This window comes from Armigeres subalbatus, chromosome 1 (assembly GCF_024139115.2).
Source record: "Armigeres subalbatus isolate Guangzhou_Male chromosome 1, GZ_Asu_2, whole genome shotgun sequence".
Classification (NCBI taxonomy): domain Eukaryota; kingdom Metazoa; phylum Arthropoda; class Insecta; order Diptera; family Culicidae; genus Armigeres; species Armigeres subalbatus.
In genome coordinates, this window is record NC_085139.1 from 211,928,387 (window position 1) to 212,072,565 (window position 144,179).

At 41.9% G+C, this 144,179-nt stretch overlaps 5 protein-coding genes and 2 long non-coding RNA genes across 7 annotated transcripts; 3 read left to right on the top strand and 4 right to left on the bottom strand.

Annotated features, from left to right (window-relative positions):
* The first annotated feature begins 17,772 nt into the window (after nucleotides 1-17,772).
* On the top strand, nucleotides 17,773-21,656 carry LOC134210567 (uncharacterized). Its single transcript, XM_062686644.1, has 3 exons — nucleotides 17,773-20,688; nucleotides 20,746-20,899; nucleotides 20,962-21,656. Exons 1-3 carry the CDS (start codon nucleotides 17,859-17,861, stop codon nucleotides 21,524-21,526), a joined length of 3,549 nt encoding a protein of 1,182 aa, XP_062542628.1. The 5' UTR covers nucleotides 17,773-17,858; the 3' UTR covers nucleotides 21,527-21,656.
* LOC134210573 (minichromosome maintenance domain-containing protein 2) lies at nucleotides 21,513-23,321 on the bottom strand. Its single transcript, XM_062686659.1, has 3 exons — nucleotides 22,237-23,321; nucleotides 21,951-22,180; nucleotides 21,513-21,894 (listed from the first exon to the last, which is right to left on the bottom strand). The coding sequence occupies exons 1-3, from the start codon at nucleotides 23,319-23,321 to the stop codon at nucleotides 21,632-21,634; spliced, it is 1,578 nt and encodes a 525-aa protein (XP_062542643.1). The 3' UTR covers nucleotides 21,513-21,631.
* A 2-nt stretch (nucleotides 23,322-23,323) lies between these two features.
* LOC134210580 (uncharacterized) lies at nucleotides 23,324-48,204 on the bottom strand. Its single transcript, XM_062686672.1, has 3 exons — nucleotides 47,865-48,204; nucleotides 47,538-47,802; nucleotides 23,324-23,651 (listed from the first exon to the last, which is right to left on the bottom strand). The coding sequence occupies exons 1-3, from the start codon at nucleotides 48,121-48,123 to the stop codon at nucleotides 23,324-23,326; spliced, it is 852 nt and encodes a 283-aa protein (XP_062542656.1). The 5' UTR covers nucleotides 48,124-48,204.
* A 1,187-nt stretch (nucleotides 48,205-49,391) lies between these two features.
* On the top strand, nucleotides 49,392-114,950 carry LOC134205737 (uncharacterized). The gene is made up of 7 exons (XM_062681302.1): nucleotides 49,392-49,511; nucleotides 49,576-49,755; nucleotides 49,823-50,071; nucleotides 50,130-50,241; nucleotides 104,433-104,566; nucleotides 104,678-105,040; nucleotides 114,476-114,950. Exons 1-7 carry the CDS (start codon nucleotides 49,488-49,490, stop codon nucleotides 114,866-114,868), a joined length of 1,455 nt encoding a protein of 484 aa, XP_062537286.1. The 5' UTR covers nucleotides 49,392-49,487; the 3' UTR covers nucleotides 114,869-114,950.
* LOC134205741 (uncharacterized) lies at nucleotides 61,614-62,222 on the top strand. Its single transcript, XR_009978187.1, has 3 exons — nucleotides 61,614-61,897; nucleotides 61,976-62,045; nucleotides 62,115-62,222. It is a non-coding gene; the product is annotated as an uncharacterized LOC134205741 (long non-coding RNA).
* On the bottom strand, nucleotides 69,504-87,336 carry LOC134205739 (uncharacterized). The gene is made up of 3 exons (XR_009978186.1): nucleotides 86,913-87,336; nucleotides 86,665-86,851; nucleotides 69,504-69,686 (listed from the first exon to the last, which is right to left on the bottom strand). It is a non-coding gene; the product is annotated as an uncharacterized LOC134205739 (long non-coding RNA).
* LOC134205738 (uncharacterized) lies at nucleotides 83,875-86,387 on the bottom strand. Its single transcript, XM_062681303.1, has 2 exons — nucleotides 86,072-86,387; nucleotides 83,875-86,017 (listed from the first exon to the last, which is right to left on the bottom strand). Exon 2 carries the CDS (start codon nucleotides 85,312-85,314, stop codon nucleotides 83,905-83,907), a length of 1,410 nt encoding a protein of 469 aa, XP_062537287.1. The 5' UTR covers nucleotides 85,315-86,017; nucleotides 86,072-86,387; the 3' UTR covers nucleotides 83,875-83,904.
* Nucleotides 114,951-144,179: the final 29,229 nt, after the last annotated feature.

The following is a 144,179-nucleotide window of genomic DNA, read 5'->3' on the forward strand; positions in this document are numbered from 1 at the left end:
ACGTTTTGCTATTTTTTTATACGCAAAAACAGTTTTTTGGCCATAACTCCAGATTGCGATGAGCTATTGATCTAATTTTCAATTGCAAACAATGGGACTGAAATCCGCGTCGACTGCAACTTGTAGCGAGCAAATCGGACAATGCACCCAACCAGAGATTGCAACATTTTATCGCAATCTCGCATTATTTTCGCGCCCAATTTGCCATAATTTGCGACATATGCATAGATTGTATTAAGTAAACGGCAGGCCCTTGCATTAGGTTTCCGGTCACGAGAAAATAAGAACTGGTTATGTGTTAGTGTCTACATTGAATCTAATTTTACACTCCCCCATCGGGGAGTGAAATGCGGTATACTTCGACAACCTCAGCAACCTTACAAAAAAATTCGGTCAAAGACGGGTATTGAACTCGGACCCTCCACACTTAACACATCTAGACTGACGCGCTAACCATCTGAGCTATTTACCAGATGAGGAACGACGCGACCAAAGACAATCATAATCCACGTTTCATACTTTGCGGATGTGACAAGTGGAAGGGTAACAGGGATAGCAATGAGTGATACGAGTGGAATAAGCACCATGCATATTTGTTTCCTTTTCCGTCATCAATCTAAATGGAATCGGGAAGATTGTGTGGGTTAAAGTTAAATTAATGTACACGATTCATATACTTGTTCTAGGAGGAGCCAACGATGTATTGTTTGGATGTATTGATCGAAACCAAATAAACCGACTTAATGCAATGAGCTGCATTAACAAGTGACATTCTCTGATCGGTTTGAATGCGAGATTTGATATAAAATGCTTAATACAAAGAATGTCACACAGAATTGTTTTGGGTGTGGGAAGTTCAAAAAAATGTGTCTACAAAATTTGTATACATACACACATACACACATACACACATACACACACACACACACACATACATCCACACATACAGACATCACCTCGATTCGTCGAGCTGAGTCGATCGGTATATAAAAATCGGCCCTCCGGGCCTCCTATCAAAATTTTGTTTTTGAAGCAGTATTATAGCCTTTACGTACACTTAGTGTACGAGAAAGGCAATACTAAATGATTGCGGAAGGTCTGAAACAAAAACTAGACGGCAGATTTCTTGGGAACCTATGACATAGCTATTAGTGTAGAATATCGTAAAGATTGAGTATAAGATAGTGTCGAGTAAAAAAAATCAGAAGGGTTATACACAAGATACGACCGCCTGACGTAAACTACGTAAAACAGATCATAAGATAATTATTTTGGTTAGAGTCTAGAGTGATTGAAATTTTAACTTCTGCGCTCCCTTATGCTTGAACGATAACATTTTCCGTTTTGGTGAACCTCTTAAATTTTCAACTGAATTGGTTTTAATATAACTGAGTACGTGCAGTTTGAAGTTTGTATGGAAATTACTATAGAAATCGCCCCGTAGGGTAAGACGGTATAATGCGCCCCACCTGGCCAAAACGCCCCCCTTTGATTAAGGGCCAAATTCAGTTGGTACCTATAAATATTTGTAAAGCCATCATCCTATGTGAATATGGGAATATTTTTGTACTACTTAATGAAAATATTTGCAAAATACAAAAAGTCACAGTTTTGATGTAACTTTTAATGTTTGTTTGCTGAACATTCTGGAGCGACTCTGGCATACTGTCCACAGAACTTGCACTGGAACACTCAGTTGGGCAACAAAATTACTTTTCTCAGTGGTTAATATGATATAAAATTACTTCCATCTTCAAAAATTTAACGATTTTCGAAAACATGTTTCACTGGCCAAAACGCCCCAGTGTAGGCAGGACGATATGCCCTTACCAACTGGACACAAGCGCAGCGTACCTGCTTGAATGGACCTATGTTGGTTTTTTAATGTCAAACGCATAAGGATTTGTAGCCTTTTTATGATGGGATTGATAAAATACTAATGAAGGGCTATTAAATGACTTTGGTTGAGGTGGGGCGTATTGCCCATGCACTTTTTAAAATTCATTTTTTCACGACTTTTCAAAAACAGCTTTATTACGTGTTATCTGTAATATTTTTATATGACTACTCACGGGCAATGCATTTGCGACTTCCTGGACTACCAAATAACACAAAGTTTGCATAAATTGCGTTGAAAAGTAAAAAGTTATCAAGGAGTTGCCTTAGGGGGGCATATTATACCGTCTTACCCTATGTGAGAGATCGTTTCGTGAGGCGGATCATTTACTATTTAGTGGGAGAACTCCCAGCGTCGGACACCTCCCAATACCGGACACTTCTTAAAACGACACTACTTGCAGAGGTCCCTTCTTCATCTTATTAAGTACAAAAGGAAGCTACGGCAAGAAATATCAGATCTCCATGTGATAAACTCTGTACAAAATTTGAAGTTGAATAAAAATTCTTCACACTTTTTCGCTCCGACCGCGGTCATTGCTCTGGTTCTATTTTGTACTTTTTGTGCGAATCACCGCACAAAAGCAGAGCGCAAGAACCTACCGCGCGCAGACGGCGGTCGTAGCGAAACTGTGAAATTTTACTGGGTTGGTAAAGATTTGGAATTTTTAATGTTTATACGTTGATAATCAAAAGTTACAATAGGCTTAAAAAATTGCTGGAGAGTTGCCGATTCGATTGATAATAAAATCTCGAAAATCCATTGAAAGATAATGGAGCTATTAGCATTTGAAATCTATCCTAATTTCGTGACGGTCTCGAATTTGGAAATTTCCGTTTTACACCCTGTATCAGAGTCTTCCCCTTAGACCAGGCCTGCCCAACCTTCTCAAGCCACGGGCCAATTTTTGAAATTCACAGTTGCTGGCGGGCCATAAAATATTTTGTACATAACTTTTTAAATATGTAAAATATAATCATTTTTTTTTTCAGAAAAACTAAACACGATTTATTTGCGTTCAAACAATCTTTTTTGTTTATTTTGTCTTCGTCATTGCATTAGAGATGCATTTGAAACATTAAATAAAATTATTCACACCGTTTACCGGATGTAAAAAAATGGAAATTTCGTTCCTTTACCAGCACATTGAACTGATTTGCATGAACTGTTTTCTACAGGATGAGATAAATGTACCAGATTTCAGCAACCCACTGTGCCAAGGTGCTTTATGTTCAAGTCATAAGATGTTTGGCGATATCTGCTAGAAAAGTCAAATCACTCATCTATTCAGAATCATTCAGCTCGGGCAGTGGTTTCCTTTATCTTGTAGAAATAGTGCCATTTTCATTCAAAAAGAAAACAATCTCTCAAGCAAGACTTAGTCAATGAAATTCGCAATAATACAGCAAGTCTCCGTATTCTGCTTTCATTTCCGTCAACATCATTTATAATTGGTGGGGATTGAGTTCCCTAACATTGATAAAGTTAATTGTCTTAATAACGAGCGTCAATACTTGAGGAATATTGATCGTTTTCACATATCGATTTTTTTGGTGAAATGGCAGCTAAATATCGCCGTACCTATGTGATTACTGTCCCTTGCTTAGAATTATCACAAGGCCATTATTCTTTCCTGTCATTGCTGGTGCTCCATTAATCGTAAGGTCACTTAAGCTTTTGAAAGATAAAAAAAGATCTTTTACACAGGTCTTAACAGCTTTAAGGTTTTTCCCGTTAGTTGTTCCCTGCATTGGGAAATCATCATCAAAGCTGCCAATTTCTCTGTCGCCACTTTTGTCACGTTTTTCACGTCAGTATTTTCATCGTTTGCGAGAGAGTAGAATATGAAGCAGGCGGCTTTTTCACGTAACGTAGCTTTCAAATCTTCTGCGAGAACGTTTACTCTTCATCGTATTCCGCGCAAACTAATGCTACTGAAGGAGGTTGTTTCCTTAGGATACGATGTGAACAACAACCGAAATGCATTCCTTAACAAGTTCTCCGTCCTGGAAAGGTTTGATCCGTTTTGCAAAAAATTACTAACAGCAAAACTGGCCCGTACTGCATTTTCTGACTTCGTTTTAGCTTGAGTAAAGAGAGTTTGTTGCTTTAGTAATCCATTGTACCAATAATTTGAATCAACAAATGAAAATTTAAATTGAAACCTTTGAACACAGAGAAACAGACGTCTCACTCTACATATGTTCCATCGTTCATCTTTTTAACGGTGGATTCAATTTTTTGTAGGTGGTCGATCGGCCACCGATGGCGCTGCCATCGATTTTACTTGTGTTTGACGTTTGCTCACTACCGCCACCTGGTTGCCGCTTGTCCACCTACAGTGCATTTAGAATTGGGCGGTAATGTTTTCGTGACGATAATTTTGATTGCATTTTGTTCTAAGTGAGACGTCTGTTTCTCTGTGCTTTGAAGTTCTATTAACTTTTGTTTCCTACTTGGGCGCTTTCAAATACCATATTTCATAGAATGCTTGGATTCAGGTTCTATTCCTTCAATATAGAAAACTTTCCTGTTTTGCTTAAAACAGCCTTCCGTTTTTCAACGTGAACATCATCATCTGACCAATCTTTATGGCAAACGCGATGTTCCACATCAACCTTTTGTATCTTGGGGTCACTTAATGCAATCATTTCAAATTATGTAAAATATTATTTTCTTTTCAAATTCAAATTATTGATTTTGCAGCACGAGCTTTGTTTTCAAAATTACATATTTAATAATGAATAATTAAAAAAACTTCTCGAGCCAGGTAGAGAAGCTGGTGGGCCGATTATGAGGTTATTTTTCATGCACGCCGCGGGCCACAAAAAATGGAGCCGAGGGCCGCATCCGGCCCGCGGGCCGTACGTTGGGCAGCCCTGCCTTAGACGTAGTTTACGTCAAAATCTAAGCTGTCTATCCCACGTGCCCAAACGGCTTCGTTTAAGCAAACGTCGAGTGATGGCGTACAAGAAAGCATGCATTCCGTACTGAGTGAAAAAGTGAAAGCTCTATCTGAGGAGTTGGAAGCAGGGAAAGTGCTGATCGAGCAACTCAAATCGCAGCTAAAGGCTCACGAAGATAAAGAGGTTCTTGGCGTGTCTCCAGCTGACCAACATTGTGCATCCGAACCAGTGAGCGATGATGGTAGCATTGGGTTCATTCCAGCATCGGGTTCCTTAAGCACACAGAGAGCGGCACCAACATTAGACGGCAATCTGGAAGAGTCAAGATTTATGTCATCAGTAGATCAATTATCGGTGTCATTAATCAGTGTATACAGACATTCATAATAAGACATGGAGCGAGCTATTGGAGGATACATTACGCCTTTCCGGCGTGAATGATGAAAGTACAAAATTCACTATTTTCAAAATTAAGGCCGGACCACGACTGCTGAGAATCTTTCGGAATACTAAGTCACAGCATGATGCACCAGAAGCAGCTATTGAACCATTCGCGAACGCAATGCATCGTCTCAAGTCGTATTTCGGTTCAGGATCCGATGTGATGCTACAGAGACGTAAATTGGCTATGATGAAGCAGAAGCCAGGCGAGACTATAGTCTGTCGTTTATCACTCGAGTCAGTGATACATCTCGCCGGTGCGAGTTTGGAGAAGATAAAGAATTTGAAGAGATAGTGGGCGCCATAGAAGAGCACGCGATGTGTCGGGAAGTTCGTATCGCAGCCCTTAAAATGCTCAGTCGAAAAGGTATATGTTTGCAAGCCTAGTGGATAAACTACGGGAACTCGAAGCGATTAAGATCAACGAGGAGTTTTTCAAACAGAACCACAGCAACCCAGATTCAACAATGATTGCCCAGGTGAGCGCCGGGTATAATACTAATGACCGAGGTGCAAACTCACGTTACAACCCAAGACGAGGAAGATTCCAGCCAGCATATTGCCTCGCGCAGAAGAGTTGATCGATACATACCGTATATTCTATTCGTAGTATTCTATTCTTGTGCCAGAAGGTTCTGAAACATACAGTCCTGCGAATTTTAAGAAAACCAACCAGCCGAAAATAGATGAGCGGAAACAGCACAATAATATTGTGCTGAGTATTGTTGCGACGAACGGTCGAGACTAGAAATCTCGGTCGGGCCACGACAATGACGCAGCCGGTAGAATTATGACCTACGTCTTGCTAGTGCTCCCCGGAAGAGGTGATTTAGGGAAAACAGTCAGGTAATTATAAGCGTAAAATGATTTATTTATTTATTCAGACTAAGGCCGAAGTGGCCTGTGCGGTATATAAGAGTCTTCTCCATTCGGCTCGGTCCATGGCTACACGTCGCCACCCGACTAGAAGGTCATATCAAAATTAAATCAACCTATGTTATTATGTTATACTAAATTTTTATAACAAAATTTGTTAGAAACATGGTGCAGGATGTTGTTAAAATATCTAAATTTCTATCAAAAATTACACTACTGGAAACAAAAAACTATCAAATTTTGTTACAATTTTATCATAAAAAAACATATTTTGTTAGAAATTTATAACAGAATCAGATACAAAATATATTATTTCTGTGCAGTTGCAAATATCTACAGCTCGTGATAGGTCTCCAGATTGTGATCAACAATCAGAAATTTTTGTTTTTGAATGAACAAGAATATTTTCCGAGAACATGAAATTAACAACATTACAAATAAGGCAACCTTTGCAAATTATATTTGCGTTGTGATATCTATATGGCTGGAAGACTTTGCTACATCTATTTTAATTGCCTACTGTTGGGCAATTCGGTGTTAAGCATTTTTTAAATCATATTATGATAAAATCCTGTTACAACATTTGAAAGATAATGGCTACTAAGAACAAAATTCTATCAAAATAAGTTATAAATATCACAATATGTTAATATTGTGTTAAGTTTCAGTTATGCTCTCCTAGTCGGGCAACCACGCAGTCTACGGAGGGTCCGCAAGTCATCTTCCACCTGATCGATCCACCTTGCCCGCGGCGCACCTCGCCTTCTTGTGCCCGTCGGATCGTTGTCGAGAACCATTTTCACCGGGTTACTGTCCGACATTCTGGCTACGTGCCCGGCCCATCGCAGTCGTCCGATTTTCGCGGTGTGAACGATGGATGGTTCTCCCAACAGCTGATGCAATTCGTGGTTCATTCGCCTCCTCCACGTAACGTCCGCCATCTGCACCCCACCATAGATGGTACGCAGCACTTTCCTTTCGAAAACTCCAAGTGCGCGTTGGTCCTCCACGAACATCGTCCAGGTCTCGTGTCCGTAGAGGACTACCGGTCTAATTAGCGTTTTGTAGATTGTCAGTTTGGTACGGCGGCGAACTCTATTCGATCGGAGCGTCTTGCGGAGTCCAAAGTACGTACGATTTCCAGCCACTATGCGTCTCCGAATTTCTCTGCTGGTGTCATTTTCGGCAGTCACCAGTGAGCCCAAGTACACAAATTCTTCTACCACCTCGATTTCGTCACCACCGATGCAAACTCGCGGTGGGTGGCTCACATTGTCTTCTCTTGAACCTCTGCCTATCATGTACTTCGTCTTCGACGTGTTGATGACTAGTCCGATCCGCTTAGCTTCCTCTTCAGTCTGATGTAGGCTTCCTCCATCTTCTCAAAGTTACGTGCCATAATATCTATGTCGTCGGCGAAACCAAATAGCTGGACGGACTTATTGAAAATTGTACCACTCGTGTTAATCCCTGCTCTTCGTATTACCTTCCAAAGCGATGTTGAATAGCAAACACGAAAGACCATCACCTTGCCGTAACCCTCTGCGGGTTTCGAAGGGACTCGAGAATGCCCCTGAAACTCGAACTACGCACATCACCCGATCCATCGTCGCTTTGATCAATCGTGTCAGTTTATCCGGAAAACCGTGTTCGTGCATTAGCTGCCATAGCTGGTCCCGATCGATTGTATCATATGCGGCTTTGAAGTCGATGAATAGATGATGTGTGGGCACGTTGTATTCGCGGCATTTCTGCAGTACTTGGCGAATGGCGAACACCTGGTCCGTGGTGGAGCGTTCGACCATGAAACCCGCCTGGTACTGACCCACGAACTCCCTTGCAGTTGGTCCTAGTCGACGGCATAAAATTTGGGATAGTACCTTGTAGGCGGCGTTCAGCAATGTGATTGCGCGGTAGTTGCTACAATCCAGCTTATCGCCCTTTTGTAGATGGGACACACGACACCTTCCATCCACTCCTGCGGCAAAACTTCCTCCTCCCAAATCTTGATAATGACCCAGTGCAGCGCTCTAGCCAGTGCCTCACCACCGTGTTTAAATAGCTCTCCTGGTAGTTGGTCAACCCCAGGGGCTTTGTTGTTCTTCAGCCGGCCAATCTCCTCCTGGATTTCCTGGAGATCCGGAGCCGGTAGAATTATGTCCTGCGCGCGTTCTCCCAGGACCATCACCATACCGCCATCTTCGTCTGCCACATCGCCATTCAGGTGCTCTTCGTAGTGCTGCCGCCACCTTTGGATCACCTCACGCTCGTTCGTAAGAAGGTTCCCGTTTATGTCCTTACACATATCAGGCTGTGGCACGTGGCCCAACGGTTTAACTTCTCATAGAACTTTCGTGTGTTATTAGCGCGGTACAGTTGCTCCGTTTCTTCACGGTCTCGATCTTCCTGCTGGCGCTTTTTCCTCCGGAAAATCGAGTTTTGTCTGTTCCGCGCCTGTTTATATCGTGCCTCGTTCGCCCTCGTGCGGTGTTGCAGCAATCTCGCCCATGCTGCATTCTTCTCTTCCACTAACTGCTCACATTCGCCGTCATACCAGTCGTTTCTCTGATCCGGGGGCACCGTGCCTAGTGCAGCGGTTGCGGTGCTACCAATGGCGGATCGAATATCTCTCCAGCCATCTTCAAGAGACGCTGCGCCTAGCTGCTCTTCCGTTGGAAGTGCCACTTCCAGCTGCTGCGCGTATTCTTGGGCTAGTCTACCGTCTTGTAGCCGCCCAATGTTAAGCCGCGGCGTCCGACTTCGACGCGTGTTGTACACCGTCGAGAGTTTTGAGCGCAGGCATACTGCAACGAGGTAGTGGTCGGATTCAATATTCGCACTGCGGTAAGTGCGGACATTCGTGATGTCGGAGAAGAATTTACCTTCGATTAGAACGTGATCGATTTGGTTTTCCGTTTCTTGGTTAGGTGATCTCCATGTGGCCTTGTGGATATTTGTGCGAGGAAAGAAGGTGCTTCGGACTACCATTCCGCGGGAGGCTGCGAAGTTTATGCATCGTTGGCCGTTGTCATTCGATACGGTGTGCAGACTATCCGGTCCGATGACCGGTCTATACATTTCCTCCCTTCCTACCTGTGCGTTCATGTCACCGATGACGATTTTAACGTCCCGCAGTGGGCATCCATCGTATGTCTGCTCCAGCTGTGCGTAGAACGCTTCTTTCTCGTCGTCGGGTCTCCCTTCGTGTGGGCAGTGCACGTTGATGATGCTATAGTTGAAGAAACGGCCTTTAATCCTCAGCTTGCACATCCTTGCGTTGATTGGCTGCCACCCAATCACGCGTTGGCGCATCTTACCCAGCACTATGAAGCCGGTTCCCAGCTCGTTGGTGGTGCCACAGCTTTGGTAGAAGGTAGCCGCTCGATGCCCGCTTTTCCACACTTTCTGTCCTGTCCAGCAAATCTCCTGCAGCGCCACGACGTCGAAGTTATAATTAGTAATTCAACGTAGATCATCCTGTCGCAACCTGCGAAACCTAGCGACTTGCAATTCCATGTTCCAAGCTTCCAATCGTGATCCTGTATTCGTCGCCTAGGTCTTTGCCGATTATATCGAGTCGCATTATCTCTTATATTGTTCGTAATGATTGGTTTTCCAGGCGGCTTATTGGGCCTGCGCAAACCTCCTGTCTCGTCGGAGGGCCGTCGTGTCAGGTCGGCTGTTTAGCGTCCCACCTAACACCAGGACTTGGGCTTGTGCGCTTTGAGCGGCACACGGTCGCTTTGGTGGGGCCTACTTGCGGATACATGCAGCTTTTTATAGAGGTTTAACAGGGCCCACTGTCAAACCCCACCACATCCTAGGCAAGCCCCACAACTCGCAGATGGCCTGGGGAGGGATCGTCAAGCCCTTGGACATAGTCCCTGCTGCCCGCATCAAGCGTAAAATGAAGACAACAAATAAAGGAAATGTGCTAGCGTCCCCGGTAGGCTCCCTCCATAATAAAAAAAATCCAAAAGTATTACAATAAATATTATTGTAACAGTACGCTGACATTAATAGTAATTACGGTAAACTCTATTGTGGCTCACAATAGAATAACATTAAAGGATTTTGTTTTCCACCATAAAGCTAATTGTAAATGACACTTTTACAATAGAAAATGAGGGTTGTTATGGTTCTTTACAATAGAAAAATCGATTTTTTCTCGAACACATTTTTGCCATTACAATTTAGTTGAATGTAATTTAACTGCAAATATTTTACTGGCAATAGAATTTATTGTACGTCTATTGGAACAACAATATGGCACTTTGATTGGTATGATATAAAAACAATAGAGTTTATTGTTCATCAATAAGTTGTATTGTATTTTTATGATATTTTATTCTCTATGGTATTTTTTATCCGGGCTGACGAAAGGGCAGTGGAGTAGGCCGGGTGACAGAAAAGTGCAAAACAGAGAGCATGCACAATGAAAACAAAAATAAAAAACAAAGATGGCTAAAAATAAAAAACAAAGTAGGCTCCCTGACGGAAGGGTAGTGGAGTAGGCCGGGTGACAAAAATTTACAAAAACCAAATAATCAATATTCAATCATCACAATACAGTAATACTTTTCTGTTCGTAAAGGGGTACTGTTACCACCGGTACTTTGAGCCCAAGCAACAGAACAACTTCTCCGTGAACGTGTTCACCTGAGCTCCAGAGTCGATCAGGAACTCACATGGCATTCCAGCTACTTTTGCAGAAACTATGTTGTCGTCACTGTCCACGTTTATCTGATACAATATCATCATGTCGGCACGATCTGCCATTCGCACAGCCTTCTGTCAATAAAATTCGACCTTAGTTAGTTCATAAAACAATGTTCTATAATAAAACAATGTCACGATGACTGTAAAATAGCTTAACATACTACTACTAGAAACATAGTTTAACTAGAGGCCTGAATAAGAGAAACGCGAATAGAAAATATGAATCTGCCAACACTGCATTCATCTTCTTCATCAAAGAACAACACATAAAAAGGACGAAATGGTTTATGTAGATAAAATCTCACAATCTGCTATTTGATGTGTCCATATCATATAACAATAGAATCCAATAAACAATGGAATTTCAATTCATAATCTACAAATGACTTGCATATATTATTGCTAATGTAAAATACATTCAATTTTGTTTATTTAAAAATGGCATAAAATCGAATTTAGCCGTTTTCAGTATTTGAGCCAACATTTTGGCTGCTTGACAGCTCTCCTGCTCAATTGGCTGCTGTTTTTGACGGTTCGATTGGTGGCATATACCTATCCGCGTTTCTCTTATTCAGGCCTCTAGTTTAACTTGTATGTTAGTAGAAATTCTTCCAAGCTAAATAATAGCCGAACATATAAATGTTTTTCAATATTTTATTTAAAACATAGATAATTCAATCTAAGTACATATTATTCAAGTAAAAGTGGAGCTCATGAAAATTTTCATTGAATAATCAACGTGTCATTGCGAACTAACATGATACTAAATAACCAATTCTCTAAGGTTTCACTCACTTCCAACGGAACGACTTCGGAATCCGATTTCTCTATCGCCGCGATTTTCTCGATTTTCGCCTACGAAAGTCTCATTTTGCCATCCGTAGTGTTCTTGAACTCACGAGAGATATTCGAGTTACGGCGTGCTCTTCTGATATGACCTATATTGCCGCACCCCAAACAAGTTTTATCCACTGCGCTACATTCGGATGGTTGATGGAAAACGCTACTATATCTCCAGCATCTCTCAAGGCCATTTTCCGGATCGAATGGTGTTTTTCGGTTTCTTTCATTTCCTCCTGTATACTTGAATCTTGGAATCGGATTGTATCGATCAACTCTTCTGCACGAGGCAATATGCTGGAATATTCCTCGTCTTGGGTTGTAACGTGAGTTTGCACCTCGGTCATTGGTATTATACCCGGCGCTCATCTGTGCAATCATTGTTGAATCTGAGTTGCTGTGGATCTGTTTGAAAAACTCCTCGTTGATCTTAATCGCTTCGAGCTTCCGTAGTTTATCCACTAGGCTTGCAAACGTACTTTTTCGACTGAGCATTTTAAGGGCTGCGATACGAACTTCCCGACACATCGCGTGCTCTGCTATGGCGCCCACTATCTCTTCAAATTCTTTATCTTCTCCAAACTTGCACAGGCGAGCTGTATCATCGACTCGAGTGATAAACGACAGACTAGTCTCGCCTGGCTTCTGCTTCATCATAGCCAATTTACGTCTCTGTAGCATCACATCGGATCCTGAACCGAAATACGACTTGAGACGATGCATTGCTCATCTCACAGTTACTGCTCTATTAGTACCGTGCGCTAACCAATTGCAACATGTATGTTCTGACAGAACGAGTAGCTCTAGTGATACATAGGTGATGTACCTAATATTCGAATTAGAATCCTCTATTTCTTCGTTTCGTTCTGTCAATCGAGCTCATATTCGTGTGCTAATTCGCGAATACGAAGGTAATGCCTCTACTCACTCTTATGGCAAAATCTAATCTGTCAGACTGTGCCTGAAACATGGCCGCCAATCACCCCTTCTTGTTCTTCCACAGTAAAACCCCATAAGGAACTGTCAGACTGTGCGTGAAGAATTTACCTTCGTAGTCAAAAATGGGCGCCTACTTTTCGAACGCCGATTGCTTCGATTAAATTGTATTGCTCTCTTTCTATCCCACGAAAATTTTACTCAATTTCCGTCAAAAGCAGGACACCTCAAACCATGAGTAATCCTGCTTTTGACGGAAATTGAGTAAAATTTCCGTGGGAAGAAAAGAGATGGCAATACAATTTTACTCAGCCACTGAGTAGGAGAAAGTTAGAGTGTAGCAATTCAAATCTCATTCAAATAATTCATGCTTCCATTTCGTATCTTCGATTACTATTTTAACGCAATCCGCTACTACCATACAGAGGAACGGCATTATCATCACACGGTCGCATATGCTCCTGGGCTTTGCGGACGTCGATGTCGTCATTGGAATCGATCGCAGAGCAGTAGTGGAGGCTTTTGTCTCACTGAATAGGGAGACGACAAAGTACATGGTGGCAGATAGGGATAGAGGAAGATCTAGTGGTGATGGTGCTGAGGTAGTGATTGATCGGGATGTGTTTGAAGTTGTTGAAGAATTTGTTTACCTTGAAACGCTTGTGACATGTGGCAATGACGTTTCCCGTGAAGTGAAAAGATGTACTGCTGATGCGAAGGGCCTTTTACGGATTACGTAACCAGCTTAGGTTCCGCAACATGTAGGTTAGGGTGGTTTAAAAAACACTTTTTCAAATTTTTTGATGGGCCGCCCTTTTATTCGGTTCTATTTGATGCCCTGATGCTCTGGACAAAATTTTAGCCAAATCGGTCAACGTTTGGGCGGTGCTAAGCTCGTTAGAAGTTTATATGAAAAAATGTATGCAGATACATCCAAAAACAGTGATTTGCAGTTGGACCATTGGAATTTACCATCAAGATCAATGATACTCATTCAGTTTTTGTAGAAATAAATAGGAATGCTATGCTGAAAACCGAAAGAAGATTAGAGTTTATTAGGCAAAGATATTAGCATTATACTGGCGGAGCCTGCTATTGTTATTTGGTGGGCCACCGCTTGGTGCAAGAATAATAGCCGTTGAGAACAATGGTGTGATTGCATCGTGTGGTGTCCCATCTCTGTCTCCGCCAATGGTTGTAGGGGTGAATTTATTTCTTTTCAAAGGTAAAAGAAACGAAATTTGCTCAAACCCCACTTTAGAGAAATACTAATAACTTAGCCGGTAAAACTCTAATCTTCTCGCGGTTTTCTGCATAACATTCTGTATGGAAGATGGAAAAGAAATTTGCTCTATGCAAAACTCTGATTCTACCAGTGGCCCTTTACGGACATGAAGCATGGACTTTAAAAGAGGCGGACCGGAAAGCGTTCGGGGTTTTCGAGCGAAAAGTGCTGCGTACTGAGGGAAACTAGAAAATGGTGTGTGGCGCAGACGCAAGAATCATTAGTTGTATCAAGTATACAAAGAAGAAAATATTGTGAATCGTATAGAATACGGTAAATTTCAGTGGGCTGGTCACTTAGTGCGAATGTCGGAAGAAAAAATAGCGAAAACAATATTTACCAGAGAACCAAATAGAGGCCGACGACTACGTGGAAGGCCACGAACACGTTGGCTGCACGCCGTGGAATCGGACCTGGGGACCCAAACGTTTGGGGAAACTGGAGTATTATCGCCCAAGACCGACGATTACAATACGCCAGGCATAGGTGTATCGACGCTGTAGCCAACTAGGTAGGTATCCGTGAAAAATGCTGAAGAAATTCACAGATGATTTTTTGAACGACTTCACGAGCTCCAGATAAACTTCTAGTGGAATTCTTGAAGGAGTTTCCCAAGTGATGCTGACGTCACATTTGGATTACCTCACGCTCGTTCGTAAGAAGATTCCCGCTTATGTCCTTAGGGGAAGGAAGGGAGACTTGATCCCCGGGGAGACTTGATCACCCCCTGTTTTATCGAGAACTAAAGTAGTTTTGTTCTAGCAAATATTTTTTTGTATAGATCCTCTTGACAAATGAGCTTTATGTGGTGAGTTATTTTTTGGATTGACAACCTTATTTATTCTGCAGCCATAAATAATTAAGCATATTCTGTACTGATGTATTCTGTACTTCTGTACTGATCTGTACTGATGAAAATGTCAACACTTCATCAAAGTTTTAGGATATTTGGATTTGAAGTTATTACCTCAATATGGGGACACTTGATCCTCCAACAATTTGGCGTAAAGAATAAAAAAATATAAATCTGTTCTCAGGCTTCTAATTTCTTGTAAATTTGACAGATTTGATGAGGGGTTGGTAGGAAAAAATATTTATTGCGTAGATATCATAGAAAGGGGATCAAGTCTCCCCAAATTTTAAAATTGCATGTGCTGTTGAATTCAATAACAAAAATCGTTCATGAATACGCACAGCAAATCGAAAATTCCGCGTATTTCGAAAGAAAAATATTTCAGGATCAGCTTTTCATAAGACTTTCGTACATTTTTATCGCGGTACAGTTAATCCGTCTCTTTATGGTCTCGATCATCCTGTTGGCGCTTTTTCTTTCGGAAAATGCCTCGTTCGCCCTCAAACGGGGTTGCAGCAATCTCGTCTATGCTGCATTCTTCTCCTCCACTAACTGCTCACATTTCCTGTCATACCAGTCATTTCTCTGATCCGGGAGTACCGTGCCTAGTGCAGTGGTTACAGTGCTACCAATGAAGGGTTGAATATCTTTTCAGCAATCTTCGAGAGAAGCTGCGCCTAGCTGTGCTTCTATTGGTCGTGCCACTTCCAGCAGCTGCGCGTAGTCTTGGGCTAGTCTTGTAGTCGCCAAATGTCAAGCCGCGGCGTCGACAGTTTTGAGTACATGTATACCGCAATGAGGTAGTGCGATGCTATAATTAATTAACAACTACGAATATCATATGGGCATTACGTATACAAGACCGCAGCTGGGGCAAATTAATAAATGTCAGATTATGCAAATACTTTGAGATATTTCCGGGCCATTTAGAGCGGTAAAAAGAAAAATTAAATTACTTAATCTACTTCGGAGACGAAAGGCTTGAAATACCTTAAGAACTATTCCGTTTTATTAATTTAGGTCCACTGAATTTACTGTCTAATGCGCGTGTCTGTCTATATGTTTTATAGAACAACCACTCGCACGCCCGGCGCGCGTCCGTCATCAAATGTATAGGGTAACCAACTTGATTTGGACCCCTACACATTTTGGACACTCCTGGCGACATTTTCTTGATTTCTGAACTAAAATCAATGCCGCTGCTAATTCCCCCATTGGCTTCAAAAAAATAATATTGTTCAGCATCTATCTCACTGGTTTCCAGTGCATAAATAGCGATAATTAGATAAAATTTCGAGGAAATTAGTTTGTTCAAGAAGGCGAGCGTTACAATGCGTTACGGTTAAAAGTATTCATCACTGAAAATCTCAGAACGCCCACAATAAGTTTTTGTCGAAATTGTGAATTTAAAACGCAAAAATCTTCTCATTGATGCATGCCAATCGAAAGATAAGACTTTGCTTCAGCTTATTTGACCAGGGTAAATTAGAAATTCGACTTTGAAGAGACTAAATTGGGGGTGTCCAAAATGTGTACATTTGGGGGTCCAAAATATGTTGCATTGTCCAAAACGAAGAATATTTTCATTTCAGAAAATGGCAAACTTCACCGGTTTATCAATAACCGAAGCCGACTTCAAATTTCTGTTTCATAAGTAAGACTTTCATCTTTGAAATGGTGTCATTTCCGCCCGTATCGAACCTGTATTGCAATAGATATAAGCATATATTGGGAAGCTCTTCCTCTAGGGGTCCAAAATAGAACAGTTACCCTATAACATGGTATCAACAAAAACCGCCCGCCCTCGCATGTCAACTGGCGTTGCGGTATAGCAATGTCAAGTTTGAAAGTGTGTCTTGTCTACGCTATCTTTAAGTTCAACGATTATCACGTGCAGCAGACAAATAGTTCGGAATTACTTTAGCGTTAACGCACCGAGCTCGGATGCATCTGCATGCCGCTTCGCTGACACCGTTGACGAACAACAATCGCGAGTCAAGCAGAGGATATGGACAATTAACTTTTGATTGTAGATAATTATTTTATTTTTTCTTCTATTTATTGCCAAAATGCAGAAGAAAATGTTTCGTATTTAATAAAACCTGAAAATAGTAATTTCTTTAGATGATTTTAACGTCGGAAGATTTTATTGAGTAACCGTAGGAAAAAAACATTATATTTTTACGTTATTTTACAGGAATTTCAAAGTTACATTACGGCAAAGAAGTTCATTGGTGTTGGGCTGCATTAACATCACAGATCGTGATGAATAAAAATGAATAAAATTGAAATTTTCCAAATTCATATGTTACATATTTTAATATTTTATATTTGATTGCCAAGGATTGCCCTCAGACACAAGTGCAGGTAAATTATTTTCATTTGCATTATTTGTGTATTTATTTACTGCCATATCTCCGAGAGGCAACTTTCACTATCAAACGAACCACCAAACCAAAACAAACCTTTCCACAACGGGTTGAGCTTCGGTAGCTATCGCATTCTAAGACAAACTGTTACTCTCGTCCTGGTTGAACTAATGGTAAATGCTAAGTAGCATCATCACGCACAAGTATACTCATGCCGACAAGCATTTAAAGAGAAATGTGAACATAGATGCAGGTATAATGTTCGACAACAATGCGATTGTCATCATTGCCGTCTTCAATTGGCCGTTTTTCGATGCGTTTCAAAAACATCATCACCCTTTCGCGCGCACCCAAGAACTGGAGCGCATCCAAGTTCACATATGTTTTGCTTATCTTTCGCCGCACATGGCCTACCATGAGCATGATCCCAGAAAGTTTGTCAACCGTACCAACTGTTCGCTGCGACGAAGTAATAGCGGAAAATGGTTCCCCGGTTTGTCGGCGGAACCTGGCGGGTGGGTATGTTTAGGAATGGCAAGTACGCGCCCCTTGCCTGACTGGGTTCCGGTTCATCGAGTTCGACCGACTTTTTGAGATTTAGATGGCGCTTCGGTTCCGCTGGGTTAGAGCGTTGGTACATGGATCGGAAATCGTGGTGGAGTTTAGTTGCTGCGTGTAGTTCAAGGTGATCGGTTCAGTTTTGTCGGTTTGGATCCAGTGGTTGAAAAAAGGAAGGATGTTCCGACAGATTTGTGTTTTATTGTTGGGACTTAATACAACCTTGGGTCTCAGTGCAGTGTATGTGAATAACCATAAGATCGACAAGTACGATGTAGACAAGATAAAAGTGTTGAAGCCAACTCCTCCTAGTGATTATGCGACAAATGTGAATATTGTTTCACAGGATGACTTTCCCAATCCTTTGCATTACTACCAGTATTTGGTGGGGAATGATCCTGGTGGACATGTGGAACTACTATGGGGAAACAACAAAACGTATCTTCCGACAATGTTTCGGAGTACGACAACTGCAGAGCCACCAATAACCAGTCCAATTGACTACGCAGATGATCTGTCTTCAATAGAAAACACGTTGAACAACACTACCCCGATCTATAAGGGGGACTATCACATGGAGCAAATTCAGCTACCGCCAACGACTACGGCGCGACCAATACGGCGATTGAAGAAACCTGCCACAAAAGCGCCTACTACGAAAGCACCTACCACCAAAAATCACACTCAAATATCTGAAAAGACCCTGCAGTTGCTGCGAAAGTACTTCACCATCAACTGTACGTTAACGCCTTTTCAAGAAGCATCAACCACTCCGATGACAAAAATTGTAACTACCACGAATAAACCGAGGAAAAAGAAAAAGACTAAAATAACTACATTGTCAACTTTAGGATCAACGACCCGCACTTCTACGGCTCGTCCTTTGACCAAAAAGGTGAAGTCTAAGAAACAGAAGAAACCGTTCGAGCAGGTTGTCTACGTGGATCCTCCGGTCATTTCCACCATCAGTGGAGTGCTGGAGAGTATGTACAACTATATGGAGAATGCTTTCATCAGTACCGAATACGTATCCATCGAGGACGATGGGTTGCAGGACGAGGAAGGAGAACTCGCATTTCAGGAGAATGAGGTGATAAACGGGAAGAAGATTAAGCGTAATTCCGTTGGAGACAAGAATTCGGAAATGACCACCGTTCCAATCGGGTTTACGTCGAAGCAATATCAAGGTGGAAACTCGAAGCGCGTGACAGTGGCCGGGATCCCTGTGAGTAGTGGGCTGCCTAATAAGAACAAGTTAACGACGAACATTCATGTGACTAGCGAGTATTCTCCGGCAACGCCAGCCACAGTGCCTTTTCCACCTCAAGCAATAATCGATGATAAAGGTGACAGTAGTGAAGAAAGTGCTTCGGATGAAGGCGACTACTATGAGGGCTTCTCGAATACGAGTTATGATGAAGACGAGGATGATGAGGATGATAGTCAGGAGGGTGAGGAAAGCAGTGATGAATATGATGGAAGCGAGGAAGTGAGCGGTAATCAAGCGGGTGGAGTTGTGAACGATAAGAACTCGGATTATGATGATGATAGTGCGGGGTCGTCAGACAAAACGAATATTAAGAAACCGGAGCATACAGCTAGTGTAGAAGATTACAGTGAAGAAGAATCGGCAGAATATGATAGCGGGGAAGATTCTGACGACAGTGGCGGTGGTAGTGGGGGAGGAAACTTTTTTACCGGACTCTTCTCATCAATAGGAAGGTTTGTTCGATCGCTGGGTTTCGGGCCACGAACAACAGTTGAGTATGATGACTATGATGAGAACCGCGGAACAACTCCAAGGATAGTGGATCTCAAAAAACGTCCAACCCGGAGTGCTTCCGACCTTAGTACGCAGACACAGATCGAAAGAGTCCACGATTCCACTGAGAAGCAGCAGCCTTGGTATCACTATCCACCATACATGTACAATGAAATTGAAGAACCAGAAGTTCCGTCACCCGTGGTAGATCCTATTACAGGGACGGAGGATAACTCCTACCATGATTGGTTTCAATTCATGATGCCCTGGGATTTCTTCAATCCGTGGTCTTCACCGGACGAGTCTACATCAACAGCAAGCACCGTTGAACCCGTTGAAGCAACCGCCCCGACAATAACCACAACAACCACTCAATCAAGTGTCGGGTGGCTTCCAAATCTTTTCGGTGTAGATTCACCCACCGATGCACCTTCCAAACCTACAACTTCGAAACCGTTGATTCCATTCCTTCCAGCATCAGATCCACTTCAAAAGCCAGAGAACTGGCTAGGAGTTATCGCGCAACACATGTTCACAACGACGAGGAAACCAAAAACCACGCAGGTTCCATCTACAACGCACCTAACGAAACCCACAAAAGTACACTACAGCGGATACCAGCTGTGGCGTATCCACCCTAGAACCACGGACCATATTCGCTCGCTGGAAGACTACAGACTATCTCCGGAAGGTGTTAAACTCCAATGGTGGAAAGGGCCGTCATTGAGGGGCACCAACGATATTCTCGTGCCTCCGCATATGCTGGAGACATTTGGAGATTATCTCCGTGACGAAGACATAAACAAGGAAGTGACAATACGGAACTTGGGGCAAGCGATCCTGTACGAGAACCCGAAGATGACACGACGGGAGCAGATTGAAGTTGAAGTTCTGCACGGACACCCGCTGACATGGTATCGCTATCATCGCTATGCAGATCTGACGAAGTTTATGAACTATTTGGGGAGACGGTTCACGAAGAATGTGGAGTTGATACACATTGGCCGGAGTTTTGAAGGACGACCACTGACCGTGGTGAAAGTTAGGTTCGACGGTCAGCGCTCTTCCGGAGTGAAAGGGAGCAATACGAAGTACGTGAAAGGTAAGAAAAAGCACATGGGGCTGAAACGAAGAGGTCAACGACCTGCCGTGTTTGTCGAAGCTGGAGCTCATGGAAGAGAGTGGCTAGGTCCAAGTGTTGCCACATGGATATTGGATTCATTGACGAAAGCAATATCAAACAATGGTATAGTAGTGTTTTGGTATGGTAAATTATCTGATAACTCATGAGTTCATTTAATAGATACGGAACTAGAGAACATCAAGTCAATGGATTGGTACGTACTTCCTGTGTTGAACCCTGACGGCTATGAATACAGCCATGAGTATGATCGTATGTGGCGCAAGTCACGTTCTAAGCACCCGGAAACACAGAGTTCTGGAATTCTAACAACTGCGTACGTTAGTAACCATTTCGTGTTTGCCGGAAAGACTAAAATATTTTCTTATTTTCTTCCAGCCTTAACTGGTTACAATCGCAAAGTTCCCTTTCCGTAGACTCGGACCAAACCTGCATTGGGACTGATCTCAACCGCAACTGGGATCACCGCTGGAATCTGGACGGAGCATCCAAGTCCGCCTGTAGTGAGTACTACTCCGGGTACAATGCTTTCTCCGAACCGGAAACCAAAGCAATGAGTAAATTCTTGACACAGGCTCGCCGCAATATCCAGATTTATCTGTCGCTGCATTCGTACGGCCAGACCATCAGCTACCCAGATGAAAAGAGGTCGGAAGGTTCAGAACGATTTGGCGATGTGCACGAGATGGCGGCAGTGGCAGTCGAAGCGCTTCGCGGTTCGGGAAGCCACATTTCCTATCAGATTGATAGGGATGGAGAGATGAGTTATCCGAGCTCAGGAACCTCAGTCGAGTATGCGCGTTACGAAGCCGGAATAAAGTACAGCTACTCAGTCGATTTGCCGGACACGGGTACCCATGGTTTTCTTCTTCCTCCATCGAGTATTGAAAATACGGCTAAAGATACGTTTGAGTTAATCAAAGGAATGATTGATTATATTTAAGCTACTACTTAAGACTAAACATTTGTACAATTCGTCGAATTGCTATTGATCATGTCTTCTACATGATATTTAAAATACCTATTAGAGTAAATAAACCAACAGATTTTAGACTCGATTAACGTTTCTGAGAAAATCCTTCAACCAACTGTCGAAGCGACAAAGATGTTGTTCTAAGTCATCGATGGTATTAAAACTGTCAACCAGTGGTGCACCATTGCCTGGATTGGAGAATACGTTGTGAACAAAACGCTCGCAGATCATTATTGCAACAACGGCATCCATTCGGGTCGTTTCAGACCGAAAACAAAGCCGCGCATGGGCTTCGGCTAATTTGTTAAGAGCCGAGAAGGACGTCTGGGTGAGGGATTCTGAAAAAAAAAGATCTATGTAAAAGTGGAATTGTTTTCGCAATTTAGGCAATTACCTGAAATGTTTAATCGAGTTGCTACAAAATAGTCACTCAAAAGCTTGGAGGCTGCCTCGGACATCTGGACTTCTTGGTGGTATAGCATTGCCAGGAATTGCTGCACATCTTCTTGCGGAACAAGGAATTGTTGGTTATCTGGTTCATAAACTGTTAGAGACCTTTCCAGTATGAAGTCCATCACCACTTCCGAAGTTTGCTCGGGAAGAATGATCGGTATTCCAAAAGCACTGTAAAGATCCAAAAAGATTATAAGCCTCTCCAATAACACAACTTCATCTTTTACTTCAAAAAAATGATGATCGTGCTCAAATCCGACTTCGCCTTCTTTGTATAGTTCCAGAAGCTCCATATCGCACACTCCAAGGGATACGTTATCGGATGATTCTCGATGATCACCTGCCCGGATTCAATCTCCCGCAAAATACGGGCCGAATTGCTCGGTTTCTGCATAGACCAATCACCGATATAGCAAATTCCGGTTCGCGCCAACGTTGTAGCGCCGCACTCGACGAAGTTGTCCTCGAGCACACGACCACCGGCCAACGGGTCGAACATACCAGCCATAAAGCGGCGCGCCAACTGACCAACGGACGTCATCGCCAGGTGAGATATCGAAGTGTCCGCCCCCAGGACGATCACGTGGAATGGCTGTGACCGATTTGTCTGCCAAACCGAGGCTATACTCAGCAGGAGACTAAGTTTGAGTTCATTGAAGGCGCTCATTGGGATTTCCTCTTGGCACAGTTGAGCAGCCAGCATGTAGGAAAAGCAGAAGTCGCTGTATTTCTCAACAACCGAAGTGTAAAGGTTACGAATCGAAGATGGAATTTCGGACAGATGTTGATACAACGGGATGGATGTTGCAGTATTCTCGTGTTTTACATGTACCGTGGAGTCCTGAGACAAATCAACCGCTTGAGTTTGCTGCGTTTGTTGCGTTTCTGTGGAAGGTTGAGATTGCGAAAATTTCCAGGCTTGCGTTGTTTCTGTAGGCTCAACCATGAAAGTTGACTGTAGTGGCTTTTCCTGACTTCTTGCATCATCTTGTGTAGTCCAAGTTAAAGTAATGGCTTGTGATAATTGATCATTAATTTTGATCTCCAGTAATGACAGGGTTTCGTCATCGTCATCTCCATTTTGAAATGCGGTCTGAGATTCAAAACATTTAGCATTTTCCATATATCTAGGAAGCTCCCATTCTGTGAAAATCCCTGAACTAGTCTTCTGCTGCATTTGTTCCGAAATCTCTACGCTTAAACTGCCTGCATGACCTTCATCACTCCCTTTAAGGTCAACGTTGGACCTAAATCTTCCGACAGCTTGAAACTCATCCGGATCGGACATCAACCCGAACGTAGACTCCATCATCTCTACAGCTCTTCGAAAGCCCACGCATCAAAGAACTGATTCAGCGGATTGAATACCCCGGTGATGACGTACTCGTATCCGAGCTTCAGCGGTTCGCACAGATCGTCCGCCAGCCGTACCAGTACGCTCTGGTAGATTCGTCCAACAGTGGACCGCGTCCGCAAACAGTCGACGGAAAACGCTCGTACGGTGCAGAAGTCTGATACGGCACGGGCCCGTTGATTCTCCTGCATGGGATTACCGCAATCTTCGCACGTGGGAGCCCGCTTGATTTCTCCGGCAATGGCCACCCGATTGGAATCTGCCGTGCACAGCCAAATTGATTGAAGACTAAAGAATAGCAGAAAAGGATGTTTTATTTGCTTTGAAAGTGCGATCATACAAAAGGAGGCATTTTAAACAATTATTTGTTTTTAAAGAAATTCATTACTATCTCAACAAGCAGCAGGAATAGGACACGTTTTTCAACATTTACGTTATATGTATTATAAATATTAGCTTATCAATCACAAAAAGTCTCCGTAATTGTAAGTATTAACAGATAAAAGGTGTCCCACATCAAATTTCATCACGGGAGATCGCTGTACAAAATTACCAATTGGGTATTTTCTCTTGAAAATTTGGCAAGAAGTATCTAAGAGTGTATTGTTAACATTGCGTGTTTAAAGCCTCCCCCAGATCTAAGCGATTTCATCGCCGCGACGGCGACGCTTCCATACCAACGGCGACAGAATCGCAGTCGCCAAGCGATAGAATCGCGTCGCGATTGTCTTGTCGCGTATGTTTGGGGGAACCTTAAACCGCTGTCAGTTTTTGACGTAAACTACGTCTAAGGGGAAGACTCGGATACAGGGTGACAAATGAAAATTTTCAAATTCGAGACCGTCACGAAATCATGTAAGATTTCAAACGTTAATAGCTCCTTTATCTTTCAATGGATTTTCGAGATTTTATTATCAATCGAATCGGAAACTCTCCAGCAATTTTTTAAGCCCATTGGATCTATTGATTATCAACGTAAAAACATTGAAAATTCTAATTCTTTACCAACCTAGTAAAATTTCAGAGTTTCGTTACGACCGCCGGCTGCGGTTGGTTCTTACGCTCTACTTTTGTGCGGTGATTCGCACAAAAAGTAGGCTACGATAGAACCAGAGCAATGACCACGGTCGGAGTAAAAAAGTAGTGTTTATGCTGGACATGTTCATGTAAGCAAGAGGTGATTATTAAAATTGATAATCAATTTTATACAAGGTTATCCTACTATTTAGGCAGCACCCCTTAAAATAACACTTCAAAAGCATTTAATCGCCATTTCATAGGCAATTAACTATGAGATGTATTAATCACTCTAAGTCGAATAACATTCGGAGAAAGGCATCATCTCCACTGCAGAATAATAAATTTGGGGTTTTTAAATGAAAATTTTAAATTGTCATATCCAACCATTTTCATATAGTGAGTTACGTCAATTTTGATCGAAACATAAATGGATTTGGTGTGCGATCGAACATGATTTACGGAAAAACTACACATTACACGCGGCAAAACGTTTACCAAAACGAACCTCGCTACCTTCCGACCCCATATATCCAACATCCCATTAGGCTAGATGTACCAGTTGTGGCTATAGCACCAGTTGTCGCACTAGTGCTTTATATGCCAAATGGCCAATCAAATCACCCCAAACCAAGCTCATATCGATGAAGCATATTCATATGATACGATATCACCTTTGATTTCCTCCAAAACAAGCAAAGCATAATTGTAAAAATTGATTTTGCTTAATTTTAGACGTCCTTTGCACCAGTTGTCGCACTAGTGGTCCCAATTTGGACAGTCCCATAAGAAAACAATGGGATTTGCCAAATAAGGAACCAAAATTAAGAATAGTGCCATAACTGGTGCATGCATTCCTATTAGCTTAGCTTAGCTTTAGCTTTGACTGACTACACATATCTATGGTTGCTACTCCGTGATTGACCAGAATCAGTGAAATTGCACAAAGAATCAACTGAATGATTGACTGGGATTGTTCAAGCATTCTCAGTGTGCAAGTTTCAGTGACTCTAAAATTCAAATGATCAATAACGGCGCCGGCCACGTCCTTGTAGTCAGTTAGGAAGAAGGAAGGAATATTAGTAGGTGGTTTTGCTATTTGAAGACCGTGTTTACCTCTGCGTCTCCACAAAAACCACAGGAAGGATTATCAGTTAATTGGTAGGCATCGTTGGATCTGGATTCACTCTGATAAGCGATACGACCGTGTCATTCTTTATACACAGTGATTTTACCTAGCCATGAATCGGGCGCGAAAAGTAGTACAAACTAACTACCGGCCTATCGCGCCATCCTTCTGCTGTCCGAAACAAGAGAAATCTCGCACTGAACTGATTTTTATTACCGGCCGCGCAAAGCAGAACACAATATTTCGTCCGATCGCGCCATCGTTCTGCTGTCCGAAACAAGAGAAATCTCGCACTGAACTGATTTTTATTACCGGCCGCGCAAAGCAGAACACAATATTTCGTCCGATCGCGCCATCGTTCTGCTGTCCGAAACAAGAGAAATCTCGCACTGAACTGATTTTTATTACCGGCCGCGCAAAGCAGAACACAATATTTCTTCCGATCGCGCCATCGTTCTGCTGTCCGAAACAAGAGAAATCTCGCACTGACTGAACTGATTTTTATTACCGGCCGCGCAAAGCAGAACACAATATTTCGTCCGATCGTGCCATCGTTCTGCTGTCCGAAACAAGAGAAATCTCGCACTGAACTGATTTTTATTACCGGCCGCGCAATGCAGAACACAATATTTCGTCCGATCGCGCCATCCTTCTGCTGTCCGAAACAAGAGAAATCTCGCACTGAACTGATTTTTATTACCGGCCGCGCAAAGCAGAACACAATATTTCTTCCGATCGCGCCATCGTTCTGCTGTCCGAAACAAGAGAAATCTCGCACTGACTGAACTGATTTTATTACCGGCCGCGCAAAGCAGAACACAATATTTCGTCCGATCGTGCCATCGTTCTGCTGTCCGAAACAAGAGAAATCTCGCACTGAACTGATTTTTATTACCGGCCGCGCAATGCAGAACACAATATTTCGTCCGATCGCGCCATCCTTCTGCTGTCCGAAACAAGAGAAATCTCGCACTGAACTGATTTTTATTACCGGCCGCGCAAAGCAGAACACAATATTTCTTCCGATCGCGCCATCGTTCTGCTGTCCGAAACAAGAGAAATCTCGCACTGACTGAACTGATTTTTATTACCGGCCGCGCAAAGCAGAACACAATATTTCGTCCGATCGTGCCATCGTTCTGCTGTCCGAAACAAGAGAAATCTCGCACTGAACTGATTTTTATTACCGGCCGCGCAAAGCAGAACACAATATTTCGTCCGATCGCGCCATCGTTCTGCTGTCCGAAACAAGAGAAATCTCGCACTGAACTGATTTTTATTACCGGCCGCGCAAAGCAGAACACAATATTTCGTCCGATCGCGCCATCGTTCTGCTGTCCGAAACAAGAGAAATCTCGCACTGAACTGATTTTTATTACCGGCCGCGCAAAGCAGAACACAATATTTCTTCCGATCGCGCCATCGTTCTGCTGTCCGAAACAAGAGAAATCTCGCACTGACTGAACTGATTTTTATTACCGGCCGCGCAAAGCAGAACACAATATTTCGTCCGATCGTGCCATCGTTCTGCTGTCCGAAACAAGAGAAATCTCGCACTGAACTGATTTTTATTACCGGCCGCGCAATGCAGAACACAATATTTCGTCCGATCGCGCCATCCTTCTGCTGTCCGAAACAAGAGAAATCTCGCACTGAACTGATTTTTATTACCGGCCGCGCAAAGCAGAACACAATATTTCTTCCGATCGCGCCATCGTTCTGCTGTCCGAAACAAGAGAAATCTCGCACTGACTGAACTGATTTTTATTACCGGCCGCGCAAAGCAGAACACAATATTTCGTCCGATCGTGCCATCGTTCTGCTGTCCGAAGCAAGAGAAACCTCGCACTGAACTGATTTTATTACCGGCCGCGCAAAGCAGAACACAATATTTCGTCCGATCGCGCCATCGTTCTGCTGTCCGAAACAAGAGAAATCTCGCACTGAACTGATTTTTATTACCGGCCGCGCAAAGCAGAACACAATATTTCGTCCGATCGCGCCATCGTTCTGCTGTCCGAAACAAGAGAAATCTCGCACTGAACTGATTTTTATTACCGGCCGCGCAAAGCAGAACACAATATTTCTTCCGATCGCGCCATCGTTCTGCTGTCCGAAACAAGAGAAATCTCGCACTGACTGAACTGATTTTTATTACCGGCCGCGCAAAGCAGAACACAATATTTCGTCCGATCGTGCCATCGTTCTGCTGTCCGAAACAAGAGAAATCTCGCACTGAACTGATTTTTATTACCGGCCGCGCAATGCAGAACACAATATTTCGTCCGATCGCGCCATCCTTCTGCTGTCCGAAACAAGAGAAATCTCGCACTGACTGAACTGATTTTTATTACCGGCCGCGCAAAGCAGAACACAATATTTCGTCCGATCGTGCCATCGTTCTGCTGTCCGAAACAAGAGAAATCTCGCACTGAACTCGGTGCATGCATTCCTATTATGGATTAATCAATTTTGACGATAATAACAAATTTTATTGCGGTTTTCATAGCTGTTTTAAGGAGCAGGAAGTAAAACCTTTCGCTTGATATATAAAGTCCACCCACATGCCTTTTACTTATTTTTGTAAAAATAGTTGTTCTTAGGTATGGCGACAATTGGTACACCCACCCTAGTTGTAATTTGACTAAGGGATCGTTCAAAAATTACGTCCAAGGTTTGAGGGGGAAGGGGGTTCTAGAATTTGTGACAGTTTGTGACAGGGGGAGAGGGGGGGTCTCGTCTTGTGTTACGTCCAACAAGAATAAATACCTTATTACATTTTAGAAACAATTTGATTAGCTGAAAAAATATTTTAATTTGCTATTAAGCGAGTTAATTCTCACTAAATTTCTTGTAAAAGTTGTGTACAAAGAAGACGAATCATTATATTTCATTCAGTTGTACGTACAGGGGGGAGGGGGTCAGTGATTTGTGACAGATTGTGACAAGAGGGGGGAGGAGGGTTAAAAATGCCGAAAAACGATGGACGTAATTTTTGAACGATCCCTAAGCACGCACGCGCGGTTTGAAATTTGTATGAGAATTACTATGCAAACAGTCATTTTTTGGAAAACCGTTTTGCAACGTTGCTCATTAATTAATATATGAGAACGTTGACAACATAGAAAATTTAGCAAGTGAATGAATCGTCTTTGCGAAACAATTTGCTGCTTGCAAGAAAAATTATTAAAGAAATACTAAATCGTGGAAAATTTAATTGAGCACGTAAAAGAATAACATATCAATAATGAGCATTTTACTTCTTTTTCTTCTTCTTATTGGCATTACATCCCCACACTGGGACAGAGCCGCCTCGCAGTTTAGTGTTCATTACCCAGTAAACCACATGTCGTATATGAAATGATAAATTGTATCGCATATATTGCTATTTTCTTTCACATTCGTATATGACTGCCTATAAAGATGGCTAAAATATGAATATTATTGTATATGATACCAATGTAAGCAATATTTACGATTGCATTTATGGAAGTCATAAACCTATATAAACAATATCAATTTTACCGGATCAAATCGGAAATATCGTTTATGTGTACAAATATTGTCATGCAAATCATATACCAATGTGCGTTTCACTTGTATAGCTTCCACCTTCTGCGCGTTGAGCACTGAGCCACTGAATCTTACCGATTAAATTAATTCCAAAATTACTTACTTCATTCCATCCGATCTGCCAAAATTCCAATTATTGCCGGTGTACTTTTTCACTGCCAACCAGTATCGCTCAATATCTGCACTAACAATTTATCGAATAACTAAAATGTAATTCAGTTGTAAACACAGTACGAGAGTAAACACGATGAAAGACTGATGTTGACATTTCATAATCGTTTATACGTGGGTTGAATCGTTTGGAATGATGCGCAATCGTTGTTATGTACGAACATTATCAGGATAATCATAAGTTGTTATCATATACGATTCAAGTTACATTTGTACGCACAACAACAAGGCATCCGAATCGTATCAATGTAGTTCATATCGTACACTGAAGCTCACTTGTCAATAATAAATCGCCATCTGGATAAAGATTGTCATAATTTGGCTGCTTTTCAAGAGTTGCTGAGTAGCGCAAAGATAGAGCATCAGCCTTTAGTTCCAGAGGTCAAATGTTCGAGACAGGGTTGTTACCATTTATTTTTCCAAATATTTACTAAGTCGTATAAATGTTCATGAAAACTCGAGAAAGTCGTTATTTAGCCCGTATATGGCCTCCACTTTAGTAGGTATATAGCGATTCGGTGCATTATATACATAATATCTTATGTGTATATGATGACCTATATCAATAGCAATAGGTATAAAAATGTTGACTGGGAAGCACTTCCTCAGTTATTAACTGCGAGGTTTCTAAGCCAGGTTACCATTTTTGCATTCGTATATCATGAGGCTAACACGATGATACTTTTATGCCCAGGGAAGTCGATAGAATTTCCAATCCGAAAATTGCCTAGACCGGCACATTGAATCGAACCCAGCCACCCTCAGCATGGGCTTGCTTTGTAGCCGCACGGCTAAGGAGGGCCCTTCAGCATGAGCATTTTTATTTTCTTTATAACTTTGCTTACGAAAATCCGATCGGTTCGCAACAACAACCGTCTTACAGATTTAGAAATATTCTACGAAGTCTTCGGGTTGATTATATTTAGGGGGAGATCCTCAAGTTCCGGACACATAAGCCATTTAACAATAAAAAACTCTAACTATCCGGATTATGTTTCTTTTTATACCATACCAGCAGAACGTACCCTGCGTTGCTCGGGTTTTGCGTTTAATGTTATTTTCTGCGTTGATTGCGACGCCGTACTCTAGATAATTTTTCGAGCGATCGCATTAGGTTTTATCCAAACTCGCCCTAATATTGTGTTATGACAATTTTCCCAACTTTTCCTTTAAAATTTACTAACCTTTTACATATAGAAACACAGCTGATCCCAATACAAATCGATAAGTGAGAAAATCTCGCAAATCGGTCATCCTATTCATGAGTTATATTGTCTTAAAGGAAAAATAGATAGAAGAAAGATACACAAAATATGACCATTGACCATTGATAATTCATACAAACTAGGGGAAGTGCACCGGTTTTGGCCAACTTAGGGCCTAATTTGTTCAACCCTGAAAAATACATATTTTTCCAAAATAATCGATCAGTTGAAAGCAGCGTTGAGGCGTGAGGGATATATCTCTTGTTGGAACTAATAAAACCCTTGCGAATTGCTTTATTATTGGAGTTATTCGCAAAATTGGCCAAATTAGGTACATGGCCAAATCCGGTACAGTTCCCCTATATTTGGTCATTTGAACACGTTTTGCGCCGATGAATTTTGGTGAAAAATTTCACGGTTCAGAAAAATGTCTCCTAGTACTGGACACTATTGCATCATGTTCAAATGTGACTAAGTTCCTGTTACATGAGTAAAGACATCATTCAGAATAGTAATATTTTTCACGAGCTTTAAGTTGTAAATACTAAAAATTGTTAGTGGAGCTTATTTGACTCTTCAGCTAAATTTTTTACATCCTAATCCGAATTCCCACCTTTTTCAATGTCCTCTCCAATTTTTGTTTCTGCTCATTTCTGTGGCTTTCTCTGCAAGAAGAAACAATTGAATTAAAGTAAGTGTGATAAAACAGGTGTGAAGAATTTTTATTCAACTTCAAATTTTGTACAAAGTTTATAACGTGAAGATCTGATATTCCTTGCCGTTAGAAGCCTTTTCAGCAGCTTACTTTTGTACTTAATAAGATGAAGGAGGGACCTCTGCAAGTAGTATCGTTTTAAGAAATGTCCGATATTGGGAGGTGTCCGGAGCTGGGGGATCTCCACCTAAATAGTTAATGATCCGCCTCACGAAACGATCTTCCACAGACGGGATTTCTATAGTAATTTCCATACAAACTTCAAACGACTCGTACTCAGTTTAATTATAACCAATTCAGTTGAAAATTTAGGAGGTTCATCAAAACAGCAAATGTTATCGTTCAAGCATAGATGAGCGCAAAAGTCAAAATTTCAATCCCTCTAGTATCTAACAAAAATAATTATCTTAAGATCTGTTTTACGTAGTTTACGTCGGACGGTCGTATCTTGTATATAACCCTTCTGATTTTTTTATTCTCACTTTTCACTTCTCACTTCTTGCTTTTCCCTTCTTACTTCCTACATTTCACTTTTTACTTCTCACTTCTTACTTTTTACTTCTCACTACTTATTTCATACTCAAACTTTTCTCTTTTCACTACTTACAATCTAAGTAAATTTTCAACTATTCGGCTAAATGGCATTCGATCAAACTAAGTTCAAACACCCAAAAAACAAATCTGACAATTATTGTATAAAATCTGGGCATATACAATTCTGTAAGCTTTTTATACAAATATTGTATTAAAATAATACAAATCTGTATTATTTTAATACAATAATTGTATTAAAATCTTCCAAAATTGTATATGCCCAATTATTATACAGTTTCTGTAAGGTTCTTATGCAGAACTGTATTAAAATCTGCCATCCGCTGGTTGGGTGAACAAATGGCCCGACACTGTGTACCTATATTGTACTTGTGAACCATTTCTGAACACATCGTCTTAGCCATGTAAAAATGCATTGGACAATTTTCTTCGACTTATAGAATATCGAGTAAAGGAGGTATCGTCTTACGGAGAGAACGCAGTATGCTGGAATCAAGGGTATTTGAATTTCATCGAGTAAAGGAGAATAATGAGTTAAAGAACATCGAGTTAGGGAAAAAAAATTTATGTCTTTATTAGCGAGACTTTCAGCCCAAAGCTGGCTCGTCTCGTAGGGGAAGTTCACTATTGTGTGATTTTTTTTATTTAAATAAAGGCTTATGACAAATTATTCAGAAATGCGGTTCTGCAGGATAACATCGCAGTTTATTTTTTCTTGGAAAATTTTATCATTTGTCGAAAAAAAAAACCAGATTAGTCCACCTAACGGCGAAGATACCTTTCTCGTGCACCAAGAAAGGTGAAACAGCACTTTAGGGGAATACATGATATTTTTTCATCATTTTGTATGTGTTTGTATTAATTAATATGCATTGCCACTATCCTTGAAAAAATATTTTTTTGTTTTGAATTTTTTTCCAAGGAGTAACCTTTGAAAAAAAAAACAATAATTTTTCAATAATTCCGAAATGCAAAGTCCGATCAAGCCAATTTTCCAAAGCAAACAATGGGATCGAATGCAATTTGTTGCGAGTAAATCGGGTAATGCTAAGTTCCAAAAAGTGTGTCCACAAAACTTGTACACATACACACACATACAGACATAACCTCAGTTCGTCGAGCTGAGTCGATCGGTCTACAACACTATGGGTCTCAGAGTCTTCTATCAAAAGTTATTTTTTGGAGTAATCCTATAGCCTCTCGGTACGACTTTGTTGTACGAGAAAAGCAAAAACATTTCTCAACAAAAAAGCTAAACAAATAAATGTTCTGAAAACTCATATGTGTATATGTAGGGGATCTGTTCCGATCTTCATCTCACTGTACATATATCAATCTCATCGCTAAACGAAGAAATACGGCACCAAATTCGTCGCTTCTTTTTGTCAACATGCGTGCTCACTGCTGAAAAAAATCACAAAAATAATAAACACACCAAATTCATTTCCATTGCTTTGTTTTTGATGGGATGGAAATAAAGCTTGATCCACTTAGAATATGGCCGCATGAAATTAGACATTTCTTTGCCGAAAAAGTTCATAAAAAAGTGGGCCAGGTTTTATTATACAGGGAATTTAATAAACTTTGAAGGAAAAAATATCGAAAAATGATTCATTGGCATTTCGGATGAGTTCTCGGCCTTTTCTCTCGATACCACTAGTTATTTTTTGCACAGTAGAACGGTCAACTTAATCTGTCATTTTTTCATTCCACTTCTCCATATAAGAGGGTTTTCTGATTGTTTTGCACCATTTCTCAAGTTTCCCTATGATAATTGCCTAATATTTTTCGTTGGGACGAAAATTTGGGCATTTTGGTGGGTTGATAGTTTTTTTAATAACGTCATTATCATTTGGTTCATACCATTTCATTACATCCCGTCTGTAATGGCAGCTTGTTAAGTCAGGCCAAAACAACACCGGACAGTCGTGTGATTGAATGGATGGCAAAAATTACTTCTGAAGACACTCCTCCTTGTATATATGCCAATTTATGGTCGCTCCAGTGATGAAAACTTTAGTTTTCTTTCCACAACTGCAGATGCTTTGACATACCATCAATTTGTGGGCAATCTTGCCTGCATATACAAATTTGAATTTTCCTGGAGCATTTCCCTTCCGTTTGGCAAGGTAAAACTTGTGTCCCGGGAATTGAAAGTCAATTTTAAAATTAATTTCATTGCTCATCAAAATACATCAATTGTATTTCGTCATGACATCATACGACTTGAAACCTTCACGCTGACAGATTATTTGAGCTATGCTGTACGGCGCAGTGAACTTTTTCGCTAAATCATGCAAGGAAATCCCAAAATGGTTCCGAACTGCTCTGCAGACTTACACTTGTAGTTTCTGGTCGTATGTTCCACTTTTACGATTGTTTTGGTCTACGAGATCCAGCAATAGTGTTTCCCGATAATGTTTGACAGTTTTTACAGTCAATTTCGGTAATTTTAGATACTTTGAAATCATTCCTCCTGACCATGTTGGATTTCCAACATGAGTGTGCAAAATTTGTTCCCATCTCTCGCGTTCCATTTTCGATAACTTTTGAACGTGAGCATCAATACTGATGAAACTTTCACCATAAATTAAACAAACCTTCCGCAACGATGTGATGTGCTTTACTTCTCGGTACGGCCACCAGAGGCGCCGCAGTAATTGAAAAAAAACGGCCAAATACTAAGTGGATCGAGCTTTAAGAGCTATGAGATGAAGTGGCGAACCGTTCCCCTACATTGTTTGGAATATATTGATTTGAAAATGTATTGTAGGTAGCCTTTTTCCCTTGGTTGAGACTCGAACCCACGACCCTCGGTACTGAGAGGTGGGTGGTTCGTGTCCTTGGGTGCGTACCACTCCATGGCAACATTTGAATAGTGGTAGAAGACTGTAAGGTACTTGTATTGTTTCAATAGCGGAAGCAGATGCCCCTTTAGGCACTCTTCCAAGTATTTTTTTTGTATATAGTCCCGGTAGTCACGAACAGCGCACTCCATTTGCCACATCGCCCAAATCATGTTCTGTTTGAAACAGACTGTTTCTTTACTTCCTTCGAAACATTAAACTTGAACTTCGAGGTGTAGAAGCGATCAGGAAGCTGCCGCATGTCCGCCATGACCTAAGTGCACATCATCCATGATGAGACAATGTGGATTCGTCAGCTTTTGGGTGTACAGTTACTGGGCCCGTGACTTTCCCAGCGTCTTTTGCCGAAGGTCACGATTATTGGTAGCCTTCTGCACTTTGTACGTATGAAGTCCTTCTCGGTCCTTGACTCCTGACTTTTGGCCACATCCCTGACCGAAGCATTTGGATTCCGCTTGAACCCTTTTATGACACTTTTTTGATCCTGATCGCTAAGGGAAGAATTAATTACGTAACGCAAAAATTGGCCATTTCCAACACCCATCCCCACTATATCACACTATTTGTATGAATCATTTGATAATTTTGTATGGATTGTCTTGTCACACATCGAGCAACCCCCCTCCCCCATGCACCCCAATAGCACAACCATTCTGACCGCATTTTTCTTTCCGTTCGTAGTTCAGAGGTTCGTAGTAGCGTTTAATCGCACGACTTATCGTTGACTGTACGATTACGAGTAATTTTTCGTCCGATGAGAAAGTTGAGGATTTTTCAGGTGCTTGTCAATGTGACCAGCAAGCATCCTGTGAAACGCGGGACCCCTATCTGGATTGCGACACTGGCTTGAAAGTGGATCTTCCAAAAGTGCATTTCGCGTAGATTTTGGGCCAAAAAAATTGGAAAAATATTTGTAAGGCTGTATGAATTGGAATAAATTTGTACAACGAAGTTGAAAAATGCAGCGTCCCGCCAAACGCGAGACGTTTGCAAAAATAAATTGCGGCGTTGTTTTTTGAGTGGCGCCATTTTAACTAATTTGCAAAAATCAGAAGGGTTATATACAAGATACGACCGTCCGACGTAAACTACGTAAAACAGATCTTAAGATAATTATTTTTGTTAGATACTAGAGGGATTGAAATTTTGACTTTTGCGCTCATCTATGCTTGAACGATAACATTTGCTGTTTTGATGAACCTCCTAAATTTTCAACTGAATTGGTTATAATTAAACTGAGTACGAGTCGTTTGAAGTTTGTATGGAAATTACTATAGAAATCCCGTCTGTGGAAGATCGTTTCGTGAGGCGGATCATTAACTATTTAGGTGGAGATCCCCCAGCTCCGGACACCTCCCAATATCGGACATTTCTTAAAACGATACTACTTGCAGAGGTCCCTCCTTCATCTTCATTAAGTACAAAAGTAAGCTGCTGAAAAGGCTTCTAACGGCAAGGAATATCAGATCTTCATGTTATAAACTTTGTACAAAATTTGAAGTTGAATAAAAATTCTTCACACCTGTTTTATTACACTTACTTTAATTCAATTTTTTCTTCTTGCAGAGAAAGCCACAGAAATGAGCAGAAACAAAAATTGGAGAGGACATTGAAAATGGTGGGAATTTGGATTAGGATGTAAAAAATTTAGCTGAAGAGTCAAATAAGCTCCACTAACAATTTTTAGTATTTACAACTTAAAGCTCGTGAAAAATATGACTATTCTGAATGATGTCTTTACTCATGTAACAGGAACTTAGTCACATTTGAACATGATGCAATAGTGTCCAGTACTAGGAGACATTTTTCTGAACCGTGAAATTTTCACCAAAATTCATCGGCGCAAAACGTGTTCAAATGACCAAATATAGGGAACTGTACCGGATTTGGCCATGTACCTAATTTGGCCAATTTTGCGAATAACTCCAATAATAAAGCAATTCGCAAGGGTTTTATTAGTTCCAACAAGAGATATATCCCTCACACTTCAACGCTGCTTTCAACTGATCGATTATTTTGGAAAATATGTATTTTTCAGGGTTGACCAAAATAGGCCCTAAGTTGGCCAAAACCGGTGCACTTCCCCTAGTTTGTATGAATTATCAATGGTCAATGGTCATATTTTGTGTATCTTTCTTCTATCTATTTTTCCTTTAAGACAATATAACTCATGAATAGGATGACCGATTTGCGAGATTTTCTCACTTATCGATTTGTATTGGGATCAGCTGTGTTTCTATATGTAAAAGGTTAGTAAATTTTAAAGGAAAAGTTGGGAAAATTGTCATAACACAATATTAGGGCGAGTTTGGATAAAACCTAATGCGATCGCTCGAAAAATTATCTAGAGTACGGCGTCGCAATCAACGCAGAAAATGACATTAAACATAAAAACCCGAGCAACGCAGGGTACGTTCTGCTGGTAAGGTATAAAAAGAAACATAATCCGGATAGTTAGAGTTTTTTATTGTTAAATGGCTTATGTGTCCGGAACTTGAGGATCTCCCCCTAAATATAATCAACCCGAAGACTTCGTAGAATATTTCTAAATCTGTAAGACGGTTGTTGTTGCGAACCGATCGGATTTTCGTAAGCAAAGTTATAAAGAAAAAAAATGCTCATGCTGAAGGGCCCTCCTTAGCCGTGCGGCTACAAAGCAAGGCCATGCTGAGGGTGGCTGGGTTCGATTCAATGTGCCGGTCTAGGCAATTTTCGGATTGGAAATTCTATCGACTTCCCTGGGCATAAAAGTATCATCGTGTTAGCCTCATGATATACGAATGCAAAAATGGTAACCTGGCTTAGAAACCTCGCAGTTAATAACTGAGGAAGTGCTTAATGAACACTAAACTGCGAGGCGGCTCTGTCCCAGTGTGGGGATGTAATGCCAATAAGAAGAAGAAAAAGAAGAAAAATGCTCATTATTGATATGTTATTCTTTTACGTGCTCAATTAAATTTTCCACGATTTAGTATTTCCTTAATAATTTTTCTTGCAAGCAGCAAATTGTTTCGCAAAGACGATTCATTCACTTGCTAAATTTTCTATGTTGTCAACGTTCTCATATATTTTTAGATATTAATGAGCCACGTTGCAAAACGGTTTTCCAAAAAATGACTGTTTGCATAGTAATTCTCATACAAATTTCAAACCGCGCGTGCGTGCTTAGGATCGTTCAAAATTACGTCCGTCGTTTTTCGGCATTTTCAACCCCCTCCCCCCCCTCTTGTCATAATCTGTCACAAATCACTGACCCTCCCTCCCCCTGTACGTTCAACTGAATAAAATGTAACGATTCGTCTTCTTTGTACACAACTTTTACAAGAAATTTAGTGAGAATTATCTCTTTTAATAGCAAATTAAAATATGTTTAAGCTAATCAAATTGTTTTTAAAATGTTATTAGGTAGTTTTTCTTGTTGGACGTATCACAAGACGATATTCCCCCTTCTCCCCTGTCACAAACTGTCAGAAATTCGAAATCACCCTCCCTCCCACCTTCAAACCTTGGACGTAATTTTTGAACGATCCCTTAGTCAAATTACAACTAGGGTGGGTGTACCAATTGTCGCCATACCTAAGAACAACTATTTTTACAAAAATAAGTAAAAGGCATGTGGGTGGACTTTATATATCAAGCGAAAGGTTTTACTTCCTGCTCCTTAAAACAGCTATGAAAACCGCAATAAAATTTGTTATTATCGTCAAAATTGATTAATCCATAATAGGAATGCATGCACCAGTTATGGCACTATTCTTAATTTTGGTTCCTTATTTGGCAAATCCCATTGTTTTCTTATGGGACTGTCCAAATTGGGACCACTAGTGCGACAACTGGTGCAAAGGACGTCTAAAATTAAGCAAAATCAATTTTTACAATTATGCTTTGCTTGTTTTGGAGGAAATCAAAGGTGATATCGTATCATATGAATATGCTTCATCGATATGAGCTTGGTTTGGGGTGATTTGATTGGCCATTTGGCATATAAAGCACTAGTGCGACAACTGGTGCTATAGCCACAACTGGTACATCTAGCCTAATGGGATGTTGGATATATGGGGTCGGAAGGTAGCGAGGTTCGTTTTGGTAAACGTTTTGCCGCGTGTAATGTGTAGTTTTTCCGTAAATCATGTTCGATCGCACACCAAATCCATTTATGTTTCGATCAAAATTGACGTAACTTACTATATGAAAATGGTTGGATATGACAATTTAAAATTTTCATTTAAAAACCCCAAATTTATTATTCTGCAGTGGAGATGATGCCTTTCTCCGAATGTTATTCGACTTAGAGTGATTAATACATCTCATAGTTAATTGCCTATGAAATGGCGATTAAATGCTTTTGAAGTGTTATTTTAAGTGGTGCTGCCTAAATAGTAGGATAACCTTGTATAAAATTGATTATCAATTTTAATAATCACCTCTTGCTTACATGAACATGTCCAGCATAAACACTACTTTTTTGCTCCAACCGTGGTCATTGCTCTGGTTCTATCGTAGCCTACTTTTTGTGCGAATCACCGCACAAAAGTAGAGCGTAAGAACCAACCGCAGCCGGCGGTCGTAACGAAACTCTGAAATTTTACTGGGTTGGTAAAGAATTAGAATTTTCAATGTTTTTACGTTGATAATCAATAGATCCAATGGGCTTAAAAAATTGCTGGAGAGTTTCCGATTCGATGGATAATAAAATCTCGAAAATCCATTGAAAGATAAAGGAGCTATTAACGTTTGAAATCTTACATGATTTCGTGACGGTCTCGAATTTGAAAATTTTCATTTGTCACCCTGTATCCGAGTCTTCCCCTTAGACGTAGTTTACGTCAAAAGTGAAATGTGCAGAGTGAAGGGTGAGAGGTGAGAACTGAAAGTGAGGAAGGGAAATGAGAGGTAAGAAATGAGAAGTGAAAAGTTATAAGTGAGAACTGAGAACTGTGGAGCGAGGAGTGAGAAGTGGGATGTGACTGGTAAGGAGTGAGATGTGGGAATTGAAAATTGTGAAATTATTCCACATTTCTCTTAATTTTCTTTTTTACTATTTTTGCTCTTTTCTTCCTTCTTTTTAATTCTTCCTTAACTTATTTCCTTCTTTATTCTTCGTTATTCCTCCTCGTTACTTTCTTTCTTTTTGCTTTTCCTTTGCCATTTTCCATATTTATTCTACTTTCTCCTTTCTTCCTTCTACTTCTTTCGCTTTATTCCTTCTTCTTAATAGTATGAATAATTTGGAAGTATGAATTGAAAAGTGGGAATTGAGAATGGAGAGAGAAGTGAGTGAGAAGAGAGAAGTGAAAACAGATAAATGAGAAATTCGAAGCGAGATGTGAGAAATGAAAAGTGAGGAAAAAAAAGTGAGAAGTAAGAAATAAGACGTAAGATGTGAAAAGTAAGAGGTGAGAATTGAGAAACGAGAAGTGAGTAGTGAGCAGTAAGAAGTGATAGACGAAACGTGAGGAGTGAGGGGTGAGAAGTAATAACTGGAGAGTGAGAAATAAAAAGTGAGAACTGAGAACTTAGAAGTGAGAAATGGGATGTGACTGATGAGAAATGAGATGTGAAATTGTGAGAATTGGAATTGCGAAATTAATACTTATTCTTTCAAATTTCCTTCATTTTTCTTTCCGCTTTCTTTTTCTTCCTTCTGCTTTCTTTAGATATTTCCTTCTTTCTTTTACCTTATTCCCTCTTCCGCAGACGAGCCAGCTTTGGGCTGAAAGTCTCCTAAATAAAGATTAAGAGAAACCTTATTCCCTCTTCCTTCTTCCTTTACCCTTGCCCTTATTTATATTTCTTTATTCCTTCTTCTTTTTACTTTCTTTTGTTTACTTCCTTCTTTCAAGCTACCTTCTTTCGGTCTTTTCATTTCTTCTTCTTTGTTTTTCTTTCTTCTTCCTACTTACTTGCACCTCCTTTTTTGCTTCTTCTTTCTGTCATATCTCACCACTCACTTTTTACTTTCTCAACATCTCACTTATAACAACCCAATTATAATTCTTCACTTATTGCTTCTGTTTTCCTTGCTACTCACTTCATACTTTTCTTACTTCTCATCTATCGCATCTTACTTCTTACTTCTCATTTCTCTCTTCCCAATACTCACTTCTCATTTGTTACTGCATACATGTCACAACTAAGTACTCACTTCCATTTCACAGTTCTCACTTCTTACTGTCCTGTAATCACTTAGAATCTTCTCACTTATCTGTTCACATGTTTCACTGTTCAATTCAAACATCTCACTTAGAATCTTCTCACTTATCTGTTCACATGTTTCACTGTTCAGTTCAAACATCTCACTGCTTCCTACACTTGACAAGGAAACAATTTTAACTATTTGGCCAAACGGCATTCGGCAAAATGGCGAAAAAAAATATAAATGTGTTCATCATTTCGATGGTCCCTTCAATATCGAGTAAATGAAAAGTTCACTGTAATAAGAAAAAGTATGATTTTTCCGGCAGAAATCACTATTCTGCATTTAATTTTGCAGTTGCAGTATAATTGCTTACATGAAAATTATGCCGCAAAGTTTTGTTTGAAGTGCACTATTCTTGGAGGTGTAAAGTCCGAGTTGAAATTTAAAGCGATGACCCTTGTAGATTGCGACAGCCTCGAACAAACTGATGTTCGTATTGTCCTACGCATCTATCTTCATTTGTTTGCTGAATCCAAACAGCTGCCCTGAAAATAATTCCAGTCACGTAGAATCCCAAATTTAACCCAAATTCAAAATCAAGCTAATTGCCGTGACGTTATCATATGCTTCAAGGATTATAATCTACCAAATATTGTGTGGAATTATGATGAGGATATTAAAGGATAATTGCCAATCAACGCCTCAACCGAACAAGGACTTGCCCTGGAACCAATGTTATCAACTGGATTATTTGGTTTAATCCAAGTTATGTTCCGGGTATTAAACCACCTGTTCCGGGTATTCACATCTGAATTTTCAGAACATTGTAAACTGGATTATGCCAAGTTCCAAGTGACTTGGTGTTCCTAAGTGATCCATGCATCCATGTATCATCAATCTCTTCGAGTCACCCACCATCTGCTATTTTAAAAGTTGACGCATACCACAAGCCGTTATTTGAGCTGTGGACGCTAGTTTTCACGAAGAAGGTTCAACTACTATGCTTGATGAAGATTACTACCTCAATCGCTGTGATTATCGCTTCTATAGACAGGAATCAGGTTACTGGATAATTCCTCAATAAACGACTCCGTTACCGTCTTCTACAACAACATCGAACAAATCATCTGGGAAAATGTTCCTTCCAAAGTACGACGTTCTTCTCATCGCTTCAATCAACCTTGGTGGACACCTGAGCTCCGTAACCTTCGCAACCGTCTGCGAAAAAGCAGGAAACGCTACTTCCGTGACAAAAGTTCAGAAAACATGAACAACTTGAAAAATATCGAAGAGGATTATGAACGAGTGCAACACGAACGCTTGGGGGTATGTTGAAAGTCTTCAGTCAAACTTCAGGGCTCAGGCACAACCCCTCAGCTGTTTGGTCCTACATTAATAAGAGAAAGAGCGCAACCACGGTTCCCGCTAGTTTGACGTACCGCTCACAAATCTCCAGCACACCGATCGAGGCTGCAAATCTTTTCGCTGATTTCTTCCACTCCGTGCATGATGCCGAGCCTCATCTTGTTCAACAGCAATACATTGCACATATCAAATATTGTGCCGAATCACTAACTCTGCCACTCACTGCACTTGGAAGATTGCATCTATCAAACCTATTCATATGTCTGGAAATACACAAAACGTAAAAACCTACCGTCCGATTTCAATCCTAAATTACCAAGCCAAAGTCTTCGAGAGGCAACTACATAGTATTCTGTGTAAACCATATCTGAGCATCAACATAGCTTCGTTAAAAAATGGTAAGTGCTGTCCAATCTAATGACTTACACAAATTCGATTATCAACAAACTGGAGGATCGGAATGAAGTCGACGCCATCTATATTGATTTTCCAAGGCTTTTGACAAAGTGCCCCATAAGTTTGCAATTGATAAATTAAGTCGTCTAGGACCTTCTAGAACCATCTACTTGGATTGTTCGCTGGTAAACATCATGTTTATCATCTCGCAGAGCTTTCGTTAAAATACAAGACTCAATATCTGATGCTTTTGATATTCCCTCAGGAGCACCACAAGGAAGCCATCTAGGTCCCCTCATTTTCATTCTCTTCATCAAGACCTATGTGACAACTTGAGTCAAGCAAGCTTTTTTACGCGGATGGCTTGAAAATATATCGAATATGTATCGAAATGGTGTGAAATGACTATTCGACTATCGTTTGCATGATGTAATGCTTGAGTGGGTATTGTCAATCAAGAACCTCGGCGTTATTCTCGATAGTAAGCTCCACATGTATCACAACCTTTTTCAACGACGTTCACACGCTCAAGTCGCTGTATTGCTGTTTGGTCCGCAGTGTTCTCGAGTACAGTGTTCAGATCTGGCCCCTTATCATGCAACTCACTCGGGTCGTATCGAAAAGTTACAAAAATAGTTTGTTAATTATGCCTTGCGCCGCCTTACGTGGAACGACCGTATCAATTTACCCCCATATGACCAAAGATGCACGCTGATCGGAATACAATCACTATCAGCACGAAAGGTGATGCTGTAAAGGCTGTTTATATTCGATGTCCTCACGTGCAACATCATCTCTAGCAGCATTCTAGAACATGTTATGCTGCATGCCATCTCTCGTCGACTTTGGAATCAACAAATGCTATGGGTCCCTAGCCACCACACGCAGTACGGGCACTACAATCCCTTATACTCATGCTGTAGACGTTTTAATGAAGTTTGTGAAGAGTTTGACTTCAACATTAGTAGAGTAGTTTTTAAGAATAGGATTAAATTAATTTAAATCAGTCGGTGCGGCTTTTTAGTTTAAAGTTAAGGATGGTGGTCTGAATAAATAAATAAAGAAATAGAGAAATAAAGAAATAATTGAATAAATAAATAAATGAATGAATAAATAAATAAATAAATAAATAAATAAATAAATAAATAAATAAATAAATAAATAAATAAATAAATAAATAAATAAATAAATAAATAAATAAATAAATAAATAAATAAATAAATAAATAAATAAATAAATAAATAAATAAATAAATAAATCAATAAATAAATAAATAAATAAATAAATAAATAAATAAATAAATAAATAAATAAATAAATAAATAAATAAATAAATAAATAAATAAATAAATAAATAAATAAATAAATAAATAAATAAATAAATAAATAAATAAATAAATAAATAAATAAATAAATAAATAAATAAATAAATAAATAAATAAATAAATAAATAAATAAATAAATAAATAAATAAATAAATAAATCTATATATATAAAACTCAATGTTTGTATGTTTGTATGTATGTTTGTATGTATGTTTGTATGTATGTTTGTATGTATGTTCCAGCATAACTTCTGAACCCATTTACCGATTTTAACCAAATTTGGAACACACATTCTTTATCTTGAGGAGACGACGATAGGGGGGTTAGGCATGCTCTTTGGAAAAGGGGGAGGGTGGGGGGAGGGGTATTGCTTAGTTATCGGTCAACTCAGTGTAAATTCTGAACCCCTTGGCCGATTTCAACCAAATTTAGAACACAAATTCTTTATCTTAAGGAGGGGACGGGTCGAGCATGCATTTTGGAAAAGGGGGAGGGTTTGGGGGGAGGGGTATTTTTCAATTATCGATCTACGCAGTTTAAATTCTGAACCCCTTGGCCGAATTCGACCAAATTTGGAACACAAGTTCCTTATCTTAAAAAGGGGACGAGAGGGGGTTAAGCATGCTCTTTGGAGAAGGGGGAGGGCGTGGGGGGGGGGGCATTGCTTAGTTATCGATCAACTCAGTGTAAATTCTGAACCCCTTGGCTGATTTCAACCAAATTTTGAACACAAATTCTTTATCTTAAGGATGGGACGATAGGGGGGATGAGCATGCTCTTTGGAGAAGGGGGAGGGTATGGGGGGAGGGATATTGCTTAGTTATCGATCAACGCAGTTTAAATTCTGAACCCCTTGGCCAATTTCGACCAAATTTGGAACACAATTTCCTTCTCTTAAGAAGGGGACGATCGGGGGTTAAGCATGCTCTTTGGAAAAAGGAAGGGATGTGGGGGAGGGGTATTTCTAAGTTATCGGTCAGCTCAGTTTAAATTCTGAACCCCTTGGCCGATTTCAACCGAATTTGAAACACAAATCCTTTATCTTACAGAGGGAACGATAGGGAGGTTAAGTATGCTCTTTGAAAAAGGGGAGGATATGGAGGGGAGGGGTATTGCTTAATTATCGATCAACGCAGTGTAAACTCTGAACCCCTTGGCCGATTTCGACCAAATTTGGAACACAAATTCTTTATCTTAAGAAGGGGACGATAGGGGGTTAGGCATGCTCTTTGGAAAAAAGGGAGGTGTGGGAGGAGGGTTTTTCTTTACAAAAGAGGGAGGGTATGGGGGGAGGGGTATTGTTTAGCAATCGATCAACTCAATGTAAATCCTGAGCCTCATGACCGATTTGAACCAAATTTGTATCAAATATTGTTTGTCCTAAGGAAGCGATTTTAGTGGATGTGGTTAAGTAATTTTAAAAAAAGGGGAGGGTGTGGGACAGGGGGTATTGTTTAGTTATCGATCAATTCAGCATGACTTCTGAACCCATTTATCGATCCAAATTTGGAACCCATATTATCTGTCTAAGAAAGACTATATCAGACTGGGTATGAGTGCCATAGCTAAATGAGAGAGAGGGTATATTCATTAAACGAACAGTTTAGTATACCTTTTTATCGCATAGGTCAATTCAAACCAAACACGTAAGCACGTAATCCCTACCCAAAGGAAACTATTAAAGAGAGGCTGGAAGGGACTTTTGGAATGGGATGTGGGGGGGGGGGGGTATTGGGATTGGGTATTGTTGTTCATCGGAATAATTGTATGCCCAGTGAAAAGCAATGATTAATGTGTTTCCTTCTGAATGGTGGATGTGATTGCTTCTTCAAAAGTAGGCATTTGCCCGGAATAAGGCAATGATGGGTGTGATCCCTTCTTTAAAAATATGCGTTGCCCGAATATGGCATCGATGAATGTTTTTCCTTCTTTAGAAATAGACGTTTTCCCGGAATAAGACCTTTCAAACCCAAGATCCCTTCTTCAAAATCAGTCAATGTTTCCTTAAAAGCCTTCTTTTAATCAAATGATACAGTATGAATAAGTAAACACAATTACCCTGTTGATCAATTGGTTTTATCATTTTCCGATTGTAAAAGAAAACTGCAAACAAAACTGGCAATTCCGAGCAAGGCCGGGTACATAAAGCTAGTAAATAAATAAATTACAGTTTTTTTAGTTTTTTTTTTAAACTGTGTTTCTTACCCTATTCCCGGTATATTGTGGATTTAAATAAAAATTGGCAACGGGTCGCTGGCACACTGGCAACCTTGTTGATTTTCGATGCAAATTTTCAGTAAAATAATGCATTCTCGCAACACTGTACTGAACAAACATGTTTCATTTTCAAAAACAACAACAAGTGTTCGTACCCAAAGTTTATTTTTGCATAAAAATTAAAGGAACTATGCAGTAAGTATAATGGTTTTTCTTGCAAAGTGGGGTTAAACTTAAAGTTGAATTTGTTTCAGGGTTCAAGACGAGAATCAAGATAAATTTTCATATACCGATTATGAAGAACTCATCAACCCCGACACCGCCGAAGAGGGTATAACCCGCCAGCCTGTCGAACTTCCCGTTCGTAGATGGGTGGCTTAAAGCGCCACTCCTTAAAGGAGACCACCCAGCAGATTTATGTTCGCCCGGCCTGAGACCCTCCAGAAAAAAGGATTGAGTTTTCCTGAACTAGGGAAGGAAGCTAACTGGCTGTCTCAGAAAATAGGGACAGAGGTTCGATGCGAATCCTGCCACCCAACGCTTCAAAATACCCTTCTAATAATTCGTCAAAATCTTAATTTCTTAATCTCTCGAAACGGTAGAAAACGCGACGTATACAAAAATATGAAGGTATCACGCCAAGACAACGTGATGCTAGATGGTATTACAGTCGATTCTCTACATCTCGAAGTTTAGTTTGTTTAGTTTTAAGCAATGATTGTATCGAGACTACCTCCGACAAGTGGTGTTGCGACGGAGGGCGAAAGTTTGAAATCTACATTCTTATTTTGATAAATCAGGAGTAGAATACATGGTTGAATAATATAGAGTACATATTGTGCTAGATAAATGGGATAAACCTACGGTTTTCAAACAGTATAAATCAATAGTTTTCTGTACAGTGGGCCGGGAATCGGTCTATGTGTAGTAATTTACCCTATATATGACAATGGGTCATCACTCTCACCGGCAGCCTGGAGGTCGGATAGCAAAATCGTTCAAAAAGGTCTCTTATATTTTAGTCTTCTTGCCCTCAGATACATTCAATACATTCTACAAGCATTCTAAGTACTTGAAACAGTGACTCATTGTCACCCCCGACGATGGTATATTTTTTTGTACAGGAAATTTTCCAAAGTATCGGGAGAAAATCGGGAAAACCAGGCATTTCAGTTATCCACTGGCCACCTTGTTAGTAGGGTATATGGACCAAACCTTAGCCTATTATGTTGTCGTTGGGCACATTTATCGTTGTGGTAGATTGTCAATATTGTAAATGAAGATTTACATATTGAAGGTCTAACCAAAATTATGCCACCAGACGGCTTGCTTACTTTTGGTGAATACGCCAAGCAGACAAAAACGGAATCTATTATTTAATCCATCACAAATTTTCGAGTGGTAGTTGTATTGCCTGAGTAGATGTATGTTTAAAAAAACCATACATTATTAACATACCAAAAGAAGTAATGCTTTCGTAGAAACATTTTATAAATATACTCACATGTATTTCTGAACCGAGCTGTACCCTTGTATAACGCACCGGAACGTTGTCAACCCGACCGACACGTTATTGGGTTGCGTTTGGAAGAGATAGCGATCTTCCAGTGGAAGTTTCGTTCGCAGCCGACAGTGAATCTGCTCCAAACGAACTCTGAAGGACACCTCCAGTTGCTCGAAGAACGAATTGACGATGCTGAGTGTCACCTCACGGAATGCTTTCTCGTAGTAGATTGGCTCGCCGACGAAGTCTTTTAGTAGTTTGGTGTCTGTTAAAATAATATAAACGCTTAATTTTTAGAATGGTAATATTATTAAATTTATTACTTACCAAACTTTTTCAATGTTTCGTAGTTAACGCGTAGTGTCACAATCAGTGGCCCGAGCAATACTTCAGGATTGCTCCCACTTTCTATGTAACGTTCGTGGAACTCCAAAGAGTAGTGCTTGATTTGGTTCCACAATTCCGTGGTTTGTATGAAAATAACAATCCGTTCGCGTAGGAAAAGTTCCCGTTTGAGACCCTCCAAGTGGCACTCGGTCAGTAGCGTCGGATAGATATTTTTGCTCGATTCACCAAACGAGGACATTCCGTTCACATCGGATTAAAAAAATGGAAACTAACAAGCGACGACTCACAACAAACGGCTGGGAACACGTGACTGACAGTTTGAAACAATCGAGTAGGCATCCACGCTGCCTGCCGACAAGCGTGCTTGGATACGATGCTCGTAGCTGGTAGCGCTAGGGGCAGCGCCGCGCGAGCAAGTGGTTGGTTCTGGAAACAGAAAACCATAAAATAAAAAGATAAAAGCTTTGCAGAAGATAAAAGCTGCTTCAGTGATGAAAGCTTGAAAGTAAGACGCAGGATTGCCAGATATGCAGTTTCGTTTTGATGAATAGCAATCTTTTCAAAGGTTTCAAGAATAGTGGTAATAAACCGAGAGAAAGATTGTCGTTGCTGTTCCCTTTGTTCTGGTTCCCAAACATGTTGGATACACAACTGTCAAAATGTACTGATTTTTTCTTCGTTGACATTTAGTGACCTATCCTCGCTAGCAAAAGATGTAACACCAGTGACGACAGCGACATTCTTCATCCATAGTTTATTACCTCCTTTACCTCTATTGTTTCAAGGCAGAGATAGAGTCAAAATTACATGCCAAAGAAGTTCGCCAAATTGCAGAATTCTTAATTGTTTTAATGAAAACCCTATTTCTATTTAGGGAAATAACCGTCCAGTCCACTGGTTGCGCTTGAATCACTTGAAGTTCGTAGGAAATCAGGATTGAACTTTCCGATTTTACATGGTCTCAACTATAGATAGTAGAATCTATAGATGAGCGAAAGCATGGCTGAGTCGATTTTTTTGCCCGTGCACACGCGCATATGACGTCACAGCCCTTAACGTTTCCATTGAAATTGTGACGTCATGCTCGTTTGGAGACACGTATGACAGTTCGTTTGGAGACAGAGGATTTATCTTCGCTCATCTATCGGCAAAGACGCCATCTTGTTTCCAATCGAACCGTCAAAAGCGGTTCCATTTCGACTTGTTTACTTTTTGCACCCATAAGAAGCAAGCAAAAAGTTCAAGTGCTGCCATTATCATTTTCGCGATTTCATGCATTTTCATACGTTGCCATTCCGACGGTTTTTCACTCCGCTGGTCTCTGCTTATAGGGTTGCTAGTCTCAACTGCTTTCTTTTCAAAATGTGAAGTGGACTTTTCAAACAAATTCAAACAAATTTTTATTTTAGCAGGCTCAAATCAGGTCAAAAATCAAAAAATCAAATCAAAAATTAAAACACGTGTAAAAATGATACGCATAGGAAAACGCGTGAAAATATTGGTCAAGGTAGGCTGACAAAGTTGTTCCTGGTTGAAGTAGGATTGAAGCATGCTCAGAAATTTCCCTGCATTCAAAATAAAGAGAACATAAAAAATAACAAAATGGCTTCAAAGAAAAAAGCGGATGTAATTACTTTACTTTTGGATTATTCCTATTTGAGTTTTCATGAAACAATTTTAATTTTTTCAGTTAGAAAAGCAACAGAGGCGTGCATTGATGCGTTTCCGTTTCCGTAGTCTGGTTCGTGCCGTAATAGCCAATAACTTCTGGTTGTCGGAGCTCGAAGATCAGGAACTCGGGGATAATGCCCGGCGTAATATTGCTATCATTGTGCGACGGAAGGGTCGAAAAGGATTGCTCACTATTTTCGTAGGAATTTGACCATTGATTTTTGTTTAAAAAACCTGTTTATTCAAGATAAAATCCGCTCCCTTAGGATAAAATGATTTTGAACCAACCTGCGTCAAGTCGAACCGCAGAGCAGACAGACAAACTGGCGGAAGTGTTCCGCCGGTTGGAATGTTTGTCCCGCTTTCCGATGGAAACCCGAGAAAAGTTGGCTAATTGCGCCGGTTATCGGTATTACAATGCCGGACGAACTGTGCTGCGTGAAGGAAACCTACCCATTTCGGTTTATTTTGTGTTGAATGGGGAAATCACCGTTAGCCGACTGCAATGGGATCCGGTAATTTTGGAAATTGGTTCAAACGATCAATGAAATGTAAATTCCTTCGTATTTATAGGTTTATAAGCAGCATGTCGATGTACCGTGCGGCGTTCGTGTGCCGGGTGAAATGTTTGGCGATATTGCGTTTCTGTATGATTGTCCACGAACCGCAACCTGCACCACAGCGAGTAAGCTTATTTAAGACTATCAAATCTTGTACCACGTGTGCAATGGGTTTCATATTCACATTCAGTAGGTATACTCATAGGGCCCTCCTTAGCCGTGCGGTAAGACGCGCAGCTACAAAGCAAGACCATGCTGAGGGTGGCTGGGTTCGATTCCCGGTGCCGGTCTAGGCAATTTTCAGATTGGAAATTGTCTCGACTTCCCTGGGCATAAAAGTATCATCGTGCTAGCCTCATGATATACGAATGCAAAAATGGTAACCTGGCTTAGAAACCTCGCAGTTAATAACTGTGGAAGAGCTTAATGAACACTAAGCTGCGAGGCGGCTCTGCCCCAGTGTGGGGATGTAATGCCAATAAGAAGAAGAAGAAGAAGAAGAAGGTATACTCATGAGGAAACCATTGCTCTGCAAGTCAAATCGCTATTCACCACATCATCATCATTTTGCTAACCTAGGCCAACATGAAAAATCGTTTTTGCTATGGATGAGTCTTTGACATGCGATTATGTTGTAAATGTGGCTATCGAACTCAATTTGGGTTCAAATTGGGGGAAGGCCGCACCAAATGTGCATTGTAATCGAATGTAATTTGTTTGAAATTGATATGTTTATATGCTTTGCTATGGTGAAAATAGTTTGCTCAGGCATCTGTAATAATTTCCTGTTGCGGAGTTCTTCGGCGACCAGATAAAAGGATGAAAGGGAAAAAGCGTAGAGGCCGGCACACATTGTTTCCGGTCCGGATTGCGAATGAGCTTGCGGTTTGTGCTAAATTTAATCAACCAACCATTTATCTAACGCACAATTGATATGGATCAATCAAATCAATTTTTTAAAAATCTTTCGTTTATTTGGAAGGCTCATTTCTGTGAAGCGTTTCGGAGCCGAAATCAAGTCTAATAATACAATTCTAGATTCTTATGTATAGTGTTAGTTTTGGGGAACCGAAAGACTCGCGGTTTGACCAAGGTTAAGGAATACAATAATACAGAAGGAAAGGAAGGGAATTTAGGAGGCTTAAGTATTTATAATGCTGATGTCACATAGTTGATGTTCTTGGCGATGCTTCACATCTGTAACTTGACCAACAAACATTTTCTTGGGAGACAACAACGAGAGGAGGACATACGAAAGGGATTAACGAAATGGACAACAAGAAGTTTACATTGGTAATGGGGTACGACAGACAAGGAGATGAGCAGACTATGATTACAGTCTTACATCGGCAACTTCCAAAAATTGGAGGACTAGGGACATGTACTCGAGATCAAGGTCCGCCAACACTCCCCTAATAGGCTTTGGTTGTTTTCTTTGGACCCGGAGATGTTCAATTAATGTAGATCTGTGGCACCGATGCTCCTCGCACGCTCACAGAATCAAATCAATTAATTTCTTGAAATTAAATTAATTTCCTAGATTTGTTTAGAAATGATATTCTTGAGACTTATGAACTACTGAGGAGATTCTAAAAAGTGCTAAAAATGAGTTAAGCATTGCAGGTTCATTCTAAATCGTAATTTATTCAAGGATTTACTGGACATATGTGATTTTTTTCTAAGAACTTCTGGGGATTACGAGATTTGTAATTCAAAAAAGATTTTTTGGCCAATTTGTTTCTTGACACGAAATTTTCCAGATTCTCTCGAAATTTCAGCACGCCTCTAATGACTATTTCTGCAATTTCATCAATTTTGATTAGAGGAGATTTCTCTAAAGTTTCTGGTCGTTTTTGTGAAAATATCAGATTTTTTTGGGATATCGCTGGGAGGCTAGGAAAATTTCAAAAGTTTAAAATTTCTAAATATCTAAAAATATGAAAAAAAAAATAAAAATTTCTAAGAATCTTAAAGTCATACCCGACATATTACGTAAGTATCCACGAATTTTTGCTATCCTAAATTTCTTCGATTATTGCAATGAAAATTTTATTATTACTGTCTTCATTACCGGGACTTTCAGCCCATGGGTGTACAGGGGGAATTTTTGTTTTCCACATACAAATCTTGATGGAAAAACGTGGGAAATTTATTGCGATGTCCTACGAATATTCTCCTACAATCCCATTTCTATTTTACTGGATTTGAAAAATTGATTATTCAAAAGCAACACTTTTGATTTTCAAATGAATTTGATTTTTTTTTGATGATTTCTTTTTCCGAATTTCGATGAAGTTTTTTTTCCAATTTCCAGTAGATTTTATTTTTCAATGAATTATTGGCAGTTGCTGATTTTCTACCCGCCGCTGTCACATCCAGGCGCTATAGTATATGCCCAAAATAGCCAGCAAGAGTTAACCACCAGAAATATGTATGGCGAAAGTCATCTAACGCGGGTTTTCTCAAAATAAGAAACTTTTCATGAAAAACTATTTGGTACCGATTATGTAGGAAGGTGTCCGCTATCATGCCTACCAAATATTTTTTTGATGAAAGTGCTTAATTTTGAGAAATCGAACCTTAGATGCCTTTCGCCATACTGATTTCAGAAAGTTAACTCCTAGTGTGCCGCTGTAAGCACGCTCAAAGCAGGCGATTCATTCTTGCGAATCATAATTCAGAGTGTTTGTTAGAAATTCTATAAATTTTTTCAATACTTGGAATTCAATCCAGAAGTTTTTCTAGATTGCTTCAAGAAATTCTATTACTTCCTTCGACAGTTCTTCTAGGAATTCCCGCAGAAGTTTTCCAGGCATTCCCCCGAAAGTTCTCGCAACAATTCCTCCATAAGGTCTTCCAGGAAATTCTATGGAAGTACCTTCAGGAATTTGCTTGAAATATTCCTCCAGAAGTTTATTCAGCAATACCTCTAAGTTATTTTTATTACTTCTAAGTTATATGAGGTCCTCCAGAATTGCCTCCATGAATTTCTCCGGACCGTTGATCGTTGTTGAAAACCATTTTCACCGGGTTATTGTCCGATATTCTGGCTACGTGTCCGGCCCAGCATGTGCGGAGAAGACTACCGATCTCATGAGCGTTTTGTAGATGGTCAATTTGCTACGGCTGCACACATTATTCGAACGGAGCGTTTTGCGAAGTCCAAAATATGTACTATTTCCTGCCAGCTGCCACGATGCGTCTCCGAATTTCTCTGCTGGTATCATTATCGGAGACCAACATTGCGCCCAAGCAGGGTTTGCAGAAATCGCCCTCAATAGATAACGAACAACAATAAAAGAGAGGACTGTTCCGAATCATAACAACCCATGATAACAAATTTATCAAACCTGTATACAAGTGAGAAAAAACAGAATCGGATAGGCAGCCCCCACAGAAAAATGGTGATTATCGCTTTGTTTTCGCTCCTTTCGTGTTAGTTACTGCTCAGATGTTTAGAACAAGCTGAAATGCATCATCAGAGCTAGTGCTCCCCGCATAGAGATGTCGCAAATTAATCGATTACTTCGATTAATCGATTCATCGTTGTGATAATCGATTAATTTTGAATCGATTATTACCCAACGATTAATCGATTCAATAATCGAGATGAATCCTGAGTAATCGATTAGTTACTAATCGATTAATCAGAATTTTACGACATCATAAGGATGTCGAAAATTAATTGATTATTTCGATTAATCGATTCATCGTTGTGATAATCGATTAATTTTGAATCGATTACTATACAATGATTAATCGATTCAATAAACGACAAGAATCAAGAGTAATCGATTAGTAACTAATCGATTAATCGGGATTTTACGATATCTCTATCCCCGCATTTGGAGCTTTCTAATGGAACGTACACACGGTCAAGCAGTTTGACCAACATTGACTCCACCTCTCGTTTATTCAAACATCCACCACGTTTTACCAACAGCGGCACGAACAATCAATTTATTCGACCAACAATATCACACACGAACGACCGAAGCTCCAATTTGAGCACCAACCATCAAAAAATATATGGGGGTTTGTGCAACTTCACTACAAATGCTCAAACATGTTCGGCTAACCTTGACTCCACCCCCGACAACTCAAACCAAAATCAAACCGTTTTAATTTTTCCCAACCGAGCCGCCAACTGTCAAATGGTTGTTCGAACAACTTCACACACGTTCAAACAAAGCAGCAACCGAAGCGTTTTCTTGGGGGCGGAGACAATGTTCGTCAAACTGCTTGACTGGTGTGTACGTTGCATAAAAGAAATTTATCATGGGGTATAGCATCCCGAATCAGTTCTCTATCATGACCAGGGTGGCCAGATTATATTTTGGTAAATCGGTAGCTTGACTGTAGAAAAATCGGTAGTTATCGGTAGGCCGTGAAAAGTATCAAACCCTATGGAATTACAATAATTCAAGACAAAATTTTCAAAACGACTTATCTGCTTTTGTAAACAAACGTCGATTTGACGATTCTGATAGCACTCCCACGCAAAGCAACACCATCAGTAGGTAGCTGAAGGTTTCTGCTACCTGTGGCTACCTGTTAGCAGGAATTTCCCTTCCAATTCCAAAATACGTTATGCCCAAATCACAAATTAGTCCCAAATTAAGAAGTTGATTCTTGAGAGCCATGGTTTATGGTTCATTTTTTTAAAATTTCTTTATTATGTTATAATTCATATGTACTTTTACTATCAGAAGTAAAGTCAGTAGTGATTAAGTTCAGATTTATATAAAATTTCCCTACACTTTTCTGGTTTGAATCTGCAACTATATATTTTTTTATTATTCTTTATTTAGGTGTATCTGCAACTATAGTTTTTATAAATAAAAGAACAAAGTTCGTTTTTTGCCCAGGAAGGTTTCTTTTTATGTTTAAAATCTATTTTATTATAATTAATACCTATGTTGCTGTTCAGCAAAGTCCTACATTTGTAAAGTGGATTGATTGAAAATCAGACCAATTCACTTTATGTAAAACTTTTCTTAACACCAGTATTTGCCAAAAAAATGAATCTTCCGATTTATTTGAGGTTTGAATACGCAGAAAATAGAACTAAGCGGTATGACAGCTTCAAGTATTTGAATCTCAACTGATTACGGATGAATCCTTAATGGCCTTCTGAGAAAATGCATGTTTCTCATATTCAAAATCAATATTGCAGAACAAACTGAATGACTGCTGATTTACACTAAGTATTTATAAAGTTATTGGCGACCCACCTCAGAGCGGACCATTATTTAAATCTTGCCACATAACAAAGTTAGCTTTGTAACATTGTACTATATCGACGGAAGCATACGCCTATAAAATGCGATTTTCAATATGCATAGTTAGGTCATCACATTTGGATTTGGTTGAGAAATATCTCACTTGTTTCTACGCCGCAAAGAAAAACTTTAAATCTAATATAAATCTCCAGATTTCTAAAAAAACGTAAAGCGATTAGATTCAAATTTGGAGAAAATCTAAATTGCAATTGCAGGCAAAACTTTCTTAGCTTCCAAAAAAATTCTAATTCATGAAAGTTAGTGTAAAGTTTCGTAGAAAAATGTCCGTGACATTACTGTTAATTATTGAACAAACCTGTTGAAGATATTTTAAAGTAATAGGTGCGGATGATCCTCAACTCATTTTTATCAAAGATGCAGTAACATCGCAAGTGATACGAAAGATAATTATTGAACACTCTGATCTGGCCTTTGATCTACTTATGTGGATTGGACTAAGGATTCGATGCAAAATGTCATCATGACAGATTTAAGGACAAAATTAAGGTATGCGACTCACTGGAGATTCAACTATTCTGATAATCTGGGAATTAACTAGAATCATTTAAATCGTTTATAAGAAAGATTACTATGTTGACCGTGGTTTTGTTTGGCGGGTTGAAAATCGGTAGTTCTCGGTAGGAATTTTGAAAAATCTGTGATTTTCGATCTTTCGTCTGTGAATCGGTAGGTGAGTCGAAAATCGGTAGGACTACCGAGAAATCGGTAAGTCTGGCCACCCTATTCATGACAGCTTGCGAAAAGAGTTTCTCGCGGTATTGCTACATATCGTATATTGTAGATCCAGTTGAAAACCGAAATGAGCTCTCGCGACAATCGCATTTTCTCCCATTTCCGGATGTCGCAACTACATCGCGAGTAGTGCGCATCTATGCCACAGCCGTGCGCCATAATGCGCACCACTCGCGATGCAGTTGCGACTTTCGGAAATGGGAGAAAATGCGATTGTCGCGAGAGCTCAGTTCGGTTTTCAACTGGATCTACAATATGTGTACAGAGATGATAAGTGAGAGACTTGCTCTTTCTCTTTAGGATTCAATCCCTGCGCCCAAGTACATGAATTCTTCAACCACCTTGATCTCGTCACCATCGATACAAACTCGTGGTGGATGGCTAACCTGTTGTCCTCTCTTGAGCCTCCCCCTATCATGTACTTCGTCTTCGACATGTTGATTACTAGTCCGAACCGCTGTGCTTCCCTCTTCAGTCTGATGTAGGCTCTTCTATCTTCTCAAAGTTACGTGCCATAATATCGGCGAAACTAATGTCGTCGGCGAAACCGAATTGCTAAACGGACTTCGTGAAAATCGTAAAACTTGTGCCAATTCCTGCCCTTTCGTATTACTATTTCTAACGCGACTAACCTTGCTCACGCAGAGGGTCGTGTTTCGAATCGGCGTCCTATCAAACCGTAATCATTATCATACCTTCCACACTGGGCATCCCTTCTACACCTGGCGAAAACTTGAACTACACACTGAAGGCAATAGGGAAATACTTGGCAGTGAACGGAAACGGGACTCGGAAAGAGACGGTTATCTTAGTCGAATTTCCTCTGCGTGTGACGAGTTCTACAGTGCCTATTTGCGAAGACGAGATTTGAGGCTGAACCACATCGGGATAGATTCCGATCGTCGTGTGTACGTCAACGAAAGTCTGACATCGGAAGCGCGGAAACTGAAGGCGGCAGCACTACACCTAAAGAACAGGCAAGTTGGCATCGGTATACAGTAGACTAGGGAAGGGATCGTCTATATTAAGCCTACGGCTGGCGCACCATCTGTAGTGATTAGGGCTGAAGAAGATCTAGTCAAATTGTTGTATACATGTACGTTCACTTTCGAGGTGCTTTACTTAGTTATTTTTTTTACATTGTATAATTGAGTAGTGAAGATTGTTTTGTCAGAAATATTTGTTTCATTCTCCTCCGTAGCTATGTCCTCTAAAAATTGCTCCCCCTACTATACTTGATGCTTCCGTCACACAACCACCGTTTTATATTCTAAAAACTGAATATATCCATTATGTGGAAGATATTGATTTGAAAAATGTATTGGAGGTAACCACTTTCCCTTCGATGGGACTCAAACCCACGACCCTCAGTACTGAGGTTAACTTCGAAGCATCCGGCTTCTCTGCGGTAAGGAATGATCGAGTATATAGACACGGTGGATGCATTGCACAGTGGTCCCTTATAGGTTATAAGACCAAAAATTCGACTTTATCGAAAACCAACAAGTTTTCTCTTAACTGCTACTTTATGGAATACTAATATAGTCATTTTCATCGAATTTGAGCTAAAATGCTCTGTATAAGGCATCGAATTTGAAAAAAAAATCAGTTAAATTAATTACGCGAAAAGTTTTACATTCCTCATAAAAGTTAGGTTTTCTCTCCAAACTCTTGAAACTTCCTATGAGTAAATATTTGCGCTTCCAACAGTCACTTAAAGGCCATTACAGCTCCAACCGTCTGCGACCAAGCTAATGTTAATCAAACAACTTTATTATGTTTGTTGGACGGAAATACAATTTTCTTCTAAATTCCATTTTATTCATCCACCAAGAAAGTATGTTGTGATCAAATCCCCTCCAGATATATCCTCTGTGTGAATATTTACACTTTCATCTTTCAGCAAAGGCTATTACAGTGGCGACCGTATGCGACCAAGTTAATTGGAAAGAAATAACTTTTCTATATTTGTTAAACAGAAACAAAATTTTCTTTCAAGTTTTGTTATCTTTATTCGCCAAGAAAGCATGTTTTCTTTTAAATTCCCTTCAGGAACATTCTTTGAGAGGAAACCTACACTATCAGCTGTTTTTTTTAAGGCTATTTCAGCTGCGACGGTCTACGACCAGGCTAACAAAGAACTTTACTATGTATGTTGGACGGAAACACAATTTACTTCTAAATTTCATTACCGACATCCGCCAAGAAAGCAAATTGTATAGAAATAACTATATTTATTCAACACTAGTCGACCCGCACATGTGCGACCCGGCAGACGTTGTCCTGCATAGTAGGCGAAAATGTGCGTTGTGAACTGCCCATTACGAAAATTTCATACGAATCCTCATTTTAGTTTTTCACGATTTGCACAACCTTACTCGGAATTTTCACATGAGGAAGTATCATATAAACCCGTCGGAAACGGTATCGAACATATCTGCTGAAGAAATGAAAAAAATCAATCCAGCCGTTTTCGAGTTATGCGGATACGAACACAGACCATTTCATTTTTATATATAAGATTTTGTCCATAGAGAGTTAATTTATGTTGAAATATGTCCAGTAATTCAATGTGCACATATATATCAATATTTTAAATTACTACCTTTACAATAATTTACTACTACAATTTACTACTCATCCACTACTTCCCTTCAAAACGAATTTTAGATCTCATCCAGGTTTGTCTGTAAACGTCCTCATTGATTTAACTTTCACGTTGTTTGTTAGACTTTTAAATATTATAATGAATTCAGCTTGGTAAAGTTTGATGATGACTGAATCTACAAAAAAAAATAGACTTCTCAATCCAAAATATGCTTAAAGCACACTATTTTATTATATATGGTTAGATATTCATATCTTTGACAGCCCTCCTAAGGGAATGGATCCACTGCATTGTAGTTTACTATAGAGATTATTTGTTTTGCTACAAGGTCTTTGGTAGAGTGCTGATAGCAGAATCAACAGACAAAACTGAATGCCTAGCGTTGGAGTTTCGGATAGATGGGCAGTAGATACTACTAATGTCCGTGTACATTCCTCCAGAGAACGACTGTTAACTTTTCGTAGAAAAATTAGCCGAGTTTGTTGTTCGTTACGAAAACATTATCTTGATAGGGGATTTCTACACTGACATGCTTCACGTATGCATAGCTTGTTGACTAGCATGTCCCAGACGACGGTTCTACAACGTACTCACCGCGGATCTGAACCAATGTGCTAAGTTTCCAACCGTTTCTAGCTCTAGCTCCAGCTCATAGAGATTCTTGATTGGGCAACGGCAATCACATCTTCATCGTGTTTCAATACAGCCTTCTTCATACCACTTTGTCGCGTGAAAAGCATATCGATGCCAGCTTTCGACAGCAACAACTCGGAAACTAAGATTTGATTCATGCTTCTGCGCCAAACACCATTTTCTAGTTTCCCTCCGAGTATTGTACGCAGCACTTTTCCCTCGAAAGCCCCGAAAGCTCTCAGGTCCGCCTCTTTCAACGTCCATGCTTCATGTCCATGGCAGAATCAGAGTTTTGCATAGAGCAAATTTCGTTTCCGTCTGCATGATGCGGTTACGTAATCCGTTAAAGACCCTATTCGCAGCAGGAATACGTCTTTTCACTTCACGGGAAGCGTTATTGTCACATGTCACAAGCGTTCCAAGGTAAACAAATTCATCAACAACTTCAAACACATCCCCATCAAGCACTAACTCAGCACCAATACCACTAGGTCTTCCTCTATCTCTACCTGCCACCATGTACTTTGTCTTGGTAGAGTTGATGGTTGAGCCTATCATCGCCGTCTCCCTCTTCAGTGGGACAAAAGCCTCCATTACTGCTCTGCGATCGATTCAAATGAGGTCGATGTCGTCCGCAAATCCCAGGAGCATATGCGACCATGTGATGATAGTGCCGTTCCTCTGTAGGTCAGATCTCCTAATAGCGCCCTCGAGTGCAATGTTGAGCAATAAATTCGACATCACCCTGCTTCAATCCGTCTAAGGTCACAAACGAGGTTGGTCACACTTCGTCTGTAATCCGAATACTTGATTTCGAGCCATCCAGAGTTGCACGTATCAGTCTAATCAGTTTCGCCGGATAACCATGTTCGGACATTATCTACCACAGCTCATTTTTTTCATATGGTGGGTCTGCAATTTGTACTCCCGGAATTTATCAAGGATCATCCGCAGGCCAAACATCTGATCCGTCGTTGATCGGCCCTCACGGAAACCTGCCTGGCATTCGCCGACGAAGGACTCCTCTCAGTCCGTTAAACAGGATACGTGATAGGATTTTGTACGCCGAGTTCAGAAGGGTGATCCCTCTGTAATTGGCTAGTCTATGCCCTTTCTTATAGATTGCGAATATGAGGCCATCCAACCAGTCGGCAGGCAGTTCTTCATCCTCCCATATTTTCTGGATAATGTGGTGGATTGAATATAATATAATGTGTGGTGGAAACTTCCATGTTTGAGAAGCTCAACCAGGATCTCGTCCTTCCCAGCAGCTTTACTGTTTTTCAGCTCGTTTAGAGCCTTCTTTACCTCGTCCAGCGTTGGTGATTCCACGGATTGACCGTCGCCGACTATGTCCATCCTGCTCCTCAATACACCTTCATTTTTACCGTTCAACAAATCTTCGAAGTGCTCTTTCCACTTGGCAGCCACCATAGTCTTGTCTGTCAGCAAATTCCCCTCTCGGTCATTGGAAATGGCGGGCACTGGTGCAGTCTTATGCCGCGCGTCATTGACAGTTGCGTAAAACCTCTGCATATCGTTTCTATCCATGTTCTCCTGCGCTTCAGCTATCACACACTCTTCGTGTTGCCTTTTTTCCTACGGTGGATTCGTTTCTCTTATACCCTTGCTACACTGTACCGCTCTCTGCTGAAACGGGTACGAGCCACTAGCATTCGACTCATAGCAACATTTTTCTCGACCGTCACTCGCTGGAACTCCTCATCAAACCAACCATTTCGATGGCGTCGCTGTGCAGTGCCTAACACTTCCTGCGCTGTTGTAATCACAGCTTCGTGGACATTTTCTCACAATCTGTTGACATCGCCAGGTCCGGTGGCATCTCCTATCCGCTCGTCCAGCTTCTGGTGGTACTGTTCAGCAACTCCTTCAGCTGACAAGCGTCGGATATTGAAACGCATCGTTCTGTTATTTCATGAGTTCACGACGCTGGAAAGTTGCGCCCGAATTTTTGCAACTACAAGATAGTTTTTTTTTCTTCCTAAAGGGTGGTATGGACTTCTAAAGTACTGTGCAAATAGATAGGACAAGTAGTAGTCAAGGAATGATTCTTCTGCTGACTTTCCTTGAACAGTACGGACCTGGCAAGTAAAATGAATAATTTGGGAATAGCAGGCGTATTGCAGTGAAGAAAACACAAACCGATATCTTTGCTCGCGAAATAATGCACTGGTGCATTATTCCGCAAGTAAAGTGACGTTTTGTTTTCTGCACATTGTTTTTATTATTCGAAATCTGAGATTTCGAAATTAATTATAGATCTATTGTGTTGAGGTTGTGGAGATCTCCAATTGTACCGATACGGAAAGTAGTGCTGCGAAAGGCCATGGTCTTGGAAGCGGCTAAATAAATCAGTAGCAGATCGTTTGCATTCGCGCAGGTGGACGTTGGTCGCAGGTGGACGCTGAACTTCTCAATGCTTGGACACAACTTTTCCTCCTAGTGAACCTGAGCCTTCAAATATCTTTCATTGATTTTGATGAGGTAACTTGAACGTCTGTCGTACTTATAATGCACTTCAATATGTTTCCAGAGTGCATGAGCATCTTTGCATTTTTTCAGCACTATGAAAGCTGTTCCCAGATCGCGTGTGAAGTTGCAGCTCTGGTAGATGGAATGGCTACCTCTAAACGTTCGCAACATTTCATATTTTGATAAGTTTTACACATTCTGTTTTTATTTTGATAGTGATTCTTTTCAGGTCTTATATTTCTCCAACTGTGGTAGTCTTCAAGTATAGCGTTACGGAAGGTCATGATGGAAATAGGTGCTGTGAATGGCAGTGTTATTGGGAAAAATGAAGTTAATTGGGCCGTTCTCATTCGTCAAGCAAAGAGCGCTGAACTCTCCAGTCGTCGTGTCGGTTCAAACTTCTCCTGAACAATCTTTTTTCGAAGATTCTATGCAAATTTTGATGGTGTAGCTTTAGCAGCTGCCGTATTCAAGTTTGAGTTGCGTGATTAATAAATTATCATGATAAGTGCTTCCGCAGTGTGCAGTACATGCATCTCAGCAAATCGTCTATCAATAATGGAAGTTTTTTCCAGCCCAGTGTGTTATCGCAGTGCTGGTGAATGATAGGATTACCTTCAAACATTCGCTCCATTGCATTGATTTCTTCCAACACACTTCCTGCAGCCGTACGACGTCGAATCCGCATTCCATCAAATGTGCTCTCCACTTCATGTAGTTGAGCTATTAGCAGTTGCACGTACTGAGCTTCGAATCACTAGTCTCTAATCGTCGCTGTGTTTTCTTTTGTGATTGTCTTTATTCTCTCGTTGATTATTCGTTGATTGGCTTTTAAATGCTGGCTAGCAAGACATTACACTAACTCGCTGAATTTCCGAAGAACTATAGTTAACAGTTTCACAGTTCACAGTTTCTCCTGATATTTCTTTAACTACTCTTCGTGGTTTTTATTTCCGATTTTTTTCCAAGAAGGTTTGTACAAAATTAACCCAAAATTGCATCGGAAATCCATTTTTTTCACAGAAATTTCTTCAAGATATCTTCCCAGAATTGATTCATGCAATCTTTAAGAAACTCATTCGGATATTCCAACAAAAAATCCATCGTGCATCCTTCTGAAAGAGCAATTGTCCGGAGCAGTTTCAGAAGAAAAATTCGAGTAATTTGTCAACTAATGTTTGAATGAATTTCAGGAAGAATTCCCGGAGTAATTTCCATACAACATTCCGAGAAATCTCGAAGATATTTCCCAGAAATAAATCGCATTTCCGGGAACATTTTTTGTTGGAATAACCGGAATAAATTAATAAATTTCTTAAGGAATATCTAAGAGAATTCGAAAAGGAACTTCCAAAGAATTTCAGAACCATGCCTAGCGGATATTCTTGAAGAGTTATGTAGAAATACTTAAATGAATTTCTAGGATAATTTATGGATGAAAGTGCGTTAGATTTTGGTTGGATTTCATGATTGATTTCGCAAGAAATTTCGGTAGGTGGGGCAAAGGTGTATTGAGGAATTATTTGAGGATTTTCTGGAGGAACTACCGGAGGAATTCTATCCAAATGACTCTTGAAACTACTGTCCAAGGAACTCTTAACTAACCGAACAATTGCTGGAGGAAATTCTTGAGGAATTCCAGAAAGAACTTCTAGAGGAAAAACTGCAGGAACAGCCGGAAGAAATTCTAGAGTAATTTCCAAAGGAGTTTTTGAAAGAACTTCCAGAGATAGAGGTGATCCAGCCTAGGGCTAAAAACCTTTCAAATAAAGACAAGAAAAAATAAAAAATGAAACTTCCAGATAAATACCTAAAGGAACTTCTGAAGAAATTCCTGGAGGAACATCCGTAGGAACTCCTGGAGGACCTTCTTTAGGAATTCCTTAAGGATCTTCCTGAGGAGTTTCTGAAGGAAGACGCGTGGCTACAAAGCAAGACCATGCTGACCAGAAGGAGTAAAAAGGGTTCAAGATAGATTTGCTTAGTGCTTAATCGGATTGAACTGGCGCACATGTTTTATTTTTTCAGTAACCTTTCTTCAGTAGTTTTCCGACTGATTTGAATTCAATTTCTGGAGGGATTCTTGAAGGATCTTCTGGAGGAATTTCGGAAGAGACTACAGGAGGAATTTCTGAAGGAACTCTCTGAGGAATCCCTGAAGAAACTTCCGAAGGGATTGCTTAAGTAATTTATAAAGGAACTCATGGAGAAATTCCTGAAGGAACTACCACTAGAATTCCTAAAGTATCATCCGGAGAAATTCCAGAACGCACTCCCGGAGGAATTCCTGAAAAACTTCCAGAGGTATTCCTGAAGGAAACTTCCGGAGGAATTCCTGAATGAACCTCCGGACCCAAATAACCAAAAGTTCCATTGAAAGGAAGTTTTTCGCTCAGTCAAGCTGGTTAAGGCTACCTTACACTCCGGGAAAATTTTCCGGCGGACTTTGGTCTCCGTGCATTTTAAATGGGACCGGGATTTTGATTTTCCGTGCCCAAATCTCGAAAACATCGCATATGTAGAAATGCATGGTGAAAAAATCCACGGACCGAATTCCCAAGGTGTAAGGTAGCCTTTAAGCGAAAAATGTACTAGAAACTTTTAGTTACTTAGGAAGCAATTCCTGAAAGGAGTTCCTCCAGGAATTCCTCAACTCCAGGAATTCCTATGGAAGTTCCCCCACGAATTCCTCTAAAAGCTCCTCCAGGAACTCCTCCAGAAGTTTCTCCAGGAATTCCTCCTGGAAGTTCTTCCAGAAATTCCTCCGGAAGATCCTCCAAGAATTCCTACGGAAGTTCCTCCAGGATTTCCTCCGAAAGTTCCTTCAGGAATTCCTCGGAAAGTTCCTTCAGGAATTCCTCCAGGAATTCCTTCAGAAGCTCCTCCAGGAATTCCTCCAGAAGTTCCTCCAGGAATTCCTCCTGAAAGTTCTTCCAGAAATTCCTCCGGAAGATCCTCCAAGAATTTCCCCAGAAGTTCCTCCAAGAATTCCTCTGAAAGTTCCGTCCAGAATTCTTCGGGAAATTCCTTCAGGAATTCCTCCAGGAATTCCTCCTGAAAGTTCTTCCAGGAATTCCTCCGAAAGTTCCTTCAGGAATTCCTCCTGAAAGTTCTTCAAGAAATTCCTCCGGAAGATTCTCCAAGATTGTCTACCGGAGTTCCTCCAGGGATTCCTCCGAAAGCTCCTTCAGGAATTCCTCCGGAAGTTCCTCCAGGAATTCCTCCAGGAATTCCACAGAAAGTTGCTTCAGGAATTCCTCCAGAAGTACCTGGACTTGTTCCAAGAATGTCTTTTGGAGTAGTTAGACCAGGAATTCCTTTGAGATTTCTTACAAGAATTCTTCATGAAATTTATCCTGGAATTCTTCTGGAAGTTGTTTCAGGAGTCGCTCGGGAAGTTACTTCAAGTTGTCATGTAGAAGTGTTTTCAGGAATTCCTCCGGAAGTTCCTTCAAGAGTTATTCCATAAGTTCCTTTAGAAATTCTTACGATGTTCCATGAGGAATTTCTTTGATAGATGTATGAAAATTCTTTAAGAAGATCTCTCAAGAATTCCTCGGGAAATCCCTCCAGAAGTACCTGCAGGAATCTACCAGAAGTTCTTTCTGTAATTCTTCAAGAATTTCTGGTGAGATGCTTCAGGAATTTATCTAGAATTCGCTCCAAAAACACCTCCGGAATAACCTGCAGCAATTGCTCCAATAATTAATAGATCTCTCAAAGAAATTCCTCATGGAACATCGTAGGAATTTCTAAAGGAACTTATGAAATAATTCTTGTGGGAACTTCCGGAGGAATTCCTGAAAATACTTCCACATGGCAACTTGAAGTAACTTCCCGAGCAACTCCTGGAACAACTTCCAGAAGAACTCCAGGATAAATTTCATGAAGAATTCCTGTAAGAAATCTCAAAAGAATTCCTGGTCTAACTACTCCAAAAGACATTCTTGGAACAATTCCTGTTACTTCTGAAGGAATTCCTGAAGCAACTTTTGGTGAAATTCCTGGAGGAACTTCTGAAGGAATTCCTGGAGGAACTTCTGGAGGAATTCCAGGAGGAACTCCCGAAAGAATTCCTGGAGGAACTTCTGGAGGAATCCCTGTAGGAACTTCTGGAGGAATTCCTGGAGGAACTTCTGGAGGAATTCTTGGAGAAACTTCTGGAGGAATTCTTGGAGGAACTTCCGGAGGTATTCCTGGAGGAACTTCTGGAGGAATTCCTGGAGGAACTTCTGGAGGAACTTCTGGAGGGATTCCTGGAGAAACTTCTGGAGGAATTCCTGGAGGAACTTCTGGAGCAATTCCTAGAGGAATTTCCGGAGGAATTCCTGGAGGAACTTCCGGAGGAATTCCTGAAGGAACTTCCGGAGGAATTCCTGAAGGAACTTCCGGAGGAATTCCTGAAGGAACTTCCGGAGGAATTCCTGAAGGTACTTCCGGAGGAATTCCTTAAGGAACTTTCAGACGAATCCCTGGAGGAACTCCCATTGAAATTCTTGGAGGATCTTCCGAAGAAATTTCTGGAAGAAGTTCCAGGAGGAATTCTGGAAGGAACTTCCAGAGGAATTTTGGAAGGAACTTCCGGAGGAATTCCTTGAGGAACTTCCGTAGAAATTCTTGGAGGAACTTTCGATGGAATTCCTGGAGGAACTTCTGGGGGAATTCCTGAAGAAATTTTCAGAGGAATTCTGGAAGGGACTTCCGGAGGAATACCTGACGGATCTTCCGGAGGAATTCCTGAAGGAACTTTTGGAGGAATTCTTGGAGAACTTCTGAAGAAATTCTTGAAGGATCTTTCGAAGGAATTTGTGGAAGAACTTTCAGAAAGAATTCCTGGAAGAACTTCTGGAGAAATTCCTTAAGGAACTTCCGGAGAAATTCTTGAAGGAACTTCCAGAGGAATTCTGGAAGGAACTTCCGGAGGAATTCCTGAAAGAACTTTCGGAGCAATTATTGGAGGAGGAATTTCTGGAAGAACTTTCAGGAGGAATTCCTGGAGGAACTTCTGGAGGAATTCCTGGAGGAGCTTCTGAAGGAATTCCTGAAGGAACTTTCGGAGAAATTCCTGAAGGATTTTTCGTAGGAAATCCTGGAGGAGCTTCTGTAGGAATTCTTGGAGGAGCTTCCGGAGGAATTTCCGGAAGAACTTCCAAAAGGAATTCCTGGAGAAACTTCTGGAGGAGTTCCTGGAGGAGCTTTTAGAGGAATTCTTAAGCGAACTTTCATAGAAATTCCGTGAGTTGAGGAATTCCTGGAGGAACTCCATTCAGAAATTGTTGTTCAAGTAACTAAAAGTTTCTAGTACATTTTTCGCTTAAAGGCTACCTTACACCTCGGGAATTCGGTCCGCGGATTTTTCCCCAGGCATTTCTACATATACGATGTTTTCGGGATTTGGGCACGGAAAATCAAAATTCCGGTCCCATTTAAAATTCACGGGGACCGAAATCCGGCGGAAAATTTTTCCAAAGCTTAAGGTAGCCTTAACCAGTTTGACTGAGCGAAAAACGTCCTTTCAAAGGAACTTTTGGTTATTTGGGTCCGGAGGTTCATTCAGGAATTCCTCCGGAAGTTTCATCAGGGATTCCTCAGAGCTTCAGAAATTCCTCCTGGAGTCTCTTCCGAAATTCCTCCAGAAGTTCCTTCAAGAATCCCTCCAGAAATTGAATTCAAATCAGTCGGAAAACTACTGAAGAAAGGTTACTGAAAAATAAAACATGTGCGCCAGTTCTATCCGACAAAATACTAAGCAAATCTATCGTGAACCGTTTAGCCTCCTTCCTCTTTTTATTGGCATTACATCCCCCTCTGGGACATTGACGTCTCACAGCTTAGTGTTCACTTCAGCACTTCCACAGCTATTAACTGCCAGATTTCTAAGCCTAGTTACCATTTTTGCATTCGTATGTCATGAGGCTAACATGATGATACTTTTGTACTATAATTCTCCAAGAATTTCTGGTGAAGATGCTTCAGGAATTCATCTAGAAATCGCTCCAAAAATGTCTCCGGAATAACCTGCAGCAATTCCTCCAATAATTGATCGATTATATCCTTCAAGAATTTCACAAGCATTTTCTGGAACAGTTTTCCGAGGAGTTCCTGGAGGAATTTTCCGAGCAATTTTTGAAAAAAAATTTAGAAGAATTCCTGTGAAAATTGAACTTCCCAAGCATTTCTTGGTGCAACTTTCCGAGGAATTTTTCTTGAAACTCGTCCAGGAGATCTGTGGGAAGTTCCTCCAAAAATTCCTCGTGAAGTACCTCCAGAAGTTCCTCCGGAAGTTGCTCCACGAACCCCCGGAAGAGTCTACACAAATTCTTCTAGGAGTTCTTCGAAAAGTTTCTCCAAGAATTGCTCGGGAAGTTCCTCCTCGGAAAACTACTCCAGGAATTGCTTGGACCCTTATAGTAACATCCGGAGGAATTCCTGAAGGAACTTCTCGAAGAACTATTGGAGAAACTTCTGGAATTCCTGGAAGAGCTTCTGGTAGAATTCTTGCTGATTCTTACGGAAGTATTTCCCGTGGTACTCTAGAGAGATCTTACCGAAGAATTCCTTTACATCGCTCGAAGAATTTCCTGATGGAACTTCGGAGGAATTCCTAAAGGAAATCCTGGGAGGTATCCGGAAAGAACTTCCATAGAAACTCCTGAAAAAACTTCCAAAAGATCACTTGAAGGAACTTCCTCAGCAATCCCTGTAAGAACTGTCTGGTCTATCTACGGGAGGAACTCCTGCAGGAACTCCTAGGGAATTTCTCAGTGAACTGCCGGAAGCATTCCTAGAGGAACACCCGAACAAACTACTTTTCGGAGGAATTCCTGAAGGAGCTTTACAAGTCTTTCCTGGAACAATTCCAGAAGGAACTTCATTGAGGAATTCATGGAGAAACCCTTGGATGAACTTCTGGAGGAGTTCTCGAATGAACTTCTAGAAAAATTACTGGAGGAATTTTCGAATGAATTCCTGAAGGAACTTCTAGAGGAATTCATGAAGGAACTGCCGGGGGAATTCCTGAAGCAACTTCCTTCTTCTTCTTCTTCTTATTGGCATTACATCCCCACACTGAGACAGAGCCGCCTCGCAGCTTACACAGCAAAAAAAGTTGTTGAATATTACATCGAAATCGCTGCAACCAGTTGAATCCATCGGCTGTTGAATATTACACTGCACAACGTACTACAGAGCTTGCTGTGTAATAAACAAGAGCGACGTAATTTCTCTCGATGTAAAAAATAAGATGATGTAATTGAAGCGATGTAAATGAATGTGATGTAAAACCACTCGAAATGTATGAAATTATTTTGATGATTTATTTTTTTGGAATTTTCGTTTTTTTATTTTTTGTTGTCGAAATTGCATTTGAAATAATATTTTATTAGTCTCATTTTTTTTTCTCTGTTTCTTACAATTTATATAAAAAACAATTAATTTTATGCCCATTGTAGATTGGGTTTTCTGTACAGCGGCATAGTGAAAATTAGCGCAGATTATATTCTGAATGATTGATTTCACTGTCGGTTATCATTATTCACACACCGGTAGGATTGTTCGTCGATTGGAATCTCAAAGTATGAATCTTTTCCTGATCGGTCCATCCGCATCTCTCTGGTATTATTAGACAAGGGAATCGTGTCATCCTGAACGAGAATTTCCGATCCGGTGAGCGATGGTGAGCAAATGGTGAGCGATCCCTCACTCAAAACTTCCGGCCTTGTTTCAGACGAGTCACCACCGCACCATGGAATGAACGTAATCGAGCGGCACGGAATTTGGTGCTCTTGGACGACATCAAATACTGAAAATAGGTATAGAATATCATTTTTTGAGCCATGTTGTGTTATTCTATGAACATCCAGAATACTATTGATTCCCCCAGAATGGCCTCGAAGAAATAATGGATTTTTTTTGGGATTCCCAAGGAAGACATTTGGAGATTCCAAAGAGTGAGGAATCCGAAAGGAATTCCAAAGGAAACACATTCTGGATTGCGGTAGAAATCCTTCTGGAATAGAAAAGGATCTGTCTGGGATTATAGAAAAAGAATCTTACCGGGATTTCGGAGGGAATCTTTTGAAGATTCCAAAAGCAGTCATTTGGGAATTCTAGAGAGAATTCTTTGAGAATTTCAAAGAATATCGTTCTGGGATCTGGAGGGAATCATTCTGGAATTCTATAGAATATATAAGGAATCGGCCTGGAACAAGGACAAAATTTTTCCTGGGATCCTCCTTTGGAAATTTGGGGATTCTTTGAGAATTCCGAAAGGAACCCTTCGGGCACACTGGCTAAGAAAGCGGTAGGGTAGCACACGATGCAATAACACCATTGTTCTCAAAAGCTTCTGTTCTTCTGCCGAGCGGTACTCTACAAAATAATAACTGGCGCCGCCAAAAGAAATTCTTCAGGAGATCATTTTAAAATTCGGAATGGGAATCTTTCTGGGATAAGAAAAATAATCTTTCTGGATATTCCGAAGAGCATCCTTTGAGATTTCGAAAGGAATTCTTTGGGAATTCAGAAGGAAATCCTTTGGAGATTCCGAAAGGAGTCAATTGGGGATTTCAAAAAAAGTCTTTACATAATTCCTAAGGGGATAAGGAAAATAAACTTACTGGGATTTAAAAGAGAATGCATCTGGGATAAGGAAAACAATCCTTCTAGGATTAGAAACGAATATCGTTCCGGGATTCCCAAGACAATTTCCTTTCGGGATTCCGAAGTGAATCTCCTTTCCTTTCATTTGAGGATTTCAACGAAAATTCTTTGACGGGACGGGATTTTCGACGGGATTTTCTTGGGGATTTCGATGGGAATTTCATGGATATACTCCTTTTTTGGGAATTCCGAAGGTAATACTTTAAGCACAGACAAACAGACATAACACAATTTTCATCGTTCACTGATTTACTGGTCTATTTATATAATCATTAGTTGGCCAATCGATCACCCGTGGCGCGCACGTCGGATTTGTTCGAGTTTGACGTATGCTCAGTACCGCAATTTGGTTCGCTGTTTGCCCAACTTAGTGGAAAGCACAGATGTCATTAGGGTTTGTAGAACGATGAATTTGATGAGTGAATGTTCAATGTGTTATGTCTGTTTGTCTGAGCTTTAAGAATTCCGAAGGGAATCCTCTAGCGATGTTAAGAAATTATTTTGAACTTTTTAGCGGAATGTCTTCACTTGTCATAAGACGAGTTTGTACAATCCCATTTAATTCAACCACTTAATTGTACCTTGACAGATACGTATTTCGACCATAACAGTAAGGTCGACTTCAGTGTCTTGTACTTGACCCTCTAGCGATTCCTATGCAGAAAAATAATCATCTGGGGATTACGGAAAAATCATCTTTGAATTCCGAAGATAATTTTCTGGGGATTCGAAGGAAACCTTTGGAGATTCAAAAGGATTCAGGATTTCTTACGGAATTTTGACTGGAATCCTTTGAGGATTCAATGAAAATCTTTTGAGTACATATTACATTTGACAATCCTTTGGGGCTTCCAATAGAAATTCTGAAAGGAAATCTCTGCGGATTTTGAAGAAAATCCTCTGTGTATTCCGAAGAAAATTTTCTGGGATTTTCAAAGGGAATCATTTGGGAATAAAAAAATCTTTTGAAGATTCCGAAGGGAATCTTTTGGGTAATCATAAAAGAATATTGAGGATTCCGAAGGGAACACTTTGATGGGATTCCGAAGGAAATCCTCTGGGAATCCTTAGAAGATCCTGACGGGAATTTTTCGGGAATTCCGGCGGGAATCCTTCAGAGATTTCGAAGGGAGTACTTTAAGGGTACCAAAAAAAAACCGTTTGAGGATTCCAACGAGAAAGGAAAGGAAAGTTTCTGGAGCGAATCCTTTGGGGATTACGAAAAGAATCCTCTGGGGATTCCGAAGAGAATCATCTGGAGTTTCCAAAGCGAATTCTCTGGAGTTTCTGAATGAGATTCTCTGGGGATTCTGAAGAAAATCCTCTGGAGATTCCAGAAGGAATCTTTTAAGAATCACAACGGATATCCTTTGAGGATACCGACGGGAATCCATTAGGAATTCCAATTAAAATCTTTTGAGGATTCTGGCCGGAATCTCTTGAGAATTCGGACGGAAATCCTTTAGGGATTCCGAAGGGAATCCTTTAGAAATTCCGAAAAGAAACCTCTGTAGTTTCCAAAGGGAATTCTTTGGAGCTTCTAAAGGAAATACTCTGGAGTTCCCAAAGGGAATCCTTTGGGGATTCAAAGGGGATACTTTTGAGGGTTCCAAAGGGAATATTTCTGGGGATTCTGATGGGATTCCTTCCCATTGGTTATTCCGACGGGAATCCTTTAGGGATTCGCCAGAGATTCCTTTGGAGATTCCGAAGGGAATCCTCTGAAGCATTTCGAAGGGAATCCTCTGGGAATTGCGGAAGGAATCCTATGGGAATCCCAACGGCAATCATTTGAGCATTCCGACGGGAGTCCTTTGCAGAAACCTCAGCGAATTGCGAAGAAAATCTTCTGAGTATTCCGAACGGAATCATCTGTGGATTACACTAGAAATCTTAAGTCCCAAGGATTCCCGGAAGAATTGCCCCAGGGATTCCCGGAAGAATTGCCCCAGGGATTCCCGGAAGAATTGCCCCACGGATTCCCGCAATAATTGCCCCAGGGATTCCCGGAAGAATTTCCCCAGGGTTTCTCGGACGAATTCCCCCAGGGATTCCCGGAAGAATTCTACCAAGGATTCGAGGAAGGATTCCCCAAGGAATCCAGAAAGGATCCCCCAAGGAAGCCCGGAAGGATTCCCCAAGGAATCCCGGAAGGATTCCCCAAGGAATCCCGGAAGGATTCCCCAAGGAATCCCGGAAGGATTCCCCAAGGAATCCCGGAAGGATTCCCCAAGGAATCCCGGAAGGATTCCCCAAGGAATCCCGGAAGGATTCCCCAAGGAATCGGAAGGATTCCCCAAGGAATCGGAAGGATTCCCAAGAAATCGAAAGGATTCCCCAAGGAATCCCGAAAGGATTCCCCAAGGAATCCCGAAAGGATTCCCCAAGGAATCCCGGAAGGATTCCCCAAGGAATCCCGGAAGGATTCCCCAAGGAATCCCGGAAGGATTCCCCAAGGAATCCCGGAAGGATTCCCCAAGGAATCCCGGAAGGATTCCCCAAGGAATCCCGGAAGGATTCCCCAAGGAATCCCGGAAGGATTCCCCAAGGAATCCCGGAAGGATTCCCCAAGGAATCCCGGAAGGATTCCCCAAGGAATCCCGGAAGGATTCCCCAAGGAATCCCGGAAGGATTCCCCAAGGAATCCCGGAAGGATTCCCCAAGGAATCCCGGAAGGATTCCCCAAGGAATCCCGGAAGGATTCCCCAAGGAATCCCGGAAGGATTCCCCAAGGAATTCGGAAGGATTCCCCAAGGAATCCCGGAAGGATTCCCCAAGGAATCCCGGAAGGATTCCCCAAGGAATCCCGGAAGGATTCCCCAAGGAATCCCGGAAAGATTCCCCAAGGAATCCCGGAAAGATTCCCCAAGGAATCCCGGAAAGATTCCCCAAGGAATCCCGGAAAGATTCCCCAAGGAATCCCGGAAAGATTCCCCAAGGAATCCCGGAAGGATTCCCCAAGGAATCCCGGAAGGATTCCCCAAGGAATCCCGGAAGGATTCCCCAAGGAATCCCGGAAGGATTCCCCAAGGAATCCCGGAAGGATTCCCCAAGGAATCCCGGAAGGATTCCCCAAGGAATCCCGGAAGGATTCCCCAAGGAATCCCGGAAGGATTCCCCAAGGAATCCCGGAGTGATTCCCCAAGGAATCCCGGAAGGATTCCCGAAGGAATCCCGGAAGGATTCCCCAAGGAATCCCGGAAGGATTCCCCAAGGACAGGGTGGCCAGTGAATATTGGATTTTGAATTCCCGGTTTTCTCCCGAATTTTTGAAAAATTTCCCGATAAAAAAATACATGTATTTATGAAGAAAATACATATCTACAGTAGCAGAAGTAGTTCATTTTGAGCGAATCTTTTTATTAGAAACAATTTACCTTTCCCGTCAAAATTTCTTATTTGCTCGATCGATTCTTTGACTTATTTAAGGTCAACTTTCCCAAAGAGCCCATTTTTTGACGCCTCTAACAAAAATCGAAAAAGTTCTTTTTTTAAGATTGGCTCGATTTTGAACGGCTATCGTACGAATTTCTCAGGCCGGTTCACACGTGCATTACTTTTTCGGTTTTTGTTTTCGATTTTAAAAATAGTTAGAGACTTTGAAAAGTATGGGTTCTTTGGGAAAGTTGACCTTACATAAGCCAAAGAATCGACTGAGACAATAACACGAGATACAATTTTTGACAAGAAAGGTCAATTGTACTGCAAAATAGCACTTTAATAAATTATTTTTATAAAATACTGCAGAATACAGAAGAGTGGTTTCTGGTTTTGCATATTTAGTGCTGGTTTATTCATATTAAAATCTAATTCATTTATCCTCCATGGGTGAGCAAACTCGTTTGCGATATAGCAGGAAAACAACACGATTAAGTTTTCCATACTAAATTCCACTAGTTTTCCAAACTGAATTCCACATGACTCACCAAATTGAATATTTTCTAGAATTGTGATATAAACACCAAAATAATTCTAAAAAAATATTTTCTGCCAATTGTGATAAACCCCGGAGAAGCATCCAAAGGAATTCTTAGATGATTTATCGATGGAGCAAAATCTTTAAGTAATTCCCGAAAAATACCTGGAGAAATAAAGGCATTTTTCGGAAATTTCATCGTAAATGCCTTTTAGATTTTTTTCGGAAATTTCTTCAGTAATGCTCACAGAAATTCTGTTCGAAAACTCCCTCAGGTTCTCCTTCAGAAATTCCTTCAAAAATTCATAATTTTAGAGAAAAAAAATTCTAAAAATACTTAAGGATTTCTCCAGACGTAATCCAGAAGATTCTGCCGAAAAATCCTCAATTTCCATTCCTCCAGGGTTTTATCGAAAAATCCTCCGGAAATGCCTTGTATTTTTTTTTTAAATCCTTCGGAAAAGCTTTAAATTTTTTTTGGAAGAACCTCTAGGAAATCCTTTGAAAATCCTGGAAATTCCTTTAGTACAACCATGCAAAATTCCTTCAGGAGATATATCTGAAATTTTAGCAGGAATTCTTTAAGAAATTTTGTTGGAAGAATTCTTCTGGTATGTTTATTAAAAATAAAATAGTTTGCAATGGAAATCCAAAAAAAAAATCCAAAGATATTTCTAAAGATATTCTAGAAGGAAATCCTCATGAATTTCGAAAGCCAAATATATAAAACTATTTTTGGATTGAATTTCTGAAGATATTTCCGAGAGAAATGTTCTATATACTCAATTTTTGAATTTTTCCCGGTGCACATTCAAATTCCCGCATAATTCCCGATATTTTCCCGGTGATTTTCTATTCCCGACTTTTTCCCGGTTCTCCCGGTTTTCCCGGTTCGCTGGTCACCCTGCAAGGAATCCCGGAAGGATTCCCCAAGGAATCCCGGAAGGATTCCCCAAGGAATCCCGGAAGGATTCCCCAAGGAATCCCGGAAGGATTCCCCAAGGAATCCTGGAAGGATTCCCCAAGGAATCCCGGAAGGATTCCCCAAGGAATCCCGGAAGGATTCCCCAAGGAATCCCGGAAGGATTCCTCAAGGAATCGGAAGGATTCCCCAAGGAATCGGAAGGATTCCCCAAGGAATCGGAAGGATTTCCCAAGGAAATTCCGAAGGATTTCCCAAGGAATCCCGGAAGGATTCCCCAAGGAATCCCGGAAGGATTCCCCAAGGAATCCCGGAAGGATTCCCCAAGGAATCCCGAAAGGATTCCCCAAGGAATCCCGGAAGGATTCCCCAAGGAATCCCGAAAGGATTCCCCAAGGAATCCCGAAAGGATTCCCCAAGGGATCCCGAAAGGATTTCCCAAAGAATCCCGAAAGTATTCCCCAAGGAATCCCGAAAGTATTCCCCAAGGAATCCCGAAAGGATTCCACAAGGAATCCCGGAAGGATTCCCCAACGAATCCCGGAAGGATTCCCCAAGGAATCCCAAAAGGATTCCCCAAGGAATCCCAAAAGGATTCCCCAAGGAATCCCGAAAGGATTCCCCAATGAATCCCGGAAGGATTCCCAAAGGAATCCCGGAAGGATTCCCCAAGGAATCCCGGAAGGATTCCCCAAGGAATCCCGGAAGGATTCCCCAAGGAATCCCGAAAGGATTCCCCAAGGAATCCCGAAAGGATTCCCCAAGGAATCCCGATAGGATTCCCCAAGGAATCCCGATAGGATTCCCCAAGGGATCCCGAAAGGAGTTCCCAAAGAATCCCGGAAGTATTCCCCAAGGAATCCCGAAAGGATTCCACAAGGAATCCCAGAAGGATTCCCCAAGGAATCCCGAAAGGATTCCCCAAGGAATCCCGAAAGGATTCCCCAAGGAATCCCGAAAGGATTCCCCAAGGAATCCCGAAAGGATTCCCCAAGGAATCCCGAAAGGATTCCCCAAGGAATTGCCCCAGGGATTCCCGGAAGAATTTCCCCAGGGTTTCTCGGAAGAATTCCCCCAGGGTTTCTCGGACGAATTCCCCCAGGGATTCCCGGAAGAATTCCCCCAGGGATTCCCGGAAGAATTCCACCAAGGATTCCCGGAAGAATTCCCCCAGGGATTCCCGGAAGAATTCCCCCAGGGATTCCCGGAAGAATTCCACCAAGGATTCCCGGAAGAATTCCCCAAGGAATCCCGGAAGGATTCCTCAAGGAATCCCGGAAGGATTCCTCAAGGAATCCCGGAAGGATTCCCCAAGGAATCCCGGAAGGATTCCCCAAGGAATCCCGGAAGGATTCCCCAAGGAATCCCGGAAGGATTCCCCAAGGAATCCCGGAAGGATTCCCCAAGGAATCCCGAAAGGATTCCCCAAGGAATCCCGAAAGGATTCCCCAAGGAATCCCGAAAGGATTCCCCAAGGAATCCCGAAAGGATTCCCCAAGGAATCCCGAAAGGATTCCCCAAGGAATCCCGAAAGGATTCCCCAAGGAATCCTGAAAGGATTCCCCAAGGAATCCCGAAAGGATTCCCCAAGGAATCCGAATCGAATCGAAAGGATTCCCCAAGGAATCGAAAGGATTCTAAGGATTCCCAAGGAATCGGAGGATTCCCCAAGGAATCGAAAGGATTCCCCAAGGAATCCTGAAAGGATTCCCCAAGGAATCCCGAAAGGATTCCCCAAGGAATCCCGAAAGGATTCCCCAAGGAATCGAAAGGATTCCCCAAGGAATCGAAAAAGGATTCCCAAGGAATCCCGAAAGGATTCCCCAAGGAATCCGAAAGGATTCCCCAAGGAATCGAAAGGATTCCCCAAGGAATCCTGAAAGGATTCCCAAGGAATCCTGAAAGGATTCCCCAAGGAATCCTGAAAGGATTCCCCAAGGAATCCTGAAAGGATTCCCAAGGAATCCCGAAAGGATTCCCCAAGGAATCCTGAAAAGGATTCCCCAAGGAATCGAAAGGATTCCCAAGGAATCGAAAAGGATTCCCTGAATCGAAAGGATTCCCCAAGGAATCCCGGAAAGGATTCCCCAAGGAATCGAAAGGATTCCCCAAGGAATCGAAAGGATTCCCCAAGGAATCTGGAAAGGATTCCCCAAGGAATCGAAAGGATTCCCCAAGGAATCCTGGAAAGGATTCCCCAAGGAATCCGAAAAGGATTCCCCAAGGAATCCGAAAAGGATTCCCCAAGGAATCCGAAAGGATTCCCCAAGGAATCCGAAAGGATTCCCAAGGAATCCTGAAAGGATTCCCCAAGGAATCGAAAAGGATTCCCCAAGGAATCCGAAAGGATTCCCCAAGGAATCGAAAGGATTCCCCAAGGAATCGAAAGGATTCCCCAAGGAATCCGAAAGGATTCCCAAGGAATCCCGAAAGGATTCCCCAAGGAATCGAAAGGATTCCCAAGGAATCGAAAGGATTCCCCAAGGAATCGAAAAGGATTCTCCAAGGAATCGAAAGGATTCTGAATCCGAAAGGATTCCCCAAGGAATCGAAAGGATTCCCAAGGAATCGAAAGGATTCCCCAAGGAATCCCGAAAGGATTCCCAAGGAATCGAAAGGATTCCCCAAGGAATCCCGAAAGGATTCCCAAGGAATCGAAAGGATTCCCCAAGGAATCCGAAAGGATTCCCCAAGGAATCGAAAGGATTCCCAAGGAATCCCGAAAGGATTCCCCAAGGAATCCGAAAGGATTCCCCAAGGAATCGAAAGGATTCCCAAGGAATCCCTGAAAAGGATTCCCCAAGGAATCCTGGAAAAGATTCTCCAAGGAATCGAAAGGATTCCCCATGAATCGAAAAGGATTCCCCAAGGGAATCCCGAAAGGATTCCCCAAGGAATCGAAAGGATTCCCCAAGGAATCCTGAAAAGGATTCCCAAGGAATCCCGGAAGGGTTCCCCAAGGAATCCCGGAAGGGTTCCCCAAGGAATCCCGAAAGGATTCCCCAAGGAATCCCGAAAGGATTCCCCAAGGAATCCCGAAAGGGTTCCCCAAGGAATCCCGAAAGGATTCCCCAAAGAATCCCGAAAGGATTTTCCAAAGAATCCCGAAAGGATTCCCCAAGGAATCCCGAAAGGATTCCCCAAGGAATCCCGAAAGGATTCCTCAATGAATCCCGAAAGGATTCCTCTATGAATCCCGAAAGGATTCTCCAAGGAATCCCGAAAGGATTCCCCAACGAATCCCGAAAGGATTCCCCAAGGAATCCCGAAAGGATTCCCCAAGGAATCCCGAAAGGATTCCCCAAGAAATCCCGAAAGGATTCCCCAAGGAATCCCGAAAGGATTCCCCAAGGAATCCCGAAAGGATTCCCCAAAGAATCCCAAAAGGATTCCCCAAGGAATCCCGAAAGGATCCCCCAAGGAATCCCGAAAGGATCCCCCAAAGAATCCCGAAAGGATCCCTCAAGGAATCTCGAAAGCATCCCCCAAGGAATCCCACTTGCAGAAGAATTCCACTTGCAGTTAAGAAGTATTACAGTGATCGTTCGCTACTTGGGATTCGTCAAGGAAATCCGGCATGATTTTCAGGGAAACACAGACCTTTCTTTGAAGGTTTCCTTAGGCAATTGTTAATGGTTTCTCCAGGGAATCCCAGATGATCATTTCCACAATCTAATTTTTATTTTCGAACCCATTGATTCTCTTCGTTCTCCCATAATACTCATTGAAATCCGTTATTTTGTATAACAATTCTATTTGAAATCCCAAAAGGATTTTCGTTGGAATCCTGAAAAGTGTCACTTCGAACTGCTGGAAAAATTCTCTTTCGGAATCCTAGAAATTCCTCTCGTATTTCTCAAAGGATAGAAAGTTTTTTTATATCTCAGGATTCTTTTCAAATTTTCAGAAAGATTCCCTTTGGAATGACAAAATAGGAAGAAAAAAAAAATTCACATATGTGAGTCTCTACCTAGTGCCGGGAAAGGACCGCTCAGGTTTACACGCTCCGACACGTCTTACCTGTACGGTGGTTGGAAGATGAAAGAGGAAGAGTGAATGCCGGCTGGCAGTATGAGCCCGCACGGTGAGCACTCACGATGAGTGCTTGGATGCAGGGCTGTCATCCATATGTTCAGCGTACTTTACACTATCTGTTAAGTACCACACATCTCCCTTCCTCTCCGTAGAAAAATGATTTGATTGTAGCTTACAAACATCACCATTACTGCACCACAAAAATAGGTTTCTTTGCATAATTATATTTACATCATTACAGCTATTAACTGCTAGGAAAAAGGAACATAATGAGAGTTCGGCTATGTTTTTCTTGCAGATTTACAATATGTAAAAACATCGATACCTTTAAACAACCCAATTCTAGTCTTTCCCCTGAGAACGCTCCTTAGTAGGTAGTGTGATTTTAACGTGTAAAATATTTATCGTCGTGTTCCGTGTGCTGCAAGGGCATTTTGGTTCAAGATGTCGAATTATATGTCAAATCGATAAAAACGATCAAATTATGACGTCTCGTCAAAACCTGGTCAAAACTGTCAAAGCAGAAAGGACAAAAGGAGAAGAAGAATGCTAAGTGTATGATTTTTTCAACATCTCCAGGAAAAGGAAAAAACAGCTTAGTTTCTTAGTACCTAGTCATCAGATAAAATATATGCTAAATGTCAACACAAGTATATGGCGTATTCGTTTCGTGCAGAGACGGTTTGTATATGTGTGCAGTTTTCTTGCGGGAAGTTGTAGACTAAATAAGTAACTGGTTGTGTTTTGGGGTTTGAACGAAATTTTGTTAGAGCGTAAATTACCACAATAATTGAAGCCGTAGCTTCACCAGCAAATTAGTGAAGTGCTGAAGTTTTGAAACTAGAGAAGAAAAGAATTCCGCGTAGTGCTAATATTTTACGATATGAAAAGCTTTAAAATATTTTATTTATCTTTTTCTTTTTAGATTCAATTTAGGAACAAACTAGACGTTTTCAACAACTCTAACGTAATCATTTAGGAAGATTGGTGTTCGCTTTTGGCGGTTAGGTCGCACTGATTTGCTTGGAAGAGGCACTTCTGTATCCCGAGAAACCACGTCCGGTGATTTCCACTCGTTCCGTGTGTCGCGCCAAGGTTTAACCTTTTTCGTCTGAGATACATGACGCTTGTACTCTTTTCCATCTCGATCTGTGAGGACGAGACTGCCGTTCCGTTCTTCCACTACTACGTACCTGGTTGGAGAAAAACGGGAATCTCCTTTCATACGATTATGGCGCTCGATGAGAACTTCGTCTCCCGGTTTGACCCTAGAAGGGCGCGCTCCGCGACGAGTATCCTCACGTTGTTTCCCCGCCAGCTTGGCTTCGTGATCTCTTTGTTGCAAAAGTTCCTCATCATAAGTGGATATTCCGCGTTGGAGTAATGGCAAACCGCGTTTTATTTTGCGCCCATACATTATTTCCTCCGGTGGGATTTTTGTGACACTATGGGCGGCTGCGTTATGAGCGTTTATTGCCTTCCTGAGTTCATCGATGTAACTGGTACAGTTCGCGGTGGCCACTGCCATGGCTTTGTTGATTATTTTCATGGAGCTTTCCGCTAATCCGTTTTGTTGCGGAAATAGAGGAGTCGAAAAAATCACGGCTATGCCCCGCTGCCTACAGTATTCTGCAAATTCCTGCCCGTTGAACGGAGGTCCATTATCCGTTTTGATGGTTTTTGGAAACCCTTCTTTTTCGAAGGCATCATCAAGGATCTTCTTTGTGCATTCGAATTTCGTCGATTTCACTGGTTTGGCAATAATGTAGCGTGACTTATAGTCGACAATTACCAAAATGAGGATTCCTCCGAACTTAATATAAGGTCCATTGAAGTCTAGGGCCACAGTGTCCCAAGCAACCTTTGGAATTAGCGCCCGTTCCATCGGTGTTGTCCTCTCCGGTTTGCCATTTACGCAACATGTTTCGCATGACTCGACCCAGCTTGTAACATCTTTTGGCATACCCGGCCACCATACCCGCTGTCGCATGATGCTCTTCATTTTAGCTGTAGATGGATGGCCCTCGTGTGCCACTTGTAAAGCGTGGGTTTGTATTGCCTTTGGAATGACTGCACATCCAGTTTTGATAACGATACCATTCTGAACACTCAAGTCCTTCTCGACCGTATTGTATCTCTGTAAATCCTTGGTCCAGATCCCTGTTTCCAAAGCTTTTATTACTTGCTGTAGCGTGTCGTCTCTATCTGTGGCGTTCTTAATTTCCGACTCAGTTAGGAATTCGACGGAATTTGCTACGAGGGATGCAATCTCCCATGGACTTCCTTCATCATCAAACGGAGCATCTTCTCCATTATAGAGCCTGGAAGGTGGATCGGCAATATTCTCAGTGCCGCGGACATACTCGATATCGTACCGGTATGGGCTCAACCTAAGCGCCCACCCTTCTGCACGTGTTAATGCTCGCTTCGAATCCTCTCTTGAGCGATTTAGAATGAATGCTAACCCTTGTGCGTCTGTGCGGAGAGTGAAACGTCTTCCAAGCAGGAAGTAAGAAAAATGTTCCACTGCCCAGACAGCTCCCAGGGCTTCCCGCTGGTTCTGTGCATACTTTCGTTCTGTTGATGTCAGGGACTTGGACGCAAAGCTTATCACGCGCGGCGCTTGGTTTGTTGATTCTTGCACGAGCACAGCTCCCAAAGCCGTTGGAGATGCGTCTGTATAGAGCACAGTTTTGTCATGTTCGGAAAAGTATCCAAGCGATATCGTACACTCGATGATACGCTGTTTGACCAGTTCAAATGCTTTTTTCTGCTCGGGGCCCCAACTCCATGATGTCGTGGCCGCCCATAGCGGGCTGGAGATGTCCGCGAAGTTTTTCAAATATGGACTAAGATAGGACGCCAAACCAAGGAAGCTTCGAAGTTCTGACAATGTTGAAGGTTCTCTAAAGCCTCGGACACTCTTGATTTTTTCATTATCAATATGAAAACCGTTTTCATCAAGTAAATGGCCAAGGAATTGTACTTTGGTCTTATCGAACTCACACTTGGCGGTATTCAAAGTCAAGTTGTTTGTTCTCAAAATTTGTAGTACCTTTGCGACGGTTGCTCTTAGTCCTTGTAGAGTGTCAGAGAAAATCAGGAAGTCGTCAATGTAGACGATAATATTATCGCCTACATCTTTCAAGATTCTCATCATCTCTCGTTGGAAGATCTCTGGTGCACAGTTTACACCAAACATGAGTCTGGTGAATCTGTACATACCGTCCTCCGTCAGAAATGTTGTCAAATCCCGAGATTCTTCACACAGTTCTAAGTGGTAAAAAGCATTCTGAAGGTCAAGCTTCGAGAAATATTTCGCACCGTGCAACTTGACTTTCATGTCTTCGAGCAAGGGCAATCTGAAATATTCGCGATTAATCGCTCGATTTGGAGCACGCATGTTTACCACCAGGCGGAAATCATTTCTCCCCTTCGCCACGGCTGACATGCCGCTTATCCAGCTAGGAGCTGTGGTAACTCGCTCTATAATTCCTTGGCATTCCATTTCTCTCAGCCTTTGTCGAGCTCCATCCCTGTAAGCGTCAAATTAGGAATTGGAATATTATGTTATCAAGTGAATCAAGTGAGACTGCTTACGTTACGGTTAAGCAAACCTATTTCGTTCAATTCATTGAAGGAAATTGTAGATATTATAGTAGGTGTATCTAAGTGCAATCGACGTTACAGTTAAACGTAGTTTGCCACAAAAACATTTTTGGGGATAAATAGTTTTTTCTAATTGTGTTGGAGCGATATGGTTGTTATGCATAAACATTATTACTCATTATTGTTCATAATTAGAACTTCCTTACCTGTAGGCTGCCGGTACGTTGAAGTATGCACTTTTGGTAGGTGGGATGGTTTGATCGATGCTGAACTTAATCCTTACGCCTGGCATTTTTGGGAACTGATTCTTGATATGCAAGATCTCACAGCGGTTGTTTTCATTTCGTATATACAGTAGCCCCATATCGTTGGACGTGGATCGTCCTAGTAATGATCTTGCTCCTTTCGGTACAACGTGGAAGATGGCGCTTATGCCTGGATTTGCGGAACCCACTGGTGCGATTTTCGCTTTGAAGGTGCACTCAACAACCATCGGTTTTTGGGAGCCATACGCGTGTAGCCTCTTCTCGGGTGTGCTAATTAACTCTATTTTCAAGTCTCCTCTTGGAATCTCTCGCTTTAGTTGAACCCAATCATTTCCTCCAATAACATTCACGTCCGCCCCTGAATCGATAAGGAAGCAGATGGGAGCAGATGACCCCACCGAGCACGTGACCAAGACATCATCGAGTGAGAGGGCATTGATCAGCTAGGTTGGAGAAATGTGACATAATTTAAAATTTGGGTAAAATAGTCTTACAACTTTACAACAGTTTTATTGTTCTTCATGAAAGTGTTTTTATTTATTCATTTTCTTAACTTTTTCTTTAATTATAGTATGTCATGACTTGAAGAAAAGAAAAGGGAAATTAGTAATCAATCAGAAAATACCTGTTCGTCTTCCTGCTTATTGTCATCGGGAGTGTCATGTTTTCTCGGAAGTCTATCGAAGTTGGTTCTTCTCTCCATGGCGTTCACCTGCTTCTGGCGACAAGCGGCCGCGTAGTGACCGCGTTTGCCACATTCGTTGCAGTTCCGGCTGAGTGCTGGGCATTGTCCGTTCCTGTGGTGAAGAAGAAGACAACGGGGGCATCGCTGACGTTGTCTTTGGGACCGTTGCTGGTTGGATTCATCGGTGTGCTGTCGTTTTGCTGGTAGTCCGCTGGCTCTCCCAGCAGTTCCAGCTATGTTTGTACGTTTTCGACTTGACTGATTGTAGGGTGGTCGATTTTGGTAGCTTCTAATTGCCAGCAACCTAGGTTCTTCCTGCTGCTTAGTCTCGGATTCAAACGCTTCGTCCCTCGTCGCTGATTGGACGATGAAATTCGTATCATGACCGTATGTCCTGGCCTGTTTCACGAGTTCCCTATTTCTGAGACCAGTCAGGAGTTGCGACCGCACGAACCTATCCTCATCATCGACGCTGTAATTGCAAGACCTGACTTTGCACATCAATCGTGCGTGGAAGGCTACGGCGGATTCTTCATTCCCTTGCTTCATTCGTGAAAATGCCTCGTGTTCGGCAGCAGTGTCTGTCATGGATCGCAAATATTTTTGAATGTTTGTCAGAAAAGTAGTGTAGCAGTTCGGGCTCGACAAGCTTGGGCGGAGCTTTGCAGCTTTAACTATTCCTTGTAGTTCGTCGCCCATGGAGAGGTATAACAGTTGTGTTCGTTTGACAGGATCGTTGACGTTGCTCAAGGAGGCTGCTATTTCGTAGTTTTCTATGTAGCGGTTCCAATGTTCCCACATTTTATTAGCAGCGATACCGCTCGGGAACGGCTTCAAGTGGTCCCATCGAATACTTGAAGAGGAACTCTCACCACCACGTCGTTCTGCGTCTGTCGGAAACTTCCAGCTTTTGTCGGTGTCATCGTTTGGTATCGGTCCTGAATTCGCTTGGAAGCAAGCGAGGGCGTTGTTCATGTTCTCGAGCATCTTTTCCATACGGTCAATCCGATCTGCGTTTGCTTGTTCGTGTGCTGTCAGATTCGGCACCTTCGGTGGTGTAACTTCCGCGACCGGTGGGGATGCCGAGGGTGATCTTGTCGAATATGCCGTAGAGCTTGATTCATTGTTCGAGTATGCTTCGTTTTCGTCGTCGGAATCGCTACCAGATTCCATGTTATCGCTGTAACCGTCGGTATTGTTACGTATCATACGCGGAGCTTCGTTTTCCTCAGTATGACCGACATCAACAATCTGCTTTCCGATTTGGTCGCAAACGTCATCGTCACTCGGCGGGCAATCGGTTGTGTTTCGGACGTACTTTCCCTGATTCGACATTTTCGTTACGGTGTTCCTGGGTTCGTTTTCAATACTCAATCGTATCGTTATGCTATCTGAAATGAAACCCAAGAACAATTTGCGATTAAGGCAATGCTATTGAGCGCGATGTGATTAATCCGCTTAGATGCAGTTCGCTTTGTATCTTTTTTTGGTTTTGTGTCGTATTTATTCGAGCAAGCTTTTAGTTTGTTCAGCGCGGTATTCCAACCCGCTCATCAGCGCGGTCTTCCAACCCGCTCATCAGCGCGGTCTTATGACCCGCTTAGCAGCACGGTCTTATGACCCGCTCAGCGGCGCGGTCTTATGACCCGCTCAGCAGCGCGGTGTTCCAACCCGCTCAGCAGCGCAGTCTTCAACTCGCTCAGCAGCGCGGTTGAGACCGAGTTATGTTCTCTTTCTAATTTTTTGTAGTCTAAGCGCAGCGCAGTTTTTCAAATCGCTTGCCTCAATGGTTGCTTTGATCAACACAATTTCCTTTCTCCGCTCAGCGCGATACAAGATCCGCTTTTTTTTTGTGCAGCCATTTTCTTGTTCTGGCTCACGCTGCAGATATAACCTTGTTTTTTGTGTACTCTCTTCGTTTCGAGCTTTTAACTCTGAGTGATGCCTTTCCCGTCATATAATTTGTAGTTCTATATTTATGTTGCAGCCAAATGCAAATAAATGCTGCAACTCCTGGCAGGATCGCCATTGTGAGTCTCTACCTAGTGCCGGGAAAGGACCGCTCAGGTTTACACGCTCCGACACGTCTTACCTGTACGGTGGTTGGAAGATGAAAGAGGGAGAGTGAATGCCGGCTGGCAGTATGAGCCCGCACGGTGAGCACTCACGATGAGTGCTTGGATGCAGGGCTGTCATCCATATGTTCAGCGTACTTTACACTATCTGTTAAGTACCACACAACATAGTCAGTAAGGGTCTACTGGAATATTGTTGTTTAATGTCTTCTAAAGTAACGTTCCAGGTGCAGGTTATTGACTATAGGTAGCTACATTTTATTATAATATATATATATATATTATATTATATATATTTATTATACGTTAGATATTGAAGCGAGTGCAATATGGAGAAGTGTCCGATATTAGGATGTATCAGAAGCTTGTGGTTCTCTCCCTTCGCAGGTATTTAAATGTTATTTAAATAAATTTAAAATTTCTGCATGTTCAGGAAGCCGATTAATTCTCGGGTTGATTTCTTCCATCGACCAATAAAAAATAAACAAAAAGCGTTCTTGTCGACTGCTGTGACTAGAAAGTGACCAGTGGAAAAGTTAAATTTGAGCTCCCATACGCAATGTATCGGAATGGTGATGGAAACGGAAAAAAATTAACTGATAGTCCATACCTTTCTGTCAAATCCTGTGCCACTTCCGTCGTCGTTCCGCTAGTGAGCTTGGGGATTAAATTCAATTTTCCCACAAAATAGGAGAAGTAGATTATATATATAGTTGTTTATTATCGGCAAATCGAATTGGACAACCTTGTGTCCAATGTTTGGAGTACTTTTTCTCGACATCTTCAATCTTGTTTTACTGCAAAGAAACAAAGAAATTGTGAACAATCCTGACTTTAATTAGTATATTGATTATTTACCTCCAATATCGCAGAAAACGTTTTATTCCGCAACCGGCGGTGACTGAAACTCCGCTTTTCATGTTTTAGCTTCCCGAGAATCGGCCGACTCTTGGAGTCAAAGTACGACGGGACTTTCTCTTGGTCATTGCTGACAGTTTGACCAACATCATTAAACTTCCTGTTGGGACGCATACAGAGGCAGCAAACAGCGGATCGCTTTTTGGATTTAACGGATGACAAAACCTCAAGAAGTGACCGAAACCGCCGTTTTTAAATACACTTTTTTCACTGTCACAATTATTTTTAAAACATTAGCAGTTTATATATGTTTATCACAATATTAAATACTTAAAACAAAATTTAAATTTAGAACGAAAAAGAACTTTCACTCTTGGAAGAGCTCAAAATAAAAATGGCGCACCACCGCCGCTGAGGCCGCTGATGCCAGTCTGAACAGTGTTGCGAGATTTAAGATTACAATATCAATGAATGTGAAATAACATCCATTCTGTGTAATATAACACAATCTATTTAGAATCAATGGGTTGCAGTTTTTTTTATGTAATTTTGACTTTTCTCAGCATTTAATATTACACAAGTTCTATGTAAAGGGGAATGATGATTCGGGTTCTGTGTAATTTGAAGAGTGGTGTAATATTACATTGAATTGACGTTATTTTGCATAACAAATTTTTGATTACATCGTTTATTTTAGTAAGTCGTTATGATTACATCGATGCGCGTTACATTATTTTTTGCTGTGTAGTGTTCATTAAGCACTTCCACAGTTATTAACTGCGAGGTTTCTAAGCCAGGTTACCATTTTTGCATTCGTATATCATGAGGCTAACACGATGATACTTTTATGCCCAGGGAAGTCGAAACAATTTCCAATCCGAAAATTGCCTAGACCGGCACCGGGAATCGAACCCAGCCACCCTCAGCATGGTCTTGCTTTGTAGCCGCGCGTCTTACCGCACGGCTAAGGAGGACCCTGAAGCAACTTCCGTTGGTATTCCTGAAAGAATTCCTGAAGCAACTTCCGGAGGAATTCCTTGAAGAACTTCCGAAGAAACTATCCTAGAAACTTCTGAAAGAATTTCCGGAGGAATTTCTGTAAGAACTACCGTACCTATTGTTGAAGGAACTTCCAGAGAAATTACTGAATGAAGAAATTCAAGGAGGAACTATTGGTGGAATTCCTGAAGGAACTTCTTGAGGAATTCATGAAAGAAAAGCCGGGGGAATTCCTGAAGCAACTTCCTTTGGAATTCCTGAAGGAACTCTGCAGGAATTACTGATGGAACTTCCAGAGGAATTCCTGAAGCAACCCGGTGGACATCCGGCGGTATTCCATAGGAAATTTCTGGTACAATTCTAAGTATCTTCTGAGGAATTATGGTTTTGGAGTTTGTTAAAGTTTAATTTTCAGAGGCCCTCCCTGGGGTGATTTGTCGGAGGAGCCCTTGCAGAATATGTAAAGGAATTCATTGGAGTTTTCCAGGGTAGCTCTTGGTGGAACTTCAGGAGGTGTTCCTGGAGTAATTCCCAAAGGAGTTTCTTGTGGAATTTTTGAAAGAAGTTTTGTAGAAATTTCCTTGGGAACTACTAAAGCTGCTAAGCGATTCGTCAGGGAATTTTTTGGGTAAATTTTCAATAGAGCTCTTGAGGAAACTCTCTAAGGAACTCTCAGGGCGATCATGGGAGAACTTTCGAATTGTTTCCTGGAATTTCATTAAGCTATTTCGGAGGAATTATTTGATAAAATTCCGAAACAATTCCTAGAAGAGGGATTTAATATATTGAAATTTTCTTGATGACTTCCAAAAGATTTTTCAATTGTTTTTCTGGAGGAATTTCTGCAGCAATTTTCAAACTTCGAGGAAAATTCTCAATAGAATTTCTGGGGAGCCACTGGCAGAATATTCTGTCAATTGCTGGAGAAATCTGTTCGGAATTTTCTAGAAGAATTTTTATGAGTAAAGTCTAAGAGAATCCATGGTGGAATTTGCAAAAGAATTTATGGGGACTTCCGATAAACTAACTGTAAAGTGTGCATTTTGATATTTCTAGACCAACATTTGAAAAGGGCGTAACAGCCAAAATTTATTCCTTCTGATTCCTCGTCTACATATATAGCTTTATATGTAGACGAAGAATCAGAAGGAATAAATTTTGGCTGTTACGCCCTTTTCAAATGTTGGTCTAGATTTTATCATTTTTTTTCAATCATTGTCTTTTATGGTTTTATCAATAACTTCACTCAAAATCACCCAAAACGGTTGGAGACTTTTGTTAACAAAACATTCATTTGGAAACAGCCCCTTCGCGAAGAGCAGTCGACAATATTTAAAATTTGTTCTACTAGATTTCACCGATCTACGACGCTGCACCGCCGCTGCCGATTTTGAATGGTGTGACGCCGCCGCCAACTGAAAATTGTCTGACACACCGCCGCCAATTATATTTCAATCGGCGCATAGCTCAGCTCGATTTGTGTATACAGCAAAGCATGTATAAGTTTCTTTTAGATTACATCCGACACACTCTGCTCCAGATGTCAAAAAGATTCGGAACTGAATAAAAAGTACCCGTAGTACTAGGCCCCCGAGGATGGTCAGTTGCGCCTATTTTGGCTCCTGGTGGTACTAGTACGGCATCAATGCAAGTATAGCGCATCCCGAACGAACATTCACGTTCGACTTCCCAGAAACCATCTGCAACATTGCCGGTAAAACTCCATCTAGAATTAAAGCAACAACAGAGGATTTATGAAAAAAAGTTCCAGGTCAATAACTTACCTGCGCTCTGACATTTTGCAAAATGAATTACGAATGAGCACAACATATGTTCTTCGCCTACTTTTTCGGTTGCATTCACGATATGTGAAAATTACTTTGGTAATTAGATCATATTTTCCTTGAGCGATTTCCTTGAGAACTGCGTACTAGGCTTAAAGGGTGGTATGGACTTCTAAAGTACTGTGCAAAAAGATAGGAAAAGTAATGGTCAAGGAATGATTGCGCTACTGAGATTCCTTGAGCAGTACGGAGCTGACAAGGAAAGAGAACAATTTTGCAACAGCAGGCCAACTGCAGTGAAGAAAACACAGTCTGACAGTTTGCCTTGCGGAATAATGCATCGATGCATTATTCCGCAAGTAAACGTGACGTTTTGTTGTTTTCGCACTGCTCCGGTTCGTTTTGTCCGCGATTCAAAGTTGGTTTCCGGCGAAATGTTCATAAAAAAATTTAAACTAGCTTACAGGTATGTGTATCTGGAAGATTCTACTTTAATTTTATTAAGATGAACATTGCGTGATTGCTGATAACATGACCTCATTCCATTTAGTTTCAGTTCGGATTCCCAGGTGCCAGTCGGTCGATATTCAAATCAACAGTGAAGCCGTCTACTTCAGAATCACAATACTATTGGAAGGGATACCGGATGATTCGACCAATTTGAGAATTGTTTTAGTGCCGTCGGAGTAGTTGATGTAGTCCGAAAGGGGACGCATTTTAGTTCAAAATGATGAATGACGTCGTCTTCTGGGATTGGGTGGAATGGATGGTCGACCTTGGGATCAGTGAGGTCGTTCCTCTCGATGGTTCAGGGCTTCCTACGCCTTATCCTGATTTCGACACCATGGTTTGGCTACAGATTGACCTGACGCTGTGTGGGGAAGATCACAAAAACAACAATGAAGAAAAATGACCCTATTTTCGATGTTAATTTATTGCTCCTTAGAATTCAGATTAGATATATCGTTAGAGATAAATATAAAAAAATTCAAAAGGATTATCAAGATCCGTAGAATGAAAAAAATATAAAGAGTACTAGTTACAAATTGAAGTGTGAAATTATTGAAAAATATGAAGAACACAGATTTAAAATAAATAATTCAAATAAAATACACCTATTTTCTAAAATGCGGTTTATTATATTTTAACGTTTATGTGAAATTTACAGTTTTTGGGTGAAATATGACGAGCTACGTGGTCTACCGCTTCTGTCTTATAAGCAGGAGGTCGTGGCCGATATTGAATGCAAAGTAACAACAACCAACCTGCAAACGTACGGCATAACCACGCCGAAGATAAATCCTCTCGAGTGAGTGAAAACCTGTACTATTTATAGTGCTGTCCGTCTCATGGATCATTGTGGTCTTCGAGCAATGTGTAACCCATATTGTGTAAAATGTTTCAAGACTCTGTGTTTTTTTTTTAAATCCAGAAAATGATAATTTTTTCCTTCCCTATTCCTTATGAAATGAATTCTTCATTTTTTTTTCCTGAAAATACTCCCTGAAATTTCTCCGGAAGTTTCGTCAGTTTCTTTTTAAAATTTGTCTACTGCAGTTCTTCCAGAAAATACTGAAATTCTGGTGTTCCTCCAATAATTTCTCTTGGAATTCTTTCTGAAATTTTTCAAAGAATGTATTCTGGAGTTTCTTGCAAATCCTCCATCAGGTCCTTTAGAGGTTCTTCCAGAAAATATCTATAGGATATTTTCCAAACATTTCCCGAGATACTTCCCAGAAATTCATCAAAGAACTCCCCTTTGAGATTTCCTCAAGGAAGTCTTTCAAAGACTACTCATTGAATTCGATCAAATTCATGCACTTCTCTTGATGTTCATTTAGATTTTTTTCCGTACGCTAGTCCAGTTCCTCCTGGGATTAATTCTAGAGTTTGTCCAAAAATTTCTCCCGAGTTTCTTCAAATATTGTTTCACGAATCTTAAAGGAATGCATTCGAAAAATCATCCACACATTTCTAAGGGGATTCCTGCTGGAATTCCTCCTACGAAGATTCCTCAGCACCTTCCTCCGCGACTTTTTCTAGGAATTCAGTCGAGAACAACTCCAGGAACTACGCTGGGAATTCTTCTAAGACATATTTCAGGAACATCTTCGGTAATTCCTCAGATAATTTATCTAGGACTTTTCCGGGGTTTTCTCTGGGACGTCCACCAGGAACATCACCGGGAATTCCTCCGGCCCATGAAAAAAAAACTTCCAAGATAAATCCTTCGGGAGTTTCTCCGAAAATTCCACCGAAAGTTTGTCAAAGAATTCTCGGAAATTCGTCCTGAAATTCCTCCGGAAATGCGTCTAGGAGTTTCATTGAGGTTTTAAGCACTGGAACTCTTCCACCGGGAATTCCTCAAAGAATTACTTTGAGAATTCTTCCATGCATTCCTCTAGCAATTGTTTCACGAAATCCCAAATATATTCCTTCACGAATTTCCCCAATAATTCATTCATGAATACTTCCAATTTCTACGCGAATTCTTCCAGGAAGTTTCTCCGGGAATTCATCCGGAAAATACAGCAATTTATCCAGGAACTACTCAGGATTTCTTCAGGCATTTCTTCATAAAATTTCTAAAATAATCCGTTCTGAAATTTCTCCGGAAATTCGACCAGGGGTTCCACTTAGATTTTCTCCAGGAATTCCTCCCTGAATACCCTCAGAATTTCTTGTGGTTCTACGTAATTCATCCTGGATTTCCTCCGAGAATTTCACTAATAATTTCTTCAAAAGTTAGTCCTTCAACAATTTTCCAGGTATTCCTCCGAAAATTTCTCCAGGTATTCCAACGAGAAATCGTTCAGGATTTCCTCCTGTAATAACTCCCTGAATTCCTCCAGAAATTCTTCTGAAAATTCCTCCGAGCGTTCCTCCAGCAAATCCTTCGACAATTCGTTCGATAATTTCTCCGGAAGTATGTTTAGAAATTTCTTCGGAAGTTCTTTCAGGAATTGCACCAGAAATTCCTTCAGGAATTCCACCTGACATTCATTCAGGATTTCCTCCGGAATATCTTTCTGGAATTCCTCCGGAGATTGATTTTTAAATACCTACGGATGTTCCTTCAGGAGTTTTTCCGGCAATTCCTTCAGGAGTTTTTCCGGCAGTTCCTTCAGGAGTTCCTCCGGAAGTTCCTTCAGGAGTTCCTCCGGAAGTTCCTTCAGGAGTTCCTCCGGAAGTTCCTTCAGGAGTTCCTCCGGAAGTTCCTTCAGGAGTTCCTCCGGAAGTTCCTTCAGGAGTTCCTCCGGAAGTTACTTCAGGAGTTCCTCCGGAAGTTACTTCAGGAGTTCCTCTGGAAGTTCCTTCAGGAGTTCCTCCGGAAGTTCCTACAGGGGTTCCTCTGGAAGTAGCTTCAGGAGTTCCTCCGGAAGTTCCTTCAGGAATTCAATCGGAAGTTCCTTGAGGAATTCCACCAAAACTTCCTTCAGGAATTCCACAGAAAGTTCCTTCAGGAATTCTTCCGGAATTTATCCGGAAGTTCTTTCTGGAATACCTCGTTAAGTTCCTTCAAAAGCTCCTCTATAAGTTCCTTTAAAACTTCCTAATGAAATTCCATCAGAAATTTCTTAGGAAGTTCGTCCAGTAATTTATCTGGACGTTCTTGCCAGCATTCCTTCAGGATTCCTCTCAAAATATTTTCCAGGAATTCCTCCAAAGGTTCTTTTAAGAAATCCTTTGTAAGTTCTTTTAGGAATTCCTCCAAAAGTGCCCGGATGGAGCTCCTCCGGAGAATCCACCAAGAATTCCCCTGAAAGTTACTACAGGAATTCCTTCGGAAGTCCTTTAAGGTATTTCTCCGTCGGTTCCTCCTATATTTCCTTCGGAAGTTCCCTCAGGTATTCCTTCAAAAGTTGCTTCCAAAATTCTTCCATAAGTTTCCTAAGGAGATCCTCCTTAACTATTTCCTTCGGAAGTTTCTTCAGGAATTCCACCGGATGTTCCTTTAGGAATTCGTCCAGGAATACTTCTGAGAGTGCTATCAGTGATTCCTCCGGAAGTTACTTTAGCAGTTCTTCCAGGAATTTCTCCGGAGTTCCTCCGGGCATTTTTATGGAAGTCATACCAGGAATTCGTCCAGAAGTTCTTCCTGGTATTCCTTCAGGAATCCTTCAGGACCAACGCGCACTGGGAGTTTTCGAAAGGAAAGTGTTGCGTACCATCTATGGTGGGTTGCAGATGGCGGACGGTACGTGGAGGAGGCGAATGAACCACGAGTTGCATCAGCTGTTGGGAGAACCATCCATCGTTCACACCGCGAAAATCGGAAGACTGCGGTGGGCTGGGCACGTAGCCAGAATGTCGGACAGTAATCCAGTGAAAATGGTTCTCGACAACGATCCGACGGGAACAAGAATGCGAGGTGCACAGCGGGCAAGGTGGATCGATCAGGTGGAGGACGACTTGCGGACCCTCCGCAGACTGCGTGGTTGGCGAAGTGCAGCCATGAACCGAGCTGAATGGAGAAGTCTTTTATGTGCAGCACAGGCCACTCCGGCCTTAGTCTGATGATAAATAAATAAATGTTTTATCGAGAACTTCACCAGAAGATCCTCCGGAAGATTCTTCAGGCGTATCTCCGGAAGTTCCTCCGGAAGTTTTATCAGAAAAATGTCAAGATGTTCTTCTTCACATTCCTTCAGGAATGCTTTTGAAAGTTCGGAAGATTCTTCAAAAATTCTTCCAAAAGTTCCTTAAGGAATTCCTCTCGAATTTTCATCAGGAATTCCTACGGAGGATCTTTCATAAATTTCTCCAATTGTTCTTTCAGGAATTCCTCTGCAAGTTCCTTAAGGTCTGAGGGAAGGGTTTTCCGTTAAAAAAGCACGTGGTAGCACTCTCTGAGAGAGGAAATTGCCCAATTCAGCCTGCCAGAATGACGCTGTCAGTGTCGCCAAAATGATTTCATCATTATACAGTTCACAATTGCTTGAGAATTTGCCGTAAACGGAGAACAAAAGAAATTTGCAACAATGGGGAAGAAATTTATCACTCATGCAGTGGTTCGGCGAGAGAACAGCAGCAGCGCCGACGCAATGAGGAAATCAAAATAAACCAACTCCAGCTGGTTTTGGAAAAGGAAAACATGAGCCGTTTCGAGAACAACATTAGAAAATATCGTGGGAGGATTTCTGTACAAGGTTTCCAAACAAGATTTGAAAAGTATTTGGGTGATAACAGTGGTGCTGGTGTAAGTAAGACAAATAAGACAAATAAGACAAATAAGACAAATAAGACAAATAAGACAAATAAGACAAATAAGACAAATAAGACAAATAAGACAAATAAGACAAATTAAACAACTAAAACAAACAAGATAGATAAGACTAAGAAGCAAAATAAAGTAAGTTCCTCCAGGAATTCCTCCGGAAGTTCCTCCAGGAATTCCTCCGGAAGTTCCTCCAGGAATTCCTTCAGAAGCTCCCCTAGGAATTCCTTCGGAAGTTCCTCTAGTAATTCCTTCGAAAGTTCCACTAGGAATTCCTTCGAAAGTTCCACTAGGAATTCCTTCGGAAGTTCCTTCGGTAATTCCTCCGGAAGTTCCTTCGGGAATTCCTTCGGAAATTCCTTCGGAAGTTCCTTCGGGAATTCCTCCGGAAGTTCCTTCGGGAATTCCTCCGGAAGTTCCTTCGGGAATTCCTCCGGAAGTTCCTTCGGGAATTCCTCCGGAAGTTCCTTCGGGAATTCCTCCGGAAGTTCCTTCGGGAATTCCTCCGGAAGTTCCTTCGAATTCCTCCGGAAGTTCCTTCAGAATTCCTCCGGAAGTTCCTTCGAAATTCCTCCGGAAGTTCCTTCAGAATTCCTCCGGAAGTTCCTTCGGGAATTCCTCCGGAAGTTCCTTCGAAATTCCTCCGGAAGTTCCTTCAATTCCTCCGGAAGTTCCTTCGAATTCCTCCGGAAGATTCTTCGAATTCCTCCGGAAGTTCGTTCGGGAATTTCTCCGGAAGTTTCTTCGGGAATTCCTTCGGAAGTTCCTTCTGTAATTCCTCCAAAAGTTCCTTCAGGAATTCCTCCGGAAGTTCCTTCGGATTCCTCCGAAGTTCCTTCGAATTCCTCCGAAGTTCCTTCAGAATTCCTCCGGAAGTTCCTTCGGGAATTCCTCCGGAAGTATCTTCGAATTCCTCCGGAAGTTCCTTCGGAAATTCCTCCGGAAGTTCCTTCGGAAATTCCTCCGAAGTTCCTTCGGGAATTCCTCCGGAAGTTCCTTCGAATTCCTCCGGAAGTTCCTTCGGAATTCCTCCGGAAGTTCCTTCAGAATTCCTCCGGAAGTTCCTTCGGGAATTCCTCCGGAAGTTCCTTCGGGAATTTCTCCTGAAGTTCCTTCGGGAATTCCTCCGGAAGTTCCTTCGGGAATTCCTCCGGAAGGAGGAACCAGGAATTCCCTCGGAAGTTCCTTCGGGAATTCCTCCGGAAGTTCCTTCGGAAATTCCTCCGGATGTTCCTTCGAGAATTCCTCCGGAAGGAGGAACCAGGAATTCCCTCGGAAGTTCCTCTTGGAGGAACTTCTGAGCGAATTCTTGGAGGAACTTCCGAAAGAATTGGAGGAATTCTTGGAGGAACTTCCTGAGGAATTCCTGGAGAAACTTCCGGATGAACTTCCGGAGGCATTCCTGGAGGACTTTCCGGACGGCTTTCTGGAGGGACTTTCGAAGGAATTTCTGAAGCAACTTCCGAAGCAATTTCCGGATGAACTTCCAGAGCTAGTCCTGGAAGAACTTCCGGAAGAATCACTAGAGGAATCCGCGGCGGAACTCCCGGTGGAACTCCCGGAGGAATTCCTGGAGGAACTTCCGGGGGAATCCCTGGAGGAATTTCTGGAAGAATTTTCGAACGAATTTCTTAAGGAACTTCCGGAGGAATTGCTGGAGGAATTTCCGGATGAATTCCTAGAGGAACTTCTAGAAGAATTGCTGGTGGAACCTCCGGAGGAATTCCTGGAGGATTTCCTGGAGAATTTCCTGGAGGGACTTTCGGAGGAATTCCTGGAGAAAAATCCGAGCAATTCCTGGTGGAACTTCGGGAGGTATTCCTGGAAGAACTTTCAGAAGAATTATTGGAGGAACTTCCGGAAGAATTACTGGAGGAACTTCCGGAAGGATTACTGAGGTATTCCTGGAGGAATTTCCGGACGAATTCGTGGAGGAACTTCCAGAGGTATTTTTGAAGGAACTTCCGGAAGAATTACTGGAGGTACTTTCGGAAGAATTACTGGAGGAACTTCCGGAGCAATTCCCGGTGGAACTTCCAGAGGTATTCCTGGAGGAACTTTCGGAAGAATTCCTGGAAGAATTTCCGCAAGAATTACTGGAGGAACTTAAGGAAGAATTTCCGGGTGAGATTTTCCTGGCGGAACTTTCTGAGGAATTCCTGAAGGAACTTTCTGAGGAATTCCTGAAGGAACTTTCTGAGGAATTCCTGAAGGAACTTTCAGAGGTACTCCTGGAGGAACTTCCGGAAGAATTATTGGAGGAACTTCTGGAGAAACTCCCGGAGGATTTCCCGGAGGAATTCCTGGAGGAATTTTCGGACGAATTCCTGGAGGAATTCCGGAGGAATTACTGGAGGAACTTCCAGAGGAATTCCTGGAGGAACTTCCGGAGGAATTTCTGTTGGAACTTTCGGAGCCATTCCCGGAGGAACTTCCAGAGGTATTTCTGGAGGAACTTCCGGAAGAATTACTGGAGAAACATCCGGAAAAATTACTGGAGGAACTTCTGGAGGAACTTCTGGATGAATTACTGGAGGAATTTCTGGAGGAATTCCTGGAGGAATTTCCGGAGGATTTCGTGGAGGTATTGCCGGAGGATCTCCCGGTAGAATTACTGGGGAAACTTTCGGAAGAATTACTGGAGGAACTTCCGGAAGAATTACTGGAGGAACATCCTGAGGTATTCCTAGAGGAAGTTCCAGTGGAATTCCTAGAGGATGGTTTGGAGGAATTCCCGGCGGATCTTTCGGAGGAATTCCTAAAGAAAGTTCTGGAGGAATTCTTTGAGTAACCTCCGGCGGAATTCTTGTAGGAACTAAAAAAATGCAAATGATATTGTTAGAGTTTCAGAATGAATTCCTCAGGAAATCTTCGAATAAATTCCTATGAAAGTTTTGTAGGAATTCTGGGTACTTCTGGGGGAAACTTCCGGATGAACCACTGAGAAAATTTCATCTGGGTTTCCGGGAGAAACATCTTAAATAAATTTCCGAAGGAATTTCTTGGTGAAAATGCTTGTGGTAGTTCCCAGAGGAATTTCCGGAAGAACACCTGTGGAAATCTTCAGATGGATTGCTTGGGGAGAATTTTCTGGGTAAATTTACAGAAGAATTGCTAGGAGTATTTCCAAAAGCGCTCTTGGGTGAATTGTAAAAACAATTCTTAAGGAACCTAGGAGAATCCTTGAAAGAACAGTTGGGTTGGAACACGAAGCCAAATGATAACCAAGGACGTAGTTTTGTATATCTACTCTTGGTGTTAAGAGAACTAAGAGGCTAAGGCTAAGAGAACGTACAATAATTGTTCGCAGGTGGACAATAAGGGATGCATCAACTACCTAGTAATATAAATTAGCAGGTGTTCTTCCACGGTGAACACTGCATGGAAATAATCATCCTATTTCTGTGTACGAATCGATTATGGGATAATACACTGGCTAAGGAGAAAGTATTGAAATATCTAGAAGTGGTCGAAGAAACTCAACAGTAAATATTAAAATAGCTGAGGCAAATTCATCGGACGCACAACTGGGCTAAGCATTCTTTAATCAATGGAGTTGGCGCTCGAGGTCAGTCATGTCAAAGGAGAAGGACACAAGTTTTTTCCTGCTAAAAAGTTCAGAAAACCACGGAATATCCCGTGAAAAGACGGCATATATGGTGTTGCTTTTATCCTTCTTTTATGCGGCATGTGCCGTCTCTCTCGGTGGTTTCCATTTACGGAACTGGGATTTCTAATACTAATTCAAAGTTTATTGCACGAGTCGACAAACGACAGGCGTTGAGGGTAGTTATGAGTCCATTCGATCTGACTGGTCATTAATGCTTCTTTATTATTCATCGCAAGATAATTATCGAGGATCCATGAAAGGCAAATACGGAGTGGGTTTAACTGGTCCTAGAGGCTTGAGAAATGGACACACTAATTTGCTTATTTGACACCAGTATTCACCAGTTAAATACATCGCAGTTCTTCTCTGCTGAACATCTACGTCGATGCGAGTGAGGCACCATATGCGTAGTCCTTTCGTTGTTGTTGATCTATAACATTCCAACAAAAGACGATTTAAAATAAAATGATGCGACTATTTCCAATTACCTACCTACCTGCTTGATGACAGCACAAATAATTTTTTTCGCCTACTTTTTGGATTGCATTTACCAGTCCAAATTACTTTGGTAATTTGATCAAATTTTCCTTGAGCATTTTCCTTGAGAACTGCATACTAAGCTTAAGCAATGGAGGGGAAATCTGCTCAACAGACATCCTGGGTTGTCTAGGAAGTGCAGGGTTAGGGATCACCTACAACAGCAAACGAGGGAGGCAGGACAGCATCCCCGACCCGCTAAACCGTTTCCATTGCCGCCAAGCCCATAGTCCCTTCGGTACAACCAGAAAGTAATGCTTCAAAGGGGGGCCAGTCCTTGCAGCACCGAACATCGTAACTCGCTTTTTTAGAAGAACACCATGGTATCGTGCCAGCGCGTTGCCGGCTTTCCAGGTGGCCTTACCACGCCCTATGCCCTCGGAAGGTGGGAAGGGTCGACTTCGCGCCTGCTTCCCTCTGCACGACTGGTATGAAGAATGATAATGCCGCGTGCACCCCAAATTGACCTTTCTGCGATAGGGCCTATTCGCCAACACACAGAGGGACTTGCCGACGCGGTGCCTACGCCTGCCCCAGCCTTGACGAGGACCCCTTTCCGTCCTCGGGCTCGGAACCCGCCCGGTTGACCGACGCCGCAAAAGCGACGATACCATGTTGTTCTTCGCGCGGCCATTTGTTCGATAAAAGGATCGAGTTCGACCACAGAGCATGAGAGCTCCGAGACGATTTGGGCGATAGCCGATAAAACGGCGTTCCAGCCAACTTCACCTTTACACATTCTTCGAACTAGGTTGTCCGGGGTAGTGTCCAGACCACATGTGGCAAGCATGTGGTCACGCATTGCGCGAAAACGTGAGCACACGAACAACACGTGTTCCGCCGTTTCCTCTAAACCTGCGCACACCAAACACTCGGGCGAGGCCGAGCAAGCCAGCTGCGTTACCTGCACTGTAATTTTGCAGCACGCTTAAACGCCGGGCACATCGAACCCTCCATGGGGTGCTTGCTGTTCACAGCTTTGCTGGAACAAATCAAACAAAACGAACCCTCCCGTGCAGCATTGTGCCTTATGTCCCTAAAAATCCGCAGCGTCGGCAGAGATTGCTTCTGTCAGGGCCTTTGCAGTCCCATTGCTTGTGCCCCGGTTCCAGGCACTTGAAGCAAACTTCGGGTTGCTCGTATATGCCCACAGGGCATACCGACCATCCCACCTTGACGCTCCCTAACTTGACTACCTTGGAGGCGTCCGCTGCTGATAGCCGAACCAATGCTACCTGTGTCCCTGCTGGGCCTTTCCGTAGCCGAACGGCTGCGGTGGGCGTCTCCACTTCACACTGTCGCCGCAGTGCCGTGACGAGCTCTTCGACTTCGGTGATCTCGTCCAGGTCTTTAACCCTTAGATTCACCTCCGTCGTGAGTGCCCTCACCTTGACCTTCTCGCCTAGAACTTCCTCCGCCAACTTATTATAGGCGGCGCCATTTTGCGAGACGCCCCGCTTCAGCTCGAGGATCATCTCGCCCATCCGGGTACGTCTTATTCGACGTACGTCGGCGCCGAGTTCACCGAGCTTGACGTCACTCCTCATCGCTTTCAAAACATCCGAGTACTTAGCCTCGTCCGTCTTGATGATTAGAGCATCGCCCCTGGAGCGATTGGCGCCTACCCTAGATTTCTTGCTACCCTCATTCGCCTGGGCCTTCTTTTCGGCCCTTGACGTCTTCGGTTTCCTCTTGTTCTTGACCAGGATCCAGGAGGCGTCATCCCCCTCTATTTCCCTGGTCTGGTGCGGCTGAGAACTTTTAGCCTGCCGTAACCCCTTACCACCGTCTTTCCTGAGTGGACGGACCTTTCCAGGTCCTTCCTCCCCCGGTCTTGGAGGTACCTGGCCGGGGTTCAGCTTCCCAGCCCCACTACCCTTGTTCGGGGTAGTAACCCTCTGCGTTTATCCCCTGGAGACTGTCTCCCCCGTTTTTGTGTCTGCTCCGTTGGAGCAGTCACCCCCGACGTACCCGCAAATACTTGAGCCTCAGTCTGGGTAGACTTTGGTACCACCGTCTTCGCTGGCACGCCTTCGGTCGATTCGACCTTGCCCGAGTCCGCGAATTCTTGGGCCTCAGTCTGGGTAGACCTCGACTCCACCGATTTCACGGGTTTAAACTTGGCCGTCCCGACCGCCCTCTCCAGCTTGGCGTCCAGCATCGACTTTCGAAGTTTCTACAAGCTCCTCTTGAGGTCCTTGCTGATATTATGCTTCGATGACGCAAAGTCGATGATGGCGTCCAGCTGTTCCGTCGCCACCTCGAAGGCCGAAAGCCCATCGCGTTTGCGGTTCACCTTCACAAGCCATGGGCCGTCTATAACCTCTACCGGCGGAGCCTGAGAGATGGTTAAGTGACCCACGCTGGCGCTGCGCACCGAGCTGCCGACTATTGCCTCTGGCCTCCTAGGCGGAGACCTGAACAACCCACCTCTTGCGAAGGGGTTGTCGCCTACACTACTACCACTAATTGAAGAATTGACTTGGTTTTCCATTTTGGTCCCACGAGTTGCTCGGGAAAAGAGGTCCACCACGCCAGAGCCCAGCATGACGCGGTAAGGGACAATTACTGTGGAGGGTGTCCAGGTACCCCACAGGCTCCGTTAAAGGCCTAGCTTATTATTTCACCACCCCTTGCCATGCATCCCCTCGGCACGGGTCGCTTAACGCCTTGGGATTAGGGGTTTGGGACGATGGTCCCGGTCTAACTCGCAGTGGCCATGGGGAGGGGTCGTCAAGCCCTTGGACAAAGTCCCTGCTGCCCCCCCAATATCTGTCCGTGTGTATGTATGTATATGTGTGTATGTGTGTGCGCAATTGCTATAAAAAATGTTAACCAATTTTTCACATAGTAATCCACAACCGATTCTCTCGCGACAAGTTATGTTCGGCAGAGAATAAAGCGTAGTTGATCACTATTGAATATCATAACGATTGCGCATACCAACAAATCTGGATATTAAAATAGTTATGAAATATAGTGATCAAGTCAAAACATGCTATAAAATGTAGAATCAACCCATGTAAGCTTCTCGATTTCGTACATAACTTTAATACAACAAATGAAACACAAGCTTTGATCAAATGCAAGTTAAGACGCAGAATGCCGTAATGTTTCTACAGGTATAACAAATCTCGAATGAAACGCGCACGCTATTAATACTTAGTTTCTTAGTACTTAGATTCTTTGTTAATTCTTTTGTAAAGAATTCAACATTTCAACTAATTCTTCGATAATGTGTTTGGTTGATTAATTGTGTTGATTAATAATGCACGAGAAAGGCATAATCACTGCCAGGTGGATAAAACTGTTTTTTTTTGTAGACCATACTGAACCATTTTGGTTCAAATTTGTCATATTAATGCCCACGTATATTCATTGCAAAAAAAAAATGTGTATAACTCATTGCAAAACTAGTTTGTTAGCACTCCAAGTGCCTATCATCTTTTAGCAACTAGTTGTATAAACTACTATTATCGCTACACCCGATTCTTTTTTTACACGGGGGTGCGTTCCGTGTAAAAAAAGTTTTCAGTTCAAAATTTGAAAATCCGTGTAAAAAAAGTTTTATGATTTCTCGACGAATCATGCAAAATGGAGCAACTTTGCAAAACATTTGTATGGGATTTTTTTTTACACGGCCGTGTAAAAAAATCCGTGTAAAAACAGAATCGGGTGTATTTCAAAAGTGGTGTAAACATATCATTAGTTATTCTTTGAACACAATATTTAATTCTAGAAGAAATTAGAATCTTGAAAACGCGCACATTGTACCTGGTTTGCTTTTACAAAGTGGCGTCTAAACTTCTAGTTAAAATTTCAAACGCCAACTTTATACAAAAGTTACCGACACAACAGTCACACACGTCCCAGCTTTTGTTACGAAACTATTTCTTTCCGTTTTGTACCTTCTGCTTCTTCTTCTTCTTCTTATTAGCATTACATCCCCACACTGGGACAGGGCCGCCTCGCAGCTTAGTGTTCATTAAGCACTTCCACAGTTATTAACTGCGAGGTTTCTAAGCCAGGTTACCATTTTTGCATTCGTATATCATGAGGCTAACACGATGATACTTTTATGCCCAGGGAAGTCGAGACAATTTCCAATCCGAAAATTGCCTAGACCGGCACCAGGAATCGAACCCAGCCACCCTCAGCATGGTCTTGCTTTGTAGCCGCGCGTCTTACCGCACGGCTAAGGAGGGCCCCCTTTCAAAGTACCTTCTGCACGACCCTTTTATTGAAGTAGCAATCTAATGAGTTAAATTAAAACTTTTCCATCCACATATTTTGGTTTATTTCGCAGCACTCGTCATAAGACGCAGTTCATGTTGGATGGAGGGATAGCCATATCCTAGGAAAACGTTTCGGGTCGCGTGCTAAAACTCAGTTTTCCACAGAAACTTAGAAGCGTGGGAACAATTTGTATAGGATGTAATAAGCAAATAATAAACGATTGGGGACATTTCCTTTACAATCCATTTCTGCAAATCGATTGCAGGAAATGTTGAGCTCCTAACTCTTGCTTTCGGTGATTAATATATTAGGGTGGTTTATTGCTTATTTTTGAAGACAGATTGCATTCATCATCGCCATTGTCAGGTAGTAATCATGGTTCTGCGGCAAGCCACAAACGACTAGGCGGTGGAAGCGACTGGCGCCCCAAATAAGTTTTCCCATAAAAAACATGAAAGCTGTGGAAATGAAACGTGCGTTCGATGGATGAGGGGATGTTCTGGTGGAAAGCTAGAATTAGAAACTGATATAGAAGTAAAGCAGGAAACAAACGAAATTCGCCGGTAATGGGTGGGCATGTTAGATTGCGACGACCCGGAAGGACGAAAAATTCTGTTCTCTTTCTTTCGATGTCCGTCGCAGAAGGCGGGTAATGAAACTTACGGTTGGCACTGTTGAATTACGAACTGGGAATAACGTAGCAAAATTCCTTACTCTACGAACAAAAAGTTTAGGCGATTTCCAAATTGCGAACCAACGTGAGCAGTAGTAGATCCTTGTGCAGAGGTGCTTGATTATTGCATGAATTAGGGACCACATAATATACAAAACTGTTACATAAATTACATAAATCGAATCAGACACATTGAAATGAATGCCGTTTGATTGCAGATGCTTTGCCTTAGAAAACGGCTTGCATGTCTGCTTTATACGGGAAGAATATAACATGCCTATTGTTGCTTGCATTCACATCACTTAACACACTATTCGTGGAAAAACTGTAGCTACAATGTAGAACCTCCTCCAAGAGTAACGAAAATTCCTGTGCTCATTTACTTCCATGGTGGCTTTGTGTGCGAACGGATCTGTCGTCGTCGACTGTGCAAACTGATTGGTGCTCGTGCATAAACCAAAAGCCGACTGTGAACTGCTTTGCGTTTCCGGGGAGGACTTTTTACGGTTGATAGAACCAACCCTGCGGCTGCAATGGAACCAGATGCAGGAGGCGATCCGCCGCTTCCAGTACTTTGACCACTGGACCGAGGATCAGGTGAGTGTTGAAGAATACGAGTGTAGCACAGTGCAAGCAATCGCGTGTTCATGATGTGGTTAGATAATTAAAAATAAGTTACGCATTCTTACGGCTCAATTCGTTAAACAGATTCGCGAGTGCTGCATCCTGGCCAAGGTGGCCCACTACGAACCTCAGCAACAGATTGCCGTGCCCGGAACGGGAGGTGACCTGGAATACGCGTACTTTGTCCTCAGTGGTCAGTGCATGGTACTGCAGGGCTTGAAAATGCTTAAGAAGATGCGCGGGAAAAGGCAGTGCTTTCACCTTCTACCGGCGGAATCCGATGATCGGTTACTGCATATAGCCGAGCGACTAATGAAGCGAAAAAATTCGGATGTTTTGGAAACGGTGCTGTCACCTACCTTGAGGCAGTCTTTGTCTCGGCTAAGTTTAGTACCGAGTGACCGTTGCGAGGACCATGACGATGAGGTAGAAGCAAGCTTTTCGCAGGTAAGCGGCTCATGGGATTTTGTTGTGTACTAATAGTCGAAGATCAATGTGAATTTTACCAGCAATTAAGTAAAAGTTTTCGGTTGGAGAAACATGGATTCAGCGTATTATCAGAAATACCTCAAATTTTGTATGGTGAACCGAGTTTGAGACCACATAGGTATCTTCGGAATGAGAACAAGTTTTTCGTTTTTGCTACGATTCTGCCCGCTTGGAATCACGATTTTCATTTGCGTTGGTCAACAATTATTTGCCTTTAAAAATGCAAGGTGAGGATTGGACCCGTCATTGTTGCAGCTATTTGTGAACTCTGTCGTGACTATTAGATGCCGGTAGAATTCCCACTTGGCCTAGATAGCAATGGACTGCTAATCCGGAGATGGTGATTTCGATTCTCGGTCCGGTCTAGGGTGTTTCGGGTAGGGAACATCTTGGAGTCCCGGTGCATAGTGTATCCATTGTGCTCATGCATGCATTGACAAGCTTTCAATAAATATCTGAAAATCAAGAAAAGAGACCTTTTTTTCCAAACTCACCACTAAATTGTAAGCTCAGGAGAAACGTTCTGCTATAGCTTAGTTCTAGCAAATGGACGTTGCTTTCGATGGTTTTAGCCCATATGACGATGCACAGAAATACGCGAAGTGTCTCTACTAATAAAACACTGAGCACATGGCATTCATATACCGATGTGCTCGCCTTGCGGTTAACGGAAAGATAGAGCAAAAGCTATTGAAGCGAAAATCGTCGTGGGCCATTTTTTCAATTTCAGGAGAACCTATCGAATTTTTCCAAAATATTCTTCTGATTCTAACATTGAATAGTTGTGAATGTACATTGGAAATACTTCGAAATTTCCTTCGGCAACCCATCAGAATTTTGAAATCCTTATGTTGGTGTTCTTGGGGGCCCTCCTTAGCCGTGCGGTAAGACGCTCGGCTACAAAGCAAGACCATGCTGAGGGTGGCTGGGTTCAATTCCCGGTGCCGGTCTAGGTAATTTTCGGATTGGAAATTGTCTAGACTTCCCTGGGCATAAAAGTATCATCGTGCTAGCCTCATGATATACGAATGCAAAAATGGTAACTTGGCTTAGAAACCTCGCAGTTAATAACAGTGGAAGTGCTTAATGAACACTAAGCTGCGAGGCGGCTCTGTCCCAGTGTGGGGATGTAATGCCAATAAGAAGAAGAAGATGTTGGTGTTCTTACAAGATTTTAATTGGAAATCCTTTGGAATCTTCAAATGAAATCATTCAATATTTCCAAAGTAAATCCTTCGGATTTTCCAAAGTAAATCCTTCGGACTTTCCAAAGTAAATCCTTCGAATTTTCCAAAGTAAATCCTTCGGATTTTCCAAAGTAAACCCTTCTGATTTTCCAAAGTAAATCCTTCGGATTTTTCACAGGAAATCCTTTGGATTTTCCAAAGGAATTTCCAAAAGAAATCCTTCGGATTTGCCAAAGGAAATCCTTCGGATTTTCCAAAGGAAATCCTTCGGATTTTCCAAAGGAAATCCTTCGGATTTTCCAAAGGAAATCCTTCGGATTTTCCAAAGGAAATCCTTCGGATTTTCCAAAGGAAATCCTTCGGATTTTCCAAAGGAAATCCTTCGGATTTTCCAAAGGAAATCCTTCGGATTTTCCAAAGGAAATCCTTCGGATTTTCCAAAGGAAATCCTTCGGATTTTCCAAAGGAAATCCTTCGGATTTTCCAAAGGAAATCCTTCGATTTTCCAAAGGAAATCCTTCGGATTTTCCAAAGGAAATCCTTCGATTTTCCAAAGGAAATCCTTCGGATTTTCCAAAGGAAATCCTTCGGATTTTCCAAAGGAAATCCTTCGATTTTCCAAAGGAAATCCTTCGGATTTTCCAAAGGAAATCCTTCGGATTTTCCAAAGGAAATCCTTCGATTTTCCAAAGGAAATCCTTCGGATTTTCCAAAGGAAATCCTTCGATTTTCCAAAGGAAATCCTTCGGATTTTCCAAAGGAAAATTCTTTGATTTTCCAAAGGAAAATTCTTTGATTTTCCAAAGGAAATCCTTCGGATTTTCCAAAGGAAATCCTTCGGATTTTCCAAAGGAAATCCTTCGATTTTCCAAAGGAAATCCTTCGATTTTCAAAGGAAATCCTTCGATTTTCCAAAGGAAATCCTTCGGAGTTTCTAAAGGAAATCCTTCGATTTTCCAAAGGAAATCCTTCGGATTTTCCAAAGGAAATCCTTCAGATTTTCCAAAGGAAATCCTTCGGATTTTCCAGAGGAAATCCTTCGGATTTTCTAAAGGAAATCCTTCGAATTTTCCAAAGGAAATCCTTTGGATTTTCCAAAGGAAATCCTTCGGATTTTCGGAGTTTTTAAAGGAAATCCTTCGGAGCTCCAAAGGAAATCCTTCGGAGTTCCAAAGGAAATCCTTCGGAGTTCCAAAGGAAATCCTTCGGATTTTCCAAAGGAAATCCTTCGATTTTCCAAAGGAAATCCTTCGGATTTTCCAAAGGAAATCCTTCGATTTTCCAAAGGAAATCCTTCGGATTTTCCAAAGGAAATCCTTCGGATTTTCCAAAGGAAATCCTTCGGATTTTCCAAAGGAAATCCTTCGATTTTCCAAAGGAAATCCTTCGGATTTTCCAAAGGAAATCCTTCGGATTTTCCAAAGGAAATCCTTCGGAGTTTCCAAAGGAAATCCTTCGATTTTCCAAAGGAAATCCTTCGATTTTCCAAAGGAAATCCTTCGATTTTCCAAAGGAAATCCTTCGGATTTTCCAAAGGAAATCCTTCGGATTTTCCAAAGGAAATCCTTCGATTTTCCAAAGGAAATCCTTCGGATTTTCCAAAGGAAATCCTTCGATTTTCCAAAGGAAATCCTTCGATTTTCCAAAGGAAATCCTTCGGATTTTCCAAAGGAAATCCTTCGGATTTTCCAAAGGAAATCCTTCGGATTTTCCAAAGGAAATCCTTCGATTTTCCAAAGGAAATCCTTCAGATTTTCCAAAGGAAATCCTTCGGATTTTCCAAGAAATCCTTCGATTTTCCAAAGGAAATCCTTCGATTTTCCAAAGGAAATCCTTCGATTTTCCAAAGGAAATCCTTCGGAGTTTCTAAAGGAAATCCTTCGTAGTTTCCAAAGGAAATCCTTCGGAGTTTCCAAAGGAAATTCTTCGGAGTTTCCAAAGGAAATCCTTCGGATTTTCCAGAGGAAATCCTTCGGATTTTCCAGAGGAAATCCTTCGCATTTTCCAGAGGAAATCCTTCGGATTTTCCAGAGGAAATCCTTCGGATTTTCCAGAGGAAATCCTTCGGATTTTCCGAAGGAAATCCTTCTGATTTTCCGAAGGAAATCCTTCGGATTTTCCGAAGGAAATCCTTCGGATTTTCCGAAGGAAATCCTTCGGATTTTCCAGAGGAAATCCTTCGGATTTTCCAGAGGAAATCCTTCGGATTTTCCAGAGGAAATCCTTCGGATTTTCCAGAGGAAATCCTTCGGATTTTCCAGAGGAAATCCTTCGGATTTTCCAGAGGAAATCCTTCGGATTTTCCGGAGGAAATCCTTCGATTTTCCGGAGGAAATCCTTCGGAGTTTCCAGAGGAAATCCTTCGGAGTTTCCGGAGGAAATCCTTCGATTTTCCAGAGGAAATCCTTCGATTTTCCAGAGGAAATCCTTCGGATTTTCCAGAGGAAATCCTTCGGATTTTCCAGAGGAAATCCTTCGGATTTTCCAGAGGAAATCCTTCGGATTTTCCAAAGGAAATCCTTCGGATTTTCCAAAGGAAATCCTTCGGATTTTCCAAAGGAAATCCTTCGGATTTTCCAAAGGAAATCCTTCGGAGTTTCCAAAGGAAATCCTTCGGAGTTTCCAGAGGAAATCCTTCGGACTTTCCAGAGGAAATCCTTCGGACTTTCCAGTGGAAACCCTTCGGACTTTCCAGTGGAAACCCTTCGGACTTTCCAGTGGAAACCCTTCGGACTTTCCAGTGGAAACCCTTCGGACTTTCCAGTGGAAACCCTTCGGACTTTCCGGAGGAAATCCTTCGGAGTTTCCGGAGGAAATCCTTCGGAGTTTCCGGAGGAAATCCTTCGGAGTTTCCAGAGGAAATCCTTTGGACTTTCCAGAGGAAATCCTTTGGACTTTCCAGAGGAAATCCTTTGGACTTTCCAGAGGAAATCCTTTGGACTTTCCAGAGGAAATCCTTTGGACTTTCCAGAGGAAATCCTTTGGACTTTCCAGAGGAAATCCTTTGGACTTTCCAGAGGAAATCCTTTGGACTTTCCAGAGGAAATCCTACGGACTTTCCAGAGGAAATCTTTCGGACTTTCCAGAGGAAATCCTTCGGACTTTCCAGAGGAAATCCTTCGGACTTTCCAGAGGAAATCCTTCGGAGTTTCCGGAGGAAATCCTTCGGAGTTTCCGGAGGAAATCCTTCGGAGTTTCCGGAGGAAATCCTTCGGAGTTTCCGGAGGAAATCCTTCGGAGTTTCCGGAGGAAATCCTTCGGAGTTTCCGGAGGAAATCCTTCGGAGTTTCCGGAGGAAATCCTTCGGACTTTCCAGAGGAAATCCTTCGGACTTTCCAGAGGAAATCCTTCGGACTTTCCAGAGGAAATCCTTCGGACTTTCCAGAGGAAATCCTTCGGACTTTCCAGAGGAAATCCTTCGGACTTTCCAGAGGAAATCCTTCGGACTTTCCAGAGGAAATCCTTCGGACTTTCCAGAGGAAATCCTTCGGATTTTCCAGAGGAAATCCCTCGGATTTTCCAGAGGAAATCCGTCGGATTTTCCAGAGGAAATCCGTCGGATTTTCCAGAGGAAATCCCTCGGATTTTCCAGAGGAAATCCTTCGGATTTTCCAGAGGAAATCCTTCGGATTTTCCAGAGGAAATCCTTCGGATTTTCCAGAGGAAATCCTTCGGATTTTCCAGAGGAAATCCTTCGGATTTTCCAGAGGAAATCCTTTGACTTTCCAGTGGAAATCCTTCGACTTTCCAGAGGAAATCCTTCGGAATTTTCGGAGGAAATCCTTCAGAATTTTCAGAGGAAATCCTTCGGACTTTCCAGAGGAAATCCTTCGACTTTCCAGAGGAAATCCTTCGACTTTCCAGAGGAAATCCTTCCTTCCAGAGGAAATCCTTCGGATTTTCCAGAGGAAATCCTTCGGATTTTCCAGAGGAAATCCTTCGGATTTTCCAGAGGAAATCCTTCGGATTTTCCAGAGGAAATCCTTCGGATTTTCCAGAGGAAATCCTTCGGATTTTCCAGAGGAAATCCTTCGGATTTTCCAGAGGAAATCCTTCGGATTTTCCAGAGGAAATCCTTCGGATTTTCCAGAGGAAATCCTTCGGATTTTCCAGAGGAAATCCTTCGGATTTTCCAGAGGAAATCCTTCGGATTTTCCAGAAGACCATGCGGAAAATACCAAGCTTTGCCTGGGTGTTCAAATGTCACAATGAACTATTTGCACTCTAGATCAATTGTCTTGCGCTTGTTTTGTCTTCCTTAACAGCTGAAATTGTATTACGGGGAAAAAGAAAAATTTGGATAGCTTCGCGGAAATAACGCGCAGAGGGCAATCCCCGCATAGAACAATTCATACATAGTGTGCGTTGGATTGAACATGATAACAAAACAACTGTCATGAAGCCCAAAAAGTTGAAAAGCGTGCCTACACGAGTACAAGACACTTTATTGGTCCATAATATTTATGTAGTTGCTCAGTGCTCAAGCAATTGAGAAATATTCAAAAAATTTAGAAGAATGTCATGCAGTTGCGAGGTTTCATGTCCTAGAACATTTTGTTCGTAATGATTGGTTTTATCGGCGGCTAACTGAATCTGGACAGACTTATCGCTTTATCGCCGGGAGGCTGTGTCGGGCCTATATGGAGTTCCACCCACTCAAACATAATGTGACCAGACGTCGCAGGACGCTGCATTTTTTAACTTCGTTTTACAAATTTATTGCAATTCATACAGCCTTACAAATATTCTTCCAATTTTTTTGGACCAAAATCTATGCTATGAGGATCCATTTGCAAGTCAGTAACGCAATTTGGATAGGCGTCCCGCGTTTTGCAGGACGCTTGCTGGTCACATTACCCAAACAACATGAGGCTAGTACGCTACGAGTGGCGAACGATTGTTCTGGTAGGCTGATAGAGCAGCTTTTCAGCGAAGTTCACCAGAGTTCGCTGTTAAAACCCCACCACATTCTAAGCAAGTTCCACAACTCCCAATGACTGATGGAAGGGTTATTGAGCCTCTAGGACATAATCTTTTGTCCTTGTTTTCTTCAAATTATACTTACATGCCAATGTCATAAATATAAATATAAACAAAACATCACAAATTAACATTAGCCGCCTTTGATCAAAAACCCGGAAAATATTAACTGGAGGCGCTTTGAACCTTCCGGGATTCTCAATTTTTCTTGCAATGCGTAATATTCTTATGATTTTTTACATTTCCCTGTCAAATTTTTGTATTTACAAACCTCGCGGATCCCAAGGCGAATCGATTAGGGAAAAAAACTTAAAAATCGGTCAACCCGTTCGCGAGTTAAATCGTCAGGAAGGAAATACCAACTAATTTTTATTATGAAACTTCATCATGTTTTAGTGCAAGTTTGGTTTTATTACCAACATCGGTTTGACATTTATGGCATCGGTACTTCGGCTGCTGGGTTCAAGGCTTTCACAAACTATTACTGGGTATTTTCCGAATTTCAGATTTTTTTTTTCTTTCTAACTTCTAAGATTTCATGCAAACGTGGATATATTTGTGATTCCTACAGATTTCAATAAACCCTGAGAAGCGTTTGAAGTTCTTCTTCTCATAGGCTTGCTGCCAGACATCCGGATGTGCTATCATCATCATAAACTGCTTCATATTTCTGCGATTGTTCTCTCACATCCTTGTTTAGTTCCTCAACTTTTGGATATGAGCTCGGCAGTCTAGTGACTTATAGGCAGAAGCGGTGCCTTATAGGCAGGAAGTCTGGCAAAAACAACAGTACATAATGTGGCAAAGACTACATCACTTTCTAAGTGAATCATTGATCTATACCTCTGTTAACGAAATTTCCTTTCTGTGGTCTTGTGGGGATGCAGAGGTTTTCTCGGTCTCTAGTAGCAACAATAACAACACACTAACATTCCTCTCCTTTCCCAACTGACTGGAGCTGTAGGTAGTAAATACCAACATTTATTCACTTGGATCGTAGCGCAATTTACACCAGTTTTGACCAGAGAAGCAACCAATGTTATGTGACCAGACGTCCGCAATTTTCAATTTCGTTTTACAAATTTTTTAGAACTCATACAGCCTTACAAATATTTTTCCATTTTTTTTGGGTCAAAATCTTTGCGAAATGCACTTCTGAAGGATCCATTTTCAAGCCAGTGACGCAATCCAGATAGGGTAAAATGCCCAATAGTGGACCCCCAACCAATAGTGGACCCTCCAGACATTTTTTCATTATTACAGCACAATGGAAACATTTTGCTATGAAATTCCATCGGAAGAACCTACCTTACAGTCCTATGATTTGATTACATCCATTGAAAATGCTCTGGAAAGTAAAATTAGTTGATTTTTTTCAATTCTATAAAAAATAAACACGAGAGTGTCCATTATAGGAATATTTTGGGGGGTCCATAATAGGGAAGAAGAACGTCCCGAAACGAAACATGAAAATCAAATGAAGTGTCGACTATAGGGAAGCAATTTCCTATTATGGACCCCCAGGGGGTCTACTATAGGGCAAATTTAGTCCAACTTTACAATGTTAATTTCAAAGAATAACGTCAAGTATTTGAGTGTTTTTTGTATGTATCGTGAACAGGAGATGCAGAGCTTGATATTAGATATGACGCAAAATTAATATTTTGAAAATTTCTCATCCTTATGCCAGGAAGAGCAAAATTTCGCTACTAGGGGGTCCACTATTGGGCATTTTACCCTAGGCATCCCGCGTTTCGCAGGACGCTTGCTGGTCACAATCAACCAATGACAAGTACAGTTAGTTTTAGTTAAGTTGAGCTAAGATATATCCTTGTTTAGATATTCAACTTTTGAACAACAAATTCTCTGAGCCTAGCTGAACTAGCAGAAATAATTACGTACTTCCAGAAAATTTTCAACAATTTTATGGAATAGCAGAAACTATTAGAAACTTCAAGACTTTTTGAAAAATCTAATTCTTTTTGGAACGTTTTAATGATTTTTTTTTAAATCTTCAAAATTAAAACAGTATTGATAGCATTGGATTTTTAAGTTATCTATATGATATGCTCTTACTATAATCATGGGTAGGATCAAGATGAATACACCACTAGGTGTTCCAATCTGCCAAATTCACGATTCAGCCATCTTGGATTTTAGTATGGGAGAGCCAGCCGGTTTGTTTTCGTTTTGCACTGAAAATGAATTTTTCACCCCCGCCGTCTTCTCTTCCACAAACTTGACAGATTGAAGCACCTAGTACTGTATTCATCTTGGGTAGGATAGTGCTTCGACTGTCCTCCACAGGTATTATCATGCGTAGGACATGTACTACTTGACCCACCCACTCCCGGCGCCACACCAATATTTTTATTCCTTTATTTATTTGATAGGCACTCTGTGTTACTTAACCTCTACTGTGCCGATATCTACTGTGGTATTCTGCAGCCAGAATCCTCACAGAATCTATTTTTAGATTTTTCCATTATTCATTGTTGTTGTCGTTGCTGGTCCATCTCGTCGTGAGTCTATTGTGTTCGTTTCGTCCATGTCGTGTATCCAATGATCGTTGCATTGTCCGGTTGCCATTTATCCGGGTAACGTTGGAGGAATGCCTCCGAGAAGAACAAGTTGTCAGTCGTCATCAGGCAGCCGTGACGGTGAGGCGTGCACCCCAATACGCCACCGCATAGGCTGCGCATCCGGCAACTGACGAGGGTTTTGGTGGAGGGGCTGGGAATCGAACCCATGACCATTCCACACTATGTAATATTATTCTGTTATATATAAAATTGAATTTCCCACGATTCAGTATTTCCGTAATAACTTTTCATCCCAGTATCAAATCGTTTCATATCAAAGACGGTCTGATGGCGTGGCGAATCTCTTATGTTGCCAACATATCCATGTATTTTAAGAGCTAAATGGGCAACGTTGCGGAACAGTTCTCAAAAGTTATTGTTTTTTTCCATACAAACTTCGACCTTCTTGTGCTCAGTCGATTTACAACTAAATTAGCTAAAAATTTAGGAGGGTCGTTAAAATAGCAAGTGTCATCGTTCATGCATAGGGAAGCGAAAAAGTCAAAATGTAAATCACTCTAGTGGGGGTACTTATCTTTTTCGACGGTTGCATTTGTAATACAATGACTTTGAAAGTGAAAAGTGTTGCAAGTAACCCAATTTGACGGTACATGATCTAAAATCGATTTTTTTTTCTATCTCAGACAAAATCCCCAGAAGAACAGCTGGAGCACCACTTCCTCGACGTTGGAACGTACAGCTGTGGTTCGGTGTTCGGTCTCGGGGAGCGCATGCAAGATCGATCGATCGTGGCCCGCAACCATGTCCAGTGTATGCTGATCCCTCGCTATTGGCTCTTCATGAAACACCAGAACACCGGCAACGTTTGGCAGCGGATCAAGATGTATCTGGATTTGGCGATCCCCAGCCGAGAGCAGCTGTTTCGGAAGTTTTTGGACGACATAAATTGGATGGCCTATCGGAAGAAGGTTGTGGATGAGATAATGCAGCGGGGAGGTCGCCAGAACCGTACCCGACTGGGTGATGTGCCGATTGTGTGCCGGGTCGAGCAGTCCGACGTTGGCCGTTGCGAATGATGTTTTCAGTGAAAATTATGCAAGTGATTGATTGTTGAACACTAGAAAAAGAAACAAATTGGAAAAAATAAAATATGTAAACTTTGGCTAATTATTGTTTATTTGGTGGGTACGAGTTGCCCCTTGAATGCCCTGTTCGTAAATATTTGAATTGCAAGCTATTATGAGTGGTTGTCCAAGAGGCTGACTGTTCAAACGCATCAGAAAAGCCTATAGGAAGGCTTTGAGAGAAAGATAAAGGTAACCCTCAGTGGCAGCCACAGTAGTGAGGTGACTTGTTATTTATGATGGGGCAGAAGAGTCCATCTTATGCTATCGATTGCATCATAGTCTCCCGGTCGGGCGATGATCGAGTAGAGACGTGCTTCATTTGCTGACCTTCCTCCGCCTCCGGTGGAATGAGGGGTTAGAGCATCTTGTCAAGATGAGTTATGTCAATATTTGTAGCTGTTAGTCCTAACCACGAGGCGTACTCGTAAATTTATATGATTGCTTCTATGTGCATTAATGAAATGCCTATGAAATGATGAAAAAATGTGTGCATGTGTCACCGTGACCAAATCGATTATGAACCTTTAAAGTGATGGATTCAAATAAAAGCCCCCGAATACTTGACTTAATTATTTAAAACCGACTGTTTGTTGTCCACATAGCATTGGCCTTGTGCAGTAGCGGTAGAGAATAAACAACTTTGGGCTTCTTCAGATATATTTACCATGGCCAAATAGATGATTTTGTCTGTCAAGGGTGGGTCGGTGGTTTAGTAATTAGCGTTAAGTTTTAGATGAATATGCTCAGAATCCAAACTAATAATGATCTCACTGTACCTCACATTTTCAAAGGTTACAATCTAAACATACGCAGTATGTGTTGTCAGGACGAATTAGATTTTTCGTATAGACCATAGATGATTTCCATGACACATAATTCACTAAAGAGATTTGGTTTTGACAATATTACACTTAATACGAAAATATAAGGAGCTAAAGCTGCCCCGGCTGTCAAATGTGTTACTTAAAACTGCGAAAGAAAATCGCCCTTTACGCATCGCTACTACGAATTAAAAATTGGGCATTAGATGAACAATGTTTGATCACCAACATGTGACTAACCTAAACCAGAGCAATTACTATTATGGTTCTAACAAGAAGAAGCATAGTTTTGCCTTTGACGGTGCGATTCGCTGCAGGTTTGTTGGAAGGTTTTAAATACCCGGTAGTTGCGTTCAATTGTTGTGAAAACATTGTTTGCTTTGATAAACAAGGATGGGTACCTTGGCATATAATAAGAAAGGTATTAATACAACTAGTTGGATAAATCAATTTCTCATCGCTTGGTTCGACGAAAACCTATTAAGGCGCGTCTATCGTTTCATAAGCGCTCAGAAGACCAGAAACAGGCATCCATAAAGTCCTTATAACTCTAATAATTCCATTCACAGCTTGGTCGATTTATTCACACATCATCGCATAACTCCCCAAGTACCGTGTATCAAGGAGAGGCTCATTACGCAACCGAAAAGAGTCATCTATCGCCCGGTGCAGTTTGATTCACCATTTTTTTTGCTAGTTGTCTATAAGTTTACAATCAAATCTCTTCACAATCAAATTTGCGGCGGTTATCGATGTCAATGGGTATCTCCACATTGTGACGGGTGTAGCTTTCAATCAGCTGCATTGAGGACAGCCTCAGCGGCTCATGCCACAGCAGCGGAGTGAGCGTGTAAACTATTGTCAACAAAAGAATCTAATTAAGTGGCTCAATAAAGTGTGCTTGCTCCGGAGATTGGACAGGTTCGATTAGTGTGATTTGCCGATTTCATCAAACAAATAACCGGTCATGGATGAAAGCCCAACCCCCGCCTTCATTGCCGGCGTCTTGGCACGCAGATCACGTACGCAACATCTCCGCATGAGGTGCATTCGTGAAGTAGGTACTTGGTTTCGGTTTTTTTTTTATCAAAGATCGTCGAGCCGTGCTCTCCGGGGATTAGGGGTGATCGAGGTGATGATGGGGCAGGTTTAATTGTTTCTTGGCCGCTGTCGTTGTTGCTAGGTTGCGCCAAAATCGAGTGCCCAACTTGAGGATGACACTACTAGCCCATATTCGAATAGTTTGGTCCTTGAGCAGCATGCACAAAAACGACTTGCAAGGCTTTGGGTGGACCAGTGGTTCTCAAATTGTTTGGAGTCAAGCATTTCCTAGGACAGAAATATTTAAGTTGGAAATTCTTTCGTATTTTTCAATCACTACTTTCTTTCTTCTAAGCTACGCTTCAACTTTCAAAGTTAACAAATAATGTAAAAACAAAGTATTTTTATTTGGAAGGCTCTGGTGCAGATGAACCGTGTTGGTGCGTGCTAGCTGATGCGACCAATGGCATCGCGTTGACCATTATCTTGATTCGAGTTACTGCCAGGGGGGCACTGTTGTGCATGGTTGTTCTTTTTATTTTCTTCTTCACATAAAACTAGCGAAGAACTCTCGCTGTAACATTTTATGATACTTGCCCCTTGATCTCGCAACTTGTTCGTTTACCGCAGCTTCTGCCGGGTGGTTTGGATTTGTTCACAGTTCTGTTCGACGTGTGTGACACTTAACGATCTATGCTCAGAAAGGTACGTTGTCGAGCTTCGGGAGCGGGGAGCTATTGGGATCGGATATGGAAGGTATTTATGTTTATTGAGATGCAATAAACCACTAATAGAATTAAGATTTATAATGCAAGAATACTGCTAGCTAGCATAGAATGTATCGAAATTAGCGCTTCGTTGGAGTTGATGGCTTCATTTTATACCTTTGTGGTGACTTGTTGCATGGTTTTATGACATGTCTGATGCATTGATTATTTCTCGCTATTTTGTGGTTGGTAATAGATAGTTTTGCTTTTCTGGTACAATGGGGGTACATAAAGGCGGTATGTTCGCTCCAAAAACTATCTGTTTAATAGAAAGCCTGAATACAGAGAATTGGTAATTTCGAAGAATTTTACGTAGAATCAATTATTCGAGCTGAGTCGATTGGTATAAAACACTATGAGTATCCGAGCCTTTACTTATATTTTGTATACGAGAAAGGCAAAAACAAACATCAAGCAAATTTATTCCAAATTTTGAACGCATAAGTAGGCTAGGTGTACCAGTTGTGGCTATAGCACCAGTTGTCGCACTAGTGCTTTATATGCCAAATGACCAATCAAATCACCGCAAACCAAGTTCATATCGATAAAGTATATTCATATGACACGATAACACCTTTGATTTCCTCCAAAATAATCAAGCATAATTGTAAAAATTGATTTTGCTTAATTTTTAACGTCTTTTGCACCAGTTGTCGCACTAGTGGACTCAATTTGGCCAGTCCCTTAAGCAAACAATGGGATTTGCCAAATAAGGAACCAAAATTAAGAATAGGATGGATTAATCAATTTTGAGGATAATAACAAATTTTATTGTGGTTTTCACAGTTGGTCTAAGGAGCAGGAAGTAAAACCATTCGCTTGATATATAAAGTCCACCCACATGCCTTTTACTTATTTTTTGAAAAATAGTTGTTCTTATGTATGGGGACAATTGGTACTAGGGGTATGCGATAACACTTTTTTTCCTAACGAAACGAAACGAAACGAAATTTAAAATGTGTATGTTAATTCGGAACGAAACGAAACGAAATGTAGATTTACTTTCGAGACTTCGAAACGATACGAAATCAAGGTTCATTTATTTCGAAATTTTTCGAAACGAAACGAAATTTTAATTTTTTTTCCGCGAAATTTTTATTAAAATAGTTTAACGTCATTCTGGTTTCATTTTTTAAGTCAAATAACTGTTTTTAGAGTTATAATAACAGAAGAGGCAGTCTACCCTTCCCCTCGGATATGTTACCTTGCCGCGGTGGGTCGGCTTACGCCATTAGCACTGAGATGGCAACCAAAGACATATCCTGTCGTGGTGGTATCACATGTTGACTATTTTTGTTTGGTGCCGCGTTACATATCTGGCATTGACGCAGTAATTTACGGCATTTGCATTTGATCCAACAGACATCGTGTTATGGAGCCTTGAATGGTAGTGCAGTCTGGCAGAGGCCTTTTACATCAGTGATAATGATGTGAGTTCTCTTCTTTTCGGCAATACTTTTATGATGCGTTCCCTGTGACGATGAGACGTAGCCACGCTTATACTTAGCTAGCTAGGCATTTATTGATACACAATGTATTCAAGACATTCGTAGGGAAATGACTACTGGATTCGCTGAGTAGAAGTTTTTTTAAAACTAGGAACGTGGTACCAGTCTTATTTTGTTATGTCTCACTTCGAAGAGCCATAATAAAAAATACCACACATTATAATGATGGTATATGAACAATCTTATGACGGCTTCATTCTCGATAATTTTTACTAATAGTAGGGAATAGGCGTGATGAAGCTTTACTTTGCCACCGAAAAGTGAATCCTATAGCTGACTCATAGCTGATCATTAGTACATTATAGATATTGACAGTTTAGAAACGATTAAGCTACTTCTTAAAACATGATAATTATCTTAGACTACCTTGACAAAAGAATAACAATAAAATATACCAAATGCACGAACAGTTTCCACTTTTTTACAAGACATAACTAACATTGTGTTTGATAGTATTGACACAGAACAAAAACCATTAAGAACCAATAACTTAGGTAAACAAAGTAATTCGAGGAACCCATACTGTGGGGAATAAAGTGAGTCCGAAAAATGCATTTGCGTTTGTTGGTTACATTGATGGATAAAGTGGAACGTATTTCTTATTTCATGATAAAAATAATGGAATAAACTAAAATATTTAAAAATGACATTAATAGAAAAAATGATAACGAATTTGAAATTCAATCGTAGTTGGCATTTGAAATGCCAGCATACTAAAAAGCTAATGAGAAGAAATTTGAAATTCAATCTCAGTAGGCTGACAGGAACGGTGAAAATAAACGATCATTCAGTGTTCTGTTTTTGAGGCGTGAACATGCGAATTATCCTTCGGTGTTCCGCGCTTGTTTTCTTTGGTGAAAGGCAAATCGAAAGACGGATTTGCTTGGCTACGACACATACTTCATACCTTCTGACCATAAAGACAAAAAATACATCGTACAAATCAATCTATATAATTAGGAATGAGATAATTGGAGAGAATATCTATTAAAGTTGTAAATATAATGTCTTTTGAGCCAGTTCAACAGTGTCTTAATGGACGACATGATCCTTGTACGGCTGGAAAACTGCTTCAAAAGTTATTAGCTTGTCATTTTTTATAAATCGGGAATTGAACACTTTCTTAAGACCAACCATTTCTTCAATTTTCTTTAAAATTCTTCATTTAGATCTTTAAAGGTTTTCATATCAACCGTCGATAGCGATCGATGCCATTCCACGAAGAATTTTAAATTAGTCAAAAGTCAAAACACGGAAAATTGTTATCGATCTTTTCCAAAATATCGATATCAATTGATACCGCCAAAAAGACATATTTTTTCACACTTCTACTTTATCGACCTGTCAAAATTATCAACAAAAACAAAAAATTGGTTCATCAGAGGTTCACTTTTACATTTTTTCTATTAATTTGTTTAATCGGGAATCGAACCTGAAGTGATGATGTTATAAAGAGAACCTAGAGAACTTAACCATTAGCCCACAATGAAGTGATGACTGTAAGTAGCTAAATTGCATTAACATTCTAAGCCTTGAAATTTTCATTCGAATATCACTTGCATATACAGAAATTATTTTCCACTTTACACCATTTTCATATTCATCTTATTTACTTAAATGCAAACATATATAAAACGTCAACTGCGGTTAATTTTCATAATGGATCTATATTATGGCTTTTATAATTGAAACCCGAATGTCGTTCCATTCAACATTCGTTCAAATCATTTTTCAGAAAATTTCTAAATCTTATTTCTGGGATATAAACAAACCGCAAAATGTCCATCGATGTTTTGGTATCCAACGATATGAATCGATGAACTAAAAAGTGGTGAAGGTGCAGCGATGTTTAACAGTAAAATTCGTTGTCAAAATGTATCATAACGTTGAGATCGTACTTCATCAGAAATCTGATAACATTTCATGAATATTCATATCGTTATTGCAATTTATTTAGTGGTAAAGATGTAGCGATGTTCATATTCGAAATACTTTGTCAAAGTATATCATTGCGTTGATATCATACTTTACATGAACTGTGATAACGATTCATTAAGATTTATATCATTTTTGTGAATAATTTAGTGTAAAGAAATACCGATAAAATCATTTAATTTTAGATAAATAACTTTGAAGGAGTTTGACGAATGGTTGGCCGGGATATTTGATAAAAGAAAAACTTCCGTCTCAGTTTCTACGATGAAGCATTGGGCGAGTCGGATAAACTGCTTCGGTTGATTTTGAACGCGTACAATGACAATAGACATCAGAATAGCATAAAAACTGGTTAAATAATGTGACTCTGACAAGAAAATGACAAAAATGACTTTAAACGATTACGATGTTAGTTAGCATGAGACCTCTCTGACTATCTATGAACGTAATTCCCTCTGATTCAGTTGCAACAGTGTCTTCTTGGACGACATGTTCCGTGTACGGCTGGCAAACTGCTTCGAACGGAATTATGCAACGGTATCATCAAAGGCCTGGTGCAGAGGTTTCTACTCTATTCAGAGTCCCGCCAGTAAACCTTCACAAAAAAAAATATAACAGAAGAGGCAGTCTATGATAAATCACCGCATTCTCGCCGCATATAACATTGGCAATAAGGCAATACTCCAGCATTTGTGCCGCTTCCAAAGGTATTCATCCTGGAGCGTGTGCTCCTGAATCTGATCAATTTTATGTCAGTAAGTACATAAAAATATAGAAATTTTGGGATTTTTCATATACGGATTCAAATTTCGTTTAAAACCTTAGTTCACTTAAGAATTATGTAATTATGCTGAAGCATACTTCATATTGTCTTGTCAGCCTGATTATGTACATAGTATCGTGCCAAGTCTAAATTAGGAAATTAATGCTTAGAATTGTTTTTTTATTTGGTGGGTAGTAGTTTTTTTATTCAGATAGAGAATTGATATTACAAGACCAGCATTTGAAAAGGGCGTAACAGCCAAAACTTATTCCTTCTTATTCTTCGTCTACATATATATAGCACACTTTTTTTCACCAATCTGTTTATTTATGAGGCTCAGATGTTTAATAATAAACTCTACAGAGCCGAGAACATTAGAAATAATAGAACTAATTATTCCGAAGAAGTTTCAGAAACATTTCTGCGTGAGGTCTTCTTTGGTGGGGATCGTAACTTCCTTCAGTAACTAAACGATCCCGTCGCTGACTCATAGACTGCGCTAGCTGCTTTTTATCCTCTTCCTCTCTCATTTTTCTGTAGGAGTCCGTGTAGCCCATGATTCCCTTCTTCACGAACCAGAACCAGATAATACAGATCTTATTCTTGAATGTCATAGTTTCTGCTAGTTTTTCGCGTTCCACCATTAAAACGGGAATTTCAAATTGTTCCATCCGTTCAGTTGAATCGATATCCACTTCTTCCTCAGCCACTTCAATTTCGCCGTTCTGCGCTGCATCCGATGATGTTTGGCGGGTTGCTGCATCAAATCCGATAACTACACCGGAATACGATTTCCGTTGCCCACCTTGCGTTGCCATATTCGCCTCTTTCTTTCCGATTGATCGTTCCTATTGGTCGTTCATTTTTTCTTTTATGGACACGCATCCTTTCGGTGACCTTCCGCTCCGCACATGAAACATTTGTTACGCAAATCCTGGTAGAATATCTTTCCTGTCCATATAGCATACATTTCTAGATCAACATTTGAAAAGGGCTTAACAGCCAAAAAATATTCCTTCGGATTCTTCGTCTACACATATTGCTATATATGTGGACGAAGAATCAGAGGTCATAAATTTTGGCTGTTACGCCCTTTTCAAATGTTGGTCTAGATTTGCTCACTAGAAAAATCCTGCGCACCAAAATGCATAAATATATGTATTTTTGATTGAACTTCACAGACCCATAGTCTTATATACAATCAGCTCGACGAACTGATCAATTGTCTGTGTGTCCTTGGCATATGAAAACAGCTGTTATTGTCAGTATGAGCTAAAAGCAATCATAAGTAAAGAGCTTTCGGCAATTTTAATGATCTTTCAACTCGTTCGGAATCTTTTTGCAAATTCCATGCGAAGATCTAGAAATGCCAACAAATCTGTAATGTTCCTTACATATTGTGCAAAAAGTCAAAGAAGAGCTTAGCTTGATTAACTGTAAACATCGTAGTTGCTAATCATGATTGGCCGAGAAAAAGCAAATATGCACAGCTCTCCAATTAAATAATATTCTTGGGATACAAAAAAGTTATTCTTATTGTATACTTGCTTCGGAGATCCAATACATGACCAATAACGATGCTGGACACGTCTTACAGTCAATTTAGGATTAGGAGCGGAAAATTAGTTAATCACTCATTGTTATAAGAGACCGAGGAATGCTCTGGGAGAAGGTTGAGAAGGTAATTCATGTGAAGCCCCTTGGTAAGCGACTAAATATTTATTGTAAACGAAGTTATTTTCAAAAAAAGGAGACGAAAATTGTGTTTCAAATCAATCTAACGCAGGATCAATGTGCTTCGTTAAATAAGCTTCTACAACACGATCGATTTCGCTCTAAATAATTTTGTGCTCTTCGGTGCAGACATTAGTTTTATCACTTCGCGTTCTCCCACATTAGCTGGCTGGGTTGTACAAATTTCTGCTACGCGAGGTAGATTTTTTTTCACTCACTGCCGTCCCACGATCGATTCCGCATTCATATTGTGCAAATAGTAAAGAAATATCCCAAAATTTAAATTTGAATCATGGAAACACTGAAGACGTGTTATAGAAGAAAACTACATACGTATTTGTCGACTAAGAATGGGGTTATGTAGTAAGCCTTAATAGAAAAATTGTATAACTTAAAGTTTTGAAAACAACTTTACCATATAGTTCAGCGGCGCAGCCAAAATTTTTGATCATATAAAGTATGGTTTAAGTTTAAAATTGTTTCGAAATTCCGCGGAATTCCGTAAAATTTCGTTAGAAACTAGTTTTTTCTAGCGAAATTTTTGTAATTTTACGAAACGAAACGAAATCAAGAAATCAGATTTCGCCATGCTCAAATTCCGCGAAATTCCGCGGAATTTCGTTTCGAACCACCTGAAACGAAATTTTTCGAAATACCGCATATGCTTAATTGGTACACCGACCCTACCTATATTCCGGCCTTTGAGCGAATAATACGAAGCGCAGGGATAGACATGAGTGGTACGATTTTATCAAAGTCCGTTCAGCTATTTAGTTTCGCCGACGACATTGATATTACACTCTAATTTTCATCTACTCAGTGACTGAGTAAATTTGTATTGCCGTCTCTTTTTCTCCCAATTTAACTCAATTTCCGAGGGAATGAAAGAGAGGGCAAAACAATTTTACTCAGTCACTGAGCAGGTGAGAATTAGCGCGTATGGCACGTAACTTAGGGAAGATGGAAGAAACCTACATCGGACTGAAGAGAAAAGCAAAGCGAATCGGACTAGTATTCAAAACGTCTAAGATGAAGTACATGATAGATAAAAGCTCAAGAGAGGACATTGTTAGTCATCTACCACAAGTTTGTATCGGTGGTGACGAAATCGAGGTGGTTGAAGATTTCGTGTACTTGGGCTCTGACTTCCGATAACGATACCATCAGCAGGGAAATTTGCAGATGCATCATGGCAGCAGGGGCTATGTCCAATGGCTCGACGATCCCTCCCCAGGACAACTGCCTAGGATGTAGTGTGATTTGACATTGGGCTCTGTTAGACTTATATAAAATGCTGCATGTATCCTTATCCTTAAACAGGCTCCGCCAAAGCAACTGTGTGCCGCTCAAAGCGCACAAGCCCAAGTCTCAATAGGCCACCTGCAAAAGCAAACGTTACGAGCGACATAGAAGGTAATACGACTCGATATAATCGGCAACGACTTAGGCGACGAATAAAGTATTTCGATTCGGAGCTTGGAACATGCAGGCCTGTAAGAAAATCGATTTTTTTATTACCAGACTAAGGCCGGAGTGGCCTGTGCAATACATGAAAGCCTTCTCCATTCGTTTCGGTCCATGACTGCAGTTCGCCAACCACGCAGTCTGCGGAGGGTCCGCAAATCGTCCTCCACCTGATCGATCCACCTTGCCCGCTGTGCACCTCGCCTTCTTGTTCCCGTCGGATCGTTGTCGAGAACCATTTTCACCGGATTACTGTCCGACATTCTGGCTACGTGCCCGGCCCACCACAGTCTTCCGATTTTCGCGGTGTGAACGATGGATGGTTCTCCCAACAGCTGATGCAACTCGTGGTTCATTCGCCTCCTCCACGTACCGTCTGCACCCCACCATAGATGGTACGCAACACTTTCCTTTCAAAAACTCCCAGTGCGCGTTGGTCCTCCACGAGCATCGTCCAGGTCTCGTGCCCGTAGAGAACTACCGGTCTTAAAAGCGTTTTGAAGATAGTCAATTTGGTACGGCGAGGAACTCTATTCGATCGGAGCGTCTTACGGAGTCCAAAGTACGTACGATTTCCAGCCACTATGCGCCTCCGAATTTCTCTGCTGGTATCATTATCGGCGGTCACCAGTGAGCCCAAGTACACGAATTCTTCAACCACCTAGATTTCGTCACCACCGATAGAAACTCGTGGTGGGTAGCTTACATTGACCTCTCTTGAGCCTCTTCCTATCATGTACTTCGTCTTCGACGTGTTGATGACTAGTCCAATCCATTTAGCTTCGCTTTTCAGGCTGATGTAGGTTTCCTCCATCCTCTCAAAGTTACGTGCCATACTTAATATCAATGTCGTCGGCGAAACCAAATAACTGGTCGGACTTCGTGAAAATCGCAGTACTCGTGTCAATCCCTGCCTTTCGTATTACTCCCTCCAAAGCGATGTTTAATAGCAGACACGGAAGACCATCACTTTGCCGTAAACCTCTGCGCATTTCGAAGGGACTCGAGAATGCCCCTGAAACTCGAACTACGAACATCACCCGATCCATCGTCGCCTTGATCAACCTTATCTGTTTATCGGGAAATCCTTTTTCCTAGCTGCACGAAAGCGATTGTATCATATGCGACTTTGAAGTCGATAAATAGATGATGTGTGGGCACGTTGTATTCGCGGCATTTCTGCAATACCCGACGTACGGCGAACATCTGGTCTGTGGTAGAGCGTTCACCCATAAATCCCGCCTGGTTCTGCCCCACGAACTCTCTTGCAATTGGTGTTAGACGGCGGCATAAAATTTGGGGGAGTACCTTGTAGGCGGCGTTCAGCAATGTGATTGCGCGGTAGTTGCTACAATCCAGCTTATCGCCCTTTTTGTAGATGGGACACACGACACCTTCCATCCACTCCTGCGGCAGAACCTCATCCTCCCAAACCTTGTTAATGACCCAGTGCAGCGCTCTAGCCAGTGCCTCACCACCGTATCTAAACAGCTCTCCTGGTAGTTGGTCAACTCCAGGGGCTTTGTTGTTCTTCAGCCGGCCGATCTCCTCCTGGATTTCCTGGAGAACCGGAGCCGGAAGTCGCATGTCCTGCGCGTTAGCTCCTAGGTTCATTACCATTCCGCCACCGTTGTCTGCCACATCGCCGTTCAGGTACTCTTCGTAGTGGATCACCTCACGCTCGTTTGTGAGAAGGTTCCCGTTTACTCCCTTACACATAGCGAGCTGTGGCATGTGGCCCTTACGTGACCGGTTTAACTTCTCGTAGAACTTTCGTGCGTTATTAGCGCGGTACAGTTGCTCCGTCTCTTCATGGTCTCGTTCTTCCTGCTGGCGCTTTTTCCTCCGAAAAATCGAGTTTTGTCTGTTCCGCGCCCGTTTGTATCGTGCCTTGTTCGCTCTCGTGCGGTGCAGCAATCTCGCCCATGCTGTATTCTTCTCCTCAACTAACTGCTCACATTCGCCGTCATACCAGTCGTTTCTCTGATCCGGAGCCACTGTGCCTAGTACAGCGGTTGCGGTGCATCCAATGGCGGATCGAATATCTCTCCAGCCATCTTCAAGAGATGCTGCACCTATCTGCTATTCCGTTGGGAGTGCCACTTCCAGCTGCTGCGCGTAGTCTTGGGCTAGTCTACCGTCTTGTAGCCGCCCAATGTCTAGCCGCGGCGGGCGACTCCAACGCGTGTTGATCACCGTCGAGAGTTTTGAGCGCAGATATACTGCAACGAGGCAGTGGTCGGATCCAATATTCGCACGTCGGTAAGTGCGTACGTTCGTGACGTCGGAGAAGAATTTACCGTTGATTAGAACGTGGTCGATGTGATTTTCCGTTATTTGATTAGGTGATTTCCATGTGGCCTTGTGGATATTCTTGCGGGGGAAGAAAGTGCTTTGGATTACAATTCCGCGGGAGGCTACAAAGTTTATGCATCGTTGGCCGTTGTCGTTCGATACGGTATGCAGACTATCCGGTCCGATGACCGGTCTATACATTTCCTCCCATCCTACCTGAGCGTTCATGTCATCGATGATGATTTCCATTTTGACATCCCGCAGTGGGCATCGTATGTCTGCTCCAGCTGTGCCTAGAACGCTTCTTTCTCGTCGTCGGGTCTTCCTTCGTGTGGGCTGTGCACGATGATGATGCTATAGTTGAAGAATCGGCATTGAAGAACATCCTCAGCTTGCACATCCTTGCGTTGATTGGCTGCCACCCAATCACGCGTTTGCGCATCTTTCCCAGCACTATGGAGCCGATTCCCGTGCCCGTATAGCTTTTTCGTAAACGAATTGCTGTGTTCTGGATTTCAACTCCACACTGTTCTTTCACCGACTTCAGTTATTTCATCCAAACCCCTACATTGGATGACTTCAACTGGGCATAGGGCTCCGACATTAATCCCATCAACCAACCTCTATACTGTCGAGTTTTTGTACGCAGAGCTCTTTTGAACAGGGTGCCGAAAATCATCTCGCCCTTCTGCATGCTATGGATGCAGTTGACATCTTCAGAGAGTATTTTCTTTCCTCTCGTGGCCTTTTGGATATCCGCGTATCACCATCATAATAGCCTACTTCTACAAGCACTTCTTTCATTGCCGCAGTTACCTCTTCTGCCGCCTGTTTTACGGCTCTCTTCGTTTTCGATCAACAATTTGACGCCACAATACACGGTTCGATGACGCATCTCTCCAACCTCAAATGCGCCCCACGCTCGCCAAGTCGTTTTGCACCTGGTCTGCGCACCTCGTTCGCTGTGCTCCACGCCGTCTCGTACTTGCCGGATTGGAAGCGAACACCATCTTTGCAGGGTTGCTGTACGGCATTCTTGCAACATGTGCTGCCCATCGTACCCTTCCGGCTTTAGCTACCTTCTGAATACTGGGTTCGCCGTAGAGCTGAGCGAGCTCGTGGTTCATTCTTCGCCGCCACACACCGTCTTCTTGCACACCGCCAAAGATGGTCCTAAGCACCCGTCTCTCGAATACTCCGAGTGCTTGCAAGTCTTCCTCGAGCATTGCCCATGTTTCGTGTCCGTAGAGGCCTACCGATCTTATTAACGTCTTGTACATAACACACGAAAGTTCTATGAGAAGTTGGACCGTTCATGTAAGGGCCATGTGCCACAGCCTGATATGTGTAATGACATAAACGGGAACCCTCTTACGAACGAGCGTGAGGTGATCCAAAGGTGGCGGCAGCACTGCGAAGAGCACCTGAATGGCGATGTGGTAGACGGTATGATGATGGACCTGGAAGAACGCGCGCAGGACATAATTTTACCGGCTCCGGATCTCCAGGAAATCCAGGAGGAGATTTGGCGGCTGAAGAACAACACAGCCCCTGGAGTTGACACGGTGGTGAGGCACTGGCTAGAGCGCTGCACTGGGTCATCACCAAGATTTGGGAGGAGGAAGTTTTGCCGCAGGAGTGGATGGAAGGTGTCGTGTGTCCCATCTACAAAAAAGGCGATAAGCTAGATTGTAGCAACTACCGCGCAATCACATTGCTGAACGCCGCCTACAAGGTACTCTCCCAAATTTTATGCCGTCGACTAGCACCAATTGCAAGTACCAGGCGGGTTTTTTGGGCGAACGCTCCACCACAGACCAGGTGTTCGCCATTCGCCAGGTACTGCAGAAATGCCACGAATACAACGTGCCCACACATTATCTATTTATCGACTTCAAAGCCGCATATGATACAATCGATCGGGACCAGCTATGGCAGCTCATGCACGAAAACGGATTTCCGGATAAACTGATACGGTTGATCAAGGCGACGATGGATCGGGTGATGTGCGCAGTTCGAGTTTCAGGGGCATTCTCGAGTCCCTTCGAAACGCGTAGAGGGTTACGGCAAGGTGACGGTCTTTCGTGTCTGCTATTCAACATCGCTTTGGAGGGAGTAATACGAAGGGCAGGGATTGACACGAGTGGTACGATTTTCACGAAGCCCGTCCAGTTATTTGGTTTCGCCGACGACATTGATACCATGGCACGTAACTTTGAGAGGATGGAGGAAGCCTACATCAGACTGAAAAGCGAAGCTAAACGGATTGGACTAGTCATCAACACGTCGAAGACGAAGTACATGATAGGAAGAGGCTCAAGAGAGGTCAATGTAAGCCACCCACCACGAGTTTCTATCGGTGGTGACGAAATCTAGGTGGTTGAAGAATTCGTGTACTTGGGCTCACTGGTGACCGCCGATAACGATACCAGCAGAGAAATTCGGAGGCGCATAGTGGCTGGAAATCGTACGTACTTTGGACTCCGTAAGACGCTCCGATCGAATAGAGTTCGCCGCCGTACCAAACTGACTATCTACAAAACGCTTATAAGACCGGTAGTTCTCTACGGACACGAGACCTGGACGATGCTCGTGGAGGACCAACGCGCACCGGGAGTTTTTGAAAGGAAAGTGTTGCGTACCATCTATGGTGGGGTGCAGATGGCGGACGGTACGTGGAGGAGGCGAATGAACCACGAGTTGCATCAGCTGTTGGGAGAACCATCCATCGCTCACACCGCGAAAATCGGACGACTGCGATGGGCCGGGCACGTAGCCAGAATGTCGGACAGTAATCCGGTAGAAATGGTTCTCGACAACGATCCGACGGGAACAAGAAGGCGAGGTGCACAGCGGGCAAGGTGGATCGATCAGGTGGAGGACGATTTGCGGACCCTCCGCAGACTGCGTGGTTGGCGAAGTGCAGCCATGGACCAAGCTGAATGGAGAAGACTTTTATGTGCAGCACAGGCCACTCCGGCCTTAGTCTTATAATAAATAAATAAATCATACACACTATACTAATAATATTCAGTACACTTCCAATGAGTCTATATTCTTTCAGCTCAATATTTCGACTATTTTATGTTATGTGGATGTTGTTTCTTCGCATTAATCTATCGAGATACCGAACATTATAATACGGCTCTTCTTGGTTTCTTTTCGCCTTTTTAGGAATGACAATTTCCCACCAGTGACGGTTGTCCTACCGAGTCATTGGAACTGCTACACTTATCGTTTTTGGAGCGGAAACCTGCAAAACCTTACTCACTTTAAGAATCACCCCACCAGCTTTTTCTGATCAATAAGGAGACGTATCTTACGTTCAACCTTCTTACTATACAATAATAGAGACTTCCGCTGCTGCCTAGCCACTGCAATTAGGTCTTCTCCATCGTTCATCGGTGGACTCGAGTCAGACTTTGCTAGGCTATCCTTTGTAAGGGACATATTACTGTGGTTGTGAAGAAGATCAACATAGAAGATCTTTTGGGTCGTCATTGCGTGGGAGGTAGTTCCAGCTGACTCGATTCGCAAATATTACAATATTCTTTACAATGCTCCTTGAAATAAAGAATAAGAATGATGTACCACTGGCAGTCGTAAGAGGCACGCTGAAACGCATTGATGAGAAGGTACCATACCGACACTATGCCGGTGACAACACAAAGTAGTCAATGTCAACGCAGGACGAAGCATCACAATCTGCGAGTTTTGGACATGATAACGAATATGTAAACGTGTCGGAACAAGCAGCCCCCATAATGTTTGTTAGGGGCAAGCCAGAGTAAACGCGATGCGTGATGCGATGCGACGCGACTCACGTAAAAGAATAACAATCATCGCCGCGTCGCGTTTACTCTGGCTTGCCCTTTTGGTTATCAGATACGCGGAATAGAACAATTGGCAACTGACTAATCAGTTCTTGCCCCACCAGATGCGTACTAATATCATGGACATCGTAATTAAAAAAACAGCACTAAAAAGGCTTCTGTGCAGAAATGTTGTTTTGCTGTTTCGAACTGGTTCGTGAATTGTTATGAACTTGAGTTCAACTTTCATGAATAAAGAATGGTGATCGGGAAAAAGCTGTAGGTGTAGTATGGGCGGAACCTTTTTTATACACCTTGGAAGCACGAGAAATAGACAAAGCTCTTCGAATTATCAAATTAAGAAACGGCAGCAAACACAAAAAAATGTAGCCTACAAGAACTGTATTGCCAAGCTAGGCTGGTCTAGAGAATCTTTCGAGAATTAAAATGCATCTATGAGTATTGAATGTTGATGTAATTTCTAATTGGTCTTATAGTTCTGGGGTTTCCAGTAGCCTTGCGAGCAAAGGCGTAGGATTGCCAACCCGGTGATGGCGAGTTCGATTCTCGGTCCGGTCTAGGATGTTTTCGGGTTGGAAACTTTCTCGACACCCTGGGCATAGTGTATCCTTGTACTTGCCACACAAGATACATACTCATGCAATGGCGGGCATAGAAAAGCTTTCATTTAATTATTGAGGAAATGCTAACAAGAATACTAAGTTGAAAAGCAGGCCAAGTTCCAGCAGGAATGTAGAGTCATTGAAGAAGAAGAAGAAGAAGAAGAAAAAGAAGAAGAAGAAAAGGAAGAAGAAGAAAAGGAAGAAGAAGAAAGGGAAGAAAAAGAAGATGATGAAGAAGAAGAAATTCTGTTAAATCGTGCCAGAAAAAAAAACTTTCTTGTATTTGTGTATATGCTTTCGTGTATCACAAATCATATGCCAAAACTGAGGATATCGTACAAAAATGTTGGCATGAGTTGATATGAGTTAATTTCCATTTTTCTTTTACGAACAAAGTATAACAAGTCAGCCAAGAAAAGACGTTTAGGGAGGATTTGCAGAACCCTGGCTTATTGTAGAAGCACGACCTCAAGTTTAAGCTTAAGGCCATAGAGCCTTGCTAAACATTTCATCACGGTCATCAATCTGTTGACCTGCATTTTCACCCAAAATAACACTGATAATTTTCGGCACCTAAGGTTAATCACCTGTTCGTCTCCTGTCTTAGACATCCACACGGGCTCTATTTTTTGCGATTAGGCTAATGAACCACATCAAGTCGCATTAACGAAGTGTTGTAACTTAAAAGCGCCGGAGTTCACATTTTCATCGAACAGGTAGTCACCGTTTTCCATAATGTCTTTTTTCTCGTTTTAAAGCATTTTGAACTTTTCGTAAAATTCAACAGCTCAGCTATGTATGGCTCTATCATGATCACACCTCTGCCAATGTTTTGGAGACGATACAGGATGAGCTACATACTACCAATCATATCGAAAAAATCTGCATACGAATGGTCAACTACTTTCGCTTTCGTTTGTTTGTCTATCGAATATTATACCGAAAGGCACTAAGCAGCAGATGAACAGTAAGAAAAAAAAATGGCTTGTTTGCTTGCCTCTCGTAATAATGACCGGCCTAGAAGACGAGTGTGACATTAGATAATACCTGCTACCCTTTTCTCAAAATGTGGCGGGAAAACGACGACAACATGGCGATGGCGAAGATGCAATTTTGCCGCATCACCATCGTTCGGTTTGGTCTTCACCGGTTGTTAGCGGTTAGTGTGAACAATGCTAATTGGTACTGCCGATGCATCTGCTTGATATAGGCTGCTGATTGGTGATTAAATAGAATGCGACACGACAAACAATTTTCATTATAATGGGAGCTAATTGAGCGAGTTATTTGTCACCGATTACTGGAATTGGGTATTACGTGGTGTTATGAGATTATTTGCATGCACATGAAGCAGATTTATTCGTAGTTGTATGCTTCAGTTTTACTATCAGCTTAGGGTCCAAGCTGCCTGTACAGTTTACGCGTGCAGTGCGTTGAAGTCCTTTTCGTTTTGCACGGCTTATAGCGCAGTCTACAGGGTCCACAAGTCGTCTTCCACCTGACCAAGCTGCATGGCTGCGTAAGTTCCACAGGATAATATAAGATGAATGTATTTTCGAAACATTGATGTTGAAGAGCTGCGGGCAATTTTCTGAAAGGAACAAAAAGTGTGGCAGTAAATTAATACACAAACAATACAGCAACATAAAGCTCAAAAAACAGTTTCGACGCATTTAGTCTATCGGAATGATTCAACAGGTTTGTCGACAAACCAAGCCGCATCCCAGCTGGTCTATATTCCCTTTATAGATGTTTAGAAATTTCAAAAGGGAAAAATGTGGTCCATCATCATCATAATATATGATTCAGCTTAGTCAATGTTAAAGTAGTCAGTGTATTTTTTGCCCACATATTCTGTCATCATACTTATGCACTTAAATCGTGCTTCTCCAAAAATTATATATTACGGCTTTTGGTCGTGTACCCTTGAACAGAGACCCCTCGCACACTGCAAGGCACCGACCCAAAAAGGCAAATGTCAAAAAATGGGTAACCCCAATCAAGCATGGCCACCACCTCGCCGGTAGGAGAGATGGCACATTCAATCCACCCGAGATCAGATGCGCCGCTCCGATACATAAGCCATAACCAAATGGATGCTAAATCTGCGTAGCAATAATATGCACAAGGGGTGGGCGAAGAAAGCAATATATGTACGGACGAAAATTATCTCATCTTTAAACTGGTTATTCCGTCTAAGACGAATTAAGTACTGTCCATTTAATTCCACTAGTTAATTTTCGTTATCTTTGCAGATACGTATTTCGACCACAACTGTGTGGTCGTCTTCAGTGTCTTGTACTCGACTCGACTCGAGTACAAGACACTGAAGACGACCACACAGTTGTGGTCGAAATACGTATCTGCAAAGATAACGAAAATTAACTAGTGGAATTAAATGGACAGTACTTAATTCGTCTTAGACGGTTTAATACATTCCACTAAAAGAGCTTAATATATTTTTCTGGAACTGGTTATTGTCAACCAACGACACCGGGAGCAGAGCGACGATGGGCGGGATGATGGTTAGCAGCGTTGTCGACGACGCGACGGATTATGAAATATTGGCGAATTTCTTTAGTCTCGATTTGCAAAAAAAAAAGATGCAACCTGCGATAGTGTTCGATTCAATTGGTACAATTTGTCAAGCATTGGGCGTGGGTGCGTGAAATGCTCGCAAGGTTATGCTTCAGAGATTACATAAACTGTCTCGCGTGGAATCGTAGCTTTGACAAATTGAAGATTATCAGCATCTGCATTTATGCATTATGAAACTTCATGAAGATAGGGTATTGTCAATTCACGAGTTGGAATAAATAACTCGCATTAAATGCCAAACAACATGCAGCATAGTTTGGAATTCTTGACAATTTATATACTACCTGTAATCGAATTTCTGTCCCATATTTGCTTTTACCACCTGCTACAAAGTTGTTTGCTCAACAAAAATACATGTTTGTGTGGAAGTTTGAAAAATCATTCTAACAAAATGTACTTTTCTAGGGCTACTTAAGAATCGAATACCGTGATTCATATTCGAACACTTAAGCGACAAGTGATCGACTCAAGTCGAGTCTTATACTAGGCATTGGCCTAACAATGATATGGCCTAACAGTTGAAGTCGAAATATGGATCTGTCAAGATTACAACGTGGTGGAATTAATCATTAGGTTCTCCAAATAGGACGAAACCCCTTCACATCTTAACATTGATGTATGTTATTCTCAGTTACAACTACAGCATAATCAACGTCCATAGCCCACACTCCGGAAGCACTGATGATGATATGGACGCATTCTACGCGCATCTGGAACGTGAGTACGACAGCTGCCCAAGCCACGACGTCAAAATCATCATAGGAGATTTGAACGCTCAGGTTGGCCAAGAGGAGGAGTTTAGACCGACCATTGGAAAGTTCAGCGCTGACGAACGAAAACGGCCTACGACTAATTGATTTCGCCGCCTCCAAGAATATGGCCATTCGTAGCACCTACTTCCAACACAGCCTCCCGTATCGGTACACCTGGAGATCACCACTGCAGACAGAATCACAAATCGACCACGTTCTGATTGATGGACGGCACTTCTCCGACATTATCGACGTCAGGACATATCGTGGCGCTAACATCGACTCTGACCATTATCTGGTGATGGTTAAACTGCGCCCAAAACTATCCATCATCAACAATGTTCGGTACCGACGACCGCCGCGGTACGACCTAGAGCGACTGAACCAACCTGATGTCGCCACTGCATACGCGCAGCATCTCGAGGCAGCGTTGCCGGAAGAGGGTGAGCTCGATGGGGCCCCTCTTGAGGACTGCTGGAGTACAGTCAAAGCAGCCATTAACGACGCAGCGGAGAACAACGTCAGGTATATGGGTCGAAGTCGACGGAACGATTGGTTCGACGAAGAGTGCAGACAGATTCTGGAGGAGAAGGACGCAGCGCGGGCGGTCGCGCTGCAGCAAAGTACCCGGCAGAACGTGGAACGTTATAGACGGAAGCGGAGACAGCAGACCCGCCTTTTTCAGGAGAAGAAACGCCGCCTGGAAGAAGCGGAGTGCGAGGAGATAGAACAGCTGTGCCGTTCTCAAGATACACGCAAGTTCTATCAGAAGCTCAACGCATCCCGCAAAGGCTTCGTGCCGCGAGCCGAAATGTGCCGGGATAAGGATGGGAGCATCTTGACGGACGAACGTGTGGTGATCGAAAGGTGGAAGCAGCACTACGAGGAACATCTGAATGGCGCTGAGAGTACAGGCAGTGAAAGTCAAGGCAGCGAAGGAGATGACTACGTCAGTTCAGCGGACGATGGAAGCCAACCAGCCCCCACCTTGAGGGAAGTTAAGGATGCCATTCAACAGCTAAAGACCAATAAAGCAGCTGGTAAGGGTGGTATCGGAGCTGAGCTCATCAAGATGGGCCCGGTAAAGCTGGCCACTTGCCTGCACAAACTGATAGTCAGAATCTGGAAAACCGAACAGCTACCGGAGGAGTGGAAGGAAGGGGTTATATCCCGAGTAGACAAAAATAGCTCAATAATATCAAATGTTGATAACATAGCAACATGAGATATGGACATGATTGATATAAGAGATAAAAGATCAGACGACAATATCAATATTTTGCACTAAAATATCATGAGGTTATCAAGATATGTTATTTGTAATAAGTGATCGATATCAAGTGCCATTAGTTTGTTCTTATCCATAGCATATCTTGATATTTAAATGATATTTCGATGCATATTTTTGATATTGTTGCCTGTTCTTTTATCTCTTATATCAATCAAGTCCATATCAAGTTTTGTTATTCTGTTCATGGCTTCTGCCCGGGATGCCCCATCTACAAGAAAGGCGACAAACTGGAGTGTGAGAACTTTCGAGCGATCACCATCCTTAATGCCGCCTACAAAGTGATATCCCAGATCATCTTCCGTCGTCTGTCACCATTAGTGAACGAGTTCGTGGGAAGTTATCAAGCCGGCTTCGTTGACGGCCGCTCGACAACGGACCAGATCTTTACTGTACGGCAAATCCTTCAAAAATGCCGTGAATACCAGGTCCCAACGCACCATCTGTTCGTTGATTTCAAGGCGGCATACGACAGTATAGACCGCGTAGAGCTATGGAAAATTATGGACGAGAACACCAGACTGATCAAAGCAACGGTGGATGGTGTGCAAAACTGTGTGAAGATTTCCGGCGAACACTCCAGTTCGTTCGAATCGCGCCGGGGACTAAGACAAGGTGATGGACTTTCGTGCCTGTTGTTCCACATTGCGCTAGAAGGTGTCATGCGGAGAGCCGGGTGTTACAGCCGGGGTACGATTTTCAACAGATCCAGTCAATTTATTTGCTTCGCGGATGACATGGACATTGTCGGCCGAACATTTGCAAAGGTGGCAGAACTGTACACCCGCCTGAAACGTGAAGCAACAAAAGTTGGACTGGTGGTGAATGCGTCAAAGACAAAGTACATGCTTGTGGGCGGAACCGAGCGCGACAGGGCCCGCCTGGGAAGCAGTGTTACGATAGACGGGGATACCTTCGAGGTGGTCGAGGAATTCGTCTACCTCGGATCCTTGCTAACGGCTGACAACAACGTTAGTCGTGAAATACGAAGGCGCATCATCTGTGGAAGTCGGGCCTACTACGGGCTCCAGAAGAAACTGCGGTCGAAAAAGATTCGCCACCGCACCAAATGTGTCATGTACAAGACGTTAATAAGACCGGTTGTCCTCTACGGACATGAAACATGGACAATGCTCGAGGAGGACTTGCAAGCACTCGGAGTATTCGAGAGACGGGTGCTTAGGACCATCTTTGGCGGTGTGCAAGAAGACGGTGTGTGGCGGCGAAGAATGAACCATGAGCTCGCCCAACTCTACGGCGAACCCAGTATCCAGAAGGTAGCTAAAGCCGGAAAGGTACGATGGGCAGGACATGTTGCAAGAATGCCGGACAGCAACCCTGCAAAGATGGTGTTCGCTTCCGATCCGGCAGGTACGAGACGGCGTGGAGCGCAGCGAGCGAGATGGGCAGACCAGGTGCAGAACGACTTGGCGAGCGTGGGGCGTATCCGAGGATGGAGAGATGCGGCCTCGAACCGTGCATTGTGGCGTCAAATTGTTGATTCAGTGTTATCTGTTTAGATGTTAACTAAATAAATGAAAATGAATAAATGAATCAACGGTCAAGGCGTTGCTTACCCGAGGAGTCTTTGGCTTTGGTATATGTATGTTGTTCACGGGCCTGAGAAAGTGGCTCTTAGATGGCGTGGAGCTGTTCGTCGACGTCTTCATGTGAGATCTGTTAACGGTGGTAGTCGACGTTTTCGCCTAAGCAGCTTTGGAACCGACCCCAGTCAACTCGGTGATTTTTTGACATAGAATTACGTCTGTCTTTTCTATATTGGGGTACACTTTACGATTGCGAAAATCGGGGACCGTCACAAAAATATGATAGACTTTAAACTTAAATATCTCAGCCGTTTCTAGATGGATTTTCATTTTTTTTGGACCATTCGATCAAGGATGAGTCAACGCGTCTTTGTATTTATATGAAAAAAAAAAAACATTTTTTAAACTATTCATTATCGGTAATTGATAAAAAGCTAAGAAATGGGTAAACTAGCCAATCACGTACATGCATCACTAGCACAGACATCAAAAATCAATCACTTGCGGGTTTGGATCTAATCCTCAGTTTGGTTGTATGACATTCGCCAGAAAGTCATTTGCCAGAAAGCCTTTTGCCAGAATCAATTTGCCAGAATGGACCATTCCCCAGAAAGCCATTCGCCAGAATGCACCACTCCCCAGAATGGGTCATCTCCTATTTGCCATGCGCGCGTTTGCCCAGTGTTCGCAATAATTCATAATTCCATGAACTTTTGGCATAACTATGAACAGCGTCAAAAGGGAGGATCATTTGGCATAAGGGACATTTTTTATAATTTTGCTATGTCGTTGTATTATAGTTGTTTTCTAGTGAGTGATATAACACCGCACAATAATAAATCGTAATCCGTAATTTAAGTAATGTAATCCGTACATAAGACGTAAGCATACATAGCCGATTAAGGCCGCTTATATAGCCGCTTGCCTGGATTAAGGCAATAATGGTGGATGTGATCGTTTCTTTCAAAAGGTGTTTGGCCGGATTAACGCAATGGTAAATGTGAATCCTTCTTAAAAATAGGCGCTTGCCCGGAATAACGCAATGGTTGATGTAATTCCTTCTTCAAAAGTAGGCGCTTGCCCGGATTAAGGCAATGATGAATGTGATCCCTTTTTTAAAAGCAGGCGTTTGTCCGAATTAAGGCAATGGTGGATGTGATCCCTTCTTTAAAAGTAGGCGTTTGCCAGGATTTCAGCAATGGTGGATATGATCCCTTCTTCAAAAGAAGGCGCTTGTCCGGATAAGGACAATGGTGGATGTAATTCATTCTTTAAAAGAAGGCGCTTGTTCGGATTAAGGCAATGGTGGATGTGGTCCTTTCTTTGAAAATAGGCATTTGTAAGAAATGAAGCAATGGTGCATATAATACAGTTTTTTTAAAAGAAGGTGCTTGCACCGATTGAGGCAAGGATAGATGTTATCCTTTCTTTAAAAGTAGGCGTTTGCCCGTGCCCGTGTTTGAACATGTCAATTGAGGATATGATTCCTTCTTCAGAAATAGACATTTTGCCTAGATTTGTAGATATAACTTCTTCAATGAAAGCAAATGGCGTCTAGTATGACTTAAAATGATATTATCCAATTGTAGGTATGATTTATTTTTTGAAATGAAGTCTGCGTCTGGAATGAGGTGAAGAAATATTATATCCATTCGTAAACAGTTTGTTTGGTATTAGACAAATATGAATGAACTTTTTTGGTAAATAGTATCCATCTTTCTGAAAATTGTCTAACATGTTGAATAATCCCTTTTATAAAAATTATTTATACCGCAAATCCCTTGATTAGTAAATAATGTCAAATCCACGTTATGCAAAATTACCTTCTTTACATAATTCTTTTTCTATTCTTCAGCCACCAATTATGTATAATCGGAATTTCCAGTTTTATTATTTCTGGGGAATGGTACATTCTGGCAAATGGTCTATTCTGGGGAATGTCTTTCTGGCATATAATCCATGCTGGCAAATGGCTTTCTGGCAAAAATCATTCTGGCTAATTAATTCTGGCAAATGGTTTTCTGGCAAATGTCATACAATCTCTTAAACGGAAATCCATCGCATTGGTGGGGGTGCTCGGCGTGTTGCTGCAGATCATTCAACTTCAACGAACCAGCATTTCATATGAAGAAAGGGTTGACTATAAAAATAGCACTGTTGCGATCCCGCACCGCCAGTGCCGATGCTGAAAATGTATTACAAATTGTGGTGTCAGTTAGATGGAAAGGCGCATTGGTAAAAGAAAATTGGTTCTTCTCAGGAAAGAAAGAGATAATTGCGAAAATGGACTGTTTCGGGGGCATCGGGCTTGGCGTGGTATCTTGGTTGCTGTTAGTGATTCCATCCATTCAAATTTATTTTATCATCTCGCTTCGACGCGCTATCAAATTGGCTAGTAACGATTGAGTTTTGCACTTGAAGAAAGTTTATTTCGGATAGTCGGATCAACTTTCTTTTGTATAAAATGGTGATTTTTGTATAAAACCGATGAAGACGCCACCCAGGAGGAAAATATCTACAGCAACCACCCATCGGCGAACGTCGCTCGGGCAGGCAGATGTCAAGAGATAATGTTTTGTAATATGAAGATACTTCGTCTTGAGTCAAATTTCTGTTGTTATTCTTTACAACAATACGCATCTTAGATAACCAACAGCTCATAACCAAATTCAAAATCTTGCGAGAAAATTTCATAGGATTCTTAGAATTTGTCATTCTCCGATCAAAATGGCTCGCGCGCGCTGGCAAGCAGCTTTTTTATATCTAACGAAATAATTCCATTAGCCCCGCCCCGCCTCTTCATTAATCGTTATGAGTACACATTATATTTACTACCATATCAGAACACAAAGGGGCGGGGCTAACTGGCTGAGCATATTAATTTCAAGAAAGCTGCTTTCCGGTGCGCGCGAGCCATTTTGGTCGAGATTTCTCAAAGAGCGGTTTGACAAAATGTGATGCAGCGGAGCGGACACAACAGCACGAAGGCGTGGGTAGTTGTGGGAATGCTGAAAATTTATTTCAAATGGTGGAGGCTTAGCAAAAAATCATCGCGGACTGTAATTAATTCTTGAAGTTCTCTTCACTTTGCCACGTACGCTTGCATCGCGGGCGAAAACCAAACGTTTTAGGGTATCCGTACCCTTAGTGGAGGTAAGCGCCAATAGTGGAGGCAATGGGGTTTCAATAAGATTTATCATAATTATACAATTGACGATGGTTTTAGTTGATGCGCCGAGCTTAAGATTTCACTTGAAAAACTATTGAAAACAATGATTTTCCTTAATAATAATAGTGGTGCAACTGTACCTATAGTGGTTAGTCTCATAAGAACTCAATGGATAGCACCACTATGGGAACCAAAATTAAGTTTTATAACCAATAAAGGAACAGTGTACCCATAGTGGTGCAAGCAATATATTGGGTAGTTGTTGATGTTTAATTACATCAATCTCATTTTTGTAAGCAAATTTATTAGTTTATCTATTATATAAAAGCTGAAATTTACAAATTTCCCATTAGTATCGATTTAAAAAAAAAATATTTTCTTTTGTGGATCTACTAATACCTTGACTATTGGTACTGTAACCCTAAATGAATATATTTGCGTTTAGTTTCACGCTACTCTTGATTTTGCTTATTTCTCCTTTATTCCGGACATTTTTGAGGATGGTGTCTTCTAGGATTATGATGTCCTCCAATGACAACCAGTGGAGTGGCTTCAGCGGCAATGAGGCCGATGAGTCATGTTTCCACGGTTGGAGACTCAAAGTCCCTCTAATTGGGAGCAACTTTTCGACTTGCTCAAAGTTAATAAAGAGGCACAAATTATCATGGCATATACCATCATTTTCGAATAGCTACTTAGTCCTACGTCACCTTCGCGTACAACCCGATTGGGCTGCACCTTTGAGTTTTCTCCGGGATTTTCGCCACCACCGAGTAGATATCCGAGTTGAGTTGAATATTTCAATCACTGCAGCCATTTGTGAGATCTATTGTGATATATGCCCTATTTTAAATGAGGAGGGCCGTTTGGCCGAATGCCGAAAGTTGTTTGGCCGAATATACCATTGGACCGAACAGACCATTAGGTCGACAGTCATTTGGCCGGAAGGGTCATTTGGCCGAAAGGGTCATTTAGCCGAAGGGTCTTTTGACCGGAAGGGTCATTTGACCGAAAGGGTCGTTAGGCCGAAAGAGTCGTTTGGCCGAAAAGGTCATTTGTTCATTTTAAATAGCTATGTCATGTTGACACAATATTGCTATTTAGAGCAATCGCATCGCCTTAACTGGCAGCGTTTTCTCAATTCGATATAATGGTTCTGATGAATCGTACTACCGTGTTGGGATTTGCTCCGGAAGTTCCTCATAGCAATGCCTCCGAAAGTTCTTCAAAGGAATTCCTCCGGAAGCTCTTCAGAGCAATTCTCCGGAAGTTCCTCCAGGAATTCCTCCTCAAGTTCCTCCACGATTTCCTCCGGATGTTCCTTCAGGAATTCCTCCGGATGTTCCTCCAAGAATTCCTCCAGGTATTCCTCCGGGAGTTCCTCCACGAATCGCTCTGAAAGTTCCTCCAGAAATTCCTCCGGAAGTTCCTCCAGCATAAGTGATGTGAATCTGCTTGCAGTAATTTAATTGTGACTGAATCTGGTCATAGATAAGTTACTGTAATCTAAGTGAAACATGTGTGCTACTCGGGAAGTTCCTCCAGGAATTCCTCCGGAAGTTCCTCCAGGAATTCCTCCGGAAGTTCCTCCAGGAATTCCTCCGGAAGTTCCTCCAGGAATTCCTCCGGAAGTTCCTCCAGGAATTCCTCCGAAAGTTCCTCCAGGAATTCCTCCGAAAGTTCCTCCAGGAATTCCTCTGGAAGTTCCTCCAGGAATTCCTCCGGAAGTTCCTCCAGGAATTCCTCTGGAAGTTCCTCCAGGAATTCCTCCGGAAGTTCCTCCAGGAATTCCTCCGGAAGTTCCTCCAGGAATTCCTCCGGAAGTTCCTCCAGGAATTCCTCCGGAAGTTCCTCCAGTAGTTCCTCCAGAAATTCCTCCGGGGGTTCTTCCAGGAATTCCTCCAGAAGTTCCTCCAGGAATTCCTCCGGAAGTTCCTCCGGAACTTCCTTCAGAAATTGATTTTTGGGGATTTCGACTGGATTAGTTGCTAATTTTCAGGATTTTCAGCTTTCAGTCACATGAAAATGTTGATAATTTCAAATCATTGCCAACGTTTCGATCCGGGGGTTTGGATCTTCATCAGGGTCTGTCATTTATTGGCGATACGTTAATAAATTGCAATGGTACATAAGTGAAATATTGTGTGACTTACTCGAGATTAATCAACCTGTCTATTGAAGTGTGGGTCACACGATGGACTGTCAAGTTGGTTTGGGGTAAACTGCACTAGGTTCACTATTGTTCATTTTAAATTTGGAAAATCGAGTTTAGTATACTAAGTGTTTGGGGGGGGATGCATGATATCATCTTACTTTGTCCCAGCACCATAAACAAGATGGGTGGGTGGTGAAGAACAGGATGGGCACTACACAGTAAGTCACTACGATACACTTCTACCATGACCAGCTGTTGGCAGTTGCTGAACTATAATAATATCGCTGTCGGGTGTTCGTGGTTTAGGGTGGTAATGGGGTGGTCAAGAATGTCACTTCCTCCGGAAGTTCCTTAAGGAATTCCTCCGTAAGTTCCTTCAGAAATTCCTCCGGAAGTTTCTTCAGGAATTTCTCCGGAAATCCCTTCAGGAATTCCTCCGGAAGTTCCTCCAGGAATTCCTCCGGAAGTTCCTCCAGGAATTCCCCCGGAAGTTCCTCCAGGAATTCCCCCGGAAGTTCCTCCAGGAATTCCCCCGGAAGTTCCTCCAGGAATTCCTCCGGAAGTTCCTCCAGGAATTCCTCCGGAAGTTCCTCCAGGAATTCCTCCGGAAGTTCCTCCAGGAATTCCTCCGGAAGTTCCTCCAGGAATTCCTCCGGAAGTTCCTCCAGGAATTCCTCCGGAAGTTCCTCCAGGAATTCCTCCGAATGTTCCTCCATGCATTCCTCCGGAAGTTCCTCCAGGATTTCCTCCGAATGTTCCTCCAGGAATTCCTCCGGAAGTTCCTCCAGGTATTCCTCCGGAAGTTCCTCCAGGAATTCCTCCGGAAGTTCCTCCAGGAATTCCTCCGGAAGTTCCTCCAGGAATTCCTCCGGAAGTTCCTCCAGGAATTCCTCCGGAAGTTCCTCCAGGAATTTCTCCGGAAATTCCTCCAGTAGTTCCTCCAGGAATTTCTCCGGAAATTCCTCCAGTAGTTCCTCCAGAAATTCAT

Excerpts from the sequence above, each read along its gene's own strand:
- LOC134210567 (XM_062686644.1), top strand. The coding sequence starts at position 17,859 with ATGTTCCGACAGATTTGTGTTTTATTGTTGGGACTTAATACAACCTTG. Across the intron at positions 20,689-20,745 it reads GAAAGCAATATCAAACAATG|ATACGGAACTAGAGAACATC; the intron begins GTATAGTAGTGT and ends TTCATTTAATAG. Across the intron at positions 20,900-20,961 it reads TCTGGAATTCTAACAACTGC|CCTTAACTGGTTACAATCGC; the intron begins GTACGTTAGTAA and ends ATTTTCTTCCAG.
- LOC134210573 (XM_062686659.1), bottom strand. The coding sequence starts at position 23,321 with ATGATGGAGTCTACGTTCGGGTTGATGTCCGATCCGGATGAGTTTCAA. Across the intron at positions 22,181-22,236 it reads ACGATCATCATTTTTTTGAA|TGCTTTTGGAATACCGATCA; the intron begins GTAAAAGATGAA and ends GGATCTTTACAG. Across the intron at positions 21,895-21,950 it reads AACTCGATTAAACATTTCAG|AATCCCTCACCCAGACGTCC; the intron begins GTAATTGCCTAA and ends TTTTTTTTTCAG.
- LOC134210580 (XM_062686672.1), bottom strand. The coding sequence starts at position 48,123 with ATGTCCTCGTTTGGTGAATCGAGCAAAAATATCTATCCGACGCTACTG. Across the intron at positions 47,803-47,864 it reads CGAAACATTGAAAAAGTTTG|ACACCAAACTACTAAAAGAC; the intron begins GTAAGTAATAAA and ends TTATTTTAACAG. Across the intron at positions 23,652-47,537 it reads AGCTCGGTTCAGAAATACAT|TCTTCAATCAATTTGGCTGT; the intron begins GTGAGTATATTT and ends GCTATTCTTTAG.
- LOC134205737 (XM_062681302.1), top strand. The coding sequence starts at position 49,488 with ATGGCTTCAAAGAAAAAAGCGGAT. Across the intron at positions 50,242-104,432 it reads CGCAACCTGCACCACAGCGA|CCGACTGTGAACTGCTTTGC; the intron begins GTAAGCTTATTT and ends ATAAACCAAAAG. Across the intron at positions 105,041-114,475 it reads TAGAAGCAAGCTTTTCGCAG|ACAAAATCCCCAGAAGAACA; the intron begins GTAAGCGGCTCA and ends TTTCTATCTCAG.
- LOC134205738 (XM_062681303.1), bottom strand. The coding sequence starts at position 85,314 with ATGTCGAATCAGGGAAAGTACGTCCGAAACACAACCGATTGCCCGCCG.